This window comes from Ostrea edulis, chromosome 2 (genome assembly GCF_947568905.1).
Source record: "Ostrea edulis chromosome 2, xbOstEdul1.1, whole genome shotgun sequence".
Classification (NCBI taxonomy): domain Eukaryota; kingdom Metazoa; phylum Mollusca; class Bivalvia; order Ostreida; family Ostreidae; genus Ostrea; species Ostrea edulis.
In genome coordinates this window covers 42,651,297-42,795,475 of record NC_079165.1, presented here as the reverse complement: position 1 = coordinate 42,795,475, position 144,179 = coordinate 42,651,297, and the positions used below count along the sequence as shown (strand labels likewise).

The window sequence follows — 144,179 nt, the reverse complement described above, 5'->3', positions numbered from 1 at the left end:
AACGACACACCCTAACCATTTTTGGAGTTTTAAGGATTTTAGGGATCAATATAAGTTCTAACCATCCATCATCATAAAAACAATAATTTAGTTGTCTGTTACGTAACTGTTGTAAACAATGCAGCAATTCATTCTAAAAATGACTCAGATGTAGGTATCAAGAACAAGAAAGCCTTCTAATGATGTCAAAACAGTATATTTGTCCATTTGTGAGAAGTCATTAAAAATACATTGAATGATTTTTACATTTTCAAATAAGACATTATTCAGTTGCAGGGACCAAATTGCAGCGAGATTACTGTCTTTCTAGCACTTGTAACAAATATTGCGAGATGATTGAGAGATACAGGCGAGGTATTCAACCTTATATGGGCTAGGTAAATTAAGGTAAGGACTTAGATGATTGGGTAAATTAAGGTAGGTACTCCAGATCACGGCGAAGCTGACATAATGAATTGTGGAAGTCGCAGATGTCCAAAATATTAAAATCGTCATGAAAATTTCCATGACAAAAATATTTGTACTTACCTTTAAGAATATATTCTACGACTACCGCGTCCTCTTCCTTGCAGGCGATGGCGTCGAGCGTCAATGACGTCATAGGGTAACTTGTCATATATTCAGGCATATTACTAGTTCCTGTAAGAAAATCCTGTAAATGTATATATCAAAGTCTTTTGAAGAAAAATTACTGGTGTCTCTACTTCAGTTAACGCTTAAGGATGAAATTTATCGTCATTGCAGTGTTTCACATTGGTGTAAAAGTTTAATGTACTTTTACTGTGTGCACCGATGACCTTTTCATTCATGCAACACTCTTTGCTAACAGGTTTACGTATACGATTAAGTAATAAGGTAAATCAGTTTTGAAAAGGGCAAACACAAAGTCCTACACATCATGTGTATACATTATTTAAAACTAACTTCACAGAAAGACAGGTTTTTAAAGAAGAAAAAATTAATAAACTGCTGTTTTTCAATGACAAACTTTATGTTAATAAGTTTATAAAATGGAAATACAAAACAACAGTGAACACTTACTTCTCTGAGATTCATCTAGAATCCAGCGTCATTTATAAATAAATAAAACAGATTTCAGCGCCAAAGTAAATAAAGTAAAGCCCTGCGTGAATTGTCCAATACCCTATCAATTTTCATGTGACGTCACAGCGAAATAAGGGTACATAGACAATGATCTAAGCGCTGGTTTACTATTAAACGAAAGCGTGAAGATGTTGACAGACAGCTAGTTAGACACCTCCCCCTTATTTATGACCGTCAATTGCAAGTTTAAATGCCCATGAAACTTTTAAAATATGTTATAAAAAATCAATGAAATGCTCACGACTATTTATATATAGTCAGTCTTGGCGGTGATTGAACTTCATGCTTATTCAATGAAATGTACATTCATAATTAATAACGCTCCGATATTGATTTAATTAATGAGCGATGAATTACATGATTTACCTGTAGAAAGTATTTGCATTTCTAAAATACTCAAATTAATCACAAATTAGTATGGCATAAATACATGTATTGTAATAATAGTTAAACCTAGAACAATTTCATTTAAATGCGTAGATCATTCAGTGTCTGTTGATCAAAAGCTAATCACTACACAGCTAATAAGCTTAGTACCCACGTGCAAGTTTAATATATTGGAAATCTACAATATGAAAAGGATGTAAGTAATATGTTTCTTCAAACATGTGAAGGTTACGAGATGTATACTTGCTCTTAAAAATCCGCAAAAAGTTAAACAAAATAAAATAAAATGATAAAGAAAAATAAATGATAATAATATTAAAAAGATAAAAACAAAAAAAAGAATAAATAGATAACAAATGCGAGATCTTTGTGGTCTCTATGAATGTCTTATTCATTTACAAGTATATCAGATTTAGATTTTTTAAAATAGAGACTTTACTTTTTTATGTCAATTTTCCCAATGGCAAGGTTTAGTGAATACAAATCTGGCATACTGAATGATCTCTTTAATAGCTAACTCGATATGACAGATCTAGTCACGTAGACTCGCGATGTATCGGTATTGAGGATGCATGGGTACATACAGGCTTTGAACATATTTTATTGTGATATATAACATGTTTAAAGGGATCGCTCACATCCATGTTCTTACAACATATCACACAAAGACAAAGTTACAAATTTGATAAGCATAAATGATATACATACACGTATCATGTATTTAGCATAGAGAGGCTGTAAATATTGTAATATAGGCATACATGTATCTAAAGAATTCGAAGATGTCGCAGACCCCTTTACATGCTTTTTTTTTTCGTGCGGCAATTTATTTCATGAATTATGCTCCATAATCATAAATATATTATATCCAATTCCTTTAAAATCGGACAGCAAAAATTAATGAAAAAATTATAATGTCATATCTCACTAGCATGCATATTGTTAGATATTGATTCAAAGTGACATATAGGTCCGCTTGGGCCGGGTGTTATTTCATTTATATACAGATATGGAAATGTTGTTAATTAATGTATGTACACATGCCACTTTCATAAATTACTTACTTACTTACATATAATTTCCTCATGGACTATTTTTGAATTAACAATTCGTTGTTCTTGCAATTTGAATAGATATTTGTAATGACGATAATTATTTTGATTTAAACATACATGAGTATTCAGACATTATCAAATATACTACAAAAATATATTAACAGACCTGTAGATATTTTAAAACAACGTACATATGATTATGTTTAAATGATAATTTTGTTAATAAAACTGATCAATATTAAAAATACATGATATATCCATGTTTTTACTACTTGTGTAATTAAATCTTCTCACGTTTGATTGAAGTCACTTGACGCGGGCATAAAATGGTCCTTAAACTGAAGTACCCCATCTTACAGCAATGTCATGCCTAATGATACACTATACAAAATACCGAGCTCAAATAAAGATGGGGAATAATTAGGTTATTTTTTGCTGTTTTCTTTTTAAAATATATCATTATGTTATCAATATATGTGGAAACAAATGCCAGAAATATTGCAAATATATACGCCTTGTGAATAATACATGTAGTTTAGCTTTATGATATTTTCCAATATTTTCAGAAATCCTCATTTCTGTGTTCATTCTTATAGTTTATAGTTCCACATCTATAAAACAATAAATGAATATTATGCGTATTAGTGTTTTCTATCTTTCTTTTTTCCGAGAAATAAAATACATTTTCATAAAACAACGATAGTGTATCACTGGCAAAGTATTGGTTGATAATAGCAATGTAATACAGCATCCATTACATGAAATGCAAAGATAAAGAAACTTCAGCATCAGCCAATTATTCGATGAAAAGCAACACCAACAACGATAACATGCAACAGTGTCACTGATTTCTCATACATATTTCACATCTTTCATAAAGTGTATCAAACATGTACACCATTTAAAAACAATAATAATAAAATCTCAACACTTCAGTGTATCTTTATATAAATTTAGATTATATGACCTTTAAGAAATTCATTCTTAAAAGAAAATTGCATATATGTCTATGATAAAAAATGTATTTACATGTACATTGTACGCTGCTTCTCTCGCAATAGAGAAAAAAATATATTCCTGAATGCATTCATATTTCCAAGAAAATATGCACGTTATCTATTTAGAGTCGTTCTAAATAATTTGATTTATTTAATTAAAATAGAAGTAAATGTGACGACAACATCCCAAAGGTAAAAATAATTTAGTAAATATAGTTGCAAAAAGTACAATATCCCAAAGGTAAAACTTATCAAGTAATTCTAGTAGCATTATAAGTATTTTATCCCCAAGGGACAGGATCGTATCCAATATATACAGGGACTTTAATACTATTCATAGGCATCACATTTCGTGGTTGTTTCAGAAATTACAGTTTGGTTGAAATAGTACATTCGTGGGCGTTTAATGATTTATTCTTTTCTTTTACATAAAAACCACACTAAATGATCGTTTTGATTTTGTGCTCTTGTTCAATCATGAAATCAACAAAAATTAGCGTTCAGCAAATATTAATAAAACTACAGTATTTTAAGAACTGTATTTATGAAATATTTATACACAGACTGACTATCAGTTACATTCTTATATGCATTCACAGAACTTGCGACACAGTAGTGATGACTTAAAATTACGTAATTCATTTTTTCATAAAATATATACATGTACATGTATTTAGAAAATCTATTTTATATTACAAATAGAACTTGTAATATCATTTTTAAATCATAATATACTTTTCCCCCAGCACGTTTTATATACTAAGTTCAAGGTCCTTAAAGATCATCTCGACCAAGAATTAAAAGTATACATATGTGTCTCTATTTCAGGATAGAGACACATATGACTTGTACATTAAAGTTCAGGTCAGCTGAGGAGCAATTCTTCATCTCTGTGTTGACGAAGAGGCAAAGCGACCCAAAACTATGATATTATCGCTGCTCTTCGTTAACCAGGTTTTAGTGGTACAGTGCTGGTTTATCTAGACCTTTGAATAGATAAGTAGAGAGAAAATAGGTAGATAGACGGATTAATATAGATATAGATATCATCCGCCTAATTTATGCCGACAAACACGAATTTCATATTTACACGATCTTCTAAAGACTCTATTTTTGTTATCTTTGAATATTGGAATACATCAAAGAAATCCTCTTTTTTAATGACAAAACGAACACCATTGATTAATCTTCACGGGAGCTTTCACCAGTCATGGGATAGTCAACATTTACCGCAATAAATAGGATGCAGAACTATAAAACATTATATGGTAATCCTGCAGAAAACATCAAAATGCTGCCACAGAGCAGTTCCATTGTATAAGGGAAACTATTGATATGGTCGGCCGTATTTAAGTGGAACAAAGTTTATAAGCCTAAATGTACATCCTAGTCAAAATTAAAAATATTCATGAAAAATAGACAAACTTTCTACATGAACATCATAAAATCTTGTGAAAAGTTTATATGATTATAAACAAATAGCGTTATTCAAGGACAAAGTATTTTTAAAAATGTTATAGACAATCAAAAATAGTAGAAACCCTAAGTAATAAACTCGGACTGGAATTTTTCATTGATTTTAATGGTATGAGAAACTTTATCTTATCAATTCAGGTTAAAATATGATTTTTCCTTATCCACACACGTCTAGCTAGGATGAGTGCATACATTACCAGCACTTGCAAAAGGATGTACATCTGATAAATAGTTCTTTTGTTGTTGCATTTTGACATTATCCATAATACTATTTATTGGTTTAAATGAAAGATTAGATGAATCATACAAAACTGAAGGAATATGAAATGAATCACACGAAATAAACACGAAAATATGATCTTTCAAACTATCATTTACATTCGTAATCAGATGAGGAATACTAAGATTATTAAATTGTATTGAAGAAAAACACAAAGAGATATTCGCATCTGACACCTTAGATTAAAACTTGTTCCACATATATCCATGGGAGAAATGCCAATGTATGTCTCATGCAAGACTAAATCTGTTTTCTAACATACTTATAATGTAACACACGGCTTGGATATGATAGTAAAATTATTTCATTTGAACTTTATTTCGTTATGACGTCATAAATCAACTACGTAGCCAACAGCCAGAGAGAGAGAGAGAGAGAGAGAGAGAGAGAGAGAGAGAGAGAGAGAGAGTAGTCATTGCTATGTCAAAACATGTGTTGTGTGAAGAAATTGGATCTAATATTAAGTTTTACGTAAACAAAATTTTCCTGAGAATTAAAATATCACTTTATGCAGGGAGCAATTTTTTTTTTAATTAAAAAATTTCCCTGTTTTGGCAGGTGTAGTCACTTTTCATTTTTTAGATTTTGACGTAATCAACTTTTGAGCATAAACGAAGCATGAGTTACATTAAAATAGGTGTTTGCATTTCATTTAAAACGTATAAGCTGTGAGTTTTGAGGAGGTGATTTTTCGTAATCAAGTTTAACATCTGCATTAATTTCTCATTTCCATCTTCGCACAGAGTCAAAAAATGTAAGATAATTTATCAATCTGAAAAATCAAAATGGGTGAAAATATATGAATATTAATAATAATTAACCGTAATGCATGTATTATTGTATTGTAGGTGACCTACACTACACCCTTGAATTTGCAGCGCTCTTTTTACAATAGCATCATTTTTCTTGAAAGAGGAAACCTCTTTATGTAAGCGTGATGACGTTTTTTTTTTAAATTCACCACCACAAAAACGAAAAGAGCAAATAATATATACTACAGTCGGATTTTCCTTGTTTGTAGTAATCATAATATCTGCTGGGATTATGTATGGGTGTACTAACCCAAAATTTAAAAAAAAATATGAAACAAGATTATAGAAAGAAAGAAATCATTTAAAACAGCTCAGTCGTTAAACAGTGTAAAAGACATTTTTTAAAAAGATCAAAAATGACGAAACTACAAGATACAAATGAACAAATACCATTTTTGAACTAGGGGCTTCCGTATATTGAAAATAGGCGTAAAACCAACAATAAACTGTAACGTGATATGTTTCGTGGTGATGATTTCCTATTGATAGTCGATAAACGTTCTTTTTCAGACTTGGTTGTACCTATCTTTCTCCGAGCGTCAATTAACAGACAGGGAAAATACGGGTGATTCACGCGGGTGAAATGCTCATTGTCGGGCGAAAAATCTTCGGGTGACGACTGGAATTCAAGGGTGAGAGGACCAGGTATAATTTAGACAATCTTTACACCAATTAAATAAGAAAATAATCCTCCAAATTTGTTACGTTCCATTTTTATCTTTTTTCTCCCAGTCTGTATGAAAAGAGAAGAAAGCAAACGATCTCCTTTATAAAATAAGACTTTCTATAATTGGAGGGACTAATGAATGCGAGGGAGATATGGAAAATTTTCAGTAGATCTGTTAAAGAAATATCAAACTATGTCATCGACAACTGTATTTGTTTAGATGACGAAGTGCATTTATCCCATAGCAGACGATATGATGAGCAGCGCTAATTATGATATCAGATGATCACATGATCATATTTAAATCATATTTCACCGTGAGATAATTGCTCTTTTGAAAATAATGTTTTCAAAATTGTTTCATTAACTTCAAATACTCTATATTCAATTTCATGTAATAATTTGGGAACACTGCGGTCGAGTTAAAACAGTTAACCTGCAAAATATCATTTGTAACTTTATATTTTTCAAATTGGCCGAAGACACTGTAATTTCGTAAGATATAGAAGTTGTGATCTATTTGAAGTTGTATCATTTCCTTTCCAATTTGTTTTTACTCATAGTTTTGAAATTTTAATTGTAAATTATAATTGTCCTTTGTAAGGAATGAGAAAAAATGATAGACAATTATCGTAAATAGCTTTGCAGTTTAACATGTATGTAACGTTGTTCAGTAATATTTTTTGTTTGTCATAATGGTTGTGGGAAAAAAATTAAATCATGCGGCTTGCTATATGGATATTTTATTTCACGATCATTGCTTGTAAGTAATGTAGAAATGCGGGTATTATAATTTACATCAGGTTTGATATTATTTATGTTCTGCCTACTGCCAATATATTACAAAAATTGACTGCAGATCTCTTCTACACAAAGATTACCTTTAATTCAACAGTTCTCAAATTTAAGTAGAGAGTTCTAATGAACACACGTGTCGCCTACAATGATATCTTTAATCAGTATATATACTGCATGACGATCACGCGGAAAATATACGTGCTATCTATCGCAATCTTCACTCTTACAGCTGGAAAAATGTAATGGTATGGCAGATGGACAAACAGTTGGACAGAATATATGGACAGTCTTCGCAAAAAGGCCTGAACACAAGTCATGACAACCTACTAGGTTCTTACCTAAAATTATTACAACTATCAATGATATGTAACTTTATTGAAGACATTAATATACAGACCGTACATAATTCTTTATTACTACATACATAGAAGTTTCTTTCGATTCAATAGTTGCCAGTAATAATAATTAACGGAATTTACCAAAAGCTGGAATAAATATTAGGAGAAATGCGAAAATGCTCTGGTATAACTCTATACTTTGAGATTCAGCACACAAGTGTAGATATTCTAGACACAACAGAAATGACCTTGTGCGGAGCGTGCACGTATCTATAGCTACTTGTCGGAAAACATGCAATTATCATACTACTTTTATATATCGGTAGAGCAAAATATATGAGACGACTCACTTATATTTACCAAGGAGCATGCTAATGAGGTGTCTTGAATGTCATAATCAACAAGATATTATAATCTGGCGATTATAGTCTCTCAAACGAAGTACTGACTATATAAAAGTGGGCTTTTTCTGAGTACTACTATTTTCCCCCACATTTAAAACTCCCTTGCACAAAATCCATGCCAATTTTAATTTCATTTTAAAAAATCTAGATCACAGAAACATTGATTTCTAAAATTGTCAAAAAATCCGTTTGTTTCCTTTAGTAAAACTGGCGTCACTTGCCCTTGATCCTAGTTTGTAGGTCTCAACATCCTCTCATCATTTTACAAGATCCAATGTCTCTATCAGTCCCGTTTCTAAAGTTATACAAGTTTTTAAGAAAAAATGAAAGGTCAAGGTCATTGGAATAACTTTACTTTGATACTTGTTTGTCTGATGATTTCATGTCTTTATCGGTTCCGGTTCTGAAGATTGATTGGTTGATTGTATATTGTTTAACGTCCCTCTCGAGAATTTTTCACTCATATGGAGACGTTCGGTTCTAAAGTAATTCGCGTTTTTATGATCATGGTCACTGGAGTCATTTGACCTTGATACTAGTTTGTATACTCTTAACATTTCTGAAGACACAAAGTTTCTATCAATTCCGGTTCTAAAGTTGTACCAGTTTTATGATCAAGGTTAGAGGTCAAGGTCAGTGGACCTTGATAATAATTTGTAGATTCCATAATCCTTTCTGAAGAGCACATTTCTCTATCAGACCAGTATCAATTTTATGTTCCAAGGTCAGAGGTCAAAGTCACTGGAGTTATTTGACCTTTAAACTAGTTTATATATCCTATCATCTTCTTATCATTTCTGAAGACCCCATGTCGCTATTAGTCCCGGTTTTAAAGTTATACTAGGTTTTAAGTTGATGGTCAGAGGTTAAGGTCAATGGAGTCCCTTGACCGTGATACTAATGTAGACCCTGTAATTCTCCTCTCATTTCTGAAGACCACAGGGCTCCAGATCATATTTGTCAAGTTATATCTGTTGAATTTTGGAATTAAGTTTTTACCATACACTTTTATATGTTAGACCCCACTCCCATTTGATCCCCCCAAATGTACCCTAAACCCTTAATTCAATATTTAAAAAACATTTCCACACAATTAAATACATTGGCTTATCATCTAATTATTTCATCAAAGGGTTACGGAGACCGGCTGCAGACATTTTTAGGCGCGAAAAAAGAAACAAGCAAAAACACTAAATCTCCAAACTTCTTTTGGGAGACTTATTTAAAATTCTAGAAGTCGTGATAAAATCATTATCAGTACTGTTTCCTCAATTATTTTGGTGTCAATTTTATGATTTTGTTAACGTTTTTAATCTCGAAATTTGCCGTGGCTTAGTGGTTAAAGCGTTCGCTTCGTGACGGGGAGTATGTGGGTTCAAGGCCTGTTCGTATCCTGACAGTGTCAAAAGTAAGTAGTGAGTACTCCTTCGCCAAGCGTTCAGTATTTAGAAGTGAGAGTCGCGGGTCTTTCGGATGAGACTTGAAGAGCGGAGGTTCCGTGAAGAGCGGAGGTTCCGTGCCTGAAGAACGGAGGTTCCGTGTTACGGGAGGCGTCCTAAACGTCACACACAGGTCTAAATGTGGCACTTCACCTACAGCAGGTGACTTTTCAATATGAGGGGGAATTCTCCAAGAGTTGAAAAAGGTTATACATGTACTTATAAAATCTTGCTTTAATCTGTACTGTTTAGTGGTTATTAGTGCAAAATGATAAACATTAAATCACTCACAAACTGAATTAAAATTCTGATAAATATAGCAAATCAAATGAGTATTAAATTTTCATTTGTCATTTCAAGACTGCCTATCAAAGACAAAGTATGCGTTAAGATTTATTGCATATGATGCGGAAATTTACGTTCATAAATATGTATAGCATCTTGACTGTATATTATCATTCTTTAAATTTTGGTCAGTTTTATTTCGTTCATTCATTGAACGTTTAATTTTGTCAATGACTTTATAGCATCATTTGATCATGAAATAAATTTATTTGTTTGTTTATGTCACTTCTAAATATTTCATTCGTATTGTAACTGTGCAGTTTTACAATATAGCTGACCAACACCAGAACATGAAATGACTCTTGTAGATACTACTAGTTTCATTAAAAGGGAATTCGGTCTAGATAGTTCCAATAGAAGGACCTTTCTGCACTTAACCCTATTGAAGGACGTATCTACACGTTTCCTAACAGAGGGACCTATCTACACTTATCCCAACTGAATCATATAGAAGGAACTGAGTTACACTTTTCCTAATAGAAAGACATATCTGCACTTTCTCTGACAGAAGAACCTCTCTACACTTTCCCAACAGAAAGACCTCTCTACACTTTCTCCAACAGAAGGACTTCTCTACACTTTCTCCACCAGAAGGACCTCTCTACACTTTCTCCAACAGAAAGACCTCTCTACACTTTCTCTGACAGAAGAACATCTCTACATTTTCTCCAACAGAAGGACTTCTCTACACTTTTCCACCAGAAGAACCTCTTTACACTTTCTCCACCAGAATGACCTCTCTACATTTTCTCCAACAGAAGGACCTCTCTACACTTTTCCACCAGAAGAACCTCTCTACACTTTCTCCACCAGAAGAACCTCTCTACACTTTCTCCAACAGAAGGACCTCTCTACACTTTCTCCACCAGAAGAACATCTCTATACTTTCTCTGACAGAAGAACCTCTCTACACTTTCTCCAACAGAAGGACCTCTCTACACTTTCTCCAACAGAAGGACCTCTCTACACTTTCTCCAACAGAAGGACCTCTCTACATTTTCTCCAACAGAAGAACTTCTCTACACGTTCTCCAACAGAAGAACCTCTCTACACTTTCTCCGAAAGAAGAACCTCTCTACACTTTCTCCACCAGAAGGACCTCTCTACACTTTCTCCAACAGAAAGACCTCTCTACACTTTCTCCAACAGAAGGACCTCTCTACAATTTCTCCAACAGAAGGACCTTTCTACATTTTTGCAGTGGGATTCGTACCACCTGCCTCGTTAATATCATCCCTACCTAGCGTTTCTAGATCAACATAAGAATTCCGTTCTAATCCCTGCGCCAGGTCGCCGACATTTATGGAAATGGTGACTGCCTATTCTTGGATATATCTATTTTGATACCACTTACGTATAAATTTGACCAATCATCTTGGGAGGTTTGCACTATAACTTGACGTGTGATATCGCTTGAATATTGTAATATATGTGATTGAATATTCAACTTCAAGATCAAATGAGATGAATCTAAGCCATCACGACGGTGAAATAAAAATAGAGAATATACATAAGCGGGAACATTTTACTTGCTAATTGACGTTCATTAGTCTTATGATATTTCCATAACATTTTTTGTTTGTTTTTCCCCAAGAAAATATATAGCTCAACGATTTGATGTTAACTGCAGTAGATGACAACGAATAATTTACATGTAACTATGGCCGTAGAAATAGATAAATAATTATTTGTTGGTACATCTTTCAAATGTATCCATAAATCTGCCACAATTGGCTATTTGTACCGAGGTCTATTTCAACAGAAATCAGATAAAAAGAAGCTTCTCTTTAAGGTAACTGTTTTAATCATACATATTATAATCGCTGCCTGGACCGTAGGGGGTGATAAATAGGTAGGCAGTTACGAAACCACTGGGGGTGGTAATTAGATATGGTAGAGGCTTGTCAGTGTTGGATTTGGACTAAAAAAAACCCAGCTAGGACAGTCTGATATTTTAACAGATTAAAATTTTAACGGTGCTGCAGAACTGTGAGGAAAGATTACGACAAAGTACTCGAACGCTGGACAGCTATAAATAAGAGTTTTTTTGACGTTTCTTTTCTTTTCTTCTAATTTCTTTTTAGGCTCAATATTGTTAATCTTGAAGGGCAATGAAAAATTGGATTTTAAATGACAAGACGCTATTCAACCAATTAGCGTGTCATTTCTTTTTCACAAGAAACGTACCCTACGAAGGTGCGAAGTGTGTCTAAGAATATGACAAAAAGTTTATGTTACTTATTCAACTGACTTATCAATTTGCTATTCAAAAAAATCTTCATGTTGTCGAAACTGAAAGTTATCAACTCCAATCAAACGTGTGCCATGCTTATCAAATTCTGTCGTCAGGTAGATGGCCATTGATAAGGGCAAAAGTCAAGCTTTCCGTTATAAAATTCTCAATAATAACGTTTCCATAAAATGATTCCGATTTATTTTGTAAAATTTCCACGAGCCCACACAGAACAACAGATGTCAAGAAACGGAAGTCAACAAAAAATGAAGTTCTTCTCATAATGAATTACTTGTCAAATTAAATGAATATAGTGGGTATTTAATTCTACAGGCATTGAACAAGATGAAATTCAAATTCAAATAGTAAATGAATTGAAAGTGCCACTGGAAGTGGCATTTGACTGGAGGTGCCGATTTGTTACCGAATAAAGTAAAACATACGGCACATACTTCTGAAGCTCCTTCTGAAGGGAATAATTATAGAAATATGTGTACTACACCATGCGGACATGTAACATTCTACAAACTAGTATGTATATATGTATTCATATACGCAATAGTATATATATATATATATATATATATATATATATATATATATATGAAGCAATTCTCTTAAACTTAGAATTAAATCAGTAATTAATTAAGGTGATGATAATAACCGAATCTCTTTCTAAAACGATTTCTTTCGCTCTACAGCGTAGGTTCTTTAACACCTGTTGAATCCTACAAACGGTGCTTGACTATATAATAACACGGCCATGAACGTGATTTAGAAATGTCAACTGAGGTGTGGGTATGCAGGCATTACTTGACATTTTATGAATGCTTTACTCTTTATATTACATATAATTAAAACCTGCAACACATCAGAAGAGAGCCTACAAAAGAACAGACTTCCTTATAATACCCGGGATAATCAAAGAAATCTAGATAAATACATAGGTAGATAATATACAGAGCTTTTTAAATCTTCTGATCGTACACATATGAGTGATTTAATTTTTATATTCTGTTTCACAAAAGAAACCATATAATGCATTAACAAAATTAACATACTTAGCAAAGATTCTAATTCAACGAAAAAATTGACATTATATATGAATTTGTAGCACTGTAAATGATGCAGAGCTGCATGTCTGAGAATCTTGTGTATTTGTAACATTTATGAATTATTTATCAATTTATATCTAGTTAAATACAACGACAGAAATTAGCATTCAAAAGTCTGCCTATACTATATTTGACCTTTTTGGGACTGGGACAATCTAGACACCGTCTATGGATTTTCTTGATCTATGTATGCCATTAAGCATGTTCGCTTGTTTATTCATTTTGTGTATAACTAAAGCATTTCAAAAACCCACTAATTCTATCAAGATCTGTAATTGATCTTGATCTGTTAAACCCTGCTATTCAATAAAAAAAAATTCAAAACACAAACTTTCACACCCACCCCACCCTCAATCGTTAGAGTTGATGTTTGTGGAATTTGATGTAAAGCATTTTCGAGAAAAAAAATCTCGAAAGTATACTCATGTCCTTCATTATTAATACAAATCATTTATGTATTTATCATATTTGTATCCTCTTTGTGATTAGAAGAACAGCATAATTGTACGCTAATTAGAAATACAGCCAAAATTGCCACAACTGTTCGTTATGTGTTAGTTACAAAAATCAGAAATGGCATACTTGTTAACATTAAGATATTTGCTGTTGTAAGCAGACTTTCCCCCCTCAACTTTACTCCTTTATTGAAATTCATACATGAATAAGAATATAGATAGATTTATTAAACAATTATTTTGCTGTTGTGGTTGCTCATTATGCAAATAGATTTTTTTTTTTCTAAAATAGAAAATTTGGAGCTAGCTTCCTGGTGAGGTACAAACCTGTACCAACTCAGACTTTAAGGATTTTATCAGTCCTTATAGAGACAGAGTTTTTAATATTTTTTTCCTTATAAATTTTGAATGAATCACGTGTTATTTGCTGAAACTTCCACCGTTATTCTCTTTCTTTTCTAAGGTAAGAAAAAGATACCCCAGGTAAATTTTCAACGTTAGACTGAAACCGGAATTGAACCAACTTAAAGTGTAATATTCAATAGCAAAATGTATCATTCTTCAAGCAATGCATTGAACAAGTGGCTTTTATCGTGAATTATATAATTCATCTCAAATCTATCTCAAATAATCCTGTAAGTGGACGCGCTAACAAATAATGTCGGGTACGGTGTACCTTGGATTCATGCTTTACTACTCGTTACGTTTGGTCTCCCACCTGCAGACCTGTACTTTAGCATATATGTTATCGAAGTCTATGCCGTCTTTGATGTCGTGGAGAGTGTCATGCGCTGCTCTGCCGTGCCACTGTATTCTTAATTGATAAAATACCAAATTAAATACTTGATACCTTTTCTGACGGTCAAAAATAGAACTAAACGAAACTCTGGCATCCAAGTCTATTATCATGACAACACTTGTTAACTCATTCATATGGAGTTGAATCTTAATCTAGAGTACATCAAAGGGCTAAATGGACTGAGTTGGTTTCTTTCACTGTGAGGGAGGCATAAGGTAGTGGGTCTGATAACTTGTTCTTTTTCTATGCAGGCAAACGGCTCCCCCTCCCCTCGGCAGGTAAAGAAAGATACTCTATTATTGGGTTATTAAGTGCATTCTAGTTTCAGAAGAACAAATGTTAATCCTTAGGTTTGAATACGTTTCTAACAGGCGTTAATTGAATGAGCGAAAATTAAAATGTCAAAATAATAATCTATAAGGCATACAATGTATATCCATGCAATCGAATTGATTGTTGAACTGTAGGCCCACAGATATGTTTTATGAGCTTTCAGTTTGTGTGAAGTTAACCGAATTATTAGGAAATATATAATTGATATGAAATATTCCAAAGGTGCCTTAGGAACACGCCAGTCTATTTAATGGAAGGAAGTGTACAATGTTTGAAATGAGAACGTTGCACTTCCTGTGCGGTGGTATGATCTTCTTTCACCTTTAAGACTCGTGGTAATTTTCCGCAATTTGTCTTCAATTTTCTAAATGAGATGAAAGTAAAAATATTAATTCATTAATATGGCTTAAGGTGGGTTGTAAAGTGGGTCTGAAACAGGTAAAATGGCGTTAAATCGTAGTTTGCATGTAAAATTAATTGTTAGTATCCTGTCGCTACTTAATTGCAATTAAGGCTTCAAGTTGATCTTTTCTCCCGGTTTGCTAAATATATCGTATAGAATGTAGTTTGCTAGTTGCCATCACCCGAAATAATGAAACGATGACCGGATTATAAAGGCGACTTTTCCCCCATTTTCATTCTTTGGGGAAGGATCTTACAAAATGTTTAAAAGGGACCCGTGAGTCATTCAGAGAACCATAAAGATCATATGTCGTCTACGAAACAAAGTCCCCCGAGTTTTACCTTATACAAAAAAGAGCATTAATACGCAGTTCTCCACGGAATGTTCCATCATTGTTCTTGTGTAATCTTGGAGACGTTACGAGGCGAACTTTCGTCTGTTAGACATGTACAGATAACATTAATTACAATATAAGTTTCAGATTTCAAAAACAGATTCTGTTTTCAGTTTTTCTCACTTACGACGATTTTTAAACAATAATTTACATTCTCACATAATTACACACGGTAGTAAATTGCAGTTGTTGAAAGTCCTTTTTCAAAACGGCTTCAGCCTTTTAAATGAAGTGGTTTAAAGCATAAAGTTGTCGATATTTACTCAAACTTTAAGTAACACTTCTTCCATTTGTCCATGATTCCTCCCTCAGGAAATTAAATGTTATATTCAATTATAAATGAAATAGATATAGATCAAAGTTTTGTTCAATAATTTAACGCTGGCATATGATTTTTCCCGATTGAACTCAATCTGGCTGTTTGCACTGTAGAAAGATCAAGAAAATAAGAATGAACCGTTAGAAGACCTTTTGTCAATCACAGAAGAATTTTCAGTGATCACGCTTAAATTGTATGGGATAAAACCTGAAAATCTTTAAGTTTAAACGAAGTTGATAGGACAAATCCTTTAAAGATTTATCTAAAAAGCAAGAGAATTAACAAAAATGACTTTGAGGACTTCTGAAACACTTGCAACTGCGTTTTCAATACTACGTCATGCTTTGCGAGTTCTATACGGACACATTGTATTTCACAGGACACCTGACATGAAAATGTTTTAAGCTGATACCATTTCCAAATGGTCAATATCATGAAGATCTCGAAAGCGATAATGCCCGAGTGCAACCGAATATCTTAATCCCTTCAAATGAAGACTGATTAGCATATAAATGTGGATATTCACGACCACCCCTAAGACCTTCCGATATTAAAAGTGTCACATACTAAATTTATAAAGGTAAAATAAATCGCCTCGAAAGATTGTTTCGAATGATACAGAAGTTTTGTCAGAAAGTTTGTTTTCCTCTGTGTTGACCAGAGACGTTGCATATTGTTCCGTTAGCCAAAATACATCATTGGCAAACCAAAGGTATAATTACGTTAAGGATAAAGTCCGATAACGATATCTTTCTCAAAAATCGTTAGCCTCAATATGATCTGTGCTCTCGCTCCTTAAATATACGTCAGTACATGTTGTGAATTGACAAACACCCAAACACTCGCGTAGATTACGAATTCTGATTAGCGGATTTGTATAATTATAATTTCATCCCATTTGACAGCTTTGATTGAGTTGGTAATTTATAATGGCACATACACATCGGCCATTGAAATCAGCGATACCCACTAAAGGGCCTACGAAGGTAAAATTACACAAATCTGTCATCAGGTTGACCAATAAAATATGTTAGATATCAACTATGAAATGCAGGCACGTTTTCTTTTCAATTACTATGTACGTCAATGACCAGGAAGATTATTTACCATATGATTGATTACATATATAGTGCAATGAGTGCATCTAAGTCATATGGCAACAAACTTTCCCATGAATTCTTTTGCTCACGGAAGGCATCATCTGCTATTTAGCAATTTGACCCTATAGAAGTAAATTGTTCTCAATTCATGTATTGAACCCGGATCTCATTGAAACGCGTGAACCAAGCACACCACATGCATGCATTTCTACTCTACTTTCGTTTCTGTCGGAATTCCCAGCCGTTAAAATAGATGTACTATATTTATCAAGATTCATACTCGCATTGTTCACGACTGAAACGTATTCATAACGAAATGATTATCATTACAATTTGTGGAAAAATCAAAGGCAAATACATTGTATTCTAGTATAACATGGTTTCTGAATTGCGATTTTGCGAACTGTTTTGCCCACATATATCCATGCGCAAAAATTCGAGAAGTCACATTTACATAACATTTATCGCAATGATCATACACATTCAATTTACTCTTAAATTTAAAGCATAATGAGTTAAAATCATCTATACATGTAGTACTATATACATATACTTTCATTATATTTCTAAACTGATACTCGTCTTCGCTTTTTTAATGAAGCTAACTTCTGCAATCGCTTGGTTACATAAATGGATTGTAGAGAAACAAAAATCTTGATAGATCCTATATTTCAATTAGCCAGAAATGTTGAAGCCACTTTACAAAGAAAATCTAAAACATATGGCAAATTACCTTCTCACGATTCTCTTCTTTAAAATAACAACCTCTTTTAAATTTCCTAAAAACAATGCATTTGCTTTTGAGAATATCATTTTACCCTTTAATAATATTAAGTAGGTCTTTGTCATTTTTGAAAATACATAATATTTCACAGGCTGTCAATGCTGTTTTCGTAAAAGAGTTCAAAGACAAAAAATTCAAAGTATACACCAATCCTTCATTAATAAAACAAAAAAATTCAACTTTCACGACTCGTATCTCTTGGATTACACACGGTGTCATTACCGATTATAGTTAATGCTTTAGAATCTTTCATCACCATAAATAATCCCCCAACCGCTTAGATATTGATCTGAGATGATTTTGATCAAGAATTGTCCATATTATTAGCAAGAGTGCTATATCTAATTTTTAAAAAATTGAATTACAACTTACCTCGAGATTCTGATAAACATGTATCTATTCTATGCATTTGAAATGCTTCTCAATTTTTAAACTTTCCTCATCTTTTTTTTTCAATGTAATGAATATGCCATTCTAATGTAAATGTTGTATTGCAAATGAGTAACAAATGTCGTTATGTCATTTGTATACATTGCATCATAATTTCAAAATTTTAAAACACATAAAGGCCCATAAATATGGAAAGATATGAGGCAGAGGAAGCTTTCCGTTTATTTAAAAATGCAAAAAGATGCCCCTCGTAAAAAATATTCATCATTTTTATGAGAAAATCGTAATGATTAAACTTTTATGGCGGCGTAAAAGTCAGCAGTGGCACGCGACAGCTTAGCGATGGGTTTTAAGACTGAGCTGAACTTTAAATGACATATCCTTCCCTGGCGCATTATAACACCGCATCTTCTTTTTGACGTATGCAAGTTTTATGATGCATGAAACACTCATATTAACACAAAATTAAATTTGATGCGGGTTAGAGCAACTTTAATACGTCTGGTGAAAAGGGACTTAATCCGACTGTTTGTAACAATCGGGTGCTAATGACATGGGGTCAGGAACAGATGCTGTTCAGTACATAAATTTACCATAACAATTCTCTCATATTGAAAATTTTAGTTTTGAAATTTAATTTCTTTTTATATTATTTGAGATATTTTGCTTTGCAGATAACCACGGGCGTGGTCTATGTTACAGGAAGGTATCGTTTAGATTGGAGATATTTCTATATACAAAAGTGATTTTGCAGTTGAGATGTAAAACTGCTCATACAATATAAATAAGAATAATACAATGTACTATCTTTTAGTAGATAACAATTCTCACAAAGGAAAAAACCCAATTGTATAACTTCTCATCAGATTTTTTTTCTGAAACAGGAAACAAGTGATAGTTTAGAATTTAGATGCAATGAGATTAATAATTGTATGGATGTTGAGAGTTTTATGAAACATTTTTACAACAAATACTGTCTGAGGATGAATACCACTTTTTGTTAGTCTGTCCTGTATATTGTCAGATTAGAGCTAAATTAGTGAAAAAGTATTACTGGAGTAAACCCTCCATGTTCAAATTTATACAACTATTAAGTGTGAGCAATGTTAAACAACTTGTACCTTAGGAAAATTTATTTGTAAAGCTCTTGAACTAAGAACAATCTATGATATGTAATTTGTATCGTCATTATCCTTTTTTACTACCATTATACTATCATATTTACATCTGCTAGATGTCTTTGTAAGAATTGGCCGTCTAATTTCAGCTTTGTAACTATTATGCATGCTCAATTTTGTTATAATCTAGAAGATGCATGTCTTTCGCAATAAAGAATTACTAAATGTTTTATGCCAAGCCTTCTTTACACACTGATTTTGACTACCGATTACTCCGTTTACCTGATCAAGATATAGGACTCGTGGCGGGTGTGACCGGTCGACTGGGGATGTTTACTACTCCTAGGCAGCTGATACCACCTCTGGTATCTCCTGGGGGGGGTGGGGGGGGGGTCCGTGTTTGCCCAACTCTTTATTTGGTATTCCTTACAGGAGTTATGAGATTGGTTAATGTTCGTTATTTTCACCTTTTCATGATAAGATGTATTAGGCTATAAAATGGGACAAACGCATAAACAGTGCAAACTTACTGTAATAATATACAACATATGCGTTGTAGACACAAAGGGTTAGATATGATTTGGGTCTGATTTTGCCCCTAAAATATCTTTAAAGTCTCTAAAACGAAGTTAAAACTTTATTTTGATGAATTATGTCTATACAATTGTCTTTTATGCTATTTCAAGATAAAGTTCTGCTAATCGTAAGATGCATGTACATTTATAAAACGTCATAAATTTTAGAATTTCTCAGAATTTTTTTTTAACGAAAAAGGATACATCTCCGTATCATATATTCTTTTTTACAAGTATAGAGCTACGTCGTGAAGAAGACTGTATTATCATAGGATACGATATCATTGGAAGGAGTATTCATAAATCTTGTTGATTTTTAGAATTAAAAGCAAACTCTTTACAAGACTTTTTCGTTCGAAAAACGACAATCAGGCAATACAATGGTTCATTTATAATATCTACATCATACATTCATTGTTTTGTCACATCAGATTAGGGGTGATAGGGTCCACACCATATTTAACCCTTATGATTCCTTGTGATCAAATAATTAAGGGAGCAAATGATATTGCAAAGCGTAATATCCTTTGCAAAATATACTGTACATCACAAGCGATGAATTCACAGACATTTTGAATGACCTCTCGAAAAAACAAACAAACAAACAACAACAACAACAAAGATGACCACGTGATGTTTTAGAAAGTGATAGGATTGTAGTGTTCTGCCTGTATGATTAGAGGAAAGGTGGGTATAAAGTTGATCAGTTACTTAACGGTGTGTATTTCAGATGAAATTCAATTCATCTATTACTGTCTCCCCGCCTTGATGGATGTGGTGTATATAAACAAACTAATACCCTTCATTTGTATTACATTGATGGATTAATATGTTAGGCAATACTTCGGGGACTGTCTTAAAACCGATAATTCTATCGTTCCGTTCTTTGTTTTTTTTCATAATTGAAATTAATACTAAAAGTACTATTTGATAATTGATTATGGTTTAAAATTTTATGATAAAAATTCGTTTTAAACTTACTTTACCTTCAGTCTATTTCATGATGCTTAGACATGTAAGTTCTGCGGGAATATTCCATGTAGCATACTCTAAAGACAATTTTATAAATGAGAAAAAAACCCTTACATACAGCAAATTTTAGACACATTTGGAACTCTTTATCTCTCTCATGAAAGCTCTCCCAAACACAACATGCAATCCTCTGACTTTTGTAACAAGGGGGAAAAAAACCCAACACTTTAGCATTCTCAAATTACGTTATTTAATATTTTGTTTGATTAAGAAAAGAAATCTTTGAATCGTTTTAACGATTTTCTTCATCCATCTGATAAAATTGATCGCTTTTAGAAAACAGATCATTAAAAACTCATGCTTTGTCAAAATGAAACCAGCTTATTTAGTATTCCAAGTAACTGGACACCATATAATCTCCTCATTTAGTAACTTAACAGTGAAGATATTTATTTGATGCGGTTTGCTAAAACTTTAAAAATTTTGTGGGAACAATCATCAAAATATCACCCTTGGGATTATAATGTGATCACTAAGAAAATGGAATTTGAGGATGACAAATATTTCACACTTTGTCATCAGTGAAAAATTGGAAAAATATTAAAAATCATACTAAATGTTATATGAATAAAAAACGAATAAATGCCAACTTTCATATACAAATGATTAGAAAATTTGATATTAATTTTCCGATGCTATTATACATAGCTGAGCAATATTTTGGACTATCTGTTAAAGGTATTGGTAATTTTCTTTCCTTATCTAGGATATATTATCCACAAGGATTTACACCTTTCGTCAAGCGTATTCATGATCAAGATTTTCTCTCTCAATATATACATATGTAATTTGAATGTTTAAAAAATAACGAAAGCCTTTTCCTTGAGATGATTAAAGTATACGGTACAGCATGTCTCAATCGGGTGTTTTGATGTCCAAAAAAAAAAAATCTACAATGAAATTTGAATCCCTGTATTCTAGGTGCCTGAGAAAGTAGGTGGGGTTTTATCTAGAACCAATTGGTAAATTAATACATAAATGGCGATCGTTCCTTTCAGAAGTACTTGTAATTGAAAGTAAAAGTTGCAGATCTTTCAAAGGGGACCGTACACGCACAATCAGCTCTTGAATTTATGGAATAGATCTGCAGAACTCTTGACTGGGTTATGTACTACACTAAAATGCTGGTGACGTCACGATAAGGGTGAATTATTCTCGTTATGACGATAAACAACCCGGCTGATGAACTCAACAAGTCTCGTACACATGATAAAAAAAAATCAAAACTAAAAAAATGCACATCTAGTTACAATGTGTGAAAATAAACAACACAAATGAACACATTTTTAATTAGTTCATTTTCAAGAGATTCTTTTGCATAATATGCATTTTATGCAAGGTACAAGTATCATCAATCCAATGGGCCACATCGCTCACCTGAGTTACCTGGGCCTTGCCATTGTTCAACAGTTCTGATTTTTAAAAGAATGTTTATCAATCGTTATTCCCATGAGAAATTTTGATTCCATATTGCGGCCCCGACCTAGCCCCAAAGGATCACAACATAACTGAACCGTGCATGAATGGCCACAACATGGGGATGCCCCAACACCTATATGACTAAATTACCTTGCTGTTCTCAAAGGTCACAGTTCATAATATGAAATAAAATATCTTACCAGAAGAAATCTACAGGTATATACAAAACATCAGAACTCTATCTTAAATAGTTATGGAGATATTGATTAGGTCAGGTTTTTAAACAGTAGGTCAAGGTCACAAGATCAAGGACGGTTATATCAAAAGGTTTTGTCATACAAACTCTATACATGTATATAAAATATGGAAGTCCTGAGGTTATGTTTCCTTACAAGTAGGTTAAACTATAGGATCACAAGGTCAAAGGTCATAGATTGATTGAATATTGTTTTACGTCCCTCTCGAGAATATTTCACTCATATGGAGACGTCACCACTGCCAGTGAAGGACTGCAAAATTTAGGCCTATGCTCGGCACTTATGGCCATTAAGCAGGGAGGGATCTTTATCGTGCCACACCTGCTGAGACACGGGACCTCGGTTTTTGCGGTCTCATTCGAAGGACCGCCCCATTTAGTCGCCTCTTACGACAAGCAAGGGGTACTGAGGACCTATTCTAACCTGGATCCCCACAGTGTGGTCAGTGTGAAATGGAAGGACTTGCCATAAGAAATCTATATACAAAATATTAAAGATCTACTTAAATAGCTCAGGAGATATTGAATTGGTCAGGGTTTTGAAATGTAGGTCCAACGTCAAGGTCACAAGTTCAAACTTCACGGAATAAGATGGTTTTGTATATACAAATTATGAATGTATTGAATAGGTTAGGTTTTTTTTTTTTTTAAAGTAAGTCAAATTCCAAAGCCCCCCCAAAAACAAATACCATTGTGTTGCAAGGTATTGTCACAAAGAATCTATATATAAAACACGAAGGCTCTACCTAAAATAGTTCCAGATATACATGTGTATTTGATAGATTTGTTTTCTTAAAAGTTGATCAAAATTTGAGTTCAATGTCACAAAGTTAAAAGCCATGACATGAAATGTATAAGCATATTTAGGGTGAAGAAACGAACAGTGATCAATCTCATAACTCCTATAAGCAATACAAAATAGAGAGTTTGGATAACACGGACCCCTGGACACACCAGAGGTGGGATCAGGTGCCTAGGAGGAGTAAGCATCCTCTGTCGACCGGTCAACCCGCCGTGAACCCTATATCCTGATCAGGTAAACAGCGTTATCCGTAGTCAAAAGCAGTGTGCCAAGAACGGTGTACAATCGGTATGAAACACGCCAGACAGCATTTGACCCAATGATGGGTGTATTGTCAAACTAGATCGTTATAACGACCAAGTATACCTGTTTATACAAAATATGAAAGATCTACCTGAAATAGTTCAGGAAATATTGAATAGGTCTTAAAATTAAAAGTAGGTTTAACTTCCAGGTCAAGGTCACAAGGCCATATACCTTTGCATCACATGAAAGGTCTTAATGTATAGAATGCATATGTAATAATTATATGAAAGTTCTAGCTTTTATATAGTTCAAGAGATATTAAAACAACCCTCGGGAATCATGATTTGCACAAACGTTAATCTATTTTATGTCAGGAAGCTTTCATGTAATTCAACTTGTTGATTGCATGGGTCGTGAGAACAAGATTTTAAAATATTTTCCCTATATATCAGCATATCAAACTTTAATCCCTACTGTGGCCCCACCCTACCGTCAGGGACCCTGGTTTTCAGAACAAACTTGAATCTATTCTATTTTAGGAAGCTGTTATATGTAAATATCTACTCTTCTTAAAAGATTTCCCCCTATATATTCGCATCATTCAAAGAGGGTTTGTTAAGGAATATATTTTGTAGGGTATCAAATAGATATCTAAAAAACGACACTGAAAGCGTTTCAGAATTTGGATTAGTTTGAATTGATACCAGCATGTTTTAGTTTTGGTTGCGAGAATAAAATCAATGTTCTCTACGTAATGAGATGAATTCAAGAAAAAAAGCATCGCCCCTCAAGAGAAATATAATATCATTTTGTGTATCCGTTTGGGTATCTCTTAAGTAGATTTCATTGGTACTATTCTGAAATAAAGATTGATAAACTGTAATTTGTTGATGTAAACATGCACGGAAATATGGAGATGAGTATGTTTAGACGGTGATAAAAAGTAAATTAAAGGTTCAAGAAAAAAACACTAAAGCAAACAGAGTACTGACTGTACATAATACTTATAATGTTGTAATTGAAGTTGAGTGAGGGATATGCACTTTGTATTTGTTGAGAAAAATAATTAAGATATTATTAGATTTTGAGTTTCAACAGATTGCAGAAACCAAACAGAATGCTATGGCAAGGCGTATCCGGAAAGTCACGTTGTGATGGTTATAGACAACTAAATCTCCATCAAAAAATGTCAAATTTGCACAGCAGGTGCCCGTTTCATTCCAATAGTATACCCCATGCACATAGCGATCGGAGCAAGATAACTGACGTAACTGGTGATTTACTTTCCCTTGGGACTATGGTGATTTCTGCCTGTTTCATCAGTGAAATATGAGGCGCCTGTGGTACTTTTTAAATTGAAATAACTTTGTATAAAATCAAGATATTTCCGCAAAAATGGTTTCATTAGAAAGAAGAATGATGAAATTTGCTATTTCAATCACTTATTAATCCTAAATTTATTTATAATTTTTTTAAATTGCTAATTATTTCAAATTTCATATGAGTGAGATCTTTGGTTTTGTAAAAATATTCAATTTTCGGTACTATAATGGAATCTGCATCTGGTCAATTTGGTATCCTAGAAGAGCCCATTAATTACGCTTAACAGATTAAACCAAGTTGATACTCACGGGTGATTAGTGTTTCAGATAATGGCCCCCTAATATGTCAGGGGTTGTGCGTATTTAGCCTTTCTTCAAAGCAGGGGTAACACATTAAGAAGACTAAATACTGGTTAAAACAATTAAATAAGACTAAAGTTTGACTGAATGATATGACGTTTTTAAACGTGTACACAAATCATACAGAAATCATCCATGTAACTGTTCATTACAAAAAATTTAAGCTAAAACATTTCTTAAATTTTAATCCTAAAGAAGATGTAGGTCAAATATCAAGGGCGCTAGGTATAGTGACGTCGAATTGCAAGTGTTCAAAATGCTCTAAACGGTAAGAATATCTAGTGACAAACTTAATATGCAGGACAGAACACAAATTTTTGGTCAACGCTTTAGAAGCCGGCAATAGAATTATGGCCTACGCCGTCAGAGCTTTGATATCCTGCTACGGAGGGGACTGTCGTAAATCGTGCCAAAAATATTACTTCGCGTGTTGGGCCCTTAAAACGAATAATTTGAAATCTTCTGTGTTAAGGAGACATTTTGATGTTCATATGAGTGACCTTGACGGGCATTTACCATGAATTATCTGAATTTCTCTTTAGGACATAAAATTAAAAATAAAATAAAATTTCTAAACTCTACGCAAAAATACGGTTAATTTACAATAAGGACATTGAATTAAGAAGTCATAGAGTTATGTATGATGCTTATGAATGTCAAGGAAAGTCCATCTAACAGTTGCGTAAGGCAGGAGGAGGAAGGGGGGGGGGGTTATTGTGCAATATGCGTATTGTAAAATCGATGTGAAATTTTGATACGTCTTTTGGATGTGTTAAGTGTTAAAACCGCCGGTGTATGCTATGTAGATGGGTATTTATACAAATATTTACGATTTTCTAGCCGTATAAGGCTAAAAATACGCTGTTGATACGTATTTAGATGTAATTGAAATTTCGCATTGTGTATTGCGTCATGTTTCTTGAATGACCTATTAAAACACCGTTTTGTTTTTTCAAACCTCTTGTTTTGATATCCAGTACTGATTTTGAGCCGATGAAAAGGGAAAGGACTGAGAAAAACGGGAAATTGTGAAATTCACGACTTCCTTCAAGGTATCACACCGGTAATTATTTTCACTTTATATTACTATAGAGGAAAAAAAATCATTAAAAATCAGTTTACAAAATTGATGCCGAATAACGCAGTCGGACACGTTCTATGTTATATACCTATCTCGTCTGCCAACACCAGAAAAACAACACCCTACGCGGCATTTTCGAAAATAAATTACCTGCAAACAAGACTACCCTCAAATCCACGTGTTTTTCACATGTGTGTAAACAGCCGGAGTGCACCTCAGGAAGTAGCCTCAGCTACCAACAGCAAATAGTTCCTTTGTATACACTTGGTTATATCTACAAATTACACAAAATTTCCTAATCAGGGGTACAAAAATTAAGAGAAAAAAAGAAGAGGAAATGAGAAAAATCGCACAAGGAAAAAAATATTTCTTTAAATATATGGAACTACAATTGAACTAAGTTCATTTTGATTGGACAAAGTGATAACCAAAACATACACACATACATGAATATCTGCAGCGGTAGCATATTCAAACCAAAATAGATTTTGTTTTTATCAATTCATTTATTCAATTAATATCTGGAAACCCATAATGAGTTGCTTCTATACTTTACACACTGCCCTCCCGGGGAGTATTTGTAAAAACTTTGTACAAAATCGTAAATTCATAATACCGTATTTGTTTAATAAAGAATAAAAATGAAACGTATTGATTACAGTTATCAACACTTAATCTATATAATCATATATCTAAAGTCTTTTATTTAGAACCTTTATACATTTTATTGACATTAAATTATTCTATCGAAACAACAAAAACTAGATGCTGTCATGAGACAGTAATACCCGCACGTAAGTGTTTGCCTTTAAATATACTCTCCGTCCAAATGGCGGATCCAGAGGGGAATCCGGGAATAGGCACCCCCCCCCCCTTTCTGTGGGACATCTTTGTAGTTGTTTCTTTTTAAATATGATACTGCTAACATTTGTAGGCAATTATTTTTAATGTACAAGTTAAATAAAAGATTAACTAGCACTGGATGATACACGTATATTAATTTTTAGCGATTAATTTTTTTTTTTTTGATTTCTGGAACACCCCCCTTTTTATATTGCTGAATCCTATAATGTTTAACTAGCAAAGAAGCCACAGTGTGATTTGGCTACGTTATTGCATCCTCAGTTCCAAGAGGTGATGAAGAAGTTGACTCAGTAATTTGACAACTAGGCCTAACGCTATTAAAACAAAGTACGTACTTAAAGTCAAACCTCGATATACCAAATCTTCAAAACATGACTGAAGAATTCATCGTTTAAACTTACATCTCACTACATACCGTTTCGTACGGAAGCCCATTAGTGCAAACCAAAACTAAATAAAAAACGAAATTATTATAAAAAAAACGAAATTATTATATAAAAAACGAAATTATTATATAAAAAACGAAAACTAAATAAAAAACGAAATTATTATATAAAAAACGAAATTATTATATAAAAAACGAAATTATTAAATAAAAAACGAAATTAATAAATAAAAACGAAAATATTAAATAAAAAACGTAATTAATATATAAAAAACCCAAAATTAAATAAAAAACGAAGTTATTAAATTAAAAATGAAAACTAAATAAAAAACGAAATTATTAAATAAAAAATGAAAACTAAATAAAAAACGAAATTATTAAATAAAAAACGAAATGAAGAACAGTTTTTGAGAATATAATGTGTGTGTGTGTCAGTGGAGCTTAACAAGGAAGGAAACATGGCTCCTAATTCTTTGATTTACTGCGATTTCATCATTGCCAATGAAGTTTTACAGAAATCTAATGACATTACAAATTAGCCAACTTATCCATTCACTACACGTTTATCTACTATGTTCGCTGAAAGGTCACAAACCTCGTGTATCGGATTACAGGATTTCTCCAAAATTACTTCAACACTAGCCCCCATAAATCTAGTAAGAATATATATGGCTCCCATCAGCCACACACCTCAACAATCACTTGACTCTACACTAATTAAGTGTTTCGGCGGTGTGAAAATTGAGCAAATTGATTGGATTGATCGATAGATTGAAGTTTAGTTGCATGCAGATCCGCCTCATCAGAAGTCTATTTGCACTTCACAATTATCATGCAGGTTGATTATTCTGAAATGAAGGTGTGAGCATATCCCTTAAATTTTTATTGCGTTGGTATGAGTCATACTATGAACCACACTATAGGTACAATGTAGAACAGAGAAAACGTCTTTGTCTCTCTGGAGGATGTGCCATTAATTTAAAAGCTTTTGCTTTATGGGTTGTATTTGGTGATAAAAACAAGGGGTATACCCGGTTTTTTGCTTTTATTTACACCCGATAACAGAGATGGCTCGATCGTAGTTATCAAGTACCATTTGTACTTTTTTTTTATTGATTTAATTATCACTATAGCCCCTCTTTAGAGGGTTTGTTTTGAAATCTTTAAGAATTTCTTCAATCAATTCAATTAATTTATTCACTCAAATCATTCATACAATGGTACACGAGGTATATAAATATATAAGTTAGTATTTAAACAACATTGCCAAGGGTACAAGTATATAACTAATATATACACATGTATGTGCATTAGCACAAAATAAAGGTGGAGGACATAATGCATATAATTTAATATATATACATCTTAGGAAGGACAGCAGACTAACTTATGGATATACATAGCTGTTTTTTTAAAAACTGTTTTAGGTTTCATGTTGTCATTAACTCTCTACATTTCAGTGTATTTGGTACATGACAATATCAGGAACCCAAAATTCTTTCCGTAGAGCGGATAGTAATTTACATTCTAAGATAAAGTGGTATATTCGTCGGCTAATTTACCAGTAAATATGGCAAATAGTTTCACCTTTTATAAATCCCTTATAAACTGAAGGATTATGTGCACTTTTTCGTTCCAATTTGTAGGTTTGATGTACGTTTTCAAATCTAGAATGCAAGTTGCCTCAAATCACTTTCCTTTATACACCGTACTGCCCAAGAAATGCATTTTATTTACAGATATTTCACACGTGAACTTAAGCAGTTGATGAGCAGAATTTGCTATAGCGAATAAATCATGGCCGGATTTCTTTTTCTTCACCATGAACATAATAAAATAAAGCCATCGTCATGATAACGCACTTGGTACGTTATGCAATGTTTACCTGGAAATCCTTGGTTATCTGATGTAGTCGGATATCGCATACAGATGGGGAGCGGTGGTGTGATACGGTGTGTACCAATGTGGCTGCTAAAACTGGTGCCAGGTGGCCTTCGTTTATGCCAAGTACTGAATACTTTGCCGTGTCATGTAGAATTAATGACTTACATGTATCAGTTCACATCAGTACAGTACGTTCCTTTTCTTATTTAATAATTTCGTATTTTATAAAATAATTTCGTATTTTATATAATAATTTCGTTTTTCATATAATAATTTCGTTTTTTATTTAGTTTTCGTTTTTTATATAATAATTTCGTTTTTTATATAATAATTTCGTTTTTTATATAATAATTTCGTTTTTTATTTAGTTTTCGTTTTTTATATAATAATTTCGTTTTTTTATTTAATAATTTCGTTTTATATATAATAATTTCGTTTTTTATATAATAATTTCGTTTTTTTATTTAGTTTTCGTTTTTTATATAATAATTTCGTTTTTTATTTAATAATTTCGTTTTTTATTTAGTTTTCGTTTTTTATATAATAATTTCGTTTTTTATTTAATAATTTCGTTTTTTATATAATAATTTCGTTTTTTATATAATAATTTCGTTTTTTATTTAGTTTTGGTTTGCACTAATGGGCTTCCGTAGTTTCGACTGCCTACCATAAGAGAGAGAGAGAGAGAGAGAGAGAGAGAGAGAGAGAGAGAGAGAGAGAGAGAGAGAACTTCTTCACCATTTCAAAAGAAAAAAATTGCATTGTCAATAAAACCGACGGGGCTCATATTACTTCGCATTGGGATGGTTTTAAAGGCCTAGTGACTGTAATCGCAAATGAAAGTTCCTAGCAGAAACAACACATAAGACATGGGCGGATCCAGAAGGGGGGTCCAGGGCGTAAGAATTATTCAATTTTAACGAGACTTTGAGTCCAAATGATATGAACGGTAGATACTTACATGTATATGTACTACTAATTGCTTCATTCAAATTTATCAACACTAGTATAATTATCATTTAATTCTAGGATAAATAAGACGACACACTGATAATATATTTACGATATTTTCGTCAGATGCAAGTATCGCTTTTAAAAAGAATTCTTAAAAAGTACATTTGTATATGTAACATAAAAAATTTTGTTTAAGAAGTAGACAATTTGAAAGTGAAAAAGGAAGTGCATGCCAGGAAATGTTCAGAATGCAGGAGTTGCACCATTTACCCTACAGCTTCTGGGGGCCTAGGCCACCCCCAGCCTACTGGGAGCTCTCTCTCTCTCTCTCTCTCTCTCTCTCTCTCTCTCTCTCTCTCTCTCTCCTTTGCGAGATCAGAAAAAGATAGCGGATAGACGTTGTGAAAAGTATCTAAAAGATCAAGTGCTTAACCCCCCCCCCTTCAAAAATTCCTGCATCTGCTTCTGTACAAGATCTACTTCACAAGCTCAAATTACAGAGATAGAATCCTGCAATAACTCGAAAATGTAGCTATTGGTATCCAGGTTTTCTGCAACTCGTCGTAGTTACTTCAGTGGGTTTTTTTTTACAAGTTTAATTTTTAGTGAATTACATGCTCAAACAAATGTGATAAAAGTTGATGATCAGCCATCGTCATATGCCGTTGCAGGTTGCATCACTCTATTTATGTGGAGGTTCGAATCATGGCCGAAAGAAAATAATTCTTGGAACTTTGCATGTTTTATGGGACTTTCCTTATGAGGTAGGCTCTCCAATTTTTTGTGAGATGTAAATTCAAGTATTGTGTTTGAAATTTTGTGAGTAAAAACCATGAAAGAAGGATTCAAATATTTTTTTGAATTTTTGTTGTAGAGGTGGGTGATTTGGCTTTTGACCAGCTGATTTTGCACGTGCTTGACTTCGATGTAAACAAACTCTCACGCCTTGCTGGATGGGTATGTATTTTTTTGGTATGAAAATGCTCATTAAGAACTGTACTACATGATGTGACAGTAAAACTTCTGAAAGGTTTACTTTAAGGAAGCAGGGTCAGGTCAAAGGTGAGTAATTTTGGAAAGAACATATAGGCAAAATTAATAGAGTGGTGCATGGTGCAACCTGCAGTGAGAAAAATATTTACGAAAAGGTAATGTGACCAGGGTTAAAATACTAGATGATTCAAAGAGAAGAAATAATGGAGTTTAAATGATATCAATGTTGTTTATTTGTGTTTGAATGCATGATGGTGATCATTGTACATTGATAAAGTGGCTTTTTATAGGATCCGAAACAGTGACATGTGAGAGAGTTGGTTGGCGGGGATTTCTACTTTCACTTTTGAGGATGCAGTAAACGGACGACAGGAGGTGAAGCTGCGCATTTCCTCGTTGGATGATTTGTGTACATGTGTGGACGTGGATGTCATTTCAGCGAGTTCACTTGGATTTAAGAGGCTGAGCAAAAGCACAAAGAAAATGTTTCCTGAGTATAGAGTCTGAACAGAGGATATTGCATCATTCCTGATCAGGCAAGTCTAGCTTGTTCATTTATTTTATTTATCATTTTTTTTTTTTTTTTGAATTATTTTTTTTATTCATTTATTGCTTTACAATATTGCAGAAGGTGAAATGTACATGTTGAACTCTTTCTGTGTATGTGTATTTGTTTTAATTTTTTTTTGGGGGGGGGGGAGAGAGGGGGGTTCAGTTTGTGTAGAGTGTCAATTTTGTGTATTGCTTAAAGATCAGTACCAGTGTCCTAATGTTGAACATTGGGCAGATATGTAAATTTGCACTTGGTTGGTTCATGCAATCCTCCTTGACATTGACAGAGGTTTCCCATGGAGACTGTTTCTCCAAGTTATGCGTAGAGTATCGGTCATCTATCTGTGTCTCGCAAGTACTTGGTGTAGACAGCTATCATGCTGAATCCCGTGAAGGAAGGGGATATAGACTTCCTTTGGAATGACGTACATACTCAATGTTGTGTCGCTTGTGGAGACCCACATCTTGAAGAGTGGCCTTGACTTTTGACCTTGACCCCATTTTTTTAAAGGTCAACCACCTAAGACCTTGTGGAGGAGAAAGTGATCTTGACCTTTGACCGTGACCCACTTTCAAGGTCAACAATCCTAGAATATCATGTGACTACTCCTAAAGATGTAGATGGAGCTTCATGATAGAAAACGTCATTTTTCGGCCCCTATTTGCCCCCTGGGGCCAATATGAAAATTCCAAAACCTTATTGCACATCTACAGGACATTACTATTCAGCTCCTTGAATATCATGTGACTATTCCTAAAGATGTAGATGGAGTTTAAGTGACAAGCTTTGTGATAGAAAACGTCATTTTTCGTCCCCTATTTGCCCCCTGGGGCCAATATGAAAATTCCAAAACCTTATTGCACATCTACAGGACATTACTATTCAGCTCCTAGAATATCATGTGACTGCTCCTACAGATGTAGATGGAGTTTAAGTGACAAGCTTTATGTTAGAAAACGTCATTTTTCAGGCCCTATTTGCCCCCTGGGGCCAATATGAAAATTCTGAAACCTTATTGCACATCTACAGGACTTTGCTATTCAGCTCCTAGAATATCATTTGGATTGCACTGTAAATGTGGACACAGTTTTAGTGACAACAACCGGGACGGACGGACGGACGGACGGACCGGGATAAAAACAATATACCCGAACTTTCTTTAGAAAGTGCGGGTATAATGATCTCTCATTTCTCCATGCGCAGTTTCTAACACAACCTGTGACCGATAATAAAATTTTCAAGAAGTATAACTCTAGCAAATTTTACTTGCTGAAGGTCATGTGAGAGAAAACACATGATCATCACAGTATTTCTCCTTGTTATATTCAACACCGCATTTATTTTCAATTTCATGTTGTAAGGGTTAACGAATGCAATGTCTAATACATGCATATTTTCTTTCATGGTATGATGACATTCAACTTCAGCTTGCAATGGATTGATTGGAACACATAGACATGGACACACAAGATACTAATATTTCAAATTATGAATTATTACTCTTTCGGAGAGCCAGAACAAACTTTGATTTTTGTTGTTGAAAATTTGAGCAGTGACCATGGTCCTTAAATATTAATTAAAACTTTGTCATGTAGCAATTTTCAGCGAACGGTTCCGATCAGGAAATAAAACAGGTGCAGTGTACGTTCATATTGAAATATTTGCAATCAATCATTTCCCCTCATAATTTCGATTTCAATGCAGCAGAAATCAGTTGGCAGTACTTGGTAAGATGCCAAAGCAAGATCCGGGTGGATCACGTGTTGATTGCCGAAACATTAAAAACGACATGTATAAATTTTCCTTGATCTAAAATATTTTCTTGTTTCAAACAGAAGATGTAAAAATAAAAGCTTTATTTTCCAGTGAATTATGACATCAACCCAAAAGAAACAAACTTCTTTGGTGTTTCCTTTCGTGTTCCGTATGGTGTCCGGATAGGGCCAATTGCAAAAGCGTGACTGCGCGTTAGTCACAATACGCCGTCACGCCAACAAGCAACGCACCTTCGCGCACCCACTCCAACAAACAACGCGCTTTCGCGGCAACAAGCAACGCGCCTTCGCGCCGACAAGCAAAGCGCCGTCACGCTAACACAACTATACACAACTCGCCTTCGCACCAACAAGCAAAGCGCCATCACGCTAACACAAGTTGCCTTCGCGCCGACAAGCAACTCGCCTTCGCATAAGGACACAGTTTCACTCCTCAAAACCATAAAGCTCAAGTGATATTCCTGAGACCTCAAATTTTCAATTCTTATGTGACAACATCATAATATTTATAATAAATTTCACACAATTTCTTGTAATTTTTACGTAAATTGAGAGTTTTAAGAATTCAACTAGAAAGGTAATAACTTGTACTTATGACATTTCATAACTTTGATGTACAAAATTTCAGAATTTCCCCCCTCATGTCATTTAATTAATGTGCAATAATAGATGGAATAGCCATATTTTGTCTATGCAATTAAGTAAAAATAATAATAATAAATCAGTATTTTTTGTCACATGTATAATGTATCTCAAATGCAGTAATAAAAATACACATAAGGACACAGTTTCACTCCTCAAAACCATAAAGCTCCAGTGATATCCCTGAGACCTCAAATATTCAATTCTTATGTGACAACATCATAATATTTATAATAAATTTCACACCATTTCTTGTAATTTTTACGAAAGAAATATTGTCGTGTTTGACCGTTCGTAAACGTAATTCTAGGTGATCTTATTTTAATTTTAAAAAAGCTGATGCAACTTGGTGAGTTAGTTTAATATTTCTTTCAAGAACGTATCCTTGAAAGATACATATTTAATAAGACATGAATCATGCTTGCGAAGCCACTCTATGCTAGGACAGTGTATGTACGCGGAAAGGAAACCGGTATGAAAATATGCATCTTCATCATTTTTAATCCTTTGAAGGAAGACAGACCATACGCTAATTTCAAATTTTTTTTATTTCAAAATTTCTTTAAAAAAATCGATTGATTTCATAAAATATATTTTACACATAGATTAAATCACTTTTCTTTTGGCTTTATACTATGGCATCTTTAATTATTAAAATAAAATTACACATTCTTCAGATACGGTATTGTACGTCAAAGTACACATGCATTTACAGAAATACAAGATCGCAAAATCAAAACGGAAGGGTTATTTTTGCAATGAAATTGGTTTATCACAAATAAGAAATGTACCATTCCGAAGACATAGCGTTTGTTGTTCTAAATATGGCGCGCTGTAAAAATGCTGAATTTGTGCACGACTATGACTTTCGAATATATCACACAGATTTTATCTTTTAGAGTCAGGATGTTAAAGGTGTTGCTTAACCTTTTGTACCATTTTACAACAGAGTTTTTTCTATTTATACTTGGAGTAATGTATAATTAATTTCACGATAAGAGGAAGCTACCCTGTGGTTTTGCTGACAAACGGAAGTCGATATTTCCCATATTGAACAATATAAAAATTAATTTTCAGGCTTGTCATTGTGTCATCATTTAAGCCTGATTAAAAGATATCACTTGAAACAAAGCCGGTTGTGCTGTTACGGGAAAATGCCCTAGAGCCAGTAATGTAACCCTTTTATGATACGTTGTATAGAAGGATCTCTACAGATTATTTCGTAGGGGGAAAAACTAGCATTTGAAAAATCTTGGAAACAACATATTAAATCATGCGAACATTTTCAGAACACATCCAACAACGTATATAAGACGATCATCTGTTTTTAATTTTGTAAGTCGTATCGATTTTAGGTCATTGACCTATTGCTATCCGCGCCAGTCCTTCATAAACTTTCAAATATTTTAACGCCTCAGAAACTGCATTAGAAATTTTCATCAAATTTGTTGTGTAGCATCTCATGGGACAGGGAAACAAAAACCATGAATTCAGTGGTCCCTTGAGCTACAACTTCTGAAAAATTCTAAAACCTTCATTAATTGTGGACATCAAGCATAAAAACTGGATGCATATTTATATACCAATATTGCAAAGTTCATCGTCCCTGGATCAAGCCTGGCTTCAAACCCAAGGGCGAGGCTATTCGACACAAAGTTTTCTTATAACCAGACGGTGTGTCATAACTTTTAATCATTTTCATTTTTCAAGATCTAAGTCTCCAATAAAAGAATTATTCTATCTAATTAAATCGTTTATTAAAGATATACCAGAAGAATAATCTGTCCCTTTGGTTGACAAATAGGTAGAGACCTAACAAAACGCCATAGTAACCGAACTATAGTTTATCAATATTACCGAAATAGTATTACTACTACTATATACTATACTAATATCAGAAGTAAATTTCTTCAATTAATTTTTGTTCTTCCTCAGTAATAATAATAATAATAATGAATAAAAAAAAATGATTATAATAATAAGATATAAATAATGATAAAATAAATAACTAAAATAAAAAAATATATATTAAACTCTTCCTAAATTACATGCCTAAATTTTTTTTGCATGATAAGAAAATGGTGGAAAGAATATCTATAAAGTAAATTTAGAATTTAGTGTTTTAATATCAATAAAAACTCTTGTTGATAAATCCTGCGTATGAGATTCATTTGGATGTACTAGCGAAGCATGGAGTCAGAGGAGAGAAAACAATATCGTCACAGTTAGTTGACGAATTCACCACGACATAGGCTAAACACCCACGCGCAGATCGTCACCTACAGCTGGTGTCGTCTCAGTGTGATTGTAAAATTCACGAAGTAAATCAAATAATGCGACTTTTATCAAACGGACATAATTTGTCGAAACATCGAACAACTAAACTAAAGTTTTTACCATAACAAATCAAATTCTTAAAGTTTTGGATATGTTGTTTAAAACGGTTTTAATATGCATTCAGTTAAGAGATACTTTACTAAGATAAGAGATGAAAATACACGTATCACCACGATTATTCAGACTATAGAAACATTTTTAAAGTCAAGTAAGTCAGAGTATGAAAAGTTCCCCCTCGATAATAAATAACTGCATTGTTAAAGCCTATACTATACATGTATATATACAGCATAAGAGCCCCCCCCCCCCCCCCCCCCCCCCCCCCCCCCCCCCCCCCCCCCCCCCCGAGTTTGGTTGAAAATCTCTAATGCATGTCAACAATGTCTTGCATACCCCAAAATAATTCAACAGAAACCCCGTTTTAAAAAAAATACTCTCACTGGAAATTATAACAGAACAATTGCTAAAACCTACGGGTCTCTTGTTGTATTTCAAAGTTTCTAAAAAATTCAATACCGGAAGGAAAAAAATACCTCACACACACACACACACACACCAATGCAGGGTAAGCGTCTAGACAACAAAATTAAAAGTTGTTCCTTACCTTGCCAAATAGACCGATAGGTATCCATATCACTGGAATACATACCACCGAAACGAATGCATTCCAGAATATGTCTATCAGAAATTTACATTCGTGAAGTTATTATCTTATTCTATAGTATGACAATCTGAAGTACAATAGGTCACATGTTTAATATGTATCAACCGATAACAACTTATGATTTTTTTTTACTCTTTACTATGGTTAAATACGGGATTGCTTTTTACAATGAAGTAAAATAAATCCCAGAACATGAAAAGGGGTACGAGCTTTGTAACATTTTTGTGATCTATGTAAAACAAGAGATGTTTGTAAAACACATATGCCCCCCATGGTGCAAACTTGAAAAGGGTTATACACACACACATCATTTAATTGAGAGTAGTATCATCAATTCAAAATATTGAGCAGACAATATCTTCCTATGTCAAGAGTGGATTGACCATGTGACCTAAAAATCAATAGGGGTCATCAACTCCTGAAGATGTACCAGTGTACCAAGTTTGATGTCTGTCAAACAAAGGGTTCTCAAGATATTGAAGGGACAGTATATTCCTATGTCCAGTTTGACCCTTGACCTTTGACCATGTGACCTCAAATTCATTAGTAGTCATCTTCTCCTGATGATGTACCAGTGTACCAAGTTTGAAGTCTGTCAAGCAAGTCTTAAGCCCATGTGTTGTCCGCTCAATATCTTTTGACCCCTTTGCTTGATAATAGCCAAAATTGATACAGAGGCTTTCCTTAGAGAGTAGATGATCCCTATGGATTTTCAGGTCACGTTGTCAAAGGTCAAGGTCAAACTGCTGGTCTTAACCCCATGTGGTAGACCATGAGTTGTCCGCTCAATATCTTGAGAACCATTCACTTGATTATAGTGATATTTCATATTCATAAAATATCTTATTCTTTTTAAAATACCAATTCTCTTGGAAATCTTGTTCATAAGTGATTCTATAGGACAAAGTTTCATCAATAATAATACCAAGTAATTTTGACTCCTCAACACATTCTATGACATGGTTATTTATCACTAAATTCAATTTTCGATACTTTGATAATTTTTGTGCCGATCCAATAAGCACACATTGAGTTTTAGACAGGTTTAAGCTTAATTTATTTTCCTTAATCTACATTATACTGCGCTGAAGATCTTCACACATCTTTGACTCAATGTTTTCCACTGACTTATCTGTTACATCTTGTGAAGTATCATTTGCATACATATTTACATGAGAATGTTTCAGTGCTTGTGGATAGTCATTAATATACAGGATAAAAAACAATGGGCCTAAAATAGAGCTTTGTGGAACTCCAATCGTTAATTTTTTTTCATCCGATAAATTGCCTTTCCAAATAACTCTATGTGTACGATTTGTTAGATATGATTTAAACCATTCAAAAGTATCATTGCATATGCCAAATGACTTGAGTTTGTGTAATAAAACCTTGTGATTGACAGTGTCAAATGCTTTCCGTAAGTCTATAAAAAGCACACGAGTAAGTTTACCTTCATCAATATCTTTAAGCCATCTATCTACTAGAGAAATAAGAGTACTTTCACATGAGTGTTTTGGCCTAAAACCAGATTGACAATCTGTAATTAGAGAATTTACTGACACTTACTCATAAAATGAATTAAAAACATGCCTTTCTAAAATTTTGCTAACACAGGGTAAAATGGATACAGGCCGATAATTATTAACTAAACATTCATCCCCTGATTTAAAAAGTGGTACAACACGTGTCTTTTTCCAACCATCTGCACAAGTACATGAAGATATAGAATAGTTGAAAATATATGCAAGAATATCACATACACTGTTTGATGAAAGTTTTAGAAGTTTGACAGAGATACCATCCAAACCCTTGTCAAGTCTGAACTTTTAATATTTGTATATTACAAAAGCAATAATCAGAAAAGTATTTCTAATAGTGACCTTGATCTTGTTTGTCGTCAAGACATCCTGGTTTTAAGCATCTTTGTGTCAAATGTCTCAGTAATTTCAATTTTATTGCCGTAGTCTATTGAATTTAGCCTTGACTATATGTCCTTCAGTAACCTTTTGAATTTAGCCTTGACTATATGTCCTTCAGTAACCTTTTGAATTTAGCCTTGACTATATGTCCTTCAGTAACCTTTTGAATTTAACCTTGACTATATGTCCTTCAGTAACCTTTTGAATTTAGCCTTGACTATATGTCCTTCAGTAACCTTTTGGACCAGCAAAAACTTTCTGCTTAATGAATTTTGTGCCATGTATGAACTTTTAATGTCTCTCTATTACAATGTCTCCTTTTAGGTAAATATTTAGAATTTTTGTTTTGCAAATGACATTGACTCTGGTTTGATAACTTTGGTTTAAGGTCAGAAAACATTATCTGAACTACGAGTAAATGTTCAAGGGTAAGGTGTATAATGTATTCTTATACAGCGGTAATGTTAAGATTAAAAGCAATACAACCCGGAACCGGATCACTCAAACTAAGGATTATATGTTAAAAAATGCTGGTAGAGGCTTCCACTGTTTGTATACTGGGTGTCCAGAAGTAAAGAAGAATTTCAAAGATGAAACCAGATGCTGCCATAAGACTAATACCCACACGCAAGTATTGGCCTTTAAATATTGTCTCCGTCGTACCTGTACATGTGTAATTGATTGATTGAATATTGTTTAACGTCCCTCTCAATATTCAATCAATCAATTACACATGTACAAGTACGACGGAGACAATATTTAAAGTGTAACTAGCAAAGAAACCACAATAGTTATACTATAACATACCCTATATCATGTATAATCTTGCTGCATATGTCAAGATGCATTGAGTATTCTGTTGGGCATGTGCCCTGGGGTCATTCCAAACCCTATTTCATAATTGTTGAAATAGATTTAAAACAACTGAGGACCCCTACACGATGTATATTCCTGCTGCACTTATCAAGTTACATTGGATATCAGGATGGGAAAGAGCCCTGGGGTCATTGTTTGACTGTTCAAATATCTTTAAATGGTTGAAATTCCAACCCTTCATGCAATCATATCCTTGTTGCACATGACACAATGCATTGGGCTCCAGGTGTTTTGTCCCTCAAGGTGAAAATGAAAAACACTTACAGCACATCTAAAGGACACCATCAATCATCTCCAAAAAGATTATTTGGTCACTGCATAAAAAGTAAGAGGAGTTCTGGGAACCAAGTTTTTCTATTAAAAAAACGTCATTTTTAACCCCCAATTGGACCCCAGAGGAGAAAATGAAAATTCTGAAACCTTATTGCACATCTATAGGACCTCACCAATCACCTTCCAAAAGATGATTTTGCTACTGCATAAAATGTAAGAGGAGTTCTGGGAACCAAGGTATTCTGTCGGGGGAAAAAATCGTTTTTGACACCTTTTTGGCCCCGAGGAAGAAAATGAAAATTCCGAAAACTTATACAGTTACAGGACACCACCAACTTACCTTCCAAAAGATGATTTGGCGACTGCGTGAATTGTAAGAAGAGTTCTAGAAAGCAGTTTGAAAATTCCTTGTTGCATATCTACAGGACACCACCAATCATCTTCCAAAAGATGATGTGGCTACTGAGTAAAATCTAACAGGAGTTCTGAGAACCAGGAACGTCGTTATTTACCCCAATCCCCCCCCCCCCCCCCCCGGGTTAAATTGAAAATTCCGAAACCTTATTGCACATCTACAGGACACCACCTATGATATTCCAAAAGATTATTTTGTCACTGCTTAAGATAAAAGAGGAGTTTGAGGAAGAAGAAAGTGTGACAGACGGACCAGGGTAACAACAATATACCCGAACTTTGTTTAGAAAGTGCGTTTATGAATTATAATCACGTGATTATGTAACCTCACCCCTTCTTTTTTCCTCTAAAGTATGAACCCATGATAGAAGTGTCTTGAATTTTACAATTCTTATAAAGGCCCTCATGTTACATATACATATTTACTAAGTTTTTTTTTTTTCAGGGATAGAGAAAAAAAACCCATTTATTACGTTCCCACTTAATCTCGGTTGAGATTTGGCTCGGCTGAATATTTTGACTAACGCCTTCACCGAATCTCGGAGCAGTCCTTCATAATTTATGTCTGGAAATTTACTTTCAGCTTCGGCCACTTCTAGCAATTAAAATGCAGTTAGGTAACACTGCTATTCGCTTCAAATAAGTGATTTGACTGTTAAACTAACTTTCTATCACTATTAATGCTGTATTACTTACCATTTAGGTATAAAAATCCCAAAATGAAAACAGGCGTAGTTCAAATGAAGATTTCCATGGCACAATATTTTATTTCCTGGAATTGAAGAGTTCCTATAGTCTGCTTTATCTAGTTACTGATACATCGTATCTTTGCATACCTACTTGCATTTCGCTAATTCAAAAAGCAAACTATAGGAACTCTTCAATTTTGGAATTTACATATTTAGACGGTAAGCAGTACAGCATTAATAGTGATGGAGTTAGTTTAACAGTCAAATCACTTAATTGAAGTGAACAGCAGTGTCACCTAAGTGCACATTAATTGCTAGAACTGGCTGAAGCTGAAAGTAAATTTCCAAACAGGAATTATGGACTGCTCCGAGATTCGGTGAAGGTGTCAGTCCAAATATTCAGCCAAGCCGAATCTCAGCCGAGATTAGTTCCCACTATATGACTCGCATAATCCCTTTCTTGAGCCCGACCCTCTGACTCATGGCCTATAAATTTCACAAAGGAAGACGCCTCTTTGCTCCATCCAACAATGACCTACGTATGTTTCTATATGTTTAGTAGAGGTTTTGTTTTCTGTATGCTTTAAAGTACAGGGATTTTTCCAGTACGTTTTGGAGTACAGGAATTTTTTGTTTTCTGTATATTTAGGAGTAGAGAAGAAGATTTTTCGAACATTTAAAATTACTAGATTTGCACCATACCATTTTCTTGACAGATATGATTAAAAAGACATACTAGTATATCATAAAGACACCCTACACAGGGGCGGATCCAGGAATTGCAGTTACGGGGGGTGCCACTTCATGAGGCAGTGAGTCCAGGGCGAAGCCCTGGTTGGGATCCAGGGGGCGAAGCTTCTGGATTTTACAGATTTTATGGGGCTTGAAATATTTCTATTTAGTCATTTGTACCTTTTTCTATCATTTTAATGAGGTGAAATTAATAAAATGACCCAAATTTTAAGGGTTTTTGTTTTGGAAAAAATTAAGTTCTCCCAATAAAGTAATTCAAGAAATCAAAAGATTTTGTCATTTATCTCTCTGGGAGTGGAAGAAATTATTGTTTCTTTAATCGTTTAGTACATTTTCCGAAACAAGATACCGCGATTTACCTTAGATTTGACAATTTTAGGGGGGGGGGGGGGCAGGCTGCGCCCCCCTCTAAATCCGCCACTGCTACAAAAAGTTCATGTTAGAGCAAATATAAGATAGTAACTATATTCAAATATGGGTCTTGAATAATGTTGAATTACTTTTCATATTGATAAAATAAGACAATATATTTAAAGTTTGTAATACAATTTCAAAGATATTATCAATTGCATCGCCCCATCATGTAGAGAATTGGGCTATGAATAATTCCTCCATTCTGTTCTGAAATGCAGGTGGCTTCATCCCACGACCCGTATCCCGTTGTTTCCTATCTCTCCGCCATTCTTCTCCGTGTTTCCGTTGGAACCGGACTTCCTTCGCCCTTCGAGTGTCCAGTCTAGGGCTACTCTGGCATGGCTTATTGGTTAGTTCTCTTGCTCTTTTATTTGTAGCCATTACAATATTGTAGATAAGCTGTAGGAAATAACGCCACGTTGTTGTATCAAATTCATAATTGATCAAGGTTTCATTTTACGTAATGTGTATGATTTATGTATTGAAAAGAAAATGTATATTTCAGAATCTACTATCAAAATTTCTGAACATTTTTCAAGACCTCTGTGAATTTATGTGTAAGTATTTTTGTTTATATCAATATTAGTTGTTTTGTGAAATCCAGTAAGATACTCATCTAGCAATGTTTAGTTGCTAATCTCTATCATAAATGTATTTAAGATAAATCCCGGAGAAGGACATTTGTTACCAACCAGTGAGCTACCTTCTGACAAGGGCACTGGTCATCTTATCGTGCAAAAAGTCATGATCTTCAGTAATGCCTAAAGGATGTTCACTACTGGGTGTGGAAATTAATTACAAATATATTTTTCATTACCATCATATATAACGAATGTCAGAATCTGAGAAAAAGTGGGGATCATATACACCTAAAACTGAGGTACATGTAGCTGGCATTGAATGTGACCTATTTACACTTAAAATTCAACGTTTCAAATTATTACTTGTTATATTTAGTATGATTAAATATGCATAATATATGTACTATAAAAATAAAGCAATTAATATACATGTCAATACAATGACAAAAATTATCATAGCATATTTTTGTATCAGTTGCGACTTCTTTGCACTTACAATATTGATAAACCTAACACATGGAATTTCTGTCTAATACGGTTTTGAAACTCCTGAAGTCAACATCGCTATATCCTAAAATCATTTAAAATTAAATGTTACACGATTTTACATTTGTTGAAAAAGCAGAGCATGGTATATCGTATCCAACGAGAAAAAATAAATAAAACCGGAACTACTTTCTATTGGAACGTTGGGGATTCCTCTGGATGCTTCGTATGTTTAGACCTATTATAGATTGGTAATCCTGAAAAGAAAAACTTACCAATTTTAGAAAGAAAGAAAAACCCAAACAACACACGTCTGCTTATGAAATTCTGAGTAGTCAAGTGTATGCAACAGGGGACGACAATAGTACAGTTGTAGGAAGTTCTTCATGTCACAAACCCAAATGCCAAATACACCGCACACCGCATGAAAGAGACTGACATACTGAAGCCCTTAACAACGATGGTTTCGAACTCCGGCATAATGTAATATGTTTATGAGTGGGCACCGAAACGAGACTTCCGTACGACGTTACAACAGCAGTGACCACACCTTAGCAATTCACTGGTAAAACACGAAAAACTCTTTGTAACACTCACTTGTCCACTGGAAAACCGTGACAACCCCCGAGAGAACCATAGCTGTTTGGTCTTTAATCGCATCACACATCATGATCATGCACTTGTCCCATGCTTGACGTTAGTACCCACATTGAATCTTGGACCCAATTTCAGTTCCACTCAACAAAATTCCAACAATTTTCTCTAAACAGGACTTATCTTTAACTCATCCTTCTTAAAGCCTACACTTTGCAGATCACAAGAAACCCGTTTGCTCAACAATAACAGTTCGTAAGGTCGCTATTAAAGGATTTAGTTGACATTTTCCAGTTGCGAATTCACAAATTACTACGCCCATCTCGAAATCACATAGAATGTACTCCAAGATTGATTGATTGTTTAACAAGAATTTTTCACTCACATGGAGACGTCGCCATTGCCGGAGAAGGGCTGCAAAATTTAGGCCTATGTTCGACGCTTGCGGACTTTGAGCAGGGAGGGTTCTTTATTGTGCCACACCTGCTGTGATACGGGACCTCGGTTTTTGCTGTCTCACCCGATGGACCACCCATTTAGTTGCCTCTTCCGACAAGCAAGGAGTACTGAGGACCTATTCTAACCCGTATCTTTTGTGGTTTGATGCCAGATAGTTTGTTTGTTTAACATTCCGTCCAGATTTGTTCACTCACATTGAGACGTGACCAGCCGTAGGTGAAGAACTATAAATTCAGACCTACGCTTGCCGTTGACATGGGACCTCGATCTGTTTTTAAAGTCACATACGAGAGAACCGTGATTCTCAAGGAGAAATTACAACCTATATTTACGAGTACGTTTAAGGTTTGATGCGCCCATGGCACGAGAGTGGCTCCAACTCGTTACGAAGCGAACACTGTACCACTGAGCTACCACGACTGGTTTGTGGAACAGCAGTATTGATATAAGGTTTTCCCTCTCTGTTTGGTTACTTCTTGAAGTGTAAAAGTATCTTGTGACAGATGCCTACGAATATGTTACCATGCCACATCAAAAATCATAAAATGAAATTCCTATAACTATAGCAAAGTATGCCCATTTGTGAAACCTTACACCTTTCTGTCGAAGTATGTTTTGCTGCAATTGAACCTTACACCTTTCTGTCGAAGTATGTTTTGCTGCAGTTGAGCTATCGTTGCATTACGCAAGATCGCGACTACATTTTTCGTCTTGGTTTTAAATTTTACTTTCCCCTTTCAAAGTCTCGCGAGACCCAGAGTATGCGAGAATTTGGGCATGTTGGTAAATAATACCAGTTCTGCAACTTTTGTCGTGATCGATTCACCAGATTTTAACAATGGTGTACTATCATTGCATTGCAGTAGACTGTAGTAATGATTTAAGAAAGAAACATAATACGCAGAAATACCCACAACTGATAGATTTTAATGGAAATGTGGTGGATTTTTTCTCACTGCAGTCAGCCAGGAAATTCCCAAAGCTGAGAAGAGCTTGCGTCAAAATATATAGCTTCGCGAGCTAAATTCAGAAGTTCATTTTTCCTGTATCCAGACATTTTTACACACCTTTCATTTAAAAATGATTTAATTGTGGAAAGCACATGGAGGTTAAATCGTCTTCCGATGCCATGTTTTGAACACAGGTGCTTGAGTTCAGGACACCCCTTCCGAATAAGCCACATGAGTTGATTTAATTATTTTTTTTTGTTGAAAATATTTCTAATACATGTCAACAACGTCGTACATACCCCTAAAGTCCAAAATAAGCCCTTTTAGAAAAATACCCTCACTGTTATACATATGTAATAACCAGTGAGAGTATTTTTCTAAAAGGGCTTATTTAGAATTATTTTGGACTTTAGGGATATGTACGACGTTGTTGACATGTATTAGAAATATTTTCAACAAAAAAAATAATTAAATCAACTCATGTGGCTTATTCGGAAGGGGGGGGGGGGGGGGTCCTGAACCCAAGCACCTGTGGTTTTGAATAAACAAAAAATGTCCAAGATCGACACGCTTTTCCGGACTTCTTTACAAGAGAGTTCCGCTAACTCTTTATTTACGATCTTGCGTATTACGAGCAGTTCCATTACCAGACAATGTTTGCTTTACAAAAATGAAGATCTATTGTACAGCCATATTGAACTTTTTCTCAAATGTGCAGACGTTGTATGTAAAAGTACTCTTAAGAAAATATAGTATTTGGTTCTTTTTGTTTTGACTTTTATTTTTCTTTAATAATTGGAAATGAAATTATTTAGTTCGATTTTCAGAAAATGAAATTATGAGGAAGTAGTTGGTAATATAACGTTTGCTCTAGACAGTGTAACGTCTTTGGACGGCCATGAATTCAGTCAAGGTCATCCACGCTTCCCCTAGATAAAAAAAAAATCATGAATGGACTTATCTCTGCACGATACTTTCCGTTGACCCATATATTAGTTGCTTTGTTTAACAGTTATCAAAGGTACTTATGTGCAATGATATATGTTTGATTTTGGTGTCATATTCTTTTATTATTACACATTATTTTTGGTGCAAAAGGAAAATTGTTCTATTATTTTAGCAAACAACAACACATGTATGCAAACTTTTTTATTGACTGTGTCTGGGGAGACCACTCATCAAATTGAGGGATCTCAGAGAACTCTTGTCATGAAGATGATCTCCCCTTTATCATTGTTTTAATGACTATTCATTGTCATTCAATAATGACAAGTTTTTCACCAAATATTTGTATATATAACTGCATTAGCCTAGCCAGATCACCAATATTACATAGTTAAACAAGATTGAGTCTTTTTATCGTAAAGAATTTCTGATTTGTTAAGAACTGAAACATCGGGATCGTGTTCCGATGGAAGGCCTGTAAAAGTAGTTCATCAACATTTCAAGTTCATTAATAGCAAAAGGAACATATCAATGAAAATATAAATCAAATATATCAATCACACAAGTATTTTTTCTTTGCCGGTGAGCAAAGTCGGATCAGTGGGTAATACTCAATTTACCGCATTCCTGCAATCGAAATCACGGGTAAGCCTAGTATTCGAAATTGGCCTTTGAACAGATGATGGCAAGTAGTATTACGAAGCCATTTATAAGTAAGTAAAATGCAAAGATGAATTTTATAACGGCAAAACAAGTTGGTCAAATGTATGCCACTAACAAAGTGTTATACTCAACAAAGGATAAATAACACTAGGTGGTATAGCTGGTGTGGAGGTGGGTAGCGCAGAAAAATAGCAGCCACTATCAACATAAAACAAAGAAGATGCTATACATTGATTGGTCATTTGTAACACACTAGAGGCCCCCGCTGGGATAATTACTAATATCCTATTTGACATCGAAAACACGAGGGGATCAAGAAGGTTAATCAAATAAGTGTAATTAATCGAACAGAACTTTACTTAAAATAATTTACTACCATAATTTTTTCTGTAAGTAAACCTTCTTTAAGCCAAAGCTACAGACGTTGCCTTCAATGAATCAATTTGTTTTGCCCAAACAACAGAAAACCAGTTTGTTTCCGAATTGAAGGCAAATACTACACTAATCAGATTACACTAAGTGAAGGCAAATACTACACTAATCAGATTACATTAAGTAAAGGCAAATACTACACTAATCAGATTACACTAAGTAAAGGCAAATACTACACTAATCAGATTACACTAAGTGAAGGCAAATACTACACTAATCAGATTACACTAAGTGAAGGCAAATACTACACTAATCAGATTACACTAAGTGAAGGCAAATACTACACTAATCAGATTACACTAAGTAAAGGCAAATACTACACTAATCAGATTACACCAAGTGAAGGCAAATACTACACTAATCAGATTACACTAAGTTAAAAGCAACATTTGTATTGGACACATAAAAGTATGCAAAATAAACAAATTAATAGTAGGGAAAATGAAGGGAAAATAGACAAGTAGTAATGGGGAACATCCCAGTCCTGAGACACAAATAACATTGTAAATCATCAAAAAAAAAGAGAGGAAAAACTGTCTCCTACACCAATTCGTAGCAACTTGTGTCAAGAAACAATGAATATATACATAGTGTGTACATGTATATATATACTAGTATATCTACATGTACCAAGTAAATACCAGTGCATCCTAATGCTGACCGCTGCATATTACAAGACATAAGCACCACAGGATTCTTACAGTTTTGCGGTAAATAGCAATATATTGACATGTTGCAACATTGTGGAATTATCTCATGTTTCATGTGCTGCACCGTCCTCGTGATTCAATTTAAACTAGACAGTTGTTATTGATATCTATATTGTTTAATAGTGGAACCTAGATACGTACGACCCCAACAGTCTGCAGTCTATAAAGACTGCCAAAATACAGTCATGCAGTGGCGGATCCTGGGGGGGGGGGGACCTTCTTCCTGGGTTTTAACCCACCCCTCCTAACGTCAGAAAATTTACTTAAAAGGGTACCCCCCCCAAAAAAAAAACCCCACCCACCCCGCAATGTGAGGGTAAACCCCCCTTATGAAAACCAAAATTAATGGTAGACCTCCTTTCAAAAATTCCTGTATCCGCCCCTGTCATGCAAAAACTATTACATCAACTTTGTTAAAATAATAATGATAATCTGAGTACTTTTCGAATATAATGTATTTGTATTTCATATTTATGTTTTTAGCGCGTATATGATGTCACTGCCGGTGTTACGTGTATATGCATGATTTTTTTATGTTCTATGTGAGCGGGTATTGTGGTCGTCCACTCGAGCACGTGGGTCTCCTACGAGTACTCCGGTTTTCTTCCACGTCAATGACCCTTCATGTTAATATCCTTTGACATATGCATGGAACTCAAGGCCGCAACAGTAACACAGGACCTCCTTTTCAAAGGCTATGTCCGAAAACCCTGTAGTTCCAAGTTTATTGTCAGATGCTTGGTAAAGGAATAGCCACAACGCGGCGCTGGGATCGTGAACTCGGGATCTCCGGGTTACGAAGTGAACGCCTTAAACAGAATGCTACTACAACCGGTCATGTAGAGGGAGCGGGGCAAGTTTGTTCTACTATACTAGCAAATATCTCTGCCGACAAAATTGCAAAGATAACCATTTGCACGATCAAAACTTTATATGAAGAAAATCATTGTACAGTGAAAACTGTGGCACACAGAGCTATACATTTGTAACTAATCAATCATTATAAATTTCACTTGACAAAGGTCATCTATACAATATTTAATTAGTTAGGTCAGGCTATATATACAATATTTAATTAGTTAGGTCAGGCTATATATACAATATTTAATTAGTTAGGTCAGGCTACATATTCATGGGACATTGCCTTTAGTTGAATATGTAAATGTTATATTAACGTGAGATGTTATTTCAATCTGAAGTCCCCTCATTATTCCTTTTGTACAAAAGCATATGATTACAAGACAATAAATGTAGTTCAACATTAGTATATCAGATTAAACTGCAAATCATGGATATAATTCTATTATAAAATCAATGCTGATTATCTTAACATTTATTCCCTAATAAACAGATAATATCTGATGAATACTGCATTTTCCTTTTCGTCCTAGATAACTGGTCACGACCGTCTGTAAGCCAGATGGAAACTATCACGCGGACACAGGAACACTGATTTATTATAGATAAGTTCGTATACTTTGGTCTGCATATACGAAAGCTTAGTCAAAACGTGTACTATGGACTAGTTTTGTCATATCAATAGTCATGCCTCCATGTTTGAGAGTCATTAAGTTGAACTAGATGTACTTCTCAGAAGTCGGCTAATTTTGAAGGACGTTCATAAAATATCAATCCCGAATTGTACGTGTACATATAGGTCTGGAAGGTTCAACAAATTACCGAATTTATAGGGTTGAACCCCAAGCATGGAAATTGGCTATAGAGAAGAACATCATCCCTACGGTGAGCACGGCTCTGGAGTAGACCCCCCCCCCCTAAAACTCCTACCTCGAAATTTTGTTCTAGTTTACAATTACATGTATATAGATAGAGTGGAATTGTGTCAGTATGTTAACAAACGTTGGCACACCACAAATCTAGTATAAAACTCCAGACGAACATAGTTTTATCTCTGATTAAAGTAACCATTATTCAGAACTATAAACGTACAGAAATTAAGCCTAATAAAACATAAGTACTACTTCACAACAGTATCTTCTGAGATTATTTGTATTGAATGACAACCTGTAAATTACAACAGATACTCTTTTACTTATTATAAGGTAGATACCCAAGGGCACCTCATCCTGTAGACATCTGTTACAAACCGTTACTACAGATAAGTCTAATATAAAACAAACAATTAGCTTGATTTTTTATTTCAAATGAAATGCCCTCTTATATTTAGACTAAGTTACATTATCCAATTGTAAACTTCCTTAACCTATATACAAAACAATATATTTTTTCTTATTTGAAAAAATACAAATAGCCAAGACTAATGGAATTATTGTTCTATCTGTACAACAAATACAAGGTTGAAAATATTTTGCTTATCAGAACTTGGAAATAAAAAGTTTTAAAATACCTGGCACGTATGGAAAATATTTTTTGACAACATAATAAAAATCATAATTTTGATATTTTAAGCAATACCTTTTTCTACTTTTGTTTATCATTGAACTTATTATTTTTTCCTTCTACAATTATATTTCAAATGCAAGTACTTACCAACACATGTATGAGTGCGAGTATGAAAGTGTGTGAGAGGTATTAGAAAAATTATATCTGTTTTTCTGTCTTGTGTCAATATTTGTGAAGAAAAATATAATAAATCATAAAAAAGTTTAGTATATATCCTTCTCTTGAGCAGGAAATCTGATGAGGTAATGTAGCTATGGGGGCAAATCCTTCTCTATTGCACCAATATAATCACAAATAAGTTTTCTAGTTAAATAAAAATAAAATGCAGTCTCACACTGCAAGCCTAGAACAGAACTTACTGTGAATACTTTGCGGATGTACATCAAGTCTCGTACTCAGGACAGGTGCCCGAAATGCAGGTAGTAGTTACCCCAATATTATTGGTTATGTACAGATAACCCACACTTTTAACAAAAGAAAGCATGCCAAACTATGGTACAAGAGGTGAAATCAGCTATCATAAAGAAAAGAAACCGTCCTGTCATTTGCGTGTACCGTCAGCTCTTTCTCATAGACTCTAGAATATTTAGGCCATTTAAAATGGATGAATTGGAGGATGAAAGAACGTGCAATTCCTTTCACTTGCTTTTTAAAAATTCTATTCACATTTTCACTTTAAAGATTAACCCCATGTACAGCTATTAGTAGTGTGCATGTCAATTTATAATAAATGTCCAAATATCCACACCCAATTCTTGTTGATCAAAAATTAACAAATAATGAAAACTTCGTACGACATATAAGGTGGAATGGAGATATTATTATTTACACCGCTCAATTAAACAACTTTCTATAATTTGTATGAAAAAAGTTTTGTTCATCCTTAAATTCCAATTATGTTCATTCCGATGAACGAGAAAAAGTTAAAGGGAGGATCATTATAAGGAAACCGATATCCTATAATTAATGACAACATTATAAAAGAGGAAATTTCATGCGAGACATAAAAACACTCTGTAGGACTGACCTGTTTTGTAAAAGGTAAAGAATAGAAAACAATAAAAAATTACATCGCATTCTTAAAACGAATAATGCCATTCTCTGCACAATAAATTTCTTTTCCGGCTTCTGATATTTTGCCTGTCCATTGATAAGATAAAATGGAGAATGCGATGCGCCGTTTAGACATCTGTTGAAGCGATATTATTCAATTATGTACGGAGCTTATGTGATTTAAAGCTTAATTGCATTATTTTGAAAAGATGTAGAACATACAAGAATTGCGAGACTTTTTTGCCCTCAAAAAGTCCCGCCATGATTATAGCAATTATGAAAAGAAAAAGCAGAAACTTAAGCAACTGCAGACAGAATATCGGATGTTCTGATTAGGAAATTTTTTTGGTGAAAGGCGTTTTTGTCCTCCCAAATATCTTAGATTCAGCACTGTGAAGGATGGTCTGCTTGACAGAGGTACATTAAAGCTTGAAAAACTGTACAAGACTGCAGAAACTGTAGAAAAAAGAATTTAATATCTCCTTACTATTAAGCTCAGGTATTTGTGGAAATCTGTTTTTGGTTCATGTACACCTATGGTTTCATTTTTCTGTACCGGTTAAAAAAATCACTTTAAAAAAAAATAATAGAAATTTTCGTAATTTCTTATACATTGTCTCAGTAAAACGAAGAGAAGGCGTGAAACTCTTTTCATCTGGCTCAAACTTTGCTTGATCTTTTACTCACAGCAAGTCAAAACACTGGATATGCATGTATCAATAAAATGGTTAGACATTCTTCTTTATCTTCGACTTTCCGTTATTTTTTTAAAATCTGCAAATATCTAATAACATCAATCAAATAACCCACAATTGGAGTTAATTTCTTTGCTGTGCATCAGTCAGCCCGTTCCTGCACTTCCGGGTCTTTTCTTCTTACAATAACGTGAATTTTACTACTATGTAAGAGACGAAAAATAACATTTTTGGATGATCTTTAATGCATATTTAAATAGTAAGTAGAAAAAATGTGTCTATCGCAAATCAGAAAAATAAGGGGGTGGGGGTGGGGTGGGGCTGGGTGGGTGGGGTTGGAATGATCATGATCCATGCCTAACTGTCTGTGAGCTAATCTCGGCTGAGATTCGACTCGGCTGAATATTTGAACTGACGTAGTCATCGAATCTCGGAGCAGTCCTTCATAATTCATGTCTGGAAATTCACTTTCAGCTTTGGCCTGTTATAGCAATTAATGTGCTGTACTGCTGTTCGCTTCAAATAAGTGATTTACCATTAAGCTAACTCTCTATCACTATTAATTTTGCATTGCTTACCGTGTAGGTATGAAAATTCCCAAATGAAATCAATCACTAAATACGTTCAAGTGATGACTTCCATTGCACAATATTTTATCTCCTGAAATTGAAAAGTTCCCGTAGTCTGTTTTTAATTTTTTAAATTACTGATACATACAATGTAGTATCTCCACATACCTAAATGTATATCGCTACTTTAAAAAACAAACTATAGGAACTCTTCAATTTTGGGAGATAAAATATTGTGCCATGGAAGTCATCGTTTGAATGGAAAATTTAGTGACAATTTATTTTACGGAATTTATTTGCACACTTAGACAGTTAGCAATGCAGCATTAATAGTGTAGTAATTAGGGTTATACGGACTGTGGATATCGGCCTGGATAGCTCAGTGGTTAGAGCACCTGACTGATTTTCTCCTCTCTCCTTTATATACTACAATAGTGATACAGAGTTGGTTTAATAGTCAACTAACTGATTTGAAGCGAACAGACGTATCACCTAAGTGCACATTAATTGCTAGAACCGACCGAAACAGAACGTAAATTTCCAGACATGAATTATAAAGGTATCACCAGTGCAGCGAATAATATAGGTATCCCACCGGTAATTGTCCAATCAAAATGAACTTAGTCAATTGTAGTTCCATATATTTAAAGAAATATTTTTTTCCTTGCGCGATTTTTCTCATTTCCTCTTCTTTTTTCTCTTAATTTTTGCACCCCTGATTAGGAAATTTTGTGTAATTTGTAGAAATAACCAAGTGTATACAAAGGAACTATTTGCTGTTGGTAGCTGAGGCTACTTCCTGAGGTGTACTCCGGCTGTTTACACACATGTGAAAAACACGTGGATTTGAGGGTAGTCTTGTTTGCGGGTAATTTATTTTCGAAAATGCCGCGTAGGGTGGTGTTTTACTGGTGTCGGCAGACGAGATAGGTAACATAGAACATTTCTGACTGCGTTATTCGGCATCAATTCTGTAAACTGATTTTTAATGATTTTTTTTCCTCTATAGTAATATATAGTGAAAATTATTACCGGTGGGATACCTTGAAGGGTTGCTCCAAGCATATGCGCCTGGGTCAAGGATATTGCACTATAAATGGAGGAAATTCGAACCACGAATAGATATTTCTCTCTGATCTATCGTTTCTCTTTATACATTTTTTCATGTTCCAGGAAGCTTAAATACACGTGTCATTATCACAGAACACTAATTTATCCACGTTTTAAAAAATTTCTTATCCCACAGATTCATAATACATGTATATAACAAGGCTTGCAACTCAATCTACCACTTTCCGTACCCCATGAGAGATATTTGTCGATTAAAAGTTATTTACACTGCTTACCAGCTAGTTTCAGGGCCCCATTCACTCCCAGTAATTCTTCTTTAATAATTAAAATCCTCTAATAATAGTTGTCTATCCTTTGTATATTTTTAATAATTTTTTTCTGTCCAGAGTTATCTCATTTAAATCTCATCACAGAAGTGCGTAAACAGTACAAAACTCGAAACAGAATAAGGGATATCCGAATAATTTCGAGTTCTGAAAGGCTATGTAAACCCCAAAGGATGTCGAGAGTATTGGAGCTCTATCTAACAACAGCCTAAACTATCCAGGTTCTATGAATTCCAAATCAATGCGACATAAAAAGAAATAACATCAAAATAAAATAGGTACCCAAAAGTGAACGAGGGGGGTGGGGGGTTCCTACCACCCCCCCCCCCCCCCGGATCTTTTTCTTTCAGTTTAGATTAGTTTCACTACCTGTCTTATACGTAAATTTGTATAAAATAGAGAGTCGGGCAAACACGGATCCCTGGATACAGTGTATATCAGAGGTGGGATTAGGTGCCTAGAAGTAAGCACCCCCTGTCGACCGGTCACACCCGCCGAGAGCTCTATATATTGACCAGGTATATATTGTAACAGAGTAATCCGTAGTCTAAATCAGTGTGTCAAGAACGGCCTAACAATCGTGTGCAATAATAAGATCTGGTTTTAATGTTCCAAATTTATTCTGCCTCCTCCTGAGAGGGTGAGATACTGAAAGATAACAACAAAGGTACATAAGTAAGAATTCACATAGAAAATAACTGACTATATGACAATTACGAACCATTTCCAATCCTAGTGACCAATCCGAATTTTATACAATGCCAAAATTGGAAAATAAACGAAAATAGTTCTTCACAGAAACGATTCTTAATTTTAAACTCTACAAACTTACCTACCAAAAAATCAATGTACACACACACAAATATGCAAGGCGGTAAGTAACAGTAATATTAATCAAAGATTTGATACACAAAATACATTGGACTGGTCCATGTTTTATACCTAGCCTGAGCCAATGATCAACATGTGTATTGAGTAATAAGTATAAATGCACAAAATCTCACTCAAAAATTGCATGAAAGCATCAATATACATTACGAACAATGTGATTAACATTATGCACTTGATAAACACTTACTCTTTGGCTCTTGATAGCTCGAAAAACTAAAAAACTTCACACAGCGTGTTTGCGGGAAAAGCAGTGATTCTAAATAAAAAACTAACAACTGCAAAACGAGCAAATAAGAAAATTCCGGAATTACAATTCCATCACAAATCGGTATAAAACACGTCAGACAGCATTTGACCAATGATAGTTATATTGGCAAACTAGATCATTATAAGATCATAGAATTTGAAAAATGCTAGCTGACTTTAAACGAGACTGTTGAAACCCCTGTAACATCAACTTGTTTGTCAAAAGCCTGCCTCGATTTTTAAAAAAGATTATCATACGCAGATCAAGCTCTTGCGTATCGAATCAGTTGAAATATTTAAACACCATATGCAGGTGATAATGGAATATTGCTACATAACTATGGGAAGTTGACGATGGAGATGTCACGAAATTTATTCGATTTGAGTCAGATTTTCATCTCATTATGCCATTTCAAGTATGGCGACAATCTTGATCTGTACCTTTTTGGCCACTTAAATTTGTATCGGAATATTTCTTTTTCTTACTTTGTCGCATCGGGGTACATTGATTGATTGATTTTATATTGTTAAACGTCCCTCTCGAGAATTGCATTCATATGGAGACGTCACCATTGCCGGTGAAGGGCTGCAAAATTTAGGCCTATACTCAGCGCTTACGGCCTTTGAGCAGGTAGGGATCTTTATCGTGCCACACCTGCTGTGACAAGGGGCCTCAGTATTTGCTGTCTTATCCGAAGAACCGCCCCATTTAGTCGCCTCTTACGACAAGCAAGGGATACTGAGGACCTATTTTAAGCCGGATCCCCATCGGGTTGCTATGCCAAAGTCTAATTAAAAGTGTTCGACCGGCCGGGTTGCCAAAACTAAACCCTTGCCAGAGTCTCGTGGGACACAGGATAGAGCCGGCAGCAAATCCAACCCGTGGGGATCACAAGGACAAAACACAGACACCATCAGTGGCGCCAATCACATCGAGCATCTTAAATCCTCCAGGGTATGGGTATAGCTCATTTACCACCCCCTTAATTCTGCTCAACATATTCGAAGATATATTTTACTCACTAGACTCTTTTTAACTGGCTTATCATCCATGTTACCTGCGTCATTTGTTCTCACAAGGATATCATGTTCATCAGATCCTCCTCTAGTTCTATTGCATTTCCATAGGATACCTTGTTGGTCAATCAACAAAGCAAACAAATCATATTGGGTGTCAACTTGGCCCTGTTCTGGCACTGGATGGCCACTTATGATGAACAGTTTCGTCTGAGAAGAGCGCGCATCCTTTCTCACGATTGGGGAACAGTAGGTAATTAGCTTTTGTTATATACAACCTTGCTAAAACACGGAACGGAAAGGAAGACGGAACGGAACGGAAAATAATCTATGCAACAATGTTATGAAGAGGCCAGCATTTTGTAAAATCAAAAGGCTTATTATGATCAAGGGAAACAGACATTACATCTAGAACAGGAAGTCATCCTCAGAATCCACTGTTTCATATCAATACCTCATACTAATGCATATGTATTTTAAAACGGTGGATTTTGCATAGTAAGTTTTGATAGAAATATTAAGCAAGCACCTGTTGGTACCATCCTTTTCCCCGGATTTGTCATTCTCTCTCTCTCTCTCTCTCTCTCTCTCTCTCTCTCTCTCTCTCTCTCGTGACAGTAGTATGTTTTTTTTCCACAAATCAACAAAATAAATAAATAAACATACTGAAAAGGCTTGAATTATAATTTAACCCCTTTCGAATTCTATCATTTAAATCTGGCTGCTACCTTACGAAAAGATTTCATGAGCCTACCCAATGAATAAATAACCCCTCCCCCCGAAAACAACATTGTAAAAGATAAAATAATGTTTTTTAAACAAACATAGTCTTTTTATATCGAACGAGCTTTTAATCGAACTAGATGTGTTTAAGATATTTTAATTTGACTGTAGTTCTACACCTGATACAATATATATTGTACATACATGTATCACATCAAATTCTAAAGCGAACGATCGAGTCCGGTGTGTATAAAAGGTTTGCCTCGTTTGGGATGAATTTATGTGAAAGTTGGTATACATTTACCGACATCCTGTAGATTAGTGTTGAACCCGAAGAGATACAGCAATATTGAAACAGAAACCAATGAAAACTAAGGTGAAGTTTACGATCCATAGTAAGAGGAATCAACAGATTATTTCATAATATATGTATATGAAATAGCTCAAAGGTTAACAATGAATGGAATTAAAAGTCATCTCATCATTAATCTAAATGTTTTAAATAGTGATAAATCAAACACAAGATGTTTAAATTGTTGACTTCATAAGATCATGAATAATTGTTGTTTCATACATACCACACTCCCTGTTGTAAGTACACACATACACGGTATTATGTGTAAATACATGTACACGTGCGTTAATGACGTTTTGCCAGGGGGGTGGGGGGATAACAACCACGAGTGTTCTTTTCATTCTCTACCATAGGTGTCGCTGCTCGCTAACACCTCTGCCAAAATTTCAAAATTCTTGTAAAAGGCTTTGTAAATTCTTATACAAAAGTTTAACTTAATTCGCTAAATCAATTTATGATGCAAAATTCTAAGATAAAATTGTTTTACCTCTAGTAAACAATTTCCATCAAAATGAATAATCCCCCCCCCCCCCGATTTTTTGGTGCTATCTTATCAATCATTTCAATTCTAAATTTTGTTCCGCGTTTTAGCAACATTCACAGAGTACATGACCCCCCACCCCACCCCCCAGTTTGATAACCCGCCTTCTATTTCTCTCAAGACAGTCGCGGTAGAGCTAGCTAAGTGGTAAAGCGTTCGCTTCGTAACCAGGAGGTCGTAAGTTCAATACCCGCTCGCTCAGACCCTTCGCCAAACGCTCGGCATTTAGAAGTGAGAATAATGGGTCTCTCGGATATGACCTTGAAAACGGAGGTCCCGTGTCGGGGCTTGCGATGTTACATCCAGGGTCTCTCGTTGGTACGGCTCTGAATGCTCAAAATGGGATTCGTAATAAACAGGTGGCGTCTCAATAGTGAATAATTCTCAACGGGACGTTAATTAAACAACGCAAATCAGGGTATCCTGTGGATTATCCAAGAACCTTCAATCATCAAGATCCAAGGCTGCCAGTGCCCATAGCTTTACACCTCATTTGATTTGTACATGTTTCACACCTCGAACGAAAGATTTTTGCGTGTACCAAATAACTTGGTACACCCCAAGTCCAAGCTTTATGGTTGGGTAACCGTACCATTGTATTTATATTTAATACACCAATAATTATCAATTCAGTTCAATTTATTGATTCACCAAATATGTTGGCATGCAATCACGTTAAACAATTAAACAACGTTTATTAATGATTGGTAACAATTAAGGAGGGCGTCACCAATTACCAGACTTGGTATGGAGCATTGAATATTATAACAAAAACACAAAAATTTGGGTGGCTTGGACGACCAACAGAAATAAGAGATCAGGCAAGCTCTAATTGAGATATATTTACTCTCTTTCTTTCTTTCTCTCTCTCTTTCTGAGATACCTGTTATGTCCCATCACTAACACTTCATGAAAATAACTAGTATAGGATGTGTGCTCACCATCTTGTGTTCGGGCTTCGGTAATAAAGCGATACATCCAGCAATCTATCATTTGAAACAAAATCAAGACACAGGGACAGTTTTATATCACTCTATCATCATCAACAGAAGGTTTTACTAAATTAAATAGAGACCACAAAGAGTTTTCATTTCTCGTATGAAACAAGTTCTAAGTATCTTGTTAAACTTTTCTGTCGCCACTCGATTTGGTCCCTCGCTTCGCTCGGCACCAACTCTATTGGTACCAACATATACTTAACATGTACCATTTTTAAAGCGTTTAGCGTAGCTCCGCTTTATTGTCTCCAGTTGGATTTTGCTTTCGTCATCACGCTTCCGGTTTATCGCCACCTTTAGGCAAGTTTATGCATCGCTGTAGTAAACAAGTCGTGTTAAAGTAGTCGTATTTTTGCAACCGATCTAGTACGGGGATAACATTCATATCCGATGCCCCCCCGTAAATACAGTTCGTTGAACAGTGGATACAATATGTATAAAAAGGTGACATTTTTGTCCTCATTCTGGGGGAAAGTGAGACACAGATGCAGGTCATTCTTAAGTTAAAATTCCCGTTTGAATCTGCGTCTGTAATAATCAAAGTGATTATTAAGTAATTCAAAATCTAAAAATGAATAAGAATCTGTACATGAAACCGTTTTGGCTCTTACGGTGTCTTTGCATTGTTACCTTCGCATAGCGCTTAGAGGTCAAGAAAATCAATACTTTTGCATGGTGCAATCTATAATTAGAATCCACGTCATTAAGCTATATACGAGTCATGAGGGTTTTCCACTTGTGTTTCACTGCTGTTCCGACTCGGTAAAAATATTGTCCAACACAGCAAAAATGTGTGCAAAACAGTGAAAAAAATTAACTGATCCGTGTCGATCGTGAACGAGAAAGAACTGGTGAACGATTATATTTTGACAGCGAAGGACAGAGATCGGTGTCTCAGAGGAACGATATTGCGTAACTGCTTACACCTCCCCCGATCATATATGTAAGTAGGTCATGCAGGAATTTAGAGGATGCAACGTTGTAACTTAGGCTTACCTTACTATTTCTAAACGACCAAGATATTCTTCAGAATCATCGTCAACACAATCAAATTTGATTTCGATATTTAGTTTCGAAAATGAGACTGGAAATAACGATCTTGGGGGAGGGAAAAGATAAAACGTACACATTATAGGTCTGTGTTTACGGAAGACAATGCCCCAGTTTCAAGTCTTCAAAACACCGCCTGGAATTTTACGAGGGCTGTTTACTGAAATACATATGGTTACAAGTGTTAGATAAACATTGCCATTGTGTCAAGCATGGATGTAAAATGGTTTGCAGTCCACAGCACGCTACACACAATGAAAAGTAATCGTGTTTTCAATTTGTTTGTACTTCAAACAAACAATTGACAATGACAGGTATATGCTTCATGTATTTCCGAACGTAAAAACGATGAAGGAGGGGAAGGGAGCATGGATGTACTGTCGTGTTCCCTGTCCCCACATTTAGTTTTCGCTGAACGATCTTTTCATATAAAAAACGCATTTAGTTTTTCGGCGAGATGCCTCTTCATTATTTCTACAGCGGTTTGAACATTACCGTTTGAAAATTAGTTTTATAACTTTTAAGTGCCTAGCTTTGGATTCTCATTGAGCTTATACATTTATATGTTGTAAATATTATATATTTATTGCGAGTCACTTTTGTTACGTTTTTTTTTTTTTCTTCATATTAGAACTCCTACACAAGCTGCGAATCTTATGCTTTTGGGTTAACCCTAAACCCCGGGATTCGAACCCGACCGTCCGCATACAGGGCGAACACTTTACCTCTAGACCACCGCAGCGGTGGTAATGCGATTGATACTAAATTCTGGTTATAGATATTTAAAAAGAGCAGGTGTCCTTTGCCAAAATTGTAAATTTCATGATCCAAGGATAGGGTTTTAGTTCCGGGTGGGACCAAAATTATCATAGTGACCATTGTTTTTAACAGCATCATATAAAGTATATATTTCAACATGTTGAAAAGTTTTAGGACATTGTTTCAAATCCATATTTGTTATTTCCTTACAGAAAATGTATTATTTAGTTGTGTGAAAATAAAGTTTTTTTTTGGTTGTTTTTTTTTTACTGTTGTTCCTGCTCATTAACATTACATACAGATTTCATGAAGTCAGCTTAGCGCTTTTCAGTACTTTCAGTACTTTGATTACAGTTGCCTTTATACTAGCGTTTCATGCTTTCTTACGTTTAGGTGAATTCACACCGTCCAAGGTCAACACTGCTCAAAGTTCCTTGACATTTTGTTACATCAGGCGAAAATCCAACTCGCAATCAAACGTTCCAAGACAGACCCATTCAATGAGCGTTGAAACAACACTTCTCATTCTGTCATTTAACAACGCAACGTGTCCCTTTGCACCTAGGCAGAATAACATGGAAATACACCATTCCCGCAAGGATCCAAGCTAGATTAGGTCCTCAGTACCCCTCGCTTGTCGTAAGAGGCGACTAAATGGGACAGTCTTTTGGGTGAGACCTCAAAACCGAGGTCTCGTTCTCAGCAGGTGTGGCACGATAAAGATCCATCTCTGCTCAAAGATTGTCAGCGAAAAGCATAGGCCTCAATTTTGCCTTACATCCTTCCAAAATAGCCCCTTTGTTTACTTATTTTGGGGGATGACCCCCGATTCCCTATCATTTTATTACAATATCAATGTGGTGCTTTGGGAATTTACAGCACCAATTATAACTCCTACTCATTTAGAATAAGGGCAGCAAGCCAGCCACTAACCATGCTACTCAAGGCGTTCGTGCATGATATTGATGTCATTCAAGCATCAGGGCGAAGGCGTTCACACATTTCAGACATATATTTGTTTAATTTACCTGCTACCAATTCTTGCGCGTGTATGCAAGTGGAATTGTACAATAGGAAAGGTGAAGATAATGAACAGTGATCAATCTCACAACTCCTATATAAAGGTGAAGATAACGAACAGTGATCAATCTCACAACTCCTATATAAAGGTGAAGATAACGAACAGTGATCAATCTCATAACTCCTATATAAAGGTGAAGATAACGAACAGTGATTAATCTCACAACTCCTATATAAAGGTGAAGATAACGAACAGTGATCAATCTCACAACTCCTATATAAAGGTGAAGATAACGAACAGTGATCAATCTCATAACTCCTATATAAAGGTGAAGATAACGAACAGTGATCAATCTCACAACTCCTATATAAAGGTGAAGATAACGAACAGTGATCAATCTCATAACTCCTATATAAAGGTGAAGATAACGAACAGTGATTAATCTCACAACTCCTATATAAAGGTGAAGATAACGAACAGTGATCAATCTCATAACTCCCACAATATCTATATCGCTAACGTAAACCAGGCATTACATATTTCAATCGTTGGATCCTCCATCGTCAAAGGAGCAGCCAGATTTGCAATTTCAAGACTCGGGGGAGGGGAGGGGAGGGGAGGGGGGAGGGCAAGTACCGAACGTTTGCTGTTGATTCTTATTACTACACTGTCGGAAGTTTGCGCATGTTCCCTGCCGTCTCATTAGTTTGGTCTTCCTCGTTACTGAGATTCTCTTGGCGTTTCTCCGGTAATATCAGGGCTATGGAAATGATACGAAGTCGAATGGATATGGAAGAAATCTTGTCAATTAGGGGCGGCCATTACATAAAACACCCACAATTCAGCCCCAAACCACCACAGCTAATTGATCACGATGATCATAATTGATCATTACTACTAGGTAACGATTTACTTTTGAACAGCTTTCAGGTGCAATCCAATTGATTGTGATGGCATTGGCTTTCCAGCTTAATCTCGTTACAACACTACCACTGGTTTGCGGTGACCATTGGAATTGAGGTTCCGCCACCGTTACCAACGTTGGGTACTATTAGTTGCAGTTTCAGTGCCATGTTTATGGCCCTTAGAAGTTGCGCTTTCGTCGCACCCTAACTACAATGAAAGAGTGCAACTATTCTGGAATAATTTTGCATTGACTTTTGAACTGTTTATTATATCTGTTTCTCTATATCACACAGCTATGTCAATCATGAATGTACATAACTGATGTGCACCGTGTGCATTGTTATTATAATGAGTTTAAAATGGTGTTTTGCGATGTCAGTGCATTCCCGCATACTCGTTACACGAAAGTTTGACATGTTGAGTTGGATGTCCAACCATTTGCTTTTATACTTGGTACAAATTTGACGTTTTGTGACGCTTGAGCATTTGCGCTTACCCATTGCACAATGAGGCTATTGACGGGTCTTCATTGGTAGCCTCTAATCCCTGCGACCAGTTACCCCATACAAACACTAAACAGCTTGGCAACTATGTACATTTTGATTGTTGTGGTCAAAATCACTTCCACTAAATATGAGCACGCATGCACGTCCTCTTAATTTTGATTGGATGATGCCTAAACGTCTAAAGCGTTTTTGATTGATTGATTGATTGTATCTTGTTTAACGTCTCTCTCTCTCTCTCTCTCTCTCTCTCTCTCTCTCTCTCTCGAGAGAGAGAGAGAGAGAGAGAGAGAGAGAGAGAGAGAGAGAATTTTTCACTCATATGGAGACGTCACCAAGACCGGTGAAGGGTTTCAAATTTAGGCTTTTGCTCGGCGCTTATGGTCATTCGTCAGTGACGGTAAAAATAACTAAATGCACTGTAATGTAGAACAGGAAGACCTCTGCCAAAATTGTAAATTTCATGATACCTCAGGTACAGGTTCTGACTCCAGGGTGAGGCCAAACTTGGTACAGTGTATGTTTGTAAAACTTTTAAATATTTTCTTTAATGCTATTGAATTGAAACTAAATAGATATTTAGAAAGAGTACTTAGTCCTTTACCAAAATTGTAAATTACATGATGCTCGGCGTTAAGACTTTGGCTCCAGAATTATTATAGTGATTATCGTATCTATCATTTGAAAGACTTGTTGAAGTTTGCTGATAAGGTATAAAAACTAAGATAACGTAGTAATGTATATACAACGTTCTGCAATGTACATGCATAAGGGGTGGTTTTACATTTTTTATTAGCCACAACCAAGAACTATCAAGATATGCTAACTCTAAAACAGACATGGTAATATATCACGAAAAATAATACACTATTGAGTGAAACTGTTTTAGTCCCAGTGATGCATGTTTATGAACGAATGGTAACTGCTGTTACTTACCACCATCTTACGCGACGGAAAGATGTCTACTACTACTACTACTAATATATTTTACCATTAATGAAAAGGAGTGAAAGAAGGAAAAATGTTTGTAAGAGTGATAGTAAGTTTTTAATTTTGTTGTCAGGCTGACTTTTATTATGCTTATTATAACAACATCTTTGAAGTCTGCGAAATATCGACATGGACTGTAAAAGTTCTTATACCATGTACCGTTATTTTGGTAAGCTATGCGTGTGGTGATGTTTTTGTGTGTTTTATGACTTTGAAATTGTCTTGAATGTTGTGTAAATAACGCATGATAATGGAGTGTCATGCTTAAAATGATTGATATTTAAATTACACAATATAAAGTTTAAATATTAATTTATTATCATATCCGTTGTATGAATTACATGTAATTTGTCTGGAAATACAATCAATGTTCCATATGTATTGGTGTCTCATAAGTCTATAATGTGTGTTTTATTTGTTATCTGCTTGATGTGCACGATTTATATATGAGGTAGTAGTAGTGTAGAAAATGTGTATCAAAGTAGGAGATATTGTTTTAGATACTATTAAAACGGCCAAACTTCTTGGTGTACAAATAGATGGATGTCTAACCTGGTCTGTACACATTGATTCTTTATGATGCAAGAAATTCTCACAGAAAAAAAGGCATTTTACGTCGTCTGCAAACTTTATGTCAAATGCAGTGTTATTGAAAATTTATAACACTGTTATATCTCCTCATTTTAATTATTGTTGCACAGTTTGGTGCTCAGCCAAAAACAGGGTTTTTATTGACAGACTTTTTAAATTACAGAAAAGGGCAGCCAGAATTATATTGAAGGTGAAAGTAACTCAGACTTCTACAGCTGATATTTTTAGTGTTCTTAAATGGATGCCTGTTCATGATTATTTTGTATATAGAAAACTAGTGCTTGCTTTTAAGGTTCTTAAAAACATGACACCAGAATATATGAACGTTTTTGGGAGTTGAACTATGTTCAATCTCCCTGGGTCATCACGCACTTTTCTGCGCAGTAATTTGTATTGATTTGTATAGTGGTCGTCAGCGGGGGTTCTGTGTCAGCTGATTTACTCCTAGGTAAATCAACATAAACTTTTATAAACATCCGCCATTAAATAATCCATGTAACTTTTCTGAATTAATCTAATTTTGATAATTGACATGTAAATAAATGCAATGATATTGTATTCAAATTAATTTGAATACAAGATTTCGATCAAATTGATACTGATAGACATAGAAAAATAAAAGTTGTCGTTTGTAGCGCAGCGTCACCTATAAACATTGATAGGGAAACGAACGACAACTGCACACAAGCCCTATTGACACCGTGGCGCGAAATATCGAATATGGTGCGAAACCTCAGAAAATTTACAAGAAATAACTCTACAACATTGTGTATGTGTATATATTTGGGGTTTTTTTTAAATGTGATATAAAAAATGCTTGATGTTACATGTAGATTGAATTAAAACACTTTCGATTGGGATCGGAATACGAAATAAAATTTCTTATATCCGGTGGCAAAGTGAAACTGCTTCATGCTTCAAGTTATTGAATTACGTAGTAATTGCACGTTACACATTAGAGAACTGTTCCTTTTAATAAAGAAAGTCATAAAATAGATACAAAATGAGTGTACCTTATTCATTACTGTTACCGAGCTTTCGTCGACTATAATCTCGAAATGGCGTGTTTCGCTGCACTTGATGACGGTAAGGTCCACATTTTCTACGTGAGTAGTGTGATATTTGTTTATGAATTTTTTGCGCATACATGGTATGTCTCGGCTAGGAATAATGGAAACTTTCTCACCTATGTATGTAAAGACATATTAATCTCTATTTTTAAAAATGTAGAACACTTTTATCAAATGACAATGTTTGAAAACGCTTAGAGCCCCGATGTCAGAATTTCCTTTTCCAAGACATCAATATGTCAAATTCATTATCCTTTTTGAATAGTATGTACCATATTTTGTACCAGTTATCCATTTTGAATCCCCTATTACAATGGGTATTTGCTGCACTCTGTAATGTTTGAGTGGATGTCATGAGTGTGTGTCAAACAGAAATTTTAAGAGCATGGAATAAGGTGCTGCCATGTATTACTTCACTATCAAAGTTTAACCCAGTTGCCACAATGTTGAATTTATGCTGCAAAAAGGATTGGAAATTGCTCTGGTCAAAACACATTGTTTATTTGTCTACAGATGAAAGAGACATGAGGATTCTCCCTCACAAACTGAAGAAAAAAAATAGTTATGGATCTTGTACATGTATAGTTTATTAATCACTATAGATTTCCAGCATCACAAGTCTGATTCCACTATATGCTTTCCATACTGTCAGGTTCATTCACCCCCTGTTTGAGCCACAGTATAATATCCCAAATACCTTGGCAATAAATAACATTATTTGACTAGTGTTTCATTTTTAGCGGAGTTGCGATGAAGTCGAACTCGGCTTATGATCTGATGAAGTGCCTTTGGGCGGGCAGGCGGGCACGCATCAACATTTCATTTCCGCACCATAGCTCTTGAGCAAATTATAGGATCTCATTCAAACTTAGCTGGATTGTCACCCTCAGTAAGATGAGGAAGCCTATCGATTCTGGGGTCACTAGGTCAAAGGTCAAGGTCACTGGCTATAAATGGACTGAAATTTGGAGAAAATTTTGTTTTCCGTACCATAGCTCTTGAACGAATTATAGGATCTCAATCAAACTTAGATCGATTAAGTAAGAACAAGAAGCCTATCGATTCCGGGGTCACAAGGTCAAAGTCACAGTGGCTATAAATAGACTGAAATTTGGAGAAAATTTTGTTTTCTGCATTATAATTTTTTAACAAATTATAGGATCTCAATTAAACTTAGATGGATTATCGCCCTTGATGAGACAAAGAAGCCTATTGATGTTGGTCAAGGGTTAAAGGTCAAGGTCACAAAGGATTTAAGTCGGCTGAAATTTATGTACGCAAAATTTTGCTCCCTGCTTGATAATTCTTGAAAACTTTTCTGCCGGTTCCCTGTATGCCCATTCCTTGCGCAACTCGGCTTGTGCATTTCCGATGCCCGACAATTTTTTTGCATTTCATTTGTTTTGAGTTATTTTACAATTATTTACCATTCCATTGATCCTCTACAGGACTGTAGTATACTCAGGTGATAGTTTAGCATATTGGACTACCTTTTCAAGTAATGAATCCTTAGAATTAGCTATAACTAGGATTAAACTTGAATGTATATATACAGGGGGAAAACTTCGTCATAACTGCAAGGCATTGATAACCATATTGATTTGAATGTTTGGGCCATAATATGTGGTCACATTTTTCATGAGAATATAAAGGGGTGAAATTCTAGAAAACAACAACACAACTTCAGTTACTCGAGGAGCGTTGTGGCCCATGGGCCTTCCATTATCCATGTTTGCTGTTGTAACGCTTTGAAAAACAACAACAGTTGATTTGTATCTAAAATCATGATAATATTCAGTCATTTATCTCCCTTCTCTTCCAGTACTATCTTTTCTAACTGAATTTCCACAATGTTCAACTCCCACGAGTACTTTAAGTACTTTGATTAGTTTTGTCAGCCAAGTTAGTTCCAGAACTACAAGAAGTAGCGATAGTGGCATTTTATATTTACCAAAAGTTCGAACTGAATATTATAAACGGTCTTTTAAGGTATCCTCCACAATATTATGGAATCAGTTGCCCGAGTCTGTCAGAAGCTGTAGTTCTATTACATCTTTTAAAGCAGCATATTTGCAGCATTATTACTCAAATAAGTGATATATAGATATGATGTATATGTTCATTTTTCCCCCAGTGATATATATCGTGTGTATATTTTATGTATATATTTTATATTATGTTATCTATTTTTCTATTCTCTCATTTATTTGTCTGTGAATATGTTTTATACAGGACCACAATGTAAACTAGTCATTTGTACTAATTGTGCTATCCAGTCTAAATAAAAGAATTTATTATGAGGTGAAGATGAACACATAAACAATAACCCTTAGAATGTTGTTATATACATGTATCTTACCCAAACTATATTTTTGAAGACAGGTCTCTAATAACTATATGTGCAGAGCAATGAAATTTGCAAGAAATATACGCGGCTTAAAATCATGCAATTGACCTGTGTTTTATCGAATGAGTGTATTTGCGACCATGTAAAAATAATATCCCAGTAAGAATACATACATACATATATATATCACTGATGATGCAGTTTTGACCTATATTTGCTGGATGTGCAGCTTCAAGGTCCAGTGGTTCTTAAAAATTACATGACTGAAAAGTGAAAGAATCACTGCAATCAAACGTGTTTCAGACGTTGAGAGTTACAATGTTTTATCGAATGTTTTTGGCGCCAAATACAGTTCCACGACGTAGCTGTATATTCTACATTGATGAAACTGACAAGTGTCACTCATGTGTATATTATGTATATAAAACCGCATCTAGACACTATGGTGATCAGAGGGTATAATTTTAAAACTTGATTTTTTTTTTAGAGTACAATTAATTTCAAGAAAAAAGTTCATTGGAATATTCTACGAAGAACGAACGCTAGAAAATTATTTACAAACATGATATGCTAAGAAAGATAACTCCATTTCCTTCCTCGGTTGGAACTGCTTCTCTTCACATCGTGGTTAATGTACAAGTAGCCCCTCTTCCATACAGTATGTACTTGCATTTTGCATTAACAAGAATGAACATGTTTTCAAAAGAGGTCATTGTCTTCTGACTAAATAGAGTACCGGTATATAAAAACAGGTTGTAGAAAATGTAATGAAAACCTATAAGGTTGAAGTACATCTGTGAAAAGATAAAATATATTTTTGATGCAAAATATCAAATCGGCCTCAAATTTTAAGCATTCTAAAACTATTCCCAAAGAAACACAGCAATCTTTTATTCAAAATTGGAAACAGAAGAAGCAATTTCAAGTACTTACTTTATAAAAAAAACATTAATACCATCACTTCTGTCAGAACACTTGTGTGATTTTCAAAAATTATAAATATATATAATAATATATGTAAATACAATAATGATGTTTTTTAAGCGCGTAATAATAAACACATTATCTAGAGAGAGAGAAATATTAAAGTGACACGTATAGATGCAGTTGTTTAAAAAATATATCTGCCAATTAACCAAAAGCAAAAGTAAATTTTTTTAACATATAAAAATACATTATCATGATATTCTGTATGTACTTTTCATATGTTTTTATTCAAGTTTCAGATCTATTTGTGGTGTTTATAAAGTAATTTGCATTTTTATAAGAAGCTAATGTTGAAGTGTTATGGTACATGTATGCAAATGAAGCAAATATGGAATAGCAGAAGATTCTGAGTTTCATTATAGAAACCAAACATGATTCGCAAATATGGTTAATGTGTCATATATTTTATGAATAGAATGGAATGGAAGAAAGCAAACATAACCATGTGACCTGTATCGTGCTGACACCACGGATCTGTGTCATGTGGTGATGCACGACACTGAACACATCATAATAACACACAAACGCCCTCACATACACGCGCGCACACACACGCATGCGTACACACATATTTATTTATAATAATGATAATATTTTATTCAGAACCTCTATACATGTTAGTAATAAGAAATTCAACCGAAACCATAGAAAATAAATTGTCATTTCCCAATACAAACTTGCTAATACAATCACAACTACATGTAGATCCTCCAGTTAATGATAAACATCATCCGCCATACTTGGTACGGTTCCTTTTTTTTTTTTTTTTTTATCTTCGAAAGATGTAGCTTATTAATCCTAGAAATTTATGTGATTAGCTCCTTTAATTGATTGTTATAGCTTATCATATATTTGCGCAATTTATTGTGCTACATATCAACATTACATGGCGGTTCCAAGACCCTAAAAACGTTATTGTATACGGTGCTGCAGTTGTGGTCACGTTTAGGACTTAAATAAGGTAGCTCCATCCTTATGTGGAGGAATTTTATTCACTGAATACAATAATAAATCGGGTAAACTTTGAATACTGAAAAACTTATTTTCCCGTAAATAATCAATTATTTGATATCTAAAAAATGTTGTTAAAGGCAATAACTCCTATGCTGGTATTTTCTGTACTGTATGTCTATTATACAATGGTTTCCCTGGTATCCATACATATTTATGTAGTAACAGGTTTTTTTTAATCTGTTGACATTAAAATTGGTCATTTCAACTAGTTTTTATGCACTTTTATTATTCTTTTTAAAATGAAATTGTGCGGTTTCTGATGTAAACATGTATCTCTTGACATCTTTAAAAAGTTCGCAACACACATTTTCTTTGGTTTTGGATTAAATTAAACTATATTAAGTGGAAATTGACAAAGTTTTCCACTTTCAAACCATTAATAATGATAATTCACATGAGAATGGAGCCACCTGGAAATCATGGGAGTAAATTACATTCCATAAAGTAAATTACTAGTATATCCATTTCACATATCTTTACATTTTCAATATTTTTGCCTTCAGTGGTTTACCAATTGAAGTAATAGCCATTTCCTCATGAATGTGAACAATGTGCATATGAATGTTGATAATTATAGGACAACTATTTTAACGGCTGGGAATATTACGACAGAAGTAAAATATAAATATAAAAAAATAATTCCAGTTTTGAAAATACATGTTATTATGAACAACAACTCTTCACGCCAGCATGTTTTTCATTATTTCTTAAATAAAAACAAGTTTTCATTTCCATCCTTTAAAAAAAACTTTCTTTGTAGCAAGTGTCATCAAAGAATTTGTGGATGTGAATAGCACGTGTAAATATTACAAGTGTTCAACATGCATTTGATATCCCAGAGACCAATAACGTACACATGTTCTTGTGAGATCTATTTCTAATGCAAAAATCTGCCTAATAACGTACGCCCAGAAAAATATATGCACACGTTAAGTCCAATCTAATTAAAATCAGACTTTTTAGATCCGCGCCGTATATAGAAAATTTGTTGCTAGAAACCAAATTTACTATGGAAATAGATTGACAACGTTAAAAAATTGAGATGAACTTCGTTTTGCACTTTGAATCCCCAGTGTAACTAACGTTTAAGTAACACATCATACGTGGTCATATATATATCTAGCGATTTATCCCAGAGATCACCAATGTTCCGTCTGTTTATTCTTTATTTGACCATAAAATCGTCCAATTCGCTCTAGGTTATTTTCCGAATGTCATCAGCATTCAATGAATTCACGATTTATTTTATAAGCAAAGGGTTTGTTCATGATATTTTCACTGTGAAAGTATAAAACGAGAACGAACGATTTCAATAATGATCTGAATCAAATGTATATAGAGGTAACATTACCATGAATCGTGAAACTGTTAAAAAGGGTATTTGGTCCAGATTGCTCCCTACAAAGTCAAGCGGTCCCTGGTTCAAAGATCAAAACAAATAACTACTGAGCATGAATTGAAATTTCAAAAATGGATGGAAACTCTAGCATGCGATGATAGAAACTGCAATTTAATTTTTTTAAAAATCTCACTACTTTGATGATTCGTTTATTTTATTTATATCAATTCAATCCTCTTTCTCAGGAGATAATCGGTGGTGGGTTAATTATAGGATTAATGACAGGTGCAACGATGTTATCAATGACGTTGGACATCAGCTGGGAAGTTGTGGCTGCGATGGGTGCGGCGAAAATGGCCAAGAACGGTAAAAGCAAAAGCCAATCATCCGCCTCCCGACATGACTTCCTCCTCCCATTATCACCTGTTATTTAAGATAAAATTTTGTTGTTTTAAAAAATGATAGAATGTCACTTATCTATTGATGCAATACAGTTGTGAATATAAACTAACGTGCAAAAGAAACGCAACACGCACCCCTCCCCACACAAAATAATTTAAAATGTCACGAAAATTTGGTAAATGTGCACTGTTAAACATAGTACAAGATTAGAGCACGCCGTTTCATCAAACATCGTAACTAGTTGCGCAAGCTTAGTTTGGCGTAACTTTCTGACTAGACTAAATATTTTACGTAAGTCCGTTTCATCAAATGGCGTAAGATTAGAATTTACGCAAGTTTTCTACCAACTAGTAGAAACACTACGTCAGGTCGAACCCTTACGTAAGTACCTACGTAAGCAAAAATCATGGCCGACTGTTAGCTGTTTGAAAATATGTTTGGAATTTATACCGACGAGCTTTGCGTCGTGATCGATTTTTTCAAGACAGGATGCTTTTAGACGTTTACAACGATAAATATGTAAGACCATAAGGGTTAGTTCCATTTGAAAACTAGTAAATTTATGGCTTGCCGTTACTGTATGATTATTTTTCACAAGTGTCTATCTGTACATGAATGATGAATAAAGTAGTCCACCGTAAAGGGAACATTCACTTTGTTGTAGGCTATTTATAAATCTCTTCAAAACTTCCGCTCTGACTAACTTGGAACAATGATTAGCGAGCCCGATTCAATTCGATCTCTGTCGTATGGTGGGTGGATTTACGGGAGTGTAATGTATATTTCATGAACAGTTACTTTAAGATCTACTATTTTCCATTGTATATCTTAAATCTTGAAAAATATCCCGTCTTAAGAGATACATCATATAACTATATTATGATAATAAAGTTCTTCCAAATAAAAAAAGGCTCTTCGTAACAGTCTGATGCTTGACGAATTTCGGTGATAAATGATGTGCAGGATAATCCGTACAAATATATATTTTATGTTATCAAATAAAGAAAAACATCTACATGTGCATGTATATCAGGCACGAACCGGAGTGAATGGGAGGGGGGGGGGGGGGGTCACCCTGCGTTGCTACTCCACTTTTTTTTAACAATACGATTTTTTTTTTCAATTTTGTACTGTAAGTGAAAGAGAGGTATTTATGAATAAAAACTATTTAGTGAGGTATGATCATGAGCATTAATAGAAAAAGTCTACCCCCACCCCCACACACATGATGTTTGTAGGAAAATGTTTTGAGGCACTCATAATAGAAGACTCTAGATAGTACCCCCACGATTGAAGAAAATGAAACCCTGGGAGAGAAAAAAATGTGGAAATCACTTCAAAAGATTCCAACACCACCCACTCCACCCCACATCCGAATTAGAATTTTGCAGATAGGACAAAACATTTTTTTGGCGTTATAATGCAAGATAAAAAGATTATTTGAAAAACCAACATCTAATTTATGTACCAGCTGCACCCCCCCCCGTAACTTTGCAAAACGATGGTACGTGCCTGTATATATTCCCAAACTGTAAAATATGCACACATACTCAATTTGTTCAAACACATTTAGGCCTATGAGTCTACATTAATTATCCAATTAAAGTATAAATATATAGTTAATATCTATATACAATGTAGATGTATCGTGTCGACCTACATGCACTTAAAATATAATAACCTTTGAAATCATAAAACAACTACTTTCTGTAGAAGAAGAGATGTAAAATGTATGCATAGGCCTATATAGATAAAAACAAATTTTGTTTATGGAGTGATATGTTTGATTTAGAATGCAGTGCCCAAATAGTATGGTATAGGAAAATTTTTACTGCCTCTGCCAACACGGCCATCTCTGTCTCCTCCCAATTCCGCTTGTGCATTTTCTTTGCGTTCTTTTCATTCATTATTTTGGTCCAGACGACAAGTGAAAAAAGCGAAAGTAAGATGTACGCATGTTCAGGACGCGGTAACTAAGCACGTAAGCTTAGTTGAAAACTTTGTCGAGTAGTAACGTAAGCATGTATAAATTTACGTCGTTTCGTGAAACGCGGTTTGTCCTAAACTAAGATTATACGTAACTAGATTTACGTAGTCGGCGTAAGACTTAGTTGAAAATATACACTTATTGATGAAACGGCGTCGAGGGCTTTATTAACTTTCTTAAAATGTTAAGAACATTTGTAAAGTTTTTTCCTACATCTAATAAAGGGTGTGTTCTCGATCCGCTTGCATTTGTCGAAGCACGGACTCTCTGGTGCGGGGATTTTACCAGCCTTTTGATGTGGTCTAGAACAATTTTTGCCACTCTTTCAGAAGCGCTCTGCTGAGTGTCTTTGACGTTTCCAGGGACTTTGGATGCATAAAAGATTTGGAATATATGACACATCATCTTTCAATACTGGCTTTACAAAGGAAATTCATATTGCATCGAGTAACATGACACTTGACATTTTCTTGCTGAAATACTTCAGAAATGCTGCTGCACAAATGACCACCACACTTAATGCAGACTGTATAATGGTTTCAGCATAGCCTTCATCGGTTTAACTTCCCTCGATGACCACAGGAGGAATCTTTCATCCATAGTAGATTCCATCCCACACCACATCGCCGCCACTACCGAACGGATCACATTCAACGACCCACTGGTCTGTAGTGTTATCCTCGACACCAGACAACTTTTTCCTGACGGTCATCCGAGCAGTAAAAGTAAACATGATTTTGGCAGGTTATTAAAGCCACGCATCACGTCGATCATTAGTTTGATATAGGATGGCTGCACCTCGGCGAGGTTTTTAACTCCATACACACGCAGATGAACGATCAATGTAAATCGGTTGGTTGATTGTATATTGTTTAACGTCCCACTCGAGAATGTTTCACTCATATGGAGATGTCACCATTACTGGTGAAGGGTTGCAAAATTTAGGCCTATGCTCGGCGCTTACGGCCTTTAAGCAGGGAGGGATCTTTATCGTGCCAGACCTCCTGTGACACGGGACCTCGGTTTTTGCGGTCTCATCCAAAGTACCGCTCCATTTAGTCGCCTCTTACGACAAGCAAGTGACTTATTCTAGCCCGGATCCCCACGGGTAATGTAATTCGACCGATTCTTGGATTTTTAATGCGAGGAGTCTCATCAGCAGGTTTCTGTGCACTTTTAAAACGATCTCTCACAAGTCTCAGGTCATGTAGTTAAATTACTCAATTCTTGCTCGGCGTAGTAACTTCTGCTTTGGGGTGATCGTCCTTGTAGCCCGTGTGTCGTAGTTTCCTGTTTAGTCGTCGATTACAACTTCTGGTAACACTATTTGGAAGACATATTTTGGTCGTGTCATGTGAATGGAAAGGTGAAGGTAGCGAACAGTGATCAATCTCATAAGTCCTATAAGGAATACAAAATAGAGAGTTGGGCATACACGGACTTCTGGATATATCGGAGGTGGGATCAGGTAGTTAGGAGGAGTAAACACCCACCATAAGACCTATATCTTGAGCATGTAAACGGAGTAATCCGTAGTCAGAATCAGTGTGCCAAGAACGGCTTAACAATCGGTATGAAACATGTCAGACAGCATTTTATTTCGAGTTCACTGGGATATATCGAATCAGCATATGAAAGAAAATGATTATTGTTAATCAATAAAACGTCATCGATATCTTTAAATGTCAAATTGAAGGCCACAACAAGAGATTTTTCTTCTCATGTAGAAGCCTTTGAATAAATTCTGCTTTATAAGAATATAAAAACAGGTCATCTAACAAAGAAGCACAGTTTGTGCCCATGAAAATTCCAACAGATTGTTGGTAGACCTGATCACCAAAGACTACGAAGATCATGGAGATATTATCAATGCCAATCCATAATAGCAATTTATGGATAAGACAAAAAAAATCTTCTCGCACATACAATTTTCTGTATACATCAAAAGACTAACGGGAAGAGAAGCTATCAACCGTGAAACTATTGTCTGTTTTATGAATGAAGTCATGGAACCATTCATATTTAAAATTGAATTTGAATTGAATGGTTTGTCCTCAAAACACAGTGTTGCATTTCTTTTGCGTACATTATTTATCAATAAAGAGTAATGAAAACATTTTATTTAAATCATCAATATATCATTGTGATACTTTTATCGGTGAAAACAAGCATTACAACCGCACGTCTTTAGCATATTGGATTTGCAAGAATGTAACAAGCATTTTTTTTTTCAATTGCAGAGTGTAACGTGGAACTCGAGAATTACATCGTATGTATCCAATTTGGCCAAATTTGTGTTAAAGCAACAACAAAAAAGTTTCGCATTGACATATACATGTATATACATGTAAGTTGCATATCAACATATAATTCACACCTTCAAAGAGCTTGTTTGTCGACTTATTTATGTTGACATAAAATGCACATTTCTCTTTCATGTACACATATCCACATTGCATAAGTGAGTCGAATATTACAAGTAAGTGTTATGTCGTTTGTGTAACATCAATGTGTTGCATGCTGATATAATCTTGCATGACATGCTTGTAAGATGAAAACTAACTTTCGTGTATGAGGAAGAAAGGTATTTTCCAAACGTTATATTTCATAATTGGCAGCCAATTGAAGTTGTTGACAATTTTTTATACCTTGATGTTTTATGTAACTTCAATGATAACTATGATTGTAAAAACAATTAGCCTGCCAAGGTAGAAAAGCTATTTTCTCATTAAAATCAAAAGTGAAAAATGTGTGCCTTAACACAGAAACATTATTGACGTTTTTGATACACATATGTATATAGCAAGTATTCTGAATTATGATTGTGATGTATGGGGGTAGTCACAATGCCAGAGATGTAAAAAAGATACAGTTAGAGTTTATAAAATCGCTTTTAGGTGTGCGAAAAAACATAAATTCTGCCTCGATGTATTTTGAAACGGGGAAGCTACCTATTACTAGAAATTGTTATGATGAGTTATATTTCATGTACAACTGTGATAGAATGAAAAATTGCAGCAAAAACTGTAATTGTATAAAGGAAACATTGCATGAGGTAGGGCTGGGATATATTTGATGTGAACAAGAGAATGCTACATTAGAAAATATTCCAATTATAAAACAGAGGTTGACCGATGTATTTGTTCAAAGTTTATACTATACTTGACGAAAATAGAGTGTATGAATTCTGTATTAATTTGTCCTCATTATGAGGAACTTGGTCATTTATATATATATATATTCAAAAGGTAATATTTGCAAAAACGACCTGTTTCCAAATTAATTGTTAAGTGTCCATAATATACTTGAACTTTGTAATTAAGGGAAATATTTATGTCTTGCACTAAAGTTGCTAGAAAACACTCTTGTTCAAAAGCTATTCTCCATAGCAATACTTAGATATAGTATATGTAAATATGTATATTTACATATATGTACATATCTGTATGAATATGTAAATATACATGGATATGTATGTATGTGTAAATATGTATATTTAATGTACACTGCCATACAATGCTATTTTTATGTATTTATTTATGCATGTAACATTAGAATGTGATAAGATGTTTGTCTTAAGCAATAAAGAGATTATATCAAGCCTTACACGACAACCTGAGAAGATAGGCGATCTCAGCATCCGTTAACTGGTACCCTGCTCCGATCATTTGATTAACAAGAAATTCATCTTGGGAATGTGTCGTCTGCGTAATGATGGAAATGATTAGCAGAATATAACTTAAGGGGTAGAATTTCATTGAACGAAAAGCACCTGCAAGGGAAGAAGATGTATTACATGTAAGACCTAAGTATGAACTGTCACATAAATCCTTACAGGATACTTCTGTGAACAGTGTACTATATTTGTAATGCATATTGTACACTAAAATAATTCTTGCATTAATCCCATTTCATATTCAGCATAACTATCAAAAGTTGCCTACATACAAACATTAACCAAAAGGTTGTTGCATTGCAATTCCTATGTTTAATTGTTGTTTTACTACGCTCGAGAATATGTTTCACTCTAATGAAGACTTCACCACCTGTAGGTGAAGAGTCACACATGTTGACCTATGGATGACTCTTGGGGAGTAACGGTGAAAGTTCGTTATCGTGTCAACGCCTGCTGTGACATGGGTCCGAGGTTTATAGGTAGTCATACGAAATACCAGTGACTCTCATTAAAATAGATATAAAATACTCATTGTCTGACATTGTTGTAGTTAAACACGTGGTGACATTGTTGTGGATAGACACATGCTGTGTAGTTAGACACGAGGTGACATTGTTATAGTTAGACACGTGGTGACATTTTTATAGTTAAACACGTGGTGACATTGTTGTGGATAGACACATGCTGTAGTTAAACACGTGGTGACATTATTATAGTTAGACACGTGGTGACATTGTTGTAGATAGACACATGCTGTAGTTAAACACGTGGTGACACTGTTGTAGTTAGACACGAGGTGACATTGTTGTAGATAGACACATGCTGTTGTTAAACACGTGGTGACACTGTTATAGTTAGACACGTGGTAACATTGTTGTAGATAGACACATGCTGTTGTTAAACACGTGGTGACACTGTTATAGTTAGACACGTGGTGACATTGTTGTAGATAGACACATGCTGTAGTTAAACACATGGTGACATTATTATAGTTAGACACGTGGTGACATTGTTGTGGATAGACACGTGCTGTTGTTAAACACGTGGTGACATTGTTATAGTTAGACACGTGGTGACATTTTTATAGTTAGACACGTGGTGACATTGTTGTGGATAGACACATGTGTCACGAAAAAGATACCTTCCTAAGCAAAGGTCTTAAGCGCCGAGCATAGGGCCAAAATTTTGCGGTCCTTTACCGGCAATGGTGACATCTCCATATCAGTGAAAAATTCTCGAGCGGGACGTTATAAACAATATACAACCAACCATCTATGTGATGAATTTTTCCATATATTAAGTGCAGAAAGGTCATTATCTATTTCTAATTTACTAGGACTAAACTTTCTTTTTTATATCTGTATTGTTAGAAGACATTAGTATGTATACATTGGTTTGTGTTCCTTTATATTGTGTTGACACCAACAGACAAATTGAGTTGATGCAAATAAATCATAAGTAAATCTTAACCCCTTACATGGCAGATAAATTAATGTGTGTACAGTAAATTAACAAAATATAATAAATACATTTTCTCTGTTGTTTTGGTGTTATTTACCTTTAAAGGAAGAAAGTATACATATTTTTAACGGATATATTGACTTTCTGTCAATAACGAACTACCCTACCATTCATAAAAAGATAAAATTCCAGATTTATATCCTTAATTCTCAAAATCTAAGCCCACTACTGATACAAACTAAAAACCAAATAAATATGACCTTGACCACTAATGACATTGCATGAGTAAACTCAAGATGGTGTTGAACGTCTAAATTTTGTATCAATTTAACAACAGTTCATTTGGACATACACTTTGAAATTTTCATAGAAAACGTTACATGTAGTTTCTTTTTTTAAAACGTATTACAGCAAAGTATTAAACTATACAAATGCACTTACCAGAAATCAATTACTTTTAATCAGAATTCAGTTAAAATTCTCAATTGATAAGGAAAATAGTCCTCACATCTTTGCTTGCTTTTGGACATGAAAATCTGGAAAATGTGGCTGTTCAATGCCCTATCATAAACCACACCAAGTCAAGTCACCTTTATTACGTCTTGTTACTCTTTATTGCGTCGTATTACTCTTTATTGCGTCGTGTTACTCTTTATTGCGTCGTGTTAGTGCGACTTCGCTAATGCGACCTGTCCCGTCCAGTTGTTATTGAAGTGGACAGCGAAGGCTGGAAAAGTGAGATACTTAAATCTAAGTAAGTTCATCTAACGGCCTTTGGCGGTGCAAGGTAATTGTGTCATGACAGTCCGATGGATGTACTACGAGGTAATAAGGTAATATATATAGCTGTAGACAGCGTATTTCATTACCCAACGAGCAACCGGTAGTTCCCCTATATATTTGAGATAGTTCCACGAGTGAAATCAACATTGGGAGTACGTTTGTTTTATTTTGGTTGTATCTAGATTGATATATACTGATAATGTGAAGGAAGTTTTTTCACCATGATTCTTGCATGTTAAATATTGATTGATTTAATTTGAACATCTCTTATTGCTAATCATACAAAAGGATTGTACACACAGAGGATATTCAATGCTTTGTTGTTGGATATGAAATTTATTTCATGAGTATAAGAAAGGAAAATATCACTCGTGCGAAGCGCGAGCTAAATCAATAATTTAAAAAACCCTGTCTCACAAGTGAAATAAATTCCATATCCAACTACAAAACATTGCATTTTCCGTTTATTACATTTTCTTCATAAGCTTTATAGCATGTTTATTTCATTTAAAGGATGTATATTAATAATCAGTTGTTATTTTCACACTGTAAAAATATCGTTTTTATTCAATGCATTGAAATTCCTAGTCAAACTTGACAAGGATATCCATGAATAAAATAGTATTTGACCGTTAGAATGTGATAAAAGTTCCAAAACATAGACAATCCTCTCCTTTAAATTATATACAATCACAAATGTCATACATTGTATAAATTCATAAATGTGAAAAAAAAAGAGCGAGACAACATGATACTAATGATCGTATCATAACGTTTATCGCTTACTTTGTTACAATTTTATGTTTGCATATAAAAAAAACAACAACATTAAAACGATCAGTATCAATGCATGTGCTTCTAAACAAAAGAACAGAATGCTTCATTTTCTTCCAGGAAGAGATTCATTTCATATATATGTACACGGTACAAAAACAAATGAACATTAATAAGACAGCATATATTCTACAAACAGATCACATATTTTCAGAAATGTCATTAACCTAAATCAAAAATAAAAGTTGGGTCAAGTTAAGCCTCGAGGTACACCAGCATCAGAATGCTTTACAGAAGAAAATAAGAAGCAGCTTTCAAAACATACCAGTTTTCTGGTGCACACCTTTGGCGTTAAGTAAAACCACCACCACCTTCCTTTCAACACATGACTGCTTTCATTGGTCATTGTTTCCTAAGCAATTTAGCTGCTTCAACGACCCGCACTCTAGTTCCACCACTTAGCTTCATTTTCAAGTTAGGGGACTTCAGCGACATTACACAACACTTTATTGTGAAGAAAATGCTTCAAGGTTATCAAAAAAGCAAACCATCAGTTGATGCTAGACTCCCAATAACCCTATATATCTACACGAATTAGTAAATGCTGTTGAACACACAACTTGATCCACTTTCATAAGCACTCCTCTGCGCGCTATGCCCATTCTTGCATTCTGCGCTTTTTAAGAGTGGGGGAAATTACAAAAGTACTAATCAACACTATCCGCAACCCAAAAGTATACAAGGAAGTCAAGACACCAACGGTATAAAATACATTGAAGTCAATACCCCACACTTCAAGCACTCTAAAACCAACCATACCACTTTACGCTTGCAAGATAATACCGAAAATAGCTTCTTTGTCCCTATCAGGCAGTCGTGCACTACCTCGCTCTGAGGAAACATGGCTCTCCACAAGAATATTTGTCATTTTTGACGGTTCTCCTATCTGCCGTCAATATTTTACCCAACAATTACAGACAGCCTTAGCTTTTTGGAAGCCTCCAGTACAGAATTACGTTACACACAGTTTCCGCATTGGCACTGCTTCAACAGCTTCTCAAGGTTTCACCGAATGGCAGATTCAAACTATGGATCGTTGGAATTTTAACGCCTTTAGGAAGTATGTCAGAATCCCTACATATTTTGATCTGAGATCCCTGTCTTCAAGATCTTGAAGACAGGGATCTCAGATCAAAATATCAGAGACTTTTAGTTAAATTACATAAAAGGATAGTTTTTATGTGTTACTTGGTTTCATATGTTTGCCAGAAAATACTTACATGGCATCCAATTTACCAGTCAGGGGCTGCTGGTTTTTGGGGTAAAAAATTGTCATGTGTAAATTTAATATTTTTCATATATATTTATTTTCTATATGTATGGGAGCTCTTTTAGGGGCGTTAACAAGATAGCCTATTTTTAGAATGTATTATGTAAGGCTTAATCGAACATAGCTTACGGTGGAATGAACGTCCCATATTTGTAAGTTTGCATGCAGATACATGTATGTCTAGTTCTTTTACAATGAAAAATATGAAATATGTCTAGTCCCTTTACTATGAAAATGTGTAATTGATATTTTTACTTTCTGAAGCACCCGTTTTTTAATATACATACATAGTTCACTCCTCTTACGAGGTATATAGTGATTATATTGGGTGTAGCACGGGGCATGGACACGATTTGAGCTGAAAATTTAAAAAAATTATTTTTCCACTTTTAATGTTTACAATGCTTAACTAGCGTATTTCTAATGGTCAACAAAAATTTTAATGTCAGTTGTCGAGGTATATGGGAGATACAGAGCTCACATTTCCTTGTTATGTAAACAACAACACGAACTGTGCCATATTTTTGTGTACATAGGTTAAATATACTAATAAAAGTTTCATTTAAAGCAGATATTTTTCAATTTGCAAGTTAATTCTGAACACAATTAAATAGTTTCTAGTGATTAGCACATCTTATTTTGTTTTAAACATGCTGTTTTCTATTGAGCAATCTATATATAAACAAAAACATGGCATGAGCCTTGTTTACTTTACACAAAATTGTGAGTTCTTTATCTCACTTGTAACTCAACTGACATTCAAATTTTTGCTGACGATTAGAAATATCTTAACTAAGCATATGCATTCTGAACCTTTGAAAATGGAATAATAATTTGTTTTAATTTTCAGCTCAAATCGGACGGAATGCCCTTTCAGGGGTTGGATTTTTCTATATATGTGTTTGTATATACGTTTGTCATTTATTTATTTAATAAATGACCATTTTTACCTTTTATATGAGTTCGGCTTATTTCGGGGCAGGCTGACAGACATGTGAATAAGTTTCTATACACTACGTGTTGTGATCTGTGACTTATATAGCTTCAAACCATTCCAATAGATTTCCTGAGATTCCATACATTTTCAGTTTGTAAAGCAGAAATTTGTGTTATATTATGTCAAAGGTGTTTGATCAATTTCAAAATAATATGCAGCAGTGTTTCCCCTCATCAATACTTTTTACAATACTATGGTATATTTCTAGTTGATACACAGTAAAATGTCCAGGAAGAAATCGTGTTTGATATCAATTGATAAATTATGTAGCATAAAAATGATTACAAACATGTTTAAACATAATTTTTAATTTTTTTTTTACTAACACAGCTCAAATGTGACACTGGTATATGCTTTGAAGATTTAAAAAAGGGAGAGGACCGATCGTGGTAGCTCAGTGGTAGAGCGTTCGATTCGTAACCAGAAGGTCGTGAGTTCTAGCCACGCTCGTGCCATGTTTCACACCTAAGATGTAAATATATTAGATAGGAGGTAGTGATTGCTCCTTCGTCAAACGCTCAATATTTACGGATCTTTCGGGTATGACCTTGAAACAAAGGTCCCATTTCGCGAAAGGCATTGGCACGTTAAATAACACTCACTACGACGGTTTTACATGCAGCTAGTGACGTCATCGACGGTAACCAAGCAACTAAACAAGGGATAATTTGGATACACTGCTAAACATAAGGATATTAATGCTTTCTTTGCATGTAAATGAAATTGCGTAACATTTATTCTTCTGTTGATTGTATCTTGTTTAATGTCCCTCTTGAGAATTTGTTACTCAGTCATATGGAGAAGTCACCAAGACCAGTGAAGGGCTTCAAATTTATGCCTATGCTCGTCGCTTACGGCCATGGAGCAATGGGGGTTCTTTAGCGTGCCACACCTACTGTGACACGGGACATCCGTTTTAAGGTGATCTCCGAGGACCCGTGAAATTCACACCTGATGTCGAGCGTTAGGCGATGGAACTGCCACTACCTGTTTTAACGATTTGGGTTTGTCGCGGCCGGGATTCGAACCCCAGTCTTCCGCTTGTGTAGTGAATGTTCTACCTCTAGACCACCGCGGCGGTTCCATCCTTCTGTGTTTAGTAAACCAGAAGTGATAAAAGAATTAGATAGGTTACTTGAGGAATATGTTTTGGTTTCAGCTGACAAAGCTTGTAACAACATTGTACATGAAAGACTTATCATTACAACTGTACTTGACTTCAATTCCACATTTGGAAATCCTACATGTACCAAAAGTTCGTTTTCAAACGATGAAATTATTCAAAACCACGCTTCAGTTTGAAACACATTTAATATTCCACTCAACGAGACGAATGAATATACGTTACTCTACTCTCTACTGGATTCCAAAACTTCACAAAATCTTTTATAAGCAGAGATACTTTGCTGAATCCAGTAAATGTTCTACCAAGCCCCTATCCTTGTTCTTCATGCAAGGTGAAGATAACGAACAGTGATCAATCTCATAACTCCTACAAGCAATACAAAATAGATAGTTGGGCAAACACGGACCCCTGGACACACCAGAGGTGGGATCAGGTGCCTAGGAGGAGTAAGCATCTCCTGTTGACCGGTCACACCCGCCGTGAGCCCCATATCCTGATCAGGTAAAGGGAGTTATCCGCAGTCAAAATAAGAACGGCTTAACAATCGGTATGAAACGTCAGACAGCATTTGACCCAATGCGAGGTTGTATTGACGAACTAGATCGTTATAACGACCATAGAATTTGCGAAATGCTGACTTCAATCGAGACTGTTGAAATCCCTGTACCATCAATTTGTTTGTCAGTAGCTTACCTCGATTTAAAAACTGACTATACCCAGAACAAGCTCTTGCTTATCGAATCAGTTGAGATATATAAACACCATATGCAGGTGATAATGGAATATTGCTACATAAATGTGGGAAGTTGACGATGGAGAAGCTGAAATCATCCCGTTTGTCATACAGTTGAGTTGTCAGTTTGCCGTTAATGTCTACTTTCAATAAAATATCTAAGTATGAAGCAGAAGTGGACGACTCTGTGGTGTCCTTTATTTCGAGCTCACAGGGATATATCAAATCGACATATGAATGAAAGCTATCATTGTTAATAGACAAAACGTCATCGATATATCTAAAAGTCGAATTGAAGGTCACAGCGAGAGATTTTTTCTTCTCACGTAGAAGTTTTTGAATAAATTCTGCTTCATATGAATATAAAAACAGGTCAGCTAACAAAGGAGCACAATTCGTGCCCATGGGAATTCCAACAGACTGTTGGAAGACCTGATCACCAAAGACCACGAAGATATTGTCAATGAGGAACTCTAGCATATTTTTTATATCAACTTCAGAGTACTTGTGCGTGGAATCAGAGTGGTGTTTAACAAAGTAAGTTTTTGAATGACTGGTCACTAGATATGAATATTTCCGTTTTCCGTTTTTGTTGAAGAAGCAACTGTCTATGATGTCAAAAAGTCTAGTCTTTAATTTATCGTGAGGAATGGTCGTGTATAGTGTTGAAAAGTCATAGGTTTTAATGCTATTGATTTGGGAAAAATTCTGTGATTTCAAGTTTACTAAAAGTTCTTTAGAATTTTTTAGAATCCACATTTGATTAACACCACTTCTGGCATATGTAGTCGCACAGTAAGTTTGAAGTTTCTCCTTCACAGCTGTTAACATTTTCGTGAGGAGCAAAGATAGGGGCTTGGTAGAGCACTTACTGGATCCAGCAATGTATCTTTGTTTGTAAGGGGTTTTATGTAGTTTAGGAATCCAGTATAGGTACGGTAACTCATATTCATTCGACCCATTGACTGGAATATTAAATATGTCTAAAACTGAAGCATGGTTTTGAAGAATTTCGTCTTTTGAAAGGGCAGTTGGAGTATAAGTATGATTACCAAAAGTGGAATTAATGCCAAGTTCGTTTGAAATACAGTTGTAATAATGAGCCTTACAAACAAAGACAATGTTGTTACTAGCTTTGTCAGCTGGAACCAAAACATATTCCTTATGTAATCTATCTAATTCTTTTATCACTTCTGGTTTACTAAACACAGAAGGATAGATGGTACGTACTTTTGTTTTCATGTGTCTAATGCGGGATTTTAATATCCCTCTTATGCTTTTAACCCATTCTGACAATGTATCAAGTTCTTCTTTTTCATATTTAGCCCATCGTCTGGCATAATCTTCGACAGAACTCATAATAGAGATGAAGTTCTGTCGCCAATTAAAAGACCGAGGTTCTCTGTATTTAGGACCTTTAAGAATAAGTGATTTGAGGTCCTCATTTTCAACTATATCAACATCACCAGTAATGACATGTCCAGCTGGACTGTAGTTGAAAGAAGATGAAGAACAAGAACATGTTGGTGGATTACGTATAAGATGGTCTATATCTAAGCACTACAAAGTTTGTTTATAATTAAAAAGTTTGGATGCAATAGTAGAAGTATAGCTGTAGGAAATACAGGGTGTAGACTTGAACTTGAAATAAGTTGGAATACACGACTGAACCCTTTTATGACGAAGAATGTTGCTTATGTTGACGGCATCTATTCCTTTGTTTGTAAATTTGAGCTTAAGGAACTGACGGCATGATTTGGAAGGAATATCATCCATGGTCCGTGCTGGTTTATAGAGCCTGTGGTAGGCAACATCCATAATCATAGAATTCAGTCTATATTCAGGTGTTGAAAAATCCAAGTATAGACTAGCCATAGCTTCTTCAAATAACATGTGTAAAACCCTCAATGGAATAGAGTAAAGTTTTGTACGAATATGATGTGGACCCAATTGTCTGTTGACGTTAGGCAAAAGTGAATCAAACGTGACATCATTTATACTTGGTCTTTTATATGAACGATGTCCGTGACTGCGTTTTCGTCTTTGGGTATTGGGAAAGAGTCCCATCACATTAACGTTATTTCCTTGTGGACTAGTCAAATTTCCCACATCATATACATTATCATTGCATCCATATGGAAATGCCTTATTAAGGTGAAACTTCAACATTTTGTAACATGTGCGAGAAATGGTGAAAGCAAATGTGGATTCTAAAAAATTTCTAAAAACTTTTGGTAAATTTGAAATCGCAAAACTTTTGAGAAATCAACAACTTTTAATAAACAAATGACTTTTCGACACTTTATACGACCATTCCTCACGATGAATTAAAGACAACGCTTTTTGTCGTCATAGCCATCTGCTTCTTCAATAAATATGGAACCCGGAAATATTCTTATCTTGTGATCAGTCATCCAACATTTACTGTTAAACACCACTCTGATTCTACGCATACGATGCAGGAAATTCTCATTGACAATATATACATAGTCTTTGATGACCAGGTCTTCCAACAGTCTGTTGGAATTCCCATGGCCACAATTTTGCTCCTTTAATAGCTTCATTATATTGTCTTTATATTGATTCAAAGCTTTTACACAAGAAGTAAAAATCTCCTGCTGTGGCTGTCAACTCGACATTTAGATATATCTACAGGATCCTTTAGTTTACTTTCGGAAGGTCGGTGGTCTCTTCCCAGGTATATTGTATCTGGGTTCTCTCTTCCACCAATAAAAAACTGGGCGCGACCAGATAACTGAAAAATTGTGGAGTGTGGCGGAAAACAGCGAAATCAATCATATGGCGATTCGATATATCCCAGTGATCTCGAAATAAAAGACACCAGTCTTCAACATCTGCTTCTTACTTGGATTTTTTTTTTATAAACATGGATGTTAACTGCTAACAAACAACTCAACTTGATGACAAACGGAATTACTTCAGTCTCTCCATCATCAACTTCCCTTATTCATACAGCAATATTCCATTATCACCTGTATATGGTGGTGTCTCTCAACTGATTCGATACGCAAAGTCTTACAAATATATACACAATTTTAAAAGGGTTGGATGAAGAAGAGAGAAAATCACGTTGATATAATCTATTAGATATCCTCTCGAGATATAAATACGAAAAAAAAAAATGACAGGAAGACAGAAAGATATTTTTAATTTATTTATTAAAAAGGTTAACAAAAATACAAAATAATGCACTCAAGTTGTGAAATATGAGCAAGTCATTAGAAATTGCTTCAGAAAATGTAGTTACATGTACCTATATCAGTTTATACAAGTTGCGAACAATGTACCGATAAAATTTGTGTATGCAATCAAGATATTGTAAAATCTGGTGCGTATAAAGATTTTGTTTTTCAAAAGAGTTTGGATATCTCTCTCTGTGTGTGTGTGTGTGTGTGTGTGTGTGTTATGCTGCAATGATTTGGTTTTAACATGAAGAAGTTTTTAATAAAAAGATTGCACGCTTTGGATTTTTGGTTTGTTTTTATATAAGAAATGTGAAAATTGCACAAAACATCTAGCTACAGCATGTACACACATATAAGCAGTGCAGTGTTTTTCTCCATTATTAATAATTTGATCATGAACTAGAACTATCCAGAGATGGACTAAACATTGTGCCCCTGCTGGGTTGTTTTTTAAAGAAAAGAATGTTATTAGTCACTAGCAGTACTTTATAGCTCAGGAGTTTGTTTACAATGTCGTCTTTGACAGACAAAATGTAATTGGAATGGTCATCTATTATATAAATCTATAGGGTTCATAATGCTGACATCAACAAAGGAAATTTAAAAAAAATAACTCTACGAAAGAACAGTCGTTACAAGATCTACAGCAAAATGACCAAGTCCATTAAATCATACAAACACCTGTAAAATGAAGAAAAATTGCCCAATCATAATGAAAATTTCACACACACACTTTGATAAAATGAATAAAGAATGGACAAATTTTCAGAAAAATCCATGCGCTAGCTTCTGATAACATGTCCAGACAGTCTTGTTTGCAGGAAAACAGACATACAAACGGACGGACATGCCGATTCCAATATACCTTCCCTAAACCCTCGTTTGTGGGGGTTGTGATGGAGACTATAAAACAGCCCTAGGAATCACAAGTCATAGATAGGCCCTCATATCCATTGACATAACATACAGGACAAGTATTTTGATAAAACTTCTTTTCACATTCTTACTATATCATAACTTAAGAATCAAGGCGTTATATCATAACACAAACATATTCCACTGATACGCAAGTTACACTGTATCAAGCAACATTAATATAAATAAAAATATAAGAGGGGTGTACAATCTCACAGTCAGTATAAAGTAGTTACTCTCTCTCTCTCTCTCTCTCTCTCTCTCTCTCTCTCTCTCTCTCTCTCACACACACACAGTCAGTATAAACTAGTTACTCTATCTCACCCTTTGATTTGTAAGGTGAAATGCACTATATAGTTGTAAAATTCATATAAAAATATAAATATATTAGCACCAACAATGCGACCAGCACGTGTAAAAAAGGGTGAAAGCATCGTAATATAAGCGTGTGATTCATTACTGGATAGAACAAGACACACCACAACACTAAGCTTATTTCAGTGCACAGTTTTAAACAATTCATAGACGATTTAAAAGCCTTATTGACATAAAATAAATTGGACGAAGTTTATTTGTATCCTTGACCACGTGATTTCACGAACGATCCTCTTGTTCGGGGTGCTTTGAAGACTCCGTGTAAGATGTACACAAGTCAACCACGTTTTCAGTGTAAGTTGTTGACTGTCTCTCTGGTGAGCCTTGGACCTATGATGGAAAATAGTATTACATGACTACGACTTAAAATCAATGATAACCCAAGGGTGTAACTATGGCCTAATAAATATGCACGCAAGTTAAGGCAGGAGATTTAGGGATTTCACCAATGAGTCCAGGGCAAAGCTCTGGTAGTGATATATTTTACGATAAAAACCTGTATATATTAGTTTTATTTCTAAATTTCATTCTTTTAAGTTATCACCATTTATTTTAGTTGAGCTTCTTTAAAAGAAAAACAATGATGTGAAAGCGCTTGTGTACAACAGATGTATGACACCCCCACCCATGTCACACATTAAAAAGAGAATGTACTGCTATAACTGCTTCAAGACTCACAATGCTATCTCTTTGCGCAACATGATCACCCTCCATGTAAACATGCTGTTCTTCACCATTGGTATGGACAGATGCTAAGCTGCGCAGACTCATACTTCTGTCTTTTTCCGGTCCCACGTGCAGAAATATTCTCACTATTTGTTCCGAGTTGGTCTTTAATTTGCCATCTTCATCTTCTTTATAAAGAGGATTATGTGTAGTGTTCGAATCGACATACACGTTTTGTTTGGAAATTGTATTGCCCTCTAGATTATCAAGATGATCGAGAGAACTCCGGTTGCTATAAGATACAGAACTGTGAAGAAAGCATGATTAGTAACGTGTCATTCAACACATTCAAAATATTAAAATCAATCTGGACTTTTGTCTTTAATAGGAATTAGAGGTCAATGGTGGATGAACATGATTAAAAATATCCAAAGTAGAAATATGGCTCTTTATAAAATCATTGGTTGACAATGAACTCACTGACCTTTCAATAAGACTCTTTTGTTGTTGGACTTTTCTACAGACACAGATTATGGCACTGAGAAAAAAAATAACCAGTCCCCCGCCGACTCCCGCGGTGATTCCAATGACCGTCATGTTGTTTGGTTCATCTGATACAAGTTCTTTGTCTGCTATCTTCTTCGTTTTTTCACAATTTGTTCCCAGATATACAGTTTTTGAGTCTTTGGATTGCTGACAGCTAAAATCACAAAAGAATTGTGCAAGAATCTCTTTCGTTTTTGCGCAGTATTTCAAAATTATATCACCAAACAATTCACTGAGAACAATTATCAATGTTTTGTAATGAATAAGAATACCAAAGGTTTATTAACACTCACAAGCACTTGGGTAGTTTTGTCTTTGAATCGACAAAGCAGGTTCCATGTTTACCACATTTGAGCTCCATACACAGGTTTTTACACTGAGCTAGTCCCTGACTAAAGTCACATTTATAGTCAGAGCTAGGACAAGTACAAACTTTACTCCGCTCGTTTACCAACACATCTGTAAACAAATCAGTAAAGAATCTTTTTATTATACTCTCCAAATATGAACTTTTGTTTAAAAAGCATTGATACTGGGATAGGAACACACTCAACTGCATTATCAATAAATCATGGAAAGGTGAAGATAAAGAACAGTAATCAATCTTGTAGATCCTATAAAGAATACAGAATTAAGAATAGGGCAAACACGGACCCCTGAAAACACCAGAGGTGGGATCAGATGCCTAGAAGGAGTGAACATCTCTTGTTATATGTTGAAACAAATTACCTGAAATTTCTCGTTTCTTAACATCTTTAGTGGTTTTTTTGACATTGACAGGGGAACCAAGAATGACGGGCTCGTTGGGATCCCATTTGGTGGCTTTCGACAGTAACTGATCTTCAACATGATCAACGGATTCTTTCGTTGACAAAACTGTCCCGTCCAGATTCACAGAATAGTTCACTCGAATGCTTCCATAGCTGAATAAATAGAATGTATACATGCATATAATAGTTCACGCAAATGCTTCCATGACTGAATAAATAGAATGTATACATGCATATATAATAGTTCACACGAATGCTTCCATAGCTGAATAAATAGAATGTATACATGTATACTTTTGATACACCAGTTGATGCAACATGAATTCAGTATCTTTAATACATTCTTTGAAAGGTTGTCATAATTGTATTCTTACCTGAAACTATTTATTGTAACCATCAGGAAGCCAGGGGTGTTTTTGAACCGTTGAATAAGCTATGAATAAAACAAAGAAATATTACAGATACTGGTATATTGCACTGTGTCAAATAAACAATGTATAAAGTAATTTCTTCAACAAAACAGCTAACATGAAAAGAGGTCTAAGCAGGCCTTCACGAGACGAAGGTATTGCGGGTTAATTACGTTAATGCACATGTATATTATAAACAACAATGAAAAGGTATTCATAGATCTGTTTATAGCCACCCCGAGGATCCCATAGAAGGTATTCATAGGTCTGTTTATAGCCACCCCGAGGATCCCATAGAAGGTATTCATAGATCTGTTTATAGCCACCCCGAGGATCCCATAGAAGGTATTCATAGGTCTGTTTATAGCCACCCCGAGGATCCCATAGAAGGTATTCATAGGTCTGTTTATAGCCACCCCGAGGATCCCATAGAAGGTATTCATAGATCTGTTTATAGCCACCCCGAGGATCCCATAGAAGGTATTCATAGATCTGTTTATAGCCACCCCGAGGATCCCATAGAAGGTATTCATAGGTCTGTTTAGCACTTATGCAATAACTATTCCGGATACAGATCATTTTGATTAATTTAATCTATTAGATACTACGCCAATGACATACCACTTCTTGGACAGTTTTCTCCGTCTCTTTGTACAATGTTGTTGTCTGATCCAGTAATTTGTCATCGAAACTTTTATCAATGTAGACAGCAAACGAAACGACGACGACACCTACAATGTGCGTATATAAAGATGATACTTAAACTGCAAATTAAGACTTGACTTCTTCTCAATAGGCAGATCAACAATTTTAAAGGCACATATGTACTGATAATAAATTTTTGATTCCCAAACTAACACAGTATATAATCTATATAAATGATGATATAAATGTATTATAATTTATGCAACGTAAACTATTTGATTTCATCCCAAATGAAAAGAATACGTCGAAAGTTTTAATTACATTCTTGACTACTTGAACTCTCGGACAATTCTCATGGCCTTATTTGTATAACGTACGCGTATATATTATGTTTGTTAGATTGTTAGACCGTTCTTGGCACACCGATTTTGACTACGGATAACTCCGTTTATCTGATCAAGATATAGGGCTCACGGTGGGTGTGACAGGTCGACAGGGGATGCTTACTCCTCCTAGGCACCTGATCCCACCTCTGGTATATCCAGGGGTCCGTGTTTGCCTAACTATCTATTTTGTATTGCTTATAGGAGTTATGATATTGATCACTGTTCGTTATCTTTACCTTTCATGTTTGCATTGCGCGCGCCTTCACATTAGTTCGGAAAGAAAACAATAGCGTTGGTAAGTCTTGACATCTAGTTTAGGGACTGTACATGTAGATATAGGAGTAAGGACAGATCAGACTAAAGTCAATGAATTAGACGATGTGTAAAAACACCAAATCACCGGAAGTGTAGTTACATATACACAGATTAAAAAATGACAGGGAAATAGCAGCTAATATTGTAAAAAAAAAAATCAGTCACGTGGTCAGCACTTAGCTCGTTTCGGAAAGAAATCGAGTAGAATGGCAGGCTGTATTTTGAAACGCTTTTTTCACTTAACCGTAATTTTTTGTATTCGTATTTTTAAAATAGAGGTTTTTGTTTTATTTTAGTCATAGAATGCTATGGTATATATATCTTTATCAAAATTTAATATAAAAGTTGGACCATGTGTACCTTTAATAAGAACGTAATAAAAGTGCCCGAAAATCACGAATATCACAAACCTATCTGGGGCCTTATGTGTGCATCTGGGGAAGTTTGAACTATTGTCGGCAATGTGGTCCGGGACTCTGACACATGTTGCTTTGTGGTTTCATAAGTAGATTTGGGAATTATATTTTCTGTCGTAACTCGTTGAACGGTTGTTGGTTCATGATTGAGTTCTGAGGTTAGGATTTCTGTGGTCACTTGTGAGTGGGTGTTCTTTAGGGTGGTATCTGGGTTGGATGCAGTGGTTGTTTCAAACGCCGTTGTTGATTGCTTGGTGGTTGATACGGGCGGAGTCAATGTAACAATCGTTTGATGGTCTGAGGTTGATCTGGCGTCCGTGCTCTCCGTTGTTTTACCTGAAAATATGAAACGACATGAAATTAACGACCTGTTCAAAGAATGTTACATTTGTAGGTTGAATTGAGATCTGATTATGTGTTTTTCATTCATCTATCATCATGAAAATTGGTAGGTTTCATTTTTAGAATAGAAGACACTTTATGTTAGGAAATCTTACTTCTACGCGAATAAAAGGTATAAATTCGTGCCACATCACATACAGCTGGTGACGTCTCAATGTGAGTGAAAAATTGCCCCCCCCCCCCCCCGAAAAAAACCTACCATGCATAATAACTTACTCTAATATGTACATACATGTAAATGAATGATTGAACAAATTCTTTTAACATTTTTGAATACTTATTAAAATTTTGTTTTCACATAATAATCAATAGAAGAACTCGTAAAGTATTCGATCTGCGACAGTAAGGTTAGCTGGAAATGGACAAGACTTTTGTAATGCGATTGATTAATCATATTTGATACTTACTTATACAGAGAGGGAGTTCCCTACAAGGTTGTATATCTGTGTCGTTGCCCTCACAAGGCTTGCCGCCATATTGTGGAGGCGGATTGTTACATTTCCTAGTGGAGGTGTGGGAAGCCTCTCCACACGTGGCGGTGCAGACTGAATATGGTGTCCATGGCGACCATCCGCCATTTACTGTCATCAATAGAGAAAATAGGTCACTTTAGCGTCATCATTATTGACAATTAAATCACGTGATCAACGACGCACATGAACAATATGTATTCATTTATGCATCAACGGAATTTTGGTCCAAACACGGAATTGATAACCACGAAAAAGTATTGAAGTTATGATAGCTTTTCTGAACCGACAACGATCAGAAGAAACTGTATTTGAAAGTTTTATTGCATAGTTCTTTAAGTGAAAGTCACTCTACTTTTACGATCCACGTGACCTGTCGCTATGATATACATTATGTGTTGTACTTACTTGGACATAGGCCTTTCGTGCACTCTGTTCGTTCAAAAGGTAGTCCTTCACAAGTCTTTCCTCCATTTTTTGGCTTTGGGTTTTTACAGAATCGGAGCCGTATTATTGAGCCTGTACCACAAGTTACTGAACAAGAAGCGCTAGACCATGAGGTCCATCCACCATCAACCTTCTCGCTGTTTGATGTAGCTGAAACAAAATGAATATTAGGTATTCTGGAAAATATCCAATGTTCATAAAGACTAGTGTAAAAATCCTAGTGCATCAAACCCTGACGAAAAAAAGGAGAAAACTTTACACTCACTAGGTAGGTCTGTTAGAAGTGGTCGTGTTGTGGGCGAAAGCGTAGTTGTTTCTGTTTAAAATAAATAAGATACATGTGTATTATCATAAATGTAATCCATTATTAAAAGATATCTTTAACAATATGCAAGGTGAAGACAACGAATAGTATCTCATAATTCATTTAAAAATGTCAGAGAATCAGACACATCACTGTATTTTCAAAAAGTTCATTGAAAAGGAAAACATGGTGCTATTGACAGTATGGAACCTGAAAAGTGTGAAATTGCCCATTATTATCTAACGTGGGCGAAAGCTGGGGCAAAACTTTCACCGAGTAAACAAATAAAATGAAAATGCTCATTTTCATTGATTTTTCATAACGTTGCTCAAATTGTTGCATGTTGATGACGTCACAATTCCTAGTCGTTAAAATTGACGCACTATATTTATCTGTATTTATACGCGCGTTGTTTACAACCACAAAACCTTTATAAGGAAAAGGATAACATAAGAATTTGTAGAAATATCAACGGCAAAAACATTCGAAATGTAAACATTTATAAGTAAAACAAATTGAAACATAGGCGTGCACGAGAAGGAGTGATGATTTTTCGCACATATTTTTGACACTGCAGCTGCGCATTACAATTTAGGGAAATCGTATCTGATTCAGAAGGATTGAATTGAAGGGATAGTATAGTCTTACGCCACTGTTAATGAAGATTAAAAGGCAAGCAGGATAGACAACTGTAAGGGAATTTAGCGGAAGGCATCACGCATACAAATTGGTGAACAGGAAAAACTACTACAGGTAGTATTTGAAAAAATGGGTTAGCTGGCAAGGTGGTGAATGTTCAAACAAAGACTTCTACAAACATTGGTGGGAAACGTATCTGTTGCACAACTCTACCTAAACAGATGCCTGCTTTACAGCTTGCAGTGTCCGTGTTTGAACCATTGCATTCAGAACCTCCATTCTGAGGGGCGGGGTTGGTACAGGAACGTGTTCGATTTCTTATACCGTTACCACATGTGACCGAACATTCAGAAAATGGCGACCATGTGCTCCAATGTCCATTAACTAACAGAATAAATAATGTCTATAATCTACAGTTTACAAACATTTGCTGATATCATGTGTACTGTATGGTGAAGTGTCATCGAGATATGCTTGGTAAATATCTAAAACTTCACTTCCGATTATGAAAACCTTATGCTTCACCTTCGCACCGTCATGATAGAGTCTTGCTCATTACGAGGATTATTCGTAAAGTTGATGGTTTGGCATGGATTTCTCAGAATAAACTTAAGTCGAAACTTGGACTTAAGTCTGAAATTTTACTCAAATTTTGACTGCTCAAATAAAAGAGAAAACTCCAACTTAAGTTGAGATTTTTTCGAGAAATCCTGACATCATACATCTCCAACAAAGTGACCTATCTAATTGAAAATTAGTGTTAATATTTTATATGTATTTAGTAAATCATTCACTAGATTATCTAAATACGGAGACATTTAACGATTAGTTTTTATGAAAGTTTACTTTACTAAATGCACAATCGTTTTTCTTACATTGTAACGTTTACGTGTGAATCCAGTTTTCAACACATGATTACAGGTAATATCCCGAGGTAAATGTAACTGCCAAACAACATTTCGTTCCTTCTTTGAAATTTCGTAATGAATTTCTATAAGTGAACAGCATATCATTCATGGTCAATCTTTCTCATGCAATACTGAACTAGTTATATGATTTCAATATAAATTGTCCATAGGTGTGAATTAAAGTACAATGATTTACAAGAAATCATTACTAAAGAATAAGCTTCAACTTCTCTGCAATTATTAAATTCGGTCCATTTCTTATAAAGTTCTATAAAATAATTATCTATATCGTTTTAAACTACAAAATTTGTTCAAATGCATGTACATTTGTGAATGTGTCCTTTCATATGATTACTCTTTCATGAACATTTTTTGATATTTTAAAATTTACGAATGGTTCCCAAGTGCCATGAACATTTTAATGTTTGAATATTTGAGCACTTCTCCGCCTTACTGCGATTAATATTACAATATCAGGGGCGGATCCAGGAACTGTGGTTAGGAGTGGGGGGGGGGGGGGGGGGTTACAGATCTTATAGGGCTTCAAATATGTCTCCTATGTAGTAATTTTTTTTATTTATTTTTTTTTTTTTTTTTACTATTTTCTGTCATTTTTGATGGAGGAAAATCAATAAAATGACGCAAATTTTGAGAATTTTTGGAAAAAATGTAAGTTCTCCCAATAAAAGTAATTCAATAAATCAAAACACTTTGTCATTTATTGCTTTGAGAGTGAAAGAAATTATTGCTCCTCTTATCGTTTACATTTTTCTAAACAAGAGACCACGTTTTACCTTAAATTTGAAAATTTTAGAGGGGGGGGGGGGGGGGCACTGTGCCCCTCCTTAAATCCGCCACTGAATATAAGATATAAATCAGCAGATTTGTTTTCAATATTTCCTACTGTCCTCGATTGTTTTTACTGATCGTGTTAGTTCCAATCATAGCATATTATAAATTTATAAGTGTAAGACTCGACAGGCAGCCCATGTATATACTTTTCTAAAGTAAGTATGTTTAGATTTTTCCAAACGCTGGACCAATTCGCATTAATCATTAGATATAACACTGTTAAAAGTGACATCATACCCGGACATAAAGGAAGATCACGACATTTTCGAGTGTCCTTGCTCTCCCCAGGGCATGGTAAACCGCCAGCCTTTGGTACCGGATTTGTGCATGTTCTTGTAGACGTCTGGTACCCAACGCCACATGTTGCCGTGCATATTGAATATGGTGTCCAAGGCGTCCACCCACCATTTACTGTAGCAGAATGAATGAAAGTTTCATAAATGTCATCTTATAAGCCATAATTTTTGGTTTCAAATCCAGACCGATTTGGGATTTCAATTCTTACCAGGACATTCTTTCAGCATACAGAAAGTAGATTCAAAAGTTTGTCCTGGGCAGTCACGACCGCCATTTTCTGGAGCAGGATTGTTGCATGAGCGGATTCTTATTTTTGATCCGTGCCCACATGGTACGGAGCATTTACTTCCGGCTGACATCCAAGCGCTCCAACCTCCATCAACTATTAGAGGAATAATCATTGAGGAATAAAGTATTTATAAAAACAACAACAACAAAATCATACAAAAAAGCCACTCCCAAAACAAACAAAAAGCCTATTCAAAGCAATAGATTTTACATTGTTTAAAAACCGAATAGCTTTTATCGGGTTTGGTGTTCTACTTGTTCGTCAATGAAGTACGTGGTTCCTAAAGTATCCGCGGCGCCATTTTGCAATTTCAGAAGCTGTATCTACTCTGGTACATTTTTGAACGTTATACGTATGAAATTAAAATGAGTATTATTAAGAATTATAGTATCATAAACTAAATGATACCATTTTAAGTGCTGAAAATATGCTGTGCGGGTTCTAACTGATTGCAAATTTACGAAGAAGTAAATAAACTATATATGTGATCCAAAGCCTATGCAATATATATCAAGTATAAATGTTCGTTACTTTTTAAAATGTTCGACATACCGTACAGGTACGTATTGTAGCGTACATTTTTATATGTATGCAATCCGGGCTGCTGTCCTAATGATGCAATTAGGAATAGGGGCTTTGATTCTGCCGTATATCATTATAATTATTGTAATTAGTAATTGATAAACAATGACATGATTTAACACAACCATACATTGGCACTCTTCCTTCAACACCAAAATTACATAATAAGAATACCACTAAACCTAATATCGTTGTTTGACCGCTTGGTCAACACCCGATATATGAACTGAATGCTGATTGGTTGATAACTCGAAACTTGTAAGCATTTCCATTTCCATTAACACATGCATGACCAAAATAGACTGAAGATAAAAATCAAAAAGCAATTAAGTGATTTCAAAAGTGAACGGAAAGTGCAGCGCCATGGCGACTTACATGTGGAAGTGATACAATCTTTAACTTCGCCTCATAGGAAATGTAAACATTTGTGATTCTGCATTCATATTTAGTTCAATACGACTTCGCGTTCGTGATAGCGCAAGCATAAAAATAGTGCAAAAGCAAGCGGTTGCAGAAACTGACCAACAAGCGCAACTTTGAATCAATTTATACCTGGACACTTATTCGCTGTACAGGTTATAGATTGGTTCGAGTTTCCCGCGCAATTCAAACCCCCGTATTGCGGAGAGGGGTTATTGCATGTGCGCATTCTGGTCTTTGTTCCATTACCACATTTCACTGAACATTCACCGTATGCTGACCAACTACCCCACTGTCCGTCGACTGTTAGAAATAAACATTCAAATGAATATTGTAGAGTAGGAGACTTATTAACTAGTTAATGCTTTTCTTCTAAATATCGGTACAACGCTTAAATATTTGGTGATGGTATAAACAAAGGTGTTGACGATTTTCAATGCTTACCATCGTCACTTTGCTATTACGGAGATAAAATCATAAAATTTGAGTATTAATCATGACCCAACAATACTAGTATGTCAAAATTTGTCATTTGCCAACCAGAGCCATGCATATCTTTTGTGAAACTAATTCATTTTCTGCTCTCTTTAGCTGATTTAGCTAAAATGAGCTTTCTTGGTTAACATCTGTTCTTGTAATACGTTAAAAGTATAATACTGTACAATTATTCACATCTGTAGACAATATATGATTAAGCATGTGAAAATTCTCCGAGGCTAGAATGATCCAAACTGAGACATATAGAATGCTTTTGGAAATGTTTTAAATCTTTACAAAAGGGGTGATATCAATAGATAAATGTTTTATTGATTCTTGAATATGTCAAGAAATACTCGATTTGGACGCTATTTAGCGATAAACTGCTATATCCAAATCGAAAACTACAGAACACATTATAAAATACCTTTATTTAATATTTTTTCAATCTCCAAAATTGGGTACCCTTGTAATTGGAGTCACAGGCCTTTCTCTATTGTACATACGAAGGAGACCCATGACGTATTGAGGGAATGTGCCTTTACCCAAAGATAAAATGAAGCACGTTTGACTGAAAATGATGCAGTAGCTTTGGGTAAAATCAACAAACGCATACAAACAAAACTGAATTTGCTAAATTTTGTAGCCTTGTTGTTTATTTCCCCCTTTTATAACCCCCTTTATTTGTTTGATGGAGGGGAGCTATTTTTTCAAAATTTTCGTTCAAATAATTCAACTAAGAGTTGAACCTATTTTCCATTTCATGGTTATGCATCTATACGTGATATTATTAGTATTTACCCAAATCATAGCCATTTTTTCTTCAGAAGAATTTTATAGAATTTATAGATCTTTTCCTACATATTTTGAACCCCCCTTGCTGTCCTATTCGGAACCCAAGGGTCAATTTAAATATACCCCACAAGGAGACGTTCGTATATTGATTTGACAAAGGTTCCCTTGTGCTTCTTGAGAGGACGTTTATAAACCACTTGTTCCTGTATGTTCTCGTGTAAAACTATTTTCGCCATACTTGGTTATTAAAACAACAAATACCATGACATATGAAAATTCAACGAACTTGAAACTGATACATGCGAATAATTTTCCAATTGACTATCTGTATCTGTGGGTCTTGAGAGAGAGAAAGAGAGAGCTTTAAAAGTTGTGTAGACATGTAAAGCTTTAAACCCCCATGCTCGGTCCGCTTAGATTTCGGGAGTCACGCTAGCTTTGATCACACTTTAATCTTGCTTGCATACAGAGTGTTAGATTTTGACACATTGCACGTTCGTTTTCTCGAGAGAAAAAAGCCCCTGGGGTCACTTATTGACAAATTAAAATCTTTATACGATAGATATGGAAACTTCTGTGGAAGTTTCTAATCTCTGGTTGCGGGAATTTCGAGAAGACGTATTTTAAAAACATTGTACCCGATTTTTATCTTTCATGGACAGGAAACAGATTCGAAGGCTTGGTGAGGAGTTTGGTTGAAATTGACCGAGTGGATCTCGAGAAGAAATATAGAATATGAGAGAAAACGATAACAACAGACAAAGTTTGATGAGAAAAAACGGACCACAGTTAACGTACAATATTATACACAACCTAAAAAGATAAAGCAATAATTTAATGGTATGAGTGTTTATGTATTATACAGGCACATTCAATATGTCAATAAGACAAGCAACCCATTCTTGACAATTCACCAGTTAAGGAATACATTATGAATTGTATTGCAAATAATTCTCCTGACTTTAAAAAAGAAAAGAACTCTAATATGTACTGATCATACCATTATTGAAAAGAAAAGCTACAAGATGAAATGAAATACATATTGACCTGCACAAAGCGGAAGTTCCCTACAAAGTTCTGTATCTGTGTCGTTCCCCTCACAAGGCCTGCCGCCATATTGTGGAGGCGGATTGTTACATTTCCTGGTGGAGGTGTGGAAAGCCTGTCCACACGTCGCGGTACAGTTTGAATATGGTGTCCATGGCGACCATCCGCCATTTACTGTAAAACAATATAAGGAAATAAAAAAGATTTGAATACACTTGTTTTCGGAAATCAATTAAAACTGTATGGTCCGCAAGTTTGATATATTTTCAAACTTTATAAAAGTTTAAAATTGATTTAATGTGGATTACATAATTTATCAAAGTACACGTCTTTTGATTATTTGGCGTGATTTTCCCATAGATATATTCATTATAAAATCAGTTATCGTCTTGTTTTGTAATGAAGTTTTTACTTGGACATGGGCCTTTCGTGCACTCTGTTCGTTCAAAAGGTAGTCCATCACAAGTCTTTCCTCCATTTTTTGGCTCTGGGTTTGTACAGAATCGGAGCCGTATTATTGAGCCTGTACCACAAGTTACTGAACAAGAAGCGTTAGACCATGAGGTCCACCCACCATCAACTACAAAATCGCATGATTTGCAATTGAATTGTCATTTTGTACCTCAAGATAAAACACCCGCAGATACACAGAAGAACACATTATACGTATAAATCTCTCTCTCTCTCTCTCTGGTTTTTTAATACATGTACATAAAACACCAACGGTGGTACTTGTCTATCCTTTCGATTTACTGACATATTTTAAATGATGCTTTACAATAGGCATTTGATTTTTTTAAACTATCAAATCACCTGTATATGACGTTTTTGTCGATTCCCAGTTAATACCCGGTTTTTACGATACCACATTGTCAGATCGTTATGGGTTTACTAGCTTGTCATATCTATCTAAACTGGGGACGGATTTTTAACCTTTACTGTCCAACTTTCATCTTCTGGGTCATGTCTTGCTGATAAAACAGATTATCGAGAAAATCTATTGCAGAAATTCTTTTGATCGACCTTGTCTGATAACACTAATTGCAATTATAATTGCATATAGAAGAGGGCGTCCTAAATAACAGACGTTGTATCTATTCCCAATTGTTCATCCAATGTTCAATAAAATATGTTTAGATCAATATATCGGTCATTTGAAAAAGATTTTAAATGATTTCTTCCGTTTAATATAAGTTGATAACAGAACTGGAGAAAAATGATTGAAAAGGGTCATTTCCCCATCTGTTTTCGTTAACCGAACCAAAATAGTAAGATACATGTATATTTCAGAAATTTCATTTTTTAAAAATACTTGCGGGTATAAAGTGCGACGCACCACAGTTCATGCTCTCATGTATTTGAAAACAAAAGATCTAAATTAATTTTTTTTTAGTTTACAATCTACATTCATTTCTGTGGGTATTGCCAGCCGTTAAACAGACCTACATGTACAGTGTACTCAAACAGACCTACATGTACAGTGTACTCAAACAGACCTACATGTACAGTGTACTCAAACAGACCTACATGTACAGTGTACTCACACAGACCTACATGTACAGTGTACTCAAACAGACCTACATGTACAGTGTACTCAAAATTCATACGCACATTGTTCACAATTGCATCGCATTCATGGGGAAATGGCTATCATTACAATTGGTAAAGATATCGAAAGCAAAAGCAATATTCTGTACATGTACAGTATTTAAAGGTATGCTACATTTGTCACATCGTCATACCTATTCCAATAGGATATTTTTATCACCTTTCACAAGTAGATAAACCTGATACAATATTTGTTCATTAATCAAAATCTATCTTTTAAAAAACTAACTTATATGCCAACATTTTAACCTACAGTATTATATAATTTGTCATGCAATTTAAAAACGATAACTTTCTTATATGTGTTTATACGATTGAGGTTTTTTTTAAATCAATAAATACAATACAATATGTGCATTCGGTTATAAATATTGTTCCAAAAACACTATTAATTTATTGTTAGTATTCTGAATCAAAACCTTTAATGCATGAATAAACTACCGTATATATGCAAATGGTGCATTAATTTTTGAAATAAATTTCGTTTTTTGAAATAACACGAAGGCATGAATTTCGACACTTTACGCCAGCATACTTCATGAATCGCCTTAGTCCTTCATAAAGCCCTCATATATTATCTATATTTTAAAATTACCTTCTACTTTCATTTCTGTCAGTTTCCCAATCTCTAGATTGGGAATTTCCAGTCGTTGAAGTAGACTTACAATATTTATCAAGATTCATACGCCCACTGTTCACATCCTCACCACATCCATGATTATCAGTATAGCCGGTAAAGACACTGAAGGCAAAAACATTAGAATGTAAATATGCTTATAATGAACTCACCCGTATCCTGCTGAATGGACTTCGCGAAAGCCATGGTAACTAGTAAAAATGTTACTGTAAAAGAGTAAAATAATATTTTATAAACATTTTCGTCTCATTTAGAATCTCTTCATATCAAAGTAAATTTGCAATCAACTGCGTACATCATTAGCATGTGGAAACGGCAAGAATACAAAGTGAGAAATCTACATGCATTGTCTTTGCAATAGCACGATATAAAAAAATATATTCAAAACTGTATTTTCTGTTCAAGTCGGTATAAAAGAAACATGTAAATCTTTGATTATCGCTGATGTACAAAAGGCATGAATATGGTCTCCTTATGCACTGTAATAGTATATTCATTTTAACATTTTGATTCTCAAAATTTTAAAGGAGACCATACCACAGTTATACAATGTATGTACCAAAGCCATGATTGCCGATTGTTACCAAAATTACTAAAACAGCTTTTTTGTTTTACAGTACATAAACTTCACCACTAGCACATCAGAATTCATACATCTTTGTTGTAATTTTGAATTTTGAATCTATTTTGTCTTTTCAGAAACAATGGTCGAGCCATAATTGTATGGAAGTAAATAATTCACTGGGGAGAAATTTTACACACGGTAATTTTGTCCCATTTGTCACTCAGATTTATTTTTCTACATATAATTTTTATGTCCTTGTTGAAAGACAATGCCTCTTCAAACAAAATATATGAGGAAGGGGGCTAACATAGGCTGATCCTGGCTGGGATTTCTCGAAAACTTTGCATGCAAACGGGCCCCAGCTTCGTAGATAAAAATACCAAACGTACATGCACCAAAACAAAAATCATAAGGAAACCCAGAAACGCACTTTTTCGTACTGCACATGCATATCTATACATTGCTTGCTTTAAATGGAGCAGCTGAAATGCAACATATCAATGGATTAAATCATTGAAGTGATGCGTGAATTTTTATCCCGTATATATGATCATATAATTAGTAATAACGAACAGTGATCAATCTCATAACTCTAATAGTATCTAATCACAAAGGCAGAAAGAATGCGACTGAAATGTATAGTCAACGATAAAAACAATGCATTGATACGATTGGTTGATCAATAAGCAGTGCGCATATACATGTGGCCTATCCTTGACAGTTCTGAGAAAAAGTGCGACTCTGTGACAGACGTGATGAAGGTAGAGATCATTAGATCAGATAAAGCACACCTATACATGTAAGTGTAATTACGTGATGAATGTAGAGATCATTTGATCAGATAAAGCTATCACCAGTCATTCTTGTGACGTAATTGCACTTACATGTACATGTGCGCTTTAGATTAAGTTCATTCTCGAGTACTAAACATGTTTACATAATCAGTTCTTAGGTAATAGCTAAAATTAATTGTAGCAATTTCTAATTTTCAAACATTTTTAATGAAACTAGAAAAAATATACTTATTCATACAGACATGTACATGTATGTATAAAAGTATAAAACCTTGAATTCTATATAATGAATGTCCAGTATAATTATGCGATTGTGAAATATTCAAATGATGTCATATCAAATTGAATGTTATTAATGCTTTGCACTGACACAATATTTTAAAGTGGTTTAGATTGTATGTGATAATAAGATAAATACAAAATATTTTTTTTCCATTCTGATATGTGGTCCTACATGCATACTTAGTTTTGTATTGAGCTCAACATTTCTTTTAAAAATGAATCAGCAAGATCTGTTTTCTGTTGTGACTTCCCTTGTGATTTATTTATCATTCAAGGAAAGAGTTTCTCAATTCAATCAAATTTCTGTTATACTTGAAGCATGAAAATCTACAGCAGTCTGTTTAGATGAGTACGATTATTTCGATTGTAACGGTTAACCGCGGCATTCATAAACCAATTAATATGATATAGAATGTCCATCTGTTTCTCTACACCTTATGAGAGATAAGTACATGTATACCATGATGCAGATTCTGCAGAATCCTCCTTTAAGAGAAAAGAGTACCAATTCATTTCCCATAGACCTCAATACTAACCTTTGGCCCTCTCACTAATTAACTATAATAATTTTAAACAAATGACCGCAAACATTTCAAAGTTCATTTCAAGTGTTGATAAAAAACGACAAAAATTATATAGGGTCCCGTGCCTTTTATAGGCCATATTTGTACTTTTTTACAACACATAGCAATCTGCAATAAATTACACCATTCATTTTAATCACACCCCTACCATGGTAATTTCTTCAGTCATATCTCGATTTTGTGCGATAATTCTTCATCCTGACAATTAATTTGAACCTCTATAATATTTCTTTCAATTCCAAATAATTTCACTCTTGATATTAGCCAATCACGCTACACACCTAGACATTTATACCTCCGCTCAATCTTGGTTAAACTGCGTCCGGGTAATGCATGCGGGGGTTTGGTACTCTCATTCTTATTAATGATATTGCTCCGCGTAACCGTGAAGAAATTTTCGTACAAATGCACAAGAAGTAGCATGTATAATTAACTGTCTATGTGCCAGCTTAATATTTATTTGTATTGCTCTTGATACATCGTTTATTTACCTTTCAATTCTATCTGGTTCAAGGGATTGGAACGGAATATGTTTTGTCGCGGATGGAGGTTTGAATAAAAATGATTATACCATACACAACATTTGGAGAAAGTGTAGATTACATCAATCCTTCTTGTTTTTGCCATTCTAAAGTTCACATTAATTTGTTACATGGTAAAAATTAGAGTACAATTGTATTTATTCCGAGAGATTTCAATTTTTTCATGTCTTTGCTTTGAATTTCCATACAGATATAAAAGGAAAAATTTGGGAAGAATGATGAAATAAGACTGGTTTGATAGGGAAATTTTGTGATAAAAATGATAATTTTTAGCAAAAATTAAGCCTGCACAAAGTATGTGCCCCAATAAGTTGTATTAATAGGTATACGCATTCTCATGTAGTATTTTTAAAGCTATACTTTTCTGCTGTATTTTAATAAATTTGCTAATCCCCAACTTCCTCGATTTCCTTCTTTATCATTCGACAAAAAAGCATAAATATCTTTGTACCGTATTTGTGCCATCTATCCATTTTTTCATATGTCTTGCAAGCACTGGTGTGTGCACTGTTTGTTAGTGACAAAAGACTGGTGACGGTATTTGCTACGGACATGAAGGACTATACACCAGTTTCATAACAAGTGCAGTCTTTTGTTAGAGATCAGCTGAGCATAGTGAAAATTCAAGTAAATTAAAAGTCGAATATCTTGGATATGGAGTAACCCATATCTATTCTTGTATTGAGTTTGAAAAAGTTGGATTTTTAATGTAATAATAGTTTCTCAACTTTTTCTCAATCATGTTTTTAATTTTTTTTCCACAATGATTGTCCTTCTTATCTCAGAGACACTTTTTCACTTTCAACAAGAACAACTAGATCTGGTAAACTAATTTTCAGACACCTTTTATTACAATGACATCAAGGATTTGAACTCACAATAAGACACTTATAGATAAAATTAAATCCCCCAATAGCAAGTTTCATTTTAAAAACAAAAATTAGCACTTGTTGACAAAAATCAGGCATTTGGCTCATAATGATTTTTTAAATACTATTAGTTCTTTATCATGCTTATTTATACTTATCCAGTATTACTTTTTTTCAATTTTGAAAATTTTACTAATCAAAGTATATCCAAGACTTAAATCGTGGTAAAAGCATGAGGTCCCCATAGGAAATAAACCAATCAAGGCTTTCACGGGTTACGAGCTCACCCGAGTACTAGCATATTTTAATGTGATTACTGCAAACGGTGCAATAGAAACTCGGCGTTGGGCTGAGCAGTCCATCATCGAGTTTTCACTGAACTGGAATTGAGTTTTCACTGGACTGGAATCTAATTTTCACTGGACTGGAATCTAGTTTTCACTGGATTGGAATCTAGTTTTCACTGGACTGGAATCTAGTTTTCATTGGACTGGAATTGAGTTTTCACTGGACTGAAATCGAGTTTTCACTGGACTGGAATCGAGTTTTCACTAGACTGGAATCGATTTTCATTAGACTGGACGGTCCGAACGCTGGGTTTGCTGGACGTTTTACGGTATACGGTTAAATAGAGAGAGATTTATAACGGTTTAACAATAGAATAGTGTGCATGCTGACAGAAAAGTTTTGCCATTTTTATTAAAACATGTTAGATAGTATACGTTAAAGCGAACGGATTTAATCCATTTCACGAAATACACATTTTATATTTCAAATACTCAGATAGTTCCGGTAATACATTGGATATTTTACTTAGAAGATTTTTAAAACTTTTAATTTCTCAATGAAACTATCATTGGATTCTTGGAAATGGACAAAAGAAAATCACAAATTCCCTAGAGTGATTACTTGTATTCAATTTGTTCAAGTGCCAATTTAATGTTGCGTTAATTTTGATACATCGTACTCTTTTTAAGCGAGCAGATCACATAGAGAAAAAAAAATCCGAGTCAACAGAGTGCGATTTTCTTTTTATTTCCACCTCCATAATGTGGTCATGTCTTACTGAGGGAAAACAAAAACAAAATATACTGGTATGCATTTGTAGCAGATTATATCCCAAACCAAAGCACAATATCGCCTGAAATCGAAGGCCAGAGTTAATTTTGTGTACTTGATCGGTGCGTATGCTTAGCAAAGGCTGTGTTACTTTCATTCAGTTAATTAAATAGCATAATTTGACATAAACAATGTGCTAGCAATATTTTTTGAAGAACTACATTTAAGAAATAAATTCATTTTTTGAAAATACATGAGGGTATGAACTGCGACGCTTCACGATTGCATACTTCATGAAGCGTTTTACTGGCGTGAAGCGTTGCAGTTCATACCACCTTCATGTATTTTTAAAATTGAAATTTACATTCTTCTTTCCCTCCTGTCGAAATTTCTAACCGTTGAAATATACGTACTATATTCATCTGTATTCATACGCGCATTGTTTACAGTCGCAACGCATTTGTGATTAAATGACTATCATTACAATTTGTAATAAACATTGGGAATGTAAATATTGTAAATTCACTAGCATTCTAATTTTAAGTACATAAATAAAAGTGCCTGTATAAGTCTGATATTAAGTGGGTAGGATATACTAAAACAAGAACTTGTTTTATATGTCTCAAAATTCGGGATTTTCTTGCCATTTTTGAGGCAAATGTGAAACGTCACCATCTTTGTTACTTCATTGTCGCAAAAAGCGAACAGTTTGAGTCAAATGTAATTTTCACTTTGTTTACAGTATCTCAACATGGAAATGATTGAAAAATTCAAACAAATCAAAGAATAAATATTAAATAAAATTCAAGATCTGATACTATAGAGTAACTACTATCGCACCTCCAGCTCTTCTAGTAGGAATTTGATCTTAAAAAGTGAAATTGGGAATATACAGTCGTATACAACACAACTATTTCTTCCATATTGATTTCTTTTTCTGAAGACATTATGTAAATCATGAATGATGGTAATGTTAAATATATTTAGAATAAAATTGATATTCCATACCAGTTCTGGAAGACATGATGCTTATTTCTCAATGGTCCACTGTAGTACGGGTGTATATTTCTTGGCACGAAGTCACTTGTTCAATCATTCGTCTATTACTGAATGAAATTATTCTCGGGAGATAACATATACACCTGTGTACCTGTCTAACCACGTGGTCTTTGAAAATCATATTTGAAATATTTTACAAGGTGTTTTTATCGATAGGAGGGTACATATATTTGTGTTTGTCCCCAGGTGAGAATCGATAAAAGACCAACGTCATCCTATGACACCTTCAATATACCCTGGTGCATTAAAAGACCACGTTGGAACTTTCAAAAACAGATACATGTACACCACAACGTTTCATGAAATTCCTATTATATATACATGTATATTTTTCCTAAAGACGTATATTTTTGAGAATAAATACAAACTTGCAAATGTATTGCATTACTTGTGAATCAGTAAAATTGAAAACCTGTACTTTCTGTTTAAGTACTTATGTATCATGTTTTTGTATGTAAGATTACTATGAATTTTTACCTAACCCTATCACTTAATTTTATTGTAGTACATACCATCTCTCTACGTTTTCGTTGGGATCCTTTGATTATTTATTGGGAATTGCTTTGCGGTATATACATGATTCTTTTATGAACTTGAAGAAATGAACCCCGACAAAAAAAGTTGATGGAATATAAGTTTTCAGTTTAAGGTCGAAATCAATCCGTGCTGACTATACTTGTGTCAAACAATAAGGAAAATTTTGACTTCAAGTAATGTTTCCTTGTTGTTCACAGTATCATTGATAAGATAGTATCATTGATAAGGTGAACCATGGTTACAACAGTAAGTATTGGATAAAACAGTATATATGTATACACTGTAACAATGCTTTATGATTATTATGCGAAACAAAGAGCAAGAAAGTCCAAAAACCCGGACATTTCTGTGTGACAGGCAACTGCTACATGGTTTGGAATTTAGATGTTTTGAAGACAAAACAGATTTAATTTTCAGTCGAGTTTCTTCACTATCTACACGACATCAGCGGCATAGAACTCAAGATTTTAACTCGATCAACAGAAATTTTCTAATTTTACAAGAAATCTGACATCGCTCATAACTGACCTCGAAAAATATTCAGCTTGTACAAACGACTAGTCATAGGCTATCTTGGTTAGTGTCTGTATCAATTCATACACAAATACTGGCCAGGTGACTGGGTCAAATTGAATAACTAGTACTTTATCTGTTTCCACGGCTTCCGAATACGTCCAGTATTTTTCATCTCAATCCTCTTTATCGCCGTGCCGTGTCCGTTTGACGCTTCAAAACCTTATTTACACTCCTTATGTTTGTCCTAACATTCAAAATAAAATTAAACGGTTCATTAATCATTTTCACTTCAAATACTAAAAATTATTTTCTCGTCCATTTTCCAAGTTTGAATAATTTGTTAACCCAGGATCTATTTAATTTCATTGATGAAAAATGCCTTAATAATCTTTTCTTCATAGGGTTCAAGAAATCATATTTTGATAGAATAAAAGAAATTATTCGAACATAATATCATTTCATGACCATATTTTAAGAAATCAAGTAAACTCTGATGACGCGACATATTGTATTTACGATGGTGAAATAAAGGTTGTTTTACTCTACTGTATGCTCTGAAGTCATTTTTATACAAGCACATGTAAGGTAATCGGGTGAAAATTGAATAGTATCAATTCATAACAATGATGTATATTTAAAAAGAAATGAAATAACAATCATTAATTTAAAAAAATTCAACTACCCCATATCACTATGTACTTTGATCTGACGCACCCCGTTCGCGAACATTTAGAGAAACACCCAGAAATTAAATAGATAAATAGATTTCAAGATAAAAAGCGTATCAAACACGCATTCTATCAAACAGTATAGAAGGACTGTTTAATTCATAACTATTCACTCCTAAAGACTTCGGATGAATGTGCAGTATATTTCCTATCCATAACTGTATCTTTTGTCTTATCTTTCTTTTGTTTGCCATCAATGTGAGTGAGATTAAGCAAACGTTTGAATGAAGTAGGCATTTAGGGTAAAATAAATATTTTATCATTGCCATTCACAGGGAGCGTAGCTAATATCCGATATTTTCCCATTGTTTGATCACCACAATCTTCTCTTCAGACCACTTGAACAATAAGTAATGTCACGTTTTCATTTTGAATATTCAGCGTCTATTCCCCCTTTCTCCTTACGGGCGGAAGTCGCGTATCGCGGTAGGCTTCGGCACATGAAAAACACTCAGTGATATGGGCCTGAGCTCCGTGCATGAGTCCAAAGTTTTGTTACAACACCTAACGCTGATGAAGTCTCTTCATGAGTTAATTTTTTTTTTCAAATGGAATTAAAACAACAAACAAATGAATTTCAAATACATGTAACAAAGAAAGAAGTGAAGTCACTATGAATGGGAAAAGCCGTTTCAGCGGTTAATCTTCAAAACCTTTGATGACCAACCAATATGTATGCCAAGGAATCACATGTTTTTAAAGAATGACACATCATCACGATATTTTGAAAGGAATTATATAACACATGCATAAAAATAAGAATAATCCTGATTCTTTTGATTTTGGTTGTCTGTTCGTTTATTTTTCTTGTTTAACATTTTTTTTTTTATTCGTCAGTAGTGTTTTTAAAAAAAATGGTAATTTTTAAATGACTAATACTAAAATTGTGTCAATCTGATATATGTGTTGCATCTTTGCGGTAAGAGACAGTGGGTGTTGCATCAGAGTCTTTCGAAAAATAATTCGTCTATATTTTGAATATTAATCCCTTTTTATTTATGCGAAATGTTCTACATTGAATATTCATACTTTCAATCGATTTCTTGCCGTAAGTTTATCGTTGGAGGACATTAGTGTTGGCCATTCGGGGTACATTTCTGATGGAACTCGTATCCTACTGTGATCTTTAATTAACCAAATGAAGTTCATTTCATAACACATGCTGTGTGACAATCACATTGTAAATGTTTTATCGTTTTAATCCACCCATCTCACAGGACTGAAAATTCACGTGTACCCCGTGAATGTTCTACCACACACCAGCACGAGTAGTAGGAAATGCTAGATGAATCTTTTTAAATGTTGTAGTGAACAGAGGGTTCTATTACACTGTTTATTATCAAGAACCATACGGTTTATAACTTTAACGTATATACCTGAAATAATTTGTACATAAATACACAATTGACGTACATGTATGCTTAAGGCTGAACATTACAAAATTTTCAACCATGAATTAAATACAAATCATACCAAATAAACACCAAAATGATGATAATAATAATGATAAAGGAATAAAATTAATAATTAGGATAATCATATAATTTGATTTTTGCTCCTGATAATACACAAGTTTAGATAATAGACTTCATATAGTCTCTAGTGAACAAAGTTGATTTATCTCATTGTTTTGCTAGTTCAAACTATTGAATACTCTACGATTCCACATACTCAAAACTCAAAATTACTAAATTTCTTTTAGCCCATTCTCCAACTTTAGGCAACCATCTTATATGTATATCATCTTTTAAAAGTGTAATTATTTGTTTGCTATAATCCAAAAAACACAAAACTCCAATACAGTTAACTTTGTTTGCTATAATCCAAATAACACAAAACTCCAATACAGTTAACTTTGTTTGCTATAATCCAAATAACACAAAACTCCAATACAGTTAACTTTGTTTGCTATAATCCAAATAACACAAAACTCCAATATAGTTAACTTTGTTTGCTATAATCCAAATAACACAAAACTCCAATACAGTTAACTTTAATTAATGGTATATATGTTGTGCTTGGAAACAATGTCCAAGTTGCCTAGAAATAAAACATTTTTTCTTAACTCAAGACAGAAGCAACGATTGTATTTTTTCTAAGCATTGATAAAGGATATTTATAACAGTTTTGTTTTATTAAGGTCCACACGTTTATGACTCGTGACGGTTGTGACCGGTCAATTGGGGATGCTTACTCCTCCTAGGCATTTAATTACAGCTTTAGTGTTTCCAGGGGTCTGTGTTTGCCTTTTTCTCAATTTTGATTTATAAAATTGATCACTGTTCGTTATCTTCACTTTTTTCATGACTAAAACTCGATTCAACAAGAGGCCCATGGGCCACATCGCTCACCTGAGTCACCTTGGCCCATATCTGAAGACTTTCCATATATATTTGCATGTAAAACCTTAGTCCCTATTATGGCCCAAACTACCCTTTGCAAACCTGAATCTACACTATGTCAGAAAGCTTTCATGTAAATGTCAACTTCTTTGACCCAATTGTTCTTGAGAAGAAGATTTTTAAAGCTTTTTCCTATATTTGTATGTAAAACTTTGATCTCCCTTGTGGCCCCATCCTACCCCCGGGGGCCATGATTTGAACAAACTTGAATCTGCACTATGTCAGAAAGTTTTCATGTAAAAATCAGCTTTTCTGGCTCAGTGGTTCTTGAGAAGAAGATTTTTAAAGATTGTTCCTATATATTTGTATGTAAAACTTTGATCCCCTATTGTGGCCCCATCCAACCCCCAGGGGCCAATGATTTGAACAAACTTGAATCTGCATTATGTCAGGAAACTTTCATGTAAATCTCAGCTTTTCTGGCTTAGTGGTTCTTGAAAAGAAGATTTTTAAAGTTTTTCCCTATATATTTGTATGCAAAACTTTCATCCCCCCTTGGGCCCCCATCCTATCCCCGGGGGCCATGATTTGAACAAACTTGAATCTGCACTATGTCAGAAAGTTTTCATGTAAAAATCAGCTTTTCTGGCTCAGTGGTTCTTGAGAAGAAGATTTTTAAAGATTGTTCCTATATATTTGTATGTAAAACTTTGATCCCCTATTGTGGCCCCATCCAAGCCCCGGAGCCCATGATTTGAACAAACTTGAACCTACATTATGTCAGGAAGCTTTCATGTAAATCTCAGCTTTTCTGGCCCAGTGGTTCTTGAGAAGAAGATTTTTAAAGTTTTTCCCTATACATTTGTGTGTAAAACTTTGATCCCCCCCTTGGGGCCCCATCTTATCCCCGGGGGTCATGATTTGAACAAACTTGAATGTGCACTATGTCAGAAAGTTTTCATGTAAAAATCAGCTTTTCTGGCTCAGTGGTTCTTGAGAAGAAGATTTTAAAAGATTTTTCCTATATATTTGTATGTAAAACTTTGATCCCCTATTGTGGCCCCATCCAACGCCAGGGGCCCATGATTTGAACAAACTTGAATGTGCAATATGTCAGGAAGCTTTCAGGTAAATTTCAGCTCTTCTGGCCCAGTGGTTCTTGAGAAGAAGATTTTTAAATGACCCCCCCATATTTTTGCATTTTTGTGATTATCTCCCCTTTGAAAGGGACATGGCCCTTCATTTGAACAAACTTGAAAGCCCTTCACCCAAGGATGCTTTTGGCCAAGTTAGGTTGAAATTGGCCCAGTGGTTCTGGAGAAGAAGTCGAAAATGTGAAAAGTTTACGGACAGACGGACAGACAGACGGACAGACAGACAGACGGACGCCGGACAAAATGTGATCAGAATAGCTCACTTGAACCTTCGGTTCAGGTGAGCTAAAAACAGAAATGGCCGGGTTGCTTTCAGATATGTTTTCTATCAAAGACAGCAGTACAAAATGAAGAATTTAAAAAAAACCCAAGCAATTTCAAAATGTCACATGTATATCTTCAATGTTTTTATAACACACATACACATCTTCAATGCTTCCATAACAGCTGTACAAGGTCTGAAGAATGTCAAATAAATGCTGTAAGAAGGTGATTACACAAAATAGTTAACGTCAATTCATGACATGCTTAAAAATCACAAAGTTCAACTACATGTAAATTTTTCGAAAAATGTCTGATCACTTTTAAAAAGACACATGCACATCTTCAATGTTATCCATAACAACTGTACAGAGTTTGAGGTACGTCAAATTCGAGGTGTGAAAAGAGTTGTTCACACAAAGTAGGTACCCTATTACAGGACTACTACCCGCCCGCTATTCACCATTTTATAAGCACAATGTGAAGTAGATATGATATGGTTACATAAACCTTTCAATTTACATCTTTGTTTCAATAATCTAATCTCCATATATAAAGATACCTTAATTATCCAAGATTTCCTTTGATGATATTTAAGGAAAAGGTTATAAGCATTAATTGCCTCTGAGGTCTCTTCCTGAAACTGTTCAATTCATATATAAATTTTGCTATTGTTTTTCGTTATTTCAGAAATACAACAACATAGATCAGAACGATTTTGTTGGTACATTGCTACATTTAGTACATTCGAGAAAACAAATAAATTGAGATGTAATAAACCTTATGTGTACTGATAATTTTTCACAATTATCTTAATAGTTTAAATGGCAGCGTTTGTAAGATTCATAAGTAGGTAGCAAGTCATATAACTGTTTTTTTTTGCGATAAGGCTGATTACATATATACAAACTTGTACCGCGGTGTTACGTAAGTACTGTTATGTATAGATACACGACCGAACCCTGTTTGACATTGATAATGAACCCGTGACTGATAAAGTGTTTCAGAGGAAGACTATTTGATGGGTTTTACAATTCAAATTCAAAAACAAGAATATCAGAAATAAAATGACTACAGTGGTCTCTTTCCCTCTTTCAATACCTACAACACATCTTTTAAAATATATGTACTCATGAATAACGAATATTACATATATTCTGAAGTAAATACCTATTTATATGATTATTATACCGTTAGCTTTTCAAACATAGCGTATAGTGATATCGTATCCGTATTTCTGTCTGTCACATTCTGTACATGTAACAAACAATTTATTTTTGTTTGGAAATTCGATTTATGTGAAATGGCGTTCGAATAGAAGACAAACATGTAAAGACAGTTAGCGGAAGCCTGGGGCGCTCACTTCGCAAACAGGATGCCTGGGTTCGATGTCGACTTCAGAGCCGCGTCAAACCTATGATGTTTAAAACATAGGTACATATGTACATGTACATATCGTGACTATTCATTCGCCAAGTGCCTATTTGTTCCCCAACCGCCCAGCATTAAAAGTAGCAGTAACGGGTCTTTCTAGATATGGCCGTAAAAATGGAGAGCTCGTGTTACGGAAAGGATTGGTATGATTAAGAATCTTCACTGCTAGGGCCCTAAGCGTCATGTATAGGTCAAAATGTGCGACGTTTCAACTAAAGCTGATGACGTTTCTACATGAGTGAAAAAATCTCGAATGGAACGTAAAACAACACACATTCACAAGAAATTGAATTCTTACAAATGCTCTTGTCCATGATACTCCGCCTACTGCGTAAAGATTTCGACATATCACGCGTGTTTTTAGTTTTCAGGCAACGGATACTAAAAGCAACGTGCATTTCCGGATTAACAGTTGGCCAATTGCATCATGGGAAGCAAATTTCATGTTATGTGTTCTAATTGGGGTAGTTCCTGTAAGTTTCACTAAAATTCTTTAACATATCTGGGATTGACCTTGTCTTAAAAATCCCCTCCGTAGTACATGTCCTATCCAGTTTTATTCCCGTCTCCTCAACTCGCCGTTTATTGCATTCGTGTCCGCCCTGTCTGCCACTTCCCAGTTTGTCACGATCTTCTACATTTGTACCACCTCGTCTTCTGAATCCTCCGCAGGCATTTAAACTTGAATACATGTAATTTCTTTTCCTATCTTTGTCACTTTCCAAATAGCAGCATTGATCTTAATAGCGACTTGAATAACTTGTCTTCCGTTTTAACTCCAATGTTCCCTGCACTCCACGCTTTCCCCAGTTCTTGCCTTGTTTGTCCTGCTTTTGATGCCTTGTGATCCTCCTCCTCATATTGTCGTTATTGCTCCCAGGTAAACAAATTCTCCCACACCTTCCACCTCGTCTTCCCTTACCTTTACCTTCTTGTCTTTCTCTCCATGTATTCTCATTGTCTTGCACTTCTTGCTATTCAACCTCAACTATACACTCTCTCTGTTCTCTTCTTCAATTTTGTTGTTTTGTCTGTATGTCTTTGAACCTTGATGATATAAGTGGCAGGTCGTGGGCAAATACGAGTTTTCTAATGCAGTCATAAACTTTCACCTCATTCCTGTTTTCCTGTTCTCGATCACTATTCTCATATGTTGTCTATTGTAAGTAGGAACAGGAAGCCGGACATGACAACCCCTTACGTAACTCCCGTTTTGATCTGGAGCCACCCTGGTATCTCTCTCTTCAATCATGGTACACCCGAACGCATTGTATAGCTCTCTAATCATCTTGACCATCTTCTCTGGCACCCCACACGATTCTAATAGTTCCCACAGGCTCTCCCGGTGCACACAGTCGAACGCTTTCTCAAAGTCCACGAAACACAAATACAGTCCGGCGTTCCATTCGTGTGTCTGTTCGATGACATTCCTCAGGATGAAAGTTTGATAGCATGCTCTTCTTGTCGGTCTGAATGGAATGCTCAGCTTAGGCTATGCTATTCAAACTAACTATGATAAAATGTTAAAATGATTCCAATCAGACCTGCCACGGATGCTCAGATGATTTTGATACAATGACATTATACACACCATGAATTGTGAAATTTGCAAGAATGATACGTGGGATAATACATTTCGCGTTTAATGGTAGCTTTAGATAAACTGTCATTACGTTACTGATAGCACATTTTTTGCATTTGTATACTAGTATATTTACAATGTTTTTGCCTTTTATATCTTTACAAATTGTTCATGTAAATTGTACATTTCCTCATTAAGGCGCTGTAGTTATAAACATTGTGCGTATCAAATTTGATCATATAGTATATCTATTTTGACAGCTTGGACACAAATGAAAGTAAACTGAAAATACATGAGCTGCAACGCTTCACACCGGCATACTTTTCACGAAACTTAAGCGCCTTCTGAAGAATGCCGACGTTAAGCATCGCAGTTCATACCCTCATGTATTTTCAAAATTGAAATTTATTTCTTAAATGACTGTTGTGTATATAGAAAAATGCATCTTGCATTGCTTCGATTTATTTCTAAACACACATAAACATTTATATGTGAGAAAGAGTCAATGGAGACTTATACAAACCTCAGATTCAGTTTCTCCATCGTCAACTTCCCATATTTATGTAGCAATATTCCTGTATCACCTGCATATGGTGTTTACATCTCTCAACTGATTCGATATGCAAGAGTTTCTACGTATGTTCAGTTTTTAAATCGAAGCAGGCTACTGACAAACAAGTTGATGATGCAGGGATTCCAACAGTCTCGTTTAAAATCAGCATTTCGCAAATTCTATGGTCGTTATAACGATGTAGTTTGCTAATACAACCTATCATTGGGTCAAATACTAGTTGACGTGTTTCATGCCGATTGTTAAGCCGTTCTTGGCACACTGATTTTGACTATGGATAAATCCGTTTATCTGATCAAGATATAGGGCTCACGGCGGGTGTGACCGGTCGACTCCCCGAAGACACCTGATTCCACCTCTAGTATATCCAGGAGTCCGTGTTTGCCCAACTATCTATTTTGTATTGCTTATAGGAGTTACGAGATTGATCACTGTTCGTAATCTTCGCCTTTCATTCATGCTTATATAGAGATATTTTTGCATGGGTCATATAATACAATTAGCAACATTTTCAAGGTCAATACGATTAGAAGTACAACATTTATCGAGCCCGACTAAGCTGGGAGGGCGAGGTTGATGTTGTTTTAATATCGAGGGTAGATGAAGCATCGAATTGATAGAGAGAATGTCAATATAAATGAATAATTTTAAACATCGACACCGGTTACTAGAGCCTTCGAAACGATACCTGATCGGTCATCTTTGTTTAAGTTAGTGCAAGACTTGGTTGAAAGTGAAGAGACACATGCGGATTTGTTTATTACTGGACTGAATAATTCAAATCAGCGAGACAGGCTATCAAACGATGTATCATCGTTTATCTTTAGATCGGGTTCAATGTTACAATACTACAGTTTGTAATCGAAGTCACCTTTCTTTACAATAACGGGTGCAATACCTAATCGACAGTGAGTAAAGACGCGTGTATTCATTAGAAAATAATAACGAATTCATATGTTATATTCACCCTAAAGGCACACTGAAGTGAATATGACGTTTTATTATTACACTGTATTTTTTCATAGCTTGCTGCTTCTCATTTTTAAAATACGTAAGCTCGAAACATACATGTATTTATACATATGAAATTAAGTTACCATTAAAATTAAATTACCATCGAAGAAATATCTATGGAGGTTTTAATTGACCTTGCATGTGCATTATTTGAATTTTTCTATTTTTGTTTTTAAATACCTATTTTTATAATTTATATAGGTTGGAATTTTATCAGTCAAGGACAAATTCCTAACAACCGAACGATAAATAATGACAAACAAAAGATCTGATCTTAAAAACACATGTAATTGGCATCTCCTCCAAGGGTAAGTGATACTTATTTGTATTGGTCAACCAACATATTAGGACCTAAACTACTGTAACAGTCAACAGTCTCCAATCAAAGTTATATTGAGCATACCAAGAACTAATTCACGGGAAATGGATGTTTTCCTAACCAAGGAATCACATAGAAATGTTTTCAAACAAGGGCGGAAGAAATCACGATGAATGATATCAATCATAAGGATTTAACACCAGTAAGGCCCGTCACCTTCTTAATAATCCTATTACAAATAATTTTTCTTTCATTCTTCAAATTGACTTGCTTAACAACGTTCTTTATACAACAAATTGCATTCTTCTTTCTCGAAACCTGACGTAACTGGTTGTGCAACGGACAGTCCTTCGACTGAAGTAAAATGGGATTCATATAATTTATAAACTCGATATTAATTCCGTTATACCATAACCTTGTTCCTAAACTTATTAAATTTTGGCATAGAAATTAATGAGATTTTAAGTTAATACTTTGTATAGTTTTGTTCTTAATGTATTTGATTGAAAGATAAGAACCCGAAATTATTGATACGATCAATGTTGCCTTCGACTATTATCACATAAAATTGATGAAACTTGTCATTCCGGCTTCCTGGATTATTTTTCAGAAGAGTGCGCGTTGTAAGGTAACGTCCACCCAAGATCTGTGTACCTGCATCCAAAATTTATCAAGACTTTTAAATCATATCTTTAATAAATTAACTTGATTAGCATGTAACTCCGCGACTTATCAACAACTAGTAAACACAAGGGGTCCGCGTCCCACAGCTGGCAGTGGAATTAATGACTCCCATTACCTGAGTGACATGGGCTATCATATTGCAGGGATAGGTATGGTCCTAACAACAAATAGGCGTTTGTTTACGTCATCGTAGGCACGGGGACAAAACTTTGGGAGCTTTTCTAATTACCTAACATTTGGGCTAATTATGTGACATACTTTATACCTGATGTTTAAGTGTGTGTTTTTCACAACACCCAAGTGGAAATATACGGACGCCCAATGCGCTAGGCAACTATCATCTGTGTTTTACCGATATCGGAGGACCGAACAACGTGAATGGATGGAATAAATTTCTTTGTAATGGATAGTTACATAATCAGACGACTGTCGCTCTGGGGACATATCTTTTGAATGCGACAATATTTACAGGGAAACATAATTTAGGCCTTGTAGTGAAAGGTACTAATGACTTTGTACTCCAAAATATGGTCAGGCTGTACGGATCACGTAACCAAACACTAAAACTTTCTGTAGGTAGCTGAAAATCCAGATTAATCGGTTTCATACCATTCTGAAATCAGGAAATCTGTCATGATAAATGTTGGTATATGTTTGCAGTTTAATGAAACTGTAAGAATTGTTGAATTTATGATGAACATTTCATTTGACTTCTGGTACAAACAGTGCATTACGAAGGGGGTTTGATAAATTCTAAAGTTTTACAAAGTTCTTAATCTTCTTAGGTTTATATGCATGTACGAGTATCACCCACAGCAAAAACACAAACAAAAAGAAAACTGAAGTTAGTTTTTTTTAAACGACAACATACACATATAACTTGTCCAAAATATGTTTACTAGACGTTTTTGACAAACACTCGAATCATAGTAACATTTTTTTTATCGTTACCATCTTCAGGTGTTAACACATTAGTTTTCATGAGTTGAGTTTATTACAAATACAGGGATCATATATAAATCGTTATTACGTAAACCTGGAAATGCATACCGTTTGACTTTATTATACATTTCGTCAAAATATCACAGTCACTGATTTGATGTATGAAAATCTCTTAATTCCTTTTTTATTTCCCATTCAATCAATTAAATAACAGTTCACTGCAGAATCATCAAATACACAGGGAATTGTGTCTAACGTGATATTAACGTCAAACACAATTGATTGTATATTGGAAATAATTGATTTCATTGTAAACGAGTTTAGAAATTAATAAATTTAATTTCTTTTAGGGCAACGTGTTTACGGCATAAAAATCATAAGTTTTAATATATCGCCTGTTTCAAGTTTTTTTTTTAAACGACAAAGACCCCATTTGGGATATATGAATAAAATAACATATACATAGACTTGGTACAATGTCATCTTCACAAGTCAAGCGTTATTGATTCGTTACTTCGCACAAGTCAAGGGTTATTAATTCGTTACTTCGCACAAGTCAATCGTTACTTCGCACAAGTCAAGGGTTATTGATTCGTTACTTCGCACAAGTCAAGGGTTATTAATTCGTTACTTCGCACAAGTCAAGGGTTATTGATTCGTTACTTCGCACAAGTCAAGGGTTATTGATTCGTTACTTCGCACAAGTCAATCGTTACTTCGCACAAGTCAAGGGTTATTGATTCGTTACTTCGCACAAGTCAAGGGTTATTAATTCGTTACTTCGCACAAGTCAAGGGTTATTGATTCGTTACTTCGCACAAGTCAAGGGGTATTGATTCGTTACTTCGCACAAATCAAGGGTTATTGATTCGTTACATCGCCCTAACCCTTGCCATCAGTGAACGAATCAATAACCCTTGACTTGTGAAGATGGAAAAATGTGAATACAGGGATTTGTTACATGTAGGTGCAGTATAAGATATGATATGGAAGATACAACGTATATAAAGTATACAGAATATATATAGTTTATTAAGTTCTTGCTTTATGACGACAAAATCTTACATAGTTTGGCAAGGCCATAGAAGAACTTGAGTATCTTCACTATTCATTGAATCATAAAATTGTTATAACTACATGTACAATGGCATTCTCAATATGTTTGAAATAAAAAATTCTTTCGTTCAGATCTAAAAAAAGTCATATTCAAGGAAATAAAGAAATTCTTCTCTAATATTTCTAGATTCACATATATGTATATTACATATTCTATTGTCTCTATCAACACCCCACAATCTACCTTGATCGATTGGATATCTACATGTATGATTCAAGCGTTTAAAATGATATAAAGCTAATCTAAAATCGGGGCATAAATCCGATCAAAGTCATGTAAAGGCGTAAAATTCGATACTTCAGAGCTTTGTGAATCTCATAAATTTTGGAATACCAATTTTGCTTGAATTGATCCATTACCCTACAGACTTAACCATTTTTGATAAGGGTACTTGTCTTGGGACATATTGAGAAATCCAAAACTCTGATATACCAGTGTTCTTTATTCCGGATTTAATAAAAAGTTTCAATAGGATATCTGCCTAATTCACCATGTAAAACATTCATGGGGAGGACTTTTTCAGGTTTAAAACTATTTTGTAAAATTGAAAAATAATAGTTTGGTTAATTTGAGAGCAATCATACCTTACAAGAATATGGTAATATTGGCGAAACCATGCTGTCAAACAAATTAAGCTGAATATCGGCAACTTCAATAAACTAAACACGGCTTTCCTACTCTGTTCACGCAACTTTGTTTTATTCGTAGGAAATGGATGCTTACTGGAAAAAAATGGCATCTAGGTGAACAACCTCATTTCTAGACAAATATTCACTATTGTACCTGAATGTAGATAATCATTTTCTACAGACAAATTTTCACTATTGTACCTGAATGTAGATAATCATTTTCTACAGACAAATTTGCACTATTGTACCTGAATGTAGATAATCATTTTCTACAGAAAAATTTCCACTATTGTACCTAAATGTAGATAATCATTTTCTACAGACAAATTTTCACTATTGTACCTAAATGTAGATAATCATTTTCTACAGACAAATTTTCACTATTGTACCTGAATGTAGATAAATCATGAAGCTGTTGCTTACGAAAAACGAAATCATTAGTTTTGGAAGCATTGACTGAAATTTGTCGTGCAGATTTTGCTAAAATGACCGTATCATCGGCAAACACCAACGACAAGAAATGTAAGTTTAAAAAAAGTATCATTTTCATCTGTACTGAGCAAGACGGGAACTGCTCCAGTAACAATATTTTGTTCAATCATCATATGCTTTTGAGCTAAAGTCAACAACGTCATTAAAATAGACAAAAGGTCCATGGACCACATCGCTCACCTTAGTCGCATTGTTTTTCCGAAGGGGATTTTCAAGATATCTTGACCCTTGACTTTTCACCCCGTATCATGACCCTTGACTTTTCACCCCGTATCATGACCATACGTCCATGGAGGTTGTGACTTAACTGAACTTGATTGACACAACATCAGAATGCGTCAAAATCGATAAGACTAATATGGCCTAGCTGGTACATATATAGAAATTTTTGAAAAAGAGTTTAACGTCCCCACATAGTCATGTAATATTTAAAATGAACTCGGAGTTGAGTTCCACCTGAACTCCAGGCCCGTGAAACATAAAAGGTGCGACAGGCCTAATTGGTTACCGGAATATTTGTTAAAAGTATCACTGGCCCCAAGGGCACGGAATCTATGACACTTTTCCTGTTTTGCATATCTAAGCTAAATTCTGATATTCAGTAGCAGAATAAAACAAGATGTGTTATTTAAAAAAAAAAAAGCACAAATGCCCCAAAAATGTCCATACTGATGAAAGATATGTTACTTAAACGCTATGTGGTTATTTTGGACTGACTCTAGTACCAAAATCCCTACCCTGATATCATAAAATTTACAATTTTGGTAAAGGATTACCTGCTTCTTTTAAATATCCATTTAGTTTCAATCTAGTATCAATAGCATTAAAGAAGATGTTATCTAAATGTCATCTTATAGCGTAGCATTATTTTCGTTATATTATCTTCTTTTGGGGAAGTCAGACCTCGAGTCATTTAACTTTGCAGGTATTTTGATGTAGAATTGTATTAACTGATTTCCACCAGAATCCTCTGTTGAGGGTTTCTTTCATCTAATAAATGACAGTTTTTAATCTCAGTCACGCTTATTGTTTTGTTCAGATAGCAGTTGACGAGCTTCGTTGAACAGAGATTTGTGTAATGGAAGCTTAACAGTATTAAATGTTATTTAAATGTTTTACTCATAAACACTATATACCAAATTTGACCCCCGCATCTCTACCCCGAGGATCATAAATTTACAATTTTGATGCAGTCCTTCCTGTTATACATCACTATGTATGGTTTTTCCTCTAGATGTGCGGTTGGGGAGAAGATTTTTGAACATTTGTCAATATTTTGTAGTTTTGGCCCTGCTCCTAAGGCCCCGCGGGTGCAGCAGGGTGCAGGAGTCCTACAATTTACAAGTTATTCCCTTGTCTCAAAGATGATTCATACCAATAGAATCTCGCGGAATTAGAATTCTTTAATGTAGCAATATAATGTACTTTATTCACAATCTATTACATCAGCTCAATATTACATGTCTATGAATGTCATACCTTTCTTTTATGATGAATTTCTTGGGTTCTCATACCTCTACAATACTATAATATGTTGAAAATCAAAATCCTTGCAATACGCACATATCTTTTACAAAGGCCCTAAACAGGTCGCACTAGGTCAATGGTTGAGCGCTCGCTTCGTAACCAGCCGGAGTTCGTGTGTTCGAGCCCCGCTCGTGCCATGGCCATGTGCTCCTTTGCCAAACACTCGGCATTTAGAAGTGAGAATCACAGATCTTTCGGATATGACCTTAAACAGGTTGGGAACACTTCCCCTCTAGAGAGATATTGTTGCGAAAACAAATATATCCCGTACAATCGAGAAAAACACCCGAGCACATCTCTTCGTGTTTCACGTGAAAAGAAGAAAAAGTGCTAAAATGTCCGATACTTCTTAAAATAAACAAATCTAAACAAAAACACTCACCATGTGCATTGGATTTCAACCTCCTTCCCTCATACGCAGCAACGATGATATGAAATTTCTTGACTGTGTTGTCAATTATTTAGAGACAATGCGTGTCATGTGATTGTGTGTCGCACTTATTCAGCATTGCACGGAATTTACCATTATTTTCAACCAAGACACCAAAACACCTGTTTATGGCAATGTTTACTTTCTCGCTAAAGAAGGATAATCGCGTTTTAGCGATAAGATCGGGCAATAGGGGAAGTGTTCCCAACCTGTTAAAAACGGAGGTATCATGTCGCGGCAGTCGTTGGCACGCAAAAGAACCCTCACTGCTACGGCCCTGAGTGCTTAGCATAGGTCTAAAGAGGTACTTCATTAACATCTAGTGACGTCTCAATATGAGTGACGTAAAAATAGACAAACAAACAAAGGCCCTAGCATTCATTTTATGATATTTCCTCAAAACTGACTGAGTTCAGTAACGTGTAATTTTCTAAAATAAGAATATCAAAATCCTTGCCACATGCAATACCCATATCAACACTAAAATAAGAAGGCCCTTCCTTGAAAAATGTAGGAGTCAGACAGACAAATCATGTACTCTCTCTGTAATATTTCTTCAAAGCTGAATGAGTTCAACGTGTAATATCCTCAAATATTGAATAAAATCAAAATCCTTACAACATTCACGTTTTCAATACCCATACAAACACTCCGTAATAAAAGAAGGTCATCACTTGAAAACTGTGGAAGGAGTTAGCCGTCAAATTATGTATCTTTCTGTTTAGTATAAGGACACGCCTATGTTTACCCAACCCTTCGTTCCTAGTTTTATACAACACTGGTAACGTGTGTATTGTGTATTACGTCATGTTTTATGTTGTAGTTTATAGTAATGGCTAGATAAAGCACGTGTTGAATTTACCCACTGACTTTTCTTATTTCCTAACGAAACATGGTGTCAGAAGTGGGATCCTTTAGTGTGATCAAAACGATCTAGGACTTATACACATACCTAGTTAGTTCAGCATCATGACATTGCGATTTAATCCACCGGAAAGCTTCAACTTTGGAAATCCCTCGGAGTGGCCCGAATGGAAGCAGCGATTTTTACGATTCCAAGAAGCTACCAAGTTAGGGAAAGAAGCTGAAGGTGTACAGATAAGTACCTTGATTTATGTGATGGGCAAAGAGGCTGAGCATGTACAGATTTAAATCGTTCGTATTTGATGATGAAGAGGATGCTAAAAAGTTTGCACCAGTCCTCAAGAAATTTGATGACTATTTTGTGCCAAAGCGCTACATAATTCATGAACGTGCTAAGTTTCATCAGTGTAGACAGAATCCAGGTGAGAACGTTGAAACTTTCGTTAGGAATCTATATGAGATTGCTGAACATTGTGATTTTAAAGATAGGGATGACCAAATCAGAGACAGAATAGTACTAGGGATTCTAGTTCGGGGCCTCTCCGAGAAACTTCAGCTCACAGCAGATTTAAAGCTTGAAGGCGCTATTGAGAGAGCGAGACAGAGCGAGATGGTAAAATCACAAATTAAGGATCAGTCCTTATCCCACAAACACGTAGAAGGAGTCCGTAAAAGCACAGATTGTACTAGCCATAACAATCACAGTCAACAACAAAATCGGAGACGTCGTGGTCCACCCAAAAACACACGTCACCCTCGTAGTACAAACAACAACACAGACCAGTTCCAATCACAGAGCCGATGTTCAAAGTGCAACTTGCGACACAACAAAGATAAATGTTTCGCCAAAGGGAAGCAATGTCGCCGCTGCCATGGTTACAACCACTTCGCAGTTTGTTGTACTCGACAGGCCGTGGATGATGTGCACCACTCACCTGCAGCAGGGGATCCACTTTTCCTAGGAGCAGTGACCGGTTGCAAGGATGATGACGAGCCCTGGAACGTAAACCTGAAACTGTGTGACAAAGTTGTAACTTTCAAAATAGACACAGGGGCTGACACCTCAGCAATCAGTGAAGGCACTTTTCGTCAACTGAATCATCCGGGACCACTGGAAAAAGCAGAACCTCTCTTTGGACCAGGAGGAAGACTCCAATGTTTAGGGAAGTTCAATGCTGAAACTACCCATAAGGACAAACATTACTCATTTCCTGTGCACGTCATCAGAGGTAACAGTAACCTGCTAGGAAGATATACAGCTAGTACCATGGGTCTGATTCTGAAAGTTAATAATGTACAGACTAATATACCAGTGTTCGGGAGCTTTGGACTAGTCAAGTGTGACCCAGTTAAAATTACACTCAAAAGAGATTATAAACCGTATTGCCTTACTACAGCTCGAAGGGTTGCATTCCCCTTATTAACCAAAGTAGCAGCTGAACTCCGTCGTCTGGAGAGTGAAGGAATCATAGAGAAAGTGGAGAAACCTACAGACTGGTGTTCACCAATGGTTCCGGTTGTCAAGAAAAATGGAAACGTACGAATATGTGTTGATTTAAAAAGGCTGAACGATGCAGTAAAGAGAGAACACTATATGCTACCCAACCTGGACGACATAGCACCAAAGCTTACAGGAGCACAATATTTCTCAAAGTTAAATGCATCCAGTGGCTTTTACCAAATACCACTTGATCCGGACAGTTGTGAACTTACCACTTTTATAACTCCAATGGGGCGTTATTGTTTTAAAAGAGTTCCATTTGGAATTACGATCTTTCAGAGGAAAATGACCGAACTTCTTAAAAATCTTAAAGGAACAGAAGTCATAATTGATGACATTCTAATTTATGGCACCAGTAAAGAGGAACATGATGCTCGCCTAGATTCAGTATTGCAGACAATTTATCACAGTGGTTTAAAGCTAAACCGTGACAAATGTGAATTCTGTAAACCAGAAATCGAATATTTTGGACATATTATCAGTGCTAAGGGTATCCAACCTAGTGCCGACAGAATAAAGGCTATCAAATATATGCCATCACCAAACAATGTTGCTGAGTTACGCCGTGTCGTAGGGATGATAAACTATTTGGGCAGATTTCTACTTAACCTAGCCACTGTTATTAGTCCGATGACAGATTTGTTTAAGACACATATTGCATGGACATGGGACTATGCTCAAGAAGAAGCATTCAACAGAGTGAAAGAACTACTCACCAACACACCTGTTCTTACCTTCTATGACCAATCGAAACCGATAGTTGTAAGTGCTGACGCCAGCAGCTACGGACTTGGGGCTGCATTATTTCAGGAGGAGAATGGAGAACTCAAACCAATAGCATATTGTTCCCGCAAGCTTACAGCAGCTGAGGAGAGATATACTCAGATAGAAAAAGAGTGTTTAGCTGGACTCTGAGCCTGTGAAAAGTTTTCACGCTACTTGGTGGGTCTTCCCTCGTTTAGACTTTTCACTGACCATAAACCATTAGTGCCTTTAATCAACACCCAAGATCTTGACAGAGCACCACTTAGATGTCAAAGGATGTTGATGCGATTGCGAGGATACAACCTTAAAGCAGAGCATGTGCCTGGGAAGCTACTCATTGTACCAGATACATTATCAAGGAGCCCAGTGAGCAGCGAGGACACAAAAAAGTTCAGCATAGTGGAGGAAATTGAGTGTTACTCCGTTGCAGTTGATTCACTATGTCCAATATCTGACCGACTATTGGGAAAGATTCGTACAGCATCAGAATGTGATCCTATCCTACAGGAAGCTATGAACTACACCAGGTTTGGATGACCAAGTCATGTGACCTCAGTAAGAAATGAACTGAGATACTTCTTTTCATCTCGTGGTGAATTGTCCATTCCCCAAGGGTTATTGTTATATCGTAACCGCATTGTTATTCCAGTCCATCTTAGACGAGAAACTCTTGAAGGTATTCATGAGGGACATCTTGGATTGAATAAGTGTCGAGCTAGAGCACAAGCATCAGTATGGTGGCCAGGAATCTCAAATGATATTAAGAGCAAAGTCGCTTCATGTAACCTTTGCCAGGAACATAGACCCTCTCAGCCAAGGGAACCACTGAAGACTACTCCATTACCAGCAAGGCCTTGGCAGAAGATCGCAGCAGACATATGTGACCTAGACGGGAAACAGTACCTCATTGTGACTGACTATTATTCCAGATTCCTTGAAATTGCTTACCTGTCAAACTTAACCAGTTCAGAAGTTATCGGAAGACTCAAGAATATGTTCTCACGTTGGGGTATCCCAGAGGAGCTAGTCTCAGATAATGGAAGACAGTTCACCTCAGCTGAGTTTCATTCATTCGCAGAGAGGTACCATATTGCACAGACATTTTCAAGCCCATATTATCCGCAATCTAACGGAGCAGCAGAAAGTGCAGTGAAAATTGCTAAGAAGATATTGCGACAAGATGACATCTTCCTTGCTTTGATGTCATACAGAGCAACACCCATTGAAGCTACAGGGATGAGCCCAGCAGATATGTTTATGGGAAGGAAAATCCGTACTCTGTTACCTGCTTTGCCAGAAACCTTGGATCCTCCCTGGCCAGAAACTGATGATATTCGTCTTCGCGATGCATTGTACAAGGATCGCACAAAGAATTCTTATGATCATCATTTCAATACTAGTCCTTTGACAGAAATGGAAGAGGGAAATCAAGTAAGGATGAAAACTGATCAGGAAAAATCATGGTCCACTACTGGGACAGTTCGTCAATGTGATTATGATAATCGCTCGTACGTGGTCGAAACACCTAAGGGAGTGTACCGCAGAAATAGGAGACACTTGCAACTTACCAATGATTTAAATTCACCTGCTGTCAACAAACCAGTTAATTGTGAACTGCCGTCAGAATCAGGCACTCAAAACGTCGATTATTCTGATTTGCAAACAGCGCCAAAACTGTCATCTGGCGGACCAGAATCTACATATAATCCAAATCAAACGCGTTCGGGACGATGTGTCATCAAACCAAAGAGATTTGAGGACTTTAATATGTATTAATTGTGTTAAATTTTATCAAATTTCATTTGACTGGTGTAGTTCCATTTCAAGATGAACTCTCTTAATGTATGCATTAGTAATCTGACTTAGTTCCATTTCAAGATGAACTCTCTCAATGTATGCATTAGTAATCTGACTTAGTTCCATTTCAAGATGAACTCTCTCAATGTATGCATTAGTAATCTGACTTAGTTCCATTTCAAGATGAACTCTCTCAATGTATGTATTAGTAATCTGACTTATTAGGTTTAATTGACTTGCTTTACTTAAAAGGGGAGATGTTTAGTATAAGGACACGCCTATGTTTACCCAACCCTTCGTTCCTAGTTTTATACAACACTGGTAACGTGTGTATTGTGTATTACGTCATGTTTTATGTTGTAGTTTATAGTAATGGCTAGATAAAGCACGTGTTGAATTTACCCACTGACTTTTCTTATTTCCTAACGAAACACTTTCTCTTAACATTAATTTTAAAATAAAGAGGCAAAACTCTTCCAAGGGAAGTTGAAATACATCAAAATCGCAACATGATCGAGAGTGACCCATAAAGAATATACATAACATATTTCAGCTTGATATATGACAGAGAAATAAAAATAGAAACAGAAAACCCGGAACGGACGGACGTACATACATCGCTGTACCAGGGGCCGAGTGGTTAGAGCATCGCGCTCAAAATCACACGGCCTCTCACCTCTGTCGGCGCGGGTTCGAATCCTGCTCGCGCCGGTAAGTGAGAAAGTTTCCCAGTTTACTTTCGGAAGGTCGGTGGTCTCTTCCCAGGTATATGGCAAGCCCTTTTACTATTTATTCGTAAAAGAAGATATCTCTTTAAATAAGAGAGATATCTTTATTGGTTAAAGAGATATCTCTTTAAGTTAGAGAGATATCTTTTTACGCTAGGGAGATATCTCTTTAACCAAAAGAGATATCTCTTTAAACAAACGAGATATCTCTTTACGCTTGGGAGATATCTCTTTCTCTTTGAGAGATGTCTCTCAAAGCTAGAGAGATATCTCTCAAAGCTAGAGAGATATCTCTCAAAGAGAGAGAGATATCTATCTAGCGTAAAGAGATATCTCTCTATCGATGTAAAAAGAGATATCCCTTTAAGTTAGAGAGATTTCTCTTTAAATTTTCAAAAAGAGATATCTCTTTAGATTTTTCCCCCGGTGATCATAATGACTTCTCCCTGTTGCATTGTCATTGAAATGATGTAACCCTATTTTTTAACCAAGCAAAATACTTCTAGTGTACAAATGGCGGGAAAGGTTGAAGAGGTTGTTGGGGTAACATTGTGAAGTTGCCGAGAGGCGAAATCTAGTCTAGCTTGCATATTTCATCAATTTATTGTCTTTGTTTTTTTGTTACCTGCATACATTTACATGCGGTAAAAGCAAAATCTTCCCACGGGATTGCAGCCATCAAGGTGTTGCTAAAACGCGGAACGGAAAACGGAACGGAATTTAAGAATTAGAATGATTAATGTAGATAAGATAAAGGTAAAAATCGGGGGGGGGGGGGGATGATGATTCAATTTGATTAAAATCAACAATTTGGGAATTGTTTACAAGCGATAAAACAACTTTATCTTAAAATTTTGCACCATAAATTGAGTAAGCGAATTTAGTTAAACGTTAATATAAGAATATTTACAAGAATTTTGAAATTTCGGCATTGACAGAGGTGTTTGCGAGCATTGACACCTATGGGTAGAGAATGAAAGAACACACGTGGTTTATACCCCCCCCCCCCCCCCGTTGCAAAACGTCATTAACGCACATGTACAAGTGTACATGTACATGTATTTACACATAATACCGTGTATGTGTGTACTTACAACAGGGAGTGTGATATGTATAAAACAATAAATGATAATTCATTGTCTAATTTAGTTAACAAGTTAAACATCTTGTGTATAATTTATTATTTTTTAACTAACAGTAGACTTAGTAACCGCAGCACTCCAATCCTAAACATGGAGAACTTCTGGCAGTTAATTTTTAAAATAAATACTTGAATAGCTTAACATTTGGATTAATAATGAGATGACTTTTAATTCTATTCAAGCATAAATTCCGTGTTAGCTTTTTAGCTATTTCATATATTATGAAATAAATCTGTTAATTCCTCTTACTATTGGTCGTAAACTTCACCCTAGTTAACATTGGTTTTGTTTCAATCTTTCTTTCCCGCTGTATCTCTTCAGTTTCAACACTAATCCGCAGGATAACGGTAAATGTACTAACTTTCACATAGATTTATCCCAAATAAGGCAAAACTTTCTTCTTCACCGGACTCATTCGCTTTAAAAATTTGATGTGATACATAAATGTATATTGTACCAGGTGTAGAACTAAATTCAAATTCAAATTCAGTTATCTTAAACATATGTAGTTCGATTAAAAGCAAGTTAGATTTAAAAAGGCTATGTTTAGGGAAAATTGTTCAAAAAATTATTTTATCTTTTACAATGTTGTTTTCGGGGGGTGGGGGTTACCTTTTATTCATTGGATGAGCTCATAAAATCTTATCTTACGTTACCAGCCAGAATAAAGTAATAGAATTTGAGAGGGTTTCAATTATAATTCAAGTCTTTTTCAGTATGTTATCTTATTTATTTTTTATTCATTCGTGAAACAACATACTGTCAAAATCTGGGGGAAGGGATAACAAAGCCGGGAAAAAAGATGGTGCCAACAGGCGCTTGCTTGCTATTTTTATTAAAACTTACTATGCAAATTATTAAGCAGGCACCTCTTGGTACATTCATCCACAAAATACACCGTGTAAAAATATATAATAATGCATTAGTATGAGGTATCAATATGAAATGGTGGATTCTGAGGATGACTTCCTGTTCTCTCTGCAATTTCTGCATCCCTTCTTCATAATAAGCCTTTTGATTTTGCAAAATGTTGACCTCCTCATAACATTATTGCATAATATATTTTCCGTATTGCGTTCCGTTCCGTCTTCCGTTCCATTTTCCGTTCCGCGTTTTAGCAACACCCCAGCCATCATGGTAAGATTTGCTTTGGCGGGCTTCCGTTTTAGGGAGAATTCCTTAAGTATTCAAACTAATAAAAATATTGGAAAGAGATATCTCTTTTTCTTTGAGAGATATCTCTTTTTCAACGATTAAAGAGATATCTCTTATACTTTGAGAGACATCTCTCTAAGAATTCTTAGAGAGATATCTCTTTAAGTGAAAGAGATATCTCCTTAAGTGAAAGAGATATCTCTTAAAGTATAAGAGATATCTCTCTAAGTGAAAGAGATATATCTTAAAGTGAAAGAGATATCTCTTTAAGTGTAATAGATATCTCTTAAAGTAAAAGAGATATCTCTTTAAGTGTAAGAGATATCTCTAAAAGTAAAAGAGATATCTCTCTAAGTGAAAGAGATATCTCTTATTTAGAGAGATATCTCTTAAGATTAAGAGACATATCTCATTTTAAAGAGATATCTCTTTAAAATAAGAGATATCTCTTTAATTTAAAGAGATATCTTATTTTTCGAATAATTAGTAAAAGGGCTTGCCATACAGGTACATTGTATCTGGGTTCTCTCTTCCACCAATAAAAACTGGGCGCCACCAGATAACTGAAAAAGTGTTGAGTGTGGCGAAAAACATCAAACAATTAATCAATCATCGCTGTACCATAATACATGTCTTAAGATGGGCGTATAAAAAAATGGAACACAGAAAGATCAGTCATGCAAAAAATTACTTTGTTAAGCAAAACTGTGATAGTACATGTATGAAGTTGATATTGATAAAGATGCTGGAATTTCTCATTGACAATATCTGCGTAGTCTTTGGTGATTAGTTCTTCCAACAGTCTTTTTTAATTTCCATGCTCACAAATTATGCTTCTTTATTAGCTGACCTGTTTATTTATTCTGATGATGCAGCATTTATTCAAAAGCTTCTACATGAGAAAAATACCTTGCTGTGACCTTCAGTTCGACATTCAGATTTATCGTCCACGTATTAACACTATGATGATTTTCATTCATTTGTCGATTCGATATTTATACCAGTAAATTGAAATAAAAGACAATACAGTCTTCCAAATCTGCTTCATATTTGGATATTTTATTGAACATAAATGTTAACGGCAAACTAACAATTCAATTTTATAACAAATGGGATGAATTCATCCTTTCCGTCGTCAGCTTCTCATATTTATGAAGCAATATTCCATTACCACCTGCATATGGTGTTTATATCTCTTAACTGATCCGATACGCGAAAGCATAATGATCAATTCTTAAAGGCAAGTTACTGACAAATAAGTGGATGTAACAGGGATTTTCAAGTTTCGTTTAAAGTCAGCATTTCACAAATTCCATGGTAATTATAATGTTTTATTACATTTTCAACAGTGAAATACTGGATTTTATCCATTGAATAAAAGTTATTTTCACAGTTGTTATTTTCACATTATTTTCTCGTGAGACAGGGTTTTCCCCCCGCACTGGTGAACATATAAAAAAAATCCCATCTCACTCGTGAAATAAATTCTATATCCAACAACAAAACATTGGATATCCTCTATCTAATTTGCAAATACAGTCTGCCATTAAGTTGAATGATATCTGGTGGGTTTTATATCAACTGTAAGGTCGTTCTTTACTTAATGATTTTGACTACGGATTACTACGTTTACCTGATGAAGATTTAGTGCTCATGACAGATGTGACCGGTTAACACGGAATTCTAATCTCTCCTAGACATTTGATCCCACCTCTGGTGTGTCCAGGGGTTCGTGTTTTCCTTATTCCTGATTTCGTATTCTTTATAGGATTTATGAGATTGCTCATTGTTTGTTATCTTCACCTTTTCATTGTTAAATGACGATGACGGACAGATCAATAGTTACAGATCACGTGAGTAGATCAGGTGATCTGAAACAAATTCAGAACATTTAGTATTCATATGATTAAGTGTGGCCCAGCTTCTCTTGGAAATATTTTTCTTCTTCAAATTCTTATATCAATTTTTATGTAAAACTTTGATTCCCGATTTAAGACAACCCTAGTCCAATATGAATCGGGACTACTTTAGAATCCCTGCATATCAAAAGATCTAATAAGTGATTCTTGAAAATTTTCAAAGATTCCTTATGTTCTATGTAAAACTTTGATCCCACATTGATGCCCCATCCTATCCAGGGTCATGATTGGAGGACATTTGAATCGGCACTACCTGAAGATGCTTGCATGATAATGATGACAGTTCAGGGTCCTTATGCAAGGTGAAGATAACGAACAGTGATCAATCTCATAACTCCTACAAGCAATACAAAATAGATAGTTGGGCAAACACGGACCCTTGGACACACCAGAGGTGGGATCAGGTGCCTAGGAGGAGTAAGCATCCCATGTTGACAGGTCACACCCGCCGTGAGCCCCATATCCTGATCAGGTAAACGGAGTTATCCGCAGTCAAAATCAGTGTGCCAAGAACGGTTTAACAATCGGTATGAAACACGTCAGACAGCATTTGACGCAATGCGAGGTTGTATTGACGAACTAGATCGTTATAACGACCATATAATTTGCGAAATGCTGACTTCAATCGAGACTGTTGAAATCCCTGTACCATCAACTTGTTTGTCAGTAGCTTACCTCGATTTAAAAACTGACTATACCCAGAACAAGCTCTTGTATATCGAATCAGTTGAGATATATAAACACCATATGCAGGTGATAATGGAATATTGCTACATAAATGTGGGAAGTTGACGATGGAGAAGCTGAAATCATCCCGTTTGTCATACAGTTGAGTTGTTAGTTTGCCGTTAATGTCTACTTTCAATAAAATATCTAAGTATGAAGCAGAAGTGGACGACTCTGTGGTGTCCTTTATTTCCAGCTCACATGGATATATCAAATCGACATTTGAATGAAAGCTATCATTGTTAATAGACAAAACGTCATCGATATATCTAAAAGTCGAATTGAAGGTCACAGTGAGAGATTTTTTCTTCTCACGTAGAAGTTTTTGAATAAATTTTGCTTCATATGAATATAAAAACAGGTCAGCTAAGAAAGGAGCACAATTCGTGCCCATGGGAATTCCAACAGACTGTTGGAAGACCTGATCACCAAAGACCACGAAGATATTGTCAATGAGGAACTCTAGCATATTTTTTATTTCAACTTCAGAGTACTTGTGCGTGGAATCAGAGTGGTGTTTAACAAAGTAAGTTTTTGAATGACTGATCACTAGATATGAATATTTCCGTTTTCCGTTTTTGTTGAAGAAGCAACTGTCTATGATGTCAAAAAGTCTAGTCTTTAATTTATCGTGAGGAATGGTCGTGTATAGTGTTGAAAAGTCATAGATTTTAATGCTATTGATTTGGGAAAAATTCTGTGATTTCAAGTTTACTAAAAGTTCTTTAGAATTTTTTAGAATCCACATTTGATTAACACCACGTCTGGCATATGTAGTTGCACAGTAAGTTTGAAGTTTCTCCTTCACAGCTGTTAACATTTTCGTGAGGAGCAAAGATAGGGGCTTGGTAGAGCACTTACTGGATCCAGCAATGTATCTTTGTTTGTAAGGGGTTTTATGTAGTTTAGGAATCCAGTATAGGTACGGTAACTCATATTCATTCGACCCATTGACTGGAATATTAAATGTGTCTAAAACTGAAGCATGGTTTTGAAGAATTTCGTCTTTTGAAAGGGCAGTTGGAGTATAAGTATGATTACCAAAAGTGGAATTAATGCCAAGTTCGTTTAAAATACAGTTGTAATAATGAGCCTTACAAACAAAGACAATGTTGTTACTAGCTTTGTCAGCTGGAACCAAAACCTATTCCTCATGTAACCTATCTAATTCTTTTATCACTTCTGGTTTACTAAACACAGAAGGATAGATGGTACGTACTTTTGTTTTCATGTGTCTAATGCGGGATTTTAATATCCCTCTTATGCTTTTAACCCATTCTGACAATGTATCAAGTTCTTGTTTTTCATATTTAGCCCATCGTCTGGCATAATCTTCGACAGAACTCATAATAGAGATGAAGTTCTGTCGCCAATTAAAAGACCGAGGTTCTCTGTATTTAGGACCTTTAAGAATAAGTGATTTGAGGTCCTCATTTTCAACTATATCAACATCACCAGTAATGACATGTCCAGCTGGACTGTAGTTGAAATTATTATATTATATAAATTTCATCCCCATTGTGGTCCCACTGCACTACCAAAGTCATTATTTGAACATAATTGAATCTGCACTACATGTTCATTTACCTTAGGGTGTGGTATGTCATAATGATATAATATGACTAATTATGACCCTGCTATCTGTTCTTGGGGATATTTTGTTAGATACCCTAATGTAAAACTTTAAATCCTTGTTGTGGCCCCACCCTACCCTGGGGTTAAAGATTTTAACGACTTTCAATCTATATAACCTGACGATGCTTGCCTAATAACATGACTATTCATGGTCTCGCTGTTCATACGGAGATTTTTATAGACTCTTTAAAACTATATATATTCCCTTGTAAAACTTTGATCCCCTATTGAGGCCCCACTCTATCTCTGGGGGCCACAATTCCAACAAACTTGAGTGCACATTCTGAGGATGCCTGAATATTGATATAAGTAGTCAAGGCCATGTTATTTAGAATATTATAAAAGATATTCTCCTATACATGTATATCCCCATGTACACTTTGATCCACTGTTATGACCTAACCTACCCCGGGGGCCATGATTTGAACGATTTTGAATCTCTACTCATTAAGGAAGCATTCACATAAGATTTGTCTTTTCTGGTACAGTGGATCTAGAGAAGATGTTTAAAAGATGCCATGATAATTTCCCTATTTTCGTTATTATCTCCCTTCGAAAAGAGTATGACTCTTCATTTGAATAATTTTAAATTGCCTTTAACCAAGGATACATTATGGGAAGTTTGGTTGAAATTTGCCCTGTACTTTTGGAGAAGCATTCGAAAATGTTATATGGTCAATAAATGCACAGTATATAGAGGCTTTCCATGATGTAGATGCAAATCTATTGGGCAGTGAAAACTGAAAATGTGATAAATTATACTGTAGTTTCCCCCCGAAACCCGCTTGTTCCACACACATAAGATTCATGCTGTGTACGTACTTATTCAATGTACTGTTCAAAATTACGGTAATCAGTTTACCAAAGCAACTGACAATCGGTATACTACAATAATTAACAAGATGACCATTTGTAAGTAGTATAAACAGCTCCTGACCCGGCCAATGGTATAAAACCCGTTTTAAAAACAAATAATAATTTTTTTGTGTACGATTTTATGTAGTAGAGTTTTCAGGAACTCGTTCAGAATAAGGTCATTTCCAGGTTTGTCAAAGATTGCACAACTTTTAGGACCTCTTCAGGTTTATTTCTTTATTCTGACGAATCAAGGCCTTTCTGTTCCAGAAGGTTATAAAGGCTTTTTACACCCAGGGACCAATATTTGAACATTTTTGAATCTACATTCACTAAGGAAGCTTTCATGTAAGTTTTGTCTTTTCTGGTCCAGTGGTTCTTGTGAAGAAGATTCTTAAAAGACACCACATTTTCACTATCTTTTGATTATCTCCGTTTTAAAAAGAATATAAACTTTCATAGGAACAATTTTGAATTTCCGTTAACCTACATGTAGGATGTTTTACGGCATGTTTGTTTTACATGTAAATTGACCCAGTGTTTCTAGAGAAGAGTCTACAGACAGATGAACGCCGGACAGCAGGTGGTTAGAAAAGCTTTCTTGAACTTATAGTTCAGGTGAGCTTTAAAACTAAACGTTTGTCTTACTTTCATGTTCATAACTTTTAATACCGAGGTTATAGAAAAAGTAAAGATAACGAACAATGATAAATCTAAAAAAAAAAATCCCATAAAGAATACAAAATTAAGAGTAGGACAAACACGGACCACAGGTATACCAGCGGGAGGAGCAGGTGCCTAGAATTGATTTCATATTCGCATTACAGCATATTCATATTTTAGGTCACCTGAGTATTGCTATTGGTCTGCGTCCGTAGTCGTGAGTCGTCCGATAACAACTTCTTCCCAGAAACTACTGGACCAATCTTGACCAAATTTGGTATGTAGCACATGTAGGTGAAGGAGACCGGGAATTGTAAATTTTATGACCACCACTCTAAGGGGCCTTAATTTTGGGATAAAAACTGTAAAATTGATGTATTTCGTTAAAAATCTTCTTATTTACTCCTGGGCATCTAGCAGAGAAAGTGAGTATATAGTAATGATGAGAAAGGAAGATTCTACCAAAATGATAAATTTCATGATCCCCGGGTTAGGGGTTCTGACCCCAAGGCGGGGCCAAACTTACCATATAGTGTTTATGTGTAAAACACTAAAATAATATTTTCTTTAGTGCTATTGATACTAAATTGAAATAAAATGGATATTTAGAAAGAACATGTAGTCCTTTACCAAAATTGTAAATTTGATGATCCCAGGGATAGGGGTTTTGTATTAGGGTGGGGCAAAACTTAGTATATAGTACCGGTATTTATGTGTAAGTTTGCTGATAGCTGTATAAAATCTAAATTTATGCATACTTAGGAATAGCAGAAAAGGATGTACAAAAAATGGTGAATTTCACAACCCAGGGTTTTGACTCTAGGATGGGTCCAAATTAGTCATATTTAATGTTTTAATGTTAATACACCTATTATATTATGTAAAGCCTTTCATCAGTGTATGCATTTTTGAGAGCATTGAAGTTTTAAGAACACATCTTGTTTTATACTGTTGCTGAACATTAGAATTTATCTAGATATTTAGAACAGGAAATGTTTTCTAGATACAGTAACATATAGCCCTTGGGAATATTGATATTTTTTAACTAGTACTCAGGTGACCGATAAGACCTATGGGCCTCTTATTCAATATTGTATCTGTTTGCCAAATATTCTATCTAAGGTCTGAGCTGAACGTAGATTGAAATTTGGAGTTTATAACATACTAATTGTCCAATAGTGATGTATCATATATAAGTAAAATGTCCACATTATGAATCTCACAGTTTTTAAACTTTTAAAATAAATAGATACATCAATGTCTAATACATCATGTACCCATAATTCCAGTTGATTTCTTTTACGACATCACCTTCAGCTATTAAAGCTGCGTATTGTTGATTGAAGTTTTTATTATGCATACTACTTGTCAGTTAAGAGAGAGTTGATGAACTTCTGAACCCTCGACCGCGTTCAGTCTGTGAAATTACAACTCAGCACATTGTGGAGTAATCTGATTTATGCCTATTTTCATGTTTGATATTATGTATAAATGGAATCAAGGTCGTAGAAGTCAGAAAAAAATCCAATATAGATTGTTTGATAGGATTCAAATTTTACACCTTCGCATAAATTGCACTGAACACCATTTCTATTGCTGATTAGAAAATGTAAAGTTATCTACCCTTTGTGTAAAATTTGAAGAAAGTTATCTTAAATGCGCAAATGTTACACCCAAGTCCCGGTCAAATGTTTGACATTGGAAACAAATTATCACACATTTTCATTGTAGTACTTTCACCAGTAAATCAACCTCTGTTCGGTTCTTAAATGCACTTCTACTGGTAATACATGTATATCTAGTATTCGTGATGAAACATTTCAGTGGTTAACCAGTGTGAATTATAGTTCAATCACGACTAGATAATGTCATTCAGACAGTAGTATCTGAATCAGATAACAAAAGTTTGTGTTTGTTTTAAGTTATCATTACACTTATGAAGGTCCTCGGGTTGCATCATTCATTCATGTGGTATTCCTTTGTTACGTGAACATACCAAAATTAGTTTCGACAACGAAAGTTGTCGGGGTCAAATGTTATAGATGCTGGATCGAAGTAGGTACATCGATTTACAGGTGTTTGTGGACAGAACTTTCCGTAACCCCTTCCGACTTTTTGATTGTTAAATCCCTTGGGTAGAAAATGTATATATCGTATAATATTAACAAAATATGTTAACTTGGGATCAAGTAAGGAATGCAACAGTGTATGTCTCTCCACATGCAAGCTACGTCAAGTGCTTTTATTTCAATGGAATACACAAATCTCATACGGAATTCGTTTTTATAAATTTATAAATATCATATCACTATGTAAATGCATATGTTATATCTATTATGATCAGTAATATGACATTTATAAAAACGATTTCTGTATAAGATTTGTGAAATACCGGTAAAGCACTTGACATATCTTGCAAGTGGTGAGACATATGCTGTATCATCCTTGCTTTACTGGATTTTTATATCCCTTTAAAAAAAGGGGGGGGGGGGGGGCATATTGTTTTGTAACTGTCGATCGGCCTATCTGTCGGTCGGTTTGTAGACCAAGTTTTGTCCGTCATCATCTTGAGAACCCTTTGTTTGACAGACATAAAACTTGGTACACTAGTACATTGTAAAAAAAATAAAAATAAATGAACCCTATTTATTTTGAGGTCACATACTCAAAGATAAAGAGTCAAACCGGACATACGTGTAGGTAGATACTGTCCGCTCAATATCTTAACCCTCTTCTTGAAGGACAACAAACGTGGTACACTGGTACGTGTACATCATAGGGGTAGATGACCCATATTAATTTTTGGTTCACAGGGTCAATTAATATCATATATTTCAGGAATCATTTGCGTGATGGACACCAAACTTGGCACAGAGGTACATCCGAAAATGTAGATGACCCCTATCGATTTTAAAGTCACATGATTAAAGGTAAAGGGTTAAATTGGACATATCAAGATATTGTCTGCTTAATATTTTGAGTACCCTTTCCTTGACAGATATCAAACTTGGTACACTGGTACATGTTATGAAGTAGATGACCCTATTGATTTTGAAGTCACATAATGACAAGAGTCAATCCACCCTGGACATCGATGTAGGAATATATTGTCCGCTTTTAAATATCTAGAATTGTTCTCGCACTTAAATTAAACAATACAAGTGTATAACTCTTCTCAATTTTTTCACCACGGGGGGGGGGGGGGGGGGGGGGGGGGGGGGGGGGGAGGTACATGTTACTGAAGAATTTCTTATTCTAAATACATTTTTCATTGAATACGACAGGTATAATTTCAAATCGGAGCCCATTCATGCACGTATGTTTGTACTGAAATACGCAGAACATGCAACACACTGAAAAATAAAACAAGAGATGTTTGTAAAACACATATGCCCCCATGGTGCAAAATTGAAAAGGGTTATACACACATCATTTAATTGATAGTAGTACCATCAATTCAAAATATTGAGCAGACAATATCTTCCTATGTCAAGAGTGGATTGTCCATCTGACCAAAAAATCAATAGGGGCCATCTACTTCTTATGCTGTACCAGTGTACCAACTTTGGTGTCAATCAAGCAAATAATTCTTAAAATATAGGAAAAATATATTACTATGTCCAGATGAACCCTTGCCCTTTGACCATGTGACCTCACAATCAATAGGGGTCATCTTCTCCTGAAGATGTACCAGTGTACCAAGTTTGATGTCTGTCAAGCAAAGGGTTCTCAAGATATTGAACGGACAGGATATTCCTATCTCAAGTTCGACCCTTGACCTTTGACCATGTGACCTCAAAATCAATATGGGTCATTTTCTTCTGAAGATGTACATGTACCAAGTCTGATTTCTGTCAAGCAAAGGATTTTCAAGATATTGAGCGGACAGTATATTCCTATGTCCAGTTTGACCCTTGACCATGTAACCTCAAAATCAATAGGGGTAATCTACATATGTACGTCTTAGGA

The 144,179-nt window shown here is 35.0% G+C and overlaps 3 protein-coding genes and 1 long non-coding RNA gene across 6 annotated transcripts in view; 1 reads left to right on the top strand and 3 right to left on the bottom strand.

Moving 5' to 3' along the window:
• LOC125667066 (nuclear receptor subfamily 5 group A member 2-like) overlaps nt 1-1,183 on the bottom strand; it is a 27,426-nt gene extending 26,243 nt beyond the window's left edge. The window contains exons 1-2 of one of the 2 annotated variants that reach the window (XM_056154075.1): nt 1,042-1,183; nt 529-639 (exon numbers count right to left, since the gene is read on the bottom strand). In XM_056154075.1, the coding sequence (XP_056010050.1) occupies nt 529-628 (100 nt within the window). In that variant the 5' untranslated portion in view covers nt 629-639; nt 1,042-1,183. Of the gene's footprint in view, nt 1-528; nt 666-1,041 lie in introns of those variants that run through there. The other variant, XM_048900381.2, reaches the window with a different exon arrangement.
• Nucleotides 1,184-71,398: 70,215 nt separating this feature from the next.
• Nucleotides 71,399-80,650, bottom strand: LOC125667063 (uncharacterized). The gene is made up of 3 exons (XR_007367004.2): nt 80,302-80,650; nt 78,331-78,495; nt 71,399-72,757 (listed from the first exon to the last, which is right to left on the bottom strand). It is a non-coding gene; the product is annotated as an uncharacterized LOC125667063 (long non-coding RNA).
• Nucleotides 80,651-88,763: 8,113 nt separating this feature from the next.
• LOC125667053 (papilin-like) lies at nt 88,764-110,267 on the bottom strand. Of its 2 annotated transcripts, XM_048900365.2 has the most exons (19): nt 110,131-110,261; nt 104,580-104,633; nt 102,595-102,762; nt 102,183-102,356; nt 99,996-100,166; nt 98,781-98,954; nt 98,513-98,686; nt 96,729-96,899; nt 95,838-95,888; nt 95,534-95,722; nt 95,063-95,236; nt 94,248-94,589; nt 93,113-93,222; nt 92,456-92,514; nt 92,041-92,234; nt 91,605-91,770; nt 91,250-91,465; nt 90,778-91,072; nt 88,764-90,429 (listed from the first exon to the last, which is right to left on the bottom strand). In XM_048900365.2, exons 1-19 carry the CDS (start codon nt 110,144-110,146, stop codon nt 90,319-90,321), a joined length of 3,009 nt encoding a protein of 1,002 aa, XP_048756322.1. In that variant the 5' UTR covers nt 110,147-110,261; the 3' UTR covers nt 88,764-90,318. The 2 variants fall into 2 exon arrangements, with proteins under 2 accessions (XP_048756322.1, XP_048756323.1); XM_048900366.2 differs by lacking the exon at nt 96,729-96,899 and having other exon boundaries at nt 110,131-110,267.
• Nucleotides 110,268-127,598: 17,331 nt separating this feature from the next.
• On the top strand, nt 127,599-129,740 carry LOC125667020 (uncharacterized). Its single transcript, XM_048900301.2, has one exon. The coding sequence runs from the start codon at nt 127,599-127,601 to the stop codon at nt 129,738-129,740; it is 2,142 nt and encodes a 713-aa protein (XP_048756258.2).
• Nucleotides 129,741-144,179: the final 14,439 nt, after the last annotated feature.

Excerpts from the sequence above, each read along its gene's own strand:
- LOC125667053 (XM_048900365.2), bottom strand. Across the intron at positions 98,955-99,995 it reads TACAGCGAATAAGTGTCCAG|TTGATGGAGGTTGGAGCGCT; the intron begins GTATAAATTGAT and ends TTCCTCTAATAG. Across the intron at positions 95,889-96,728 it reads TAAAGCAGGCATCTGTTTAG|AAACAACTACGCTTTCGCCC; the intron begins GTAGAGTTGTGC and ends TATTTTAAACAG.
- LOC125667020 (XM_048900301.2), top strand. The coding sequence starts at position 127,599 with ATGTACAGATTTAAATCGTTCGTATTTGATGATGAAGAGGATGCTAAA.